At 38.3% G+C, this 144,179-nt stretch overlaps 1 protein-coding gene across 1 annotated transcript; it reads left to right on the top strand.

Moving 5' to 3' along the window:
• Positions 1–11,201: 11,201 nt before the first annotated feature.
• LOC139697505 (very long chain fatty acid elongase AAEL008004-like) lies at positions 11,202–108,093 on the top strand. Its single transcript, XM_071596236.1, has 8 exons — positions 11,202–11,523; positions 85,278–85,346; positions 96,126–96,316; positions 96,855–96,935; positions 99,277–99,333; positions 101,947–102,052; positions 103,851–103,987; positions 106,711–108,093. Exons 2-8 carry the CDS (start codon positions 85,286–85,288, stop codon positions 106,876–106,878), a joined length of 801 nt encoding a protein of 266 aa, XP_071452337.1. The 5' UTR covers positions 11,202–11,523; positions 85,278–85,285; the 3' UTR covers positions 106,879–108,093.
• Positions 108,094–144,179: the final 36,086 nt, after the last annotated feature.

A 144,179-nucleotide genomic window follows, 5' to 3' on the forward strand; every position in this document is an offset into this window, starting at 1 on the left:
TTCCAGCGCCGCTTTTTCGTTGCGCTTTTGTTTTCAAACTCAATATAGGCGGCAGCACCGGCGCCGATTTCCAAGATGGCCGCCGCGCGCAAAACGATATGGTACAGCCCTTATACACCTACTATGGGTATAAGATATTTTCACGGTTAGTTTAAATGACATTGAAATGATCTCACATTAACACATTTAGTCATTAAAATGCTCTAATGATATGTAGTAAAGGAGTGTAACTAATATTTTATTTGCATATGTCACAATCTGAATAATCTATGTCACAGCGTGCAACAGTTAAAATTGTTAGGCTCTAACTTTCCACAATTAGTGGAATATTTTCAACAGACCTTCAGCAATTACATTTACACTATTTTCTACTATGCGTCGAAAATGTAAAAATCTAAGGGGCAGGTGTGGAGGTACTCTATGTTTTGGTTTAGAAAATGAATGATCAAATATCTCTACAAGATAACATCTCTACAAGCCTCTAAATGGGCTTAATAGGCTTATTTTTGTTCTAAAATAAAATAAAAACGCTAATAATTGACCATAATGTGAAAAGAAGGTTTAAAGATACAATTAATTTTTAAGTATTTTATACTATGTGAAGAAATCACTCTACGACTACATCGCTAAGGTAATTTGGCCGAAGTAAATGCACAATGACGCACTCTGTTTTCATGTAAACTGCGCTCTAAAGTATATCATTCATTCCCCCACAGTGAAGGTACCCAATTAAGTATTTTTCCATTCTTGAAGAGAACAGTTGTCTACCCTTGATGCAACTGTTGTCGCTTTCCGGTACTTATACTTTTACATTTTCAGATCTCTCCGAGTATCAACCGTAAAAGCCAAACCGGGCCTAAAAACTTTTAAATGCATTTTAGAATGATATATTTGGTGATTGGGGTCTCTCTATGAACGATCGTCTGTCCCAATTCGGTCGGTAATGTCCACAAATGTTTCGAGCCACACACTTTTTGTTTAAAAATAAATATCCCATATCATTAGGACGAATTTCATCATTATCTATCTCTCTATCCTTGAACCATTATTTGCTATAATACGTCGAAAAATCAATTTGTCACGTTCACCGGGGAAGTAAATAACTATGCGAACGTTCGTTGTCCCCTCTGCACCGTCACTTCACCAGGGCTACTCTGGTAATTGCTATTGAAACCCACACCTTGTGTCATCATTCTAATTGAATCACCCACGCTCTTTGCGATTAAATTCCGGATTTTCCCCAGGTGTGAGAACCAGCTTGTTCCTTGACGGGCACTCGTGTGTACAATCACAATATCCACTACGCGCATGTGTTCATAATATTTATCTTACGTCAATTCCGCTTTACTTGCGCAATTAAAATGATGATGAGTCCTTATTGTTTACCTAATGACATATTCTGGGCCTTTAAAAAATAATTCCATGACTAATCATGCCCACACTATGAATAATTACGTCTTACCTATTAACTTGACTGTACGGTGTGAACAATTAGCTTATTTATTTTAATACGTCATCCTTACCTGATGATGATACATCATACTGTGAGACCTGGGCTGTATTAAATTTTTTTTCTTTGGCAAATTACATACTTACAAGTATTATTTTACCAATAACTCAGTTGTAAGCAAAGAATACTATCACTCTCATTGGTTCATTTGATTTATCATTTGATCATTCATCAGTTTAATTGATACATAATCAGCACCTTATTATTATGCATCACTGGCACCTAAATCTGATTACTCGTACATTTTTATACTTTGAAAGATACATATTACTTTTATGAAACTGCTTGTAATTTTTTTACACACTCACGTAATCTTGTATGTTACTTATTTTCTTACTTGTTCTTTAAACACTTTATTAATTTTAAATTATTATCTCTTAAATGTATTTGAAGTTTGTTTATTAGATGGTAATTATTAATAATTAATCGTTTTGAAATAAGTAGCATGGCTAATGAGTATTGGCTTTCCTTATTTATCCATCACATTAATTTATCACTTTACTATCAATGACGTGATCACTCAATTGTCATTCAGTTGATAGCTAGAGTCATGAAACTCAAACACAGTAAAATTAAAAATAAGGAAAAACTTTAATGAGAAAACGTTTGATATGATTACATTATGTAATCATTGATTTTAACAAAGAAGAAATAAATAACTAATGTGTGCACATGTATTAATTTTACGATTTCAGACATACAACACAAGTACTTTATCGTATTAAACTACTGGAAAACAAAAAAGTCTTTAAACAGTTTTTAAATTTTCATAACATTCATTAAATTTTATTTCATAAATATTTTAATTGTACAATAATCCCTCCACATTCATGGAAGTTATGGAGGTGCGTGTTAATACAGCTATGCCTGATAGAGTTTAATTTTAACCACTTGAAGAAATTATAAAAACATTTTTTTGTCTTAGTCTACGGAAAAGTATTTTTTCCCGAATGCATTTATAACTATAACCTCCTCATCTGGAATTATACATATTTCCCACATGGTACCTTCTTAGTCAAATGTATAAAAATTAAAAAGGCTCCCGCATTTCTGGAAAAGTAATACGCCAGAAAATTTTGGAAGGTACGACTAAACGAAAGTAAAAACATGATTCACGGAACTTTTCCTCGGACTCACGGATTCGCGGACCGAGTTCCATCCAAACACGCATCGAGAAAGTGCTTCCTTAATTGAAATCCCCGACTGAGACCCTTATCGTTTAAAGATTTTCGGCGTAGTGGAGAGGAGCGGGTATCCATGGCCCCATCTCGTCAAAATAGGCGAAGGTGGAAAGTCCTTGTCCTTCAGGGAGCTTTCTAACAAATATCCTGGAAATTTAAAAATAGCAAATAAATGCCATGAAATATAGCGTGTGTTTCAGGCGTAAACTTGCAAACTTATGCGACATTTATCATTTATGGACTTTTAAAATTTGAAGTAGACGGACGTTGTTGCACTTATTTCTAAACGGCATCAGTATAAGCAACGCCATCTGGAAATTTGCGCAATCTTATATACGTTTGATACTTTCTGAACGACTGAAAGAAAATTTTGCTAAGGCTCGTTAGCCGTCATGATTCCCGCTACCTCATTGGCAGACAATCTTTCAATAAGTTGAGTAACTTTGTCGATGCAAAATTAACATTTTTTCTCCAAGTTAATTTCTAATTTTTTACTACACAAAAATTCACTTCTCTCTTGTTGATTCAATCGGCACCTATTTGCCCCTATCAAGCTTTGTAAAAACTCTATTCAAGTACAATTTTATAATTTCCACAAAGCCTGTCTTAACAAAAGATTTACAACGATGAAAGGGAAACTACGAACGCTTGCAATATAAAGAAAAAATACTTTTCAAAAGAGTTGTAATTGGTCTCTTACTCCACCTTATTCTTTTTTAGAGCAATGCATTTTCAATGCACACGAGTATTATGCCCACTTTTATGCTCTCTCTCTGCATTCACTCAGATTTCAAAAGGAAATTACATCAATTGTTGAGAAAATATCAAACCAAATCGTTTCTCCTCCGGGAAAATTCTCAATTTGGGCATTCATCCGAGTAGAAGTGAAAATATATGTAGGTCTGCATCCCAATTGAAGTAATAGGTGATAAAATTAAATCACCATAAAGTACATAAAAATGGAAATATAACGAGATTAAGTTTTTGCGATATGAGAAAGTCAAAGGTTAATTCTTACGATGAATGGCAATCACACATAAGGAGAATCAGCATGCTGGAAACTAACAAGAAGATTTGGATGGAATGATGGGGCTATTTCATGTTGAAATTCCAAGAAATTGATTACCCAGCAACGGTGTCCTCTCTGTGACGCATAAAATGTAACCAAAAATCAAATAATCCAATCACATCTGCTGATGTCTTCCTTCCACTCCCACCCACCAACAGTTAACTTCGAATAACGCGTACAATCTGCGCGTTGTTTCAAAATCCAGTGAAAACAAAAGAGAGAGGACGTTTCAATCGGTGTCTCAACTCAAGCCGTGGGTGATAATTGATATTATTTTCCGCCGCTTTATGCAATAATGACTTATAATAAAGACAGTGACCTGTGCACATAGCTGCTCTCCATTTACATCATAATCATAATAATAATCACCAAGTTCACTGCTGTATTATAATGTTTGGCATCACCTAATGCTTGTCAGAGGGTATAAATGGGGCCTTCTGAAAGTTTCTTGAAAAACCAAAAAGTGTGATATCATTATTTTTACGTACCAATAAAACTTTGCTTATTTGAAATCAATTAAAATAAAGATTACTTGAAGTGCTCTGGCACAATTAGGCGCTTTTGGTATGTGATAGGAAAAACATTAAAAGAGAAAATTCAGCGAAATACGGTACCTATATCATATAAAACTTCGTATAACCTCTCGGGATTCTGTGATAAAAATTTACAATGCTGGCGCTTTGGCTGCCGTCAAAATAAGAATGGAAAATACGTCTCTGAAATCTCGAAAGTTTCATCAAAACTTTGAAAATCTATTTCTGTGGGGACGAACCATGAACGATTTGACTTTATCTGTGGTATGAAACAATAAAATGATACTAATAACATTACAATATATTACACTAATTTATTTGGGGTTATTCTTTCAATTATATTTTTACATTCACAATATTTATGTTTTATGCCGTATTCATTCAGATTATTAGAGCATTCTCAATTAAGTCAATATAATTTTAAAATTCGATCAATAAAATGATTATTCTTTCTATTTCTATATTTGAATTCAGAACAAATTTAAAGTATGAGAACCAGAGGCATAACAATTTGATATTGACTTAGAGTACGGGGGTAGTACGTATTAGGCTATTTGAAATCAAATTGGCTACTTTTAAAAATTATTATCCATATGGATTTTCTGACCATATACGTGTATGTATATTACTTTATACACTTGTATAACACTTATATACGGACATGTATATCACTTTCTTCAAGAGCCAAGGCGAAGGTATAGGCAAACCTAGATTATTCAAGATGGCCATGTGCCAATATGGATTGACATAATATTATTGGTCACGGGAGCAAGAAAACGCGTGCCCGCAAACTCAAATTTCAAATAATCAAATTTCTTACAGAGCAAATCAAGGTTCTAATGGTCCAATTTCTATTGTAATCAGGATCATTTAAATTATTATTGCAAATCATTCTAAAACGTTGGCATTAATGTGAAAACACTTTTCAACTTCTTTAATAGTTTTTTCTCTTATTGCCAGGTCACCAGCTTTTGGAGAACCGGTCTTCGTGCCACACACCCTGCTTACAATTGCGGATCTCAAAGGGTGAGTTATGGCAAATTGTTGACAAAAGTCTACTGGTATCTTTCTGAAGGGACATTAATAGTAAACCTCCTTCATCTAAAATCATACCAATTGCATTTCACAGCTAACATGCGTTTACTTATGCAGTATAATGACAAACGAAGGCATTACTTAAATTAATGCATTGGTTAAACTAATTCTGCTTCTTCCCGGTATCACGGGATTCGTGGATCAGAACGCATCCGCACATTTTCGGCTGTTTTTCTTGTGCTTGAACATGCCGTTGAAAAAAGATTAAACATTTGTTTACGTGCATATTGTGTAGGATTTCAATATGATGAGCATATCATCTCTAGGCATAGGCAAACTGCTATTATAAAGTAAAAATTCTGGTAATAAGGAGGCAAAATGAGGTGTATTGTCACGTCGTGAGTTCCTCAATGCAAAAGATTAAGAGACGGCGCGTTTAGATTTATATGTTAGGTGGCAGAGGTATTTGGGAAACGTAAGACGCATGGTATGTGTAGAAGGAGCAAATATATTGATGTCTGCATTTAACTATTTCAGTATCTGAATCGCTGAAAAAATGGAATTCAATAAATAAATGAAATATCTTCATAAACTAAACTTGATTAAAACTCCAAAAATATTCACAATAAAACACACAAACATGATAACACTTTGTTTAAAAAGCCATTCAGTCAGTAAAACGCCAATATAAAGTTTAATTATTTGTAAATATGTTGAGCATGATATTTTACACCAAAGCAATCGTTGTTAAAAATAAATTTTTATGTTACGGAGTTTTCATAACGTCCCCCATTTTGAATTATTGTCGATCATATGTCGTCTTCTACGAGGAATTTTTAAAGACTCCAGGTTGCATATGTTGAATCCCAATAAACGTTATTGATATGGATACTAACAACAATTAAAAGTGGAAAAAATGCAGCAAGAAATAATGGTACAAACATTGCAATAGATGAAACCCAGCCGGATCAATCAAAGTAAATCACTTAGAGAGAAAGTGCGGACTTATAGAGGACGGAATTAGGTTGACAAAAAAGTATGCTAGCTCACCAAGAATTACTTTTGCAAGTAGAAATAGCGGTTAACACCCAGAAACGCCAGTGTCGCGCTTTGTTAAACGGGAAATACCTTTTTAAGGAATTCATACGTGTGTCATTAACATAAGGACAAGCAATCTTTGAATATAGTATGATGTCTGGAGAAATGAGGTAAGCGTTGAGGTCTGCCTGAGGTAATGGATAACATGAGGGTGCCGGTAAAACAGAAAATAAAACAGAGAAACATGTTACAGGATAATAAAGTTGTCCAACTTATTTATGGAAAAATAAGTCAATACTCATGTTGGAGGGAGGCTAGTAGGAAGTGAAAAGGGAACAGGAATGCCAAGGACAGATTGCATTCAGCAGATTGTGAAGAATGTCCGAGGATATATTTACGAGCGAATGAACATATTTACGGCCAAAGAAAAGGGTGGTTGGGAGGAGCCAAGAAATCACAAATTGTTGTGATTTGACGGCAAAAATATTTTCCTCTGGGACAGTGTGAACGTTTTCACTCGGTTCATTCATGGCATGACGTCCCATGTGGAGGAACCCGCATTCGACCGACTGAGTTTACCTGTCACGACCTCCGTAGCTGTGCAGTCACTCGCGGGGAGAGCAGCCTGGTACGTCCGGGGTAGGCCAGTGACACCTGAGAGGATTTTTGTGGGAGGCTACCGCGATAACCCAAGCCACGCGTCGTACGCTTGGCGGTGCCGACACCCAATTATGTAACGGCGCGCGTGCGGTCGCTCGTGCGGGGTGTGCCGGCCGCGCTCGCAACTGCGCCCGCCCAATCCAGAGTCAGGGAGAGCCACAGCGACGGCGACTGGCAGTGGGTGCTATGCAAATGACGAATACTTAATTGTGTAATGTAACAAATTGGTGAATAAGTGGATAGGGTCCTTGAAGTCGCGCCGTCATCTTCTTCATCTTCTACTCCCTAAGCACACTTTAAACTTGAACGATATTCAAGAAGGAAAGAGGAGAAGTAATACAAGGCATGTTGGGGAAGGAACGAGTACTGCTGGAAAAAGTCCAAAGGAGGTAGGAAAGTTGTATGGGGAAAATTGTGATCGGCATGTTGAAGACGGGAGGACGTTATGCTGGCGAAGAAGGGGGTGGGGAAAGATATCCATGTTGGACGGATTGAAGGAAGGGAGAGAATATATGAGATATAAAAATTTGTGGAGTTTCAAGTTTTGTCTTGTTAGGCGAGGCTATCAAAAGTAGCGACGTTCAGTCTGTGTCCATTAAAACCTATCGTAAACGATTGATTACCAAATAATTCAAAAAGGGATTCTCCAATGTGATAGCGAATTAAGTTGTTCTCGTCATAATAATTAATAAGACTGATAAAGAGTTGTCAAGTTAAAAAATAGCAAAAATACATAATCAATAGGTATACACGTGAAATAATAACCAAGATGTAGATATTTTAGGTAGCGTCATCCACTCTACTGTTAGCTTTAATATTATGGGCCATATAATACATGACTTTTGAATATTGGAGAAAGGAAACAGACGTAAGCCATTCTGTTGATAAAACTTTGATGCTTAAACTATCGGCTCGAGTTTGTATCAATGGCCTAGAAATTTAACAGCAAACCGTGGTGGTGGTTATTTGTGACATTATTGTTCAACCTCTTTAAGTAAAACAATAGTATTGCACTAGGAGGTTGGCTGGATAGTTGAGGGTAGAAAGCTATAGGGTTTGTATTTTTTCAGGCCAAGAAGGAAACACGGCGGGATTGGTCTCTAGTAGGAATGCCACTTCCTTGTCGGTCACTCTACGGTTATCCAGAAAGATCTTGTACCCGAGAAGTTACACCGATAGAGCGCAGCTGAGGGTGTCTAAAGTTACTGGGGCCGTGACCCAGACTCTCTAATACTTCACATAATGCCATATCCGTTAGTCTGCTATGCTCTTAAATGTACATGAAATCTATTGGTGATGAATTTCCAAATTCATTTTCGGAGAAATGTCTGTTGATAAATTTAGACCAAAAATTTGTCAATGGCGCTCATTTTTGCCTGTTTAGATTTGTTGTCATTACTAGCTTTAATAGGCGCAAGCAATGACTGTGGGCAAATATATATTTTGTATCTTTTGGTAGTATTCTTTATTGTAATGCATGGTAAGCAGAATTCTGAAGCCTTGCCAAATTATCTTTTCCGTACATAATCTACTTCCCTTCCTCTCGTATTGAGATTCCATTTCCCTATCCCCTTTTAATCAAGACGAAAATATTTAATACATGCGTGGAAATATGCGTGCTCCTGAGTTTAGCTATTGATACTTTGATTTTAAAATGGGGAAGTACTGTTAAAAACGCATTTCGTAATTGATTTAAAGTCTACGTGCATACCTGTACGAAGAAACACGCATACCTATGAGTGTGATCGTTTTATATGTTTAAGTGAACATATTATACTTTTCTCTTCAATTTCTGCAACTTATTGTTTTGTTCAAAGTTAATTCCAATTCGATGGCTATTGCATTATACAATAATTTATATGCGTTATGAGCGTAACCATATTTTGTTCCCCTTCCGTAACAATAGTGACATACTATTAAAATGGTTATCATAGATGGTGTAAATCGATTTGAATTTTATTGATCAAAGAAAATTTATTTTGTCTCAGTTTTTTGTAGTTAACCTAACTTAATAAAAAATAATGTTTAATTATATTTTTAACTGCAAAAAACGTAGGTATTATTAAATTTTCAATACCTGCAATCGATCTGCTAATGTCGGCATGAATAAAATTTCTTCCAGATATAATAAAAGGTAACAGCATTCTTTGACCTTGATGTTCATGCAAGGAACATGAACACATGTTCAATCAATCCCACATTTCTAGCGGCACTTAATTTGCCAAGTTTGAGGATTTAAAGTGCGTATAAGAAGATAAAATAATAAATATCTGTCTGGGACAGCTAAAAAATAGTGTTGCTTTTTTTAGATATATTTATAATTTCTGTCAAAATTAGTCAGTGGACTGTTTTTACTGATTTTTGGGATAATTTCATATTCTACGTTCTATCTGCTTAGTTTTGTAAATATTTTTTAAGTTAAAAAAGATTGTATCGTGATCTTTCGCTCTTTTTCTTATGATATATTAATATCCAATTTTCACTCCAAGATCGATGCACTGATATTAATCCTGTTTGATATAATGTTTTATGTTGAAAATCAATTAAATATTCACATGAAAAGATCATTGGTGTGTAATTTTCTGCATGTATATTTAAGAAAGTCCATAATACCCTATGGAAACTGAAAAGAATTGAAACAGTTAACTAGTTTGCCTTAAATCATTGAGAGATTGATATGCCATCGTTAAAAACAGGTATTTCTTCATTTCTTATCTATTCGGAAGTAAAGGAGAGAAAAAAAAATACGACTCATTCCGATTTCCCACCACAAGTATTACAGTCCATGTCGTTAAATCCTTCATCATGTTTTTAGCTTAGTTTTTTTTACCTCATCAGCTTTTCCAAGAGAATAAGTATACTTTATTACACGGTTGATACAAATATCACTAGTCAAAGGACGACAGAGCAATGAAGAAGCTTAATAGCAATAACTCGGACATGTAATACACTCATTACTTATAGTTTATATTAACATATGTAATGAGCCATAGAACTTATTTTAGTTCATAATTAAATAAATCTAGCCTTAATTTGAATGGGTTTGGTATTCCATTGCCTTAAAGGAGACGGGGTTCCGTTATGACCAAGCATGGACAAACAATATTTACGTAAATGCTTAAGTAAGAGCACTGAAAAATGCAGCGTCGGGAAAAAGAACCCGGGCGATTGTATGAAGGAAGAGAATGCCCGAGTTGAAGGAGTCTTCACCCTCACAAAAGGAAGATAGCTGTAGATAATGTGCTCTCTGACTATTTTTGTGAGCACCATATCCCCCGAGGTTGAAAAGTTAAACACCTATGAATCCGTGTTTTGAGAGAGACCCGCTGGACCGTATGCACACAAAAGCGGGCGGAGGCGTGCAGGCTAAGTATAGTTGAAGAGAGGAAGGGAAAACAACGGGAAAGGAGGATGGTCCTCCGGAAGGGAAAGAAGTGGTCTGGAAGAAAGAGGTCAGCAAAATTGAGGAAAAAAGGAGGACACAAAATTAAGGGCGGGTGGCAGGCGAATGCTCGCGCGGAAGGGGGCCTTGGGACGGGGGAGGGCGTGAAGATATGGAGCCTGGAGTATAGGGAGGAGGGAGGTAGGGAGAGGAAAATGGGAGGAAAACAACGGACCTTTAGGTGGGAAAGTGAGGGGAGAGCGAGGCTATGAAACCCAGGAGAGGGGGTCAAACCACACCCAAAAACCCCAATTTCGAACTCCTGGGCACTCTGGACGTAACTGGAGAGCTAGACATACACGATTTTTATTTTAAAATAAAAAATAAATCACTAAAAAATCAGAGATAGTACGGTGAGGATGGGTCTAAAAATAAGTGGGAGTGGTGAGAGGAGCTTAGTTCCAGCAAGACGTAGTGGAAGGGTGCAAAGATGTGGGCAGTAATAAGGGGAATGCGGAGGAAGGACAGGCAGAGAGAGAAAGGAAGCAGTCCCCTCCACTTCCACTGCGCCGAAGGGATAAAGACGCGATGGTGGGGTCGGACAGACTGCTAGGAAATCCGCGGAGGGGTGAAAGATTAGGGAGGTTGGGCTATCGGTGGGGTGAGAGAACGAAGCGGGAGGTGGGGAGGGTAGAGTGTAGAGTGGGAAAGGGGGGGGTCTGGCGCGGAGGGAGGGCGGAATCGGTCGTCCCTGGAGGCGTACCGCGAGTGCTCAGATCATCGCCGTCGCTGAAGCAGATAGGGCGCTCTTGCGCTTCGGCTCTTCATCTATCCCTCACCACGACGTAGTCGACCCTGGTTAGCTAACTTTTATTTCTCGCGTTGAAGTCTCTCGCGTTGAAGTCTCTCGTGTTGGAGTGTCCCACGTGTACTCCTACCCAGCTCAAATTAGTATATTAAGTATCTCACCCATTCCTTCCGGAAAAGAAGAAACCCTCGGACGACTAAAAAGGAAGCAGTGCCAGGGTGCAAGAGGAGTTCCAAGGGAGAACCAAGGAATTAAGAAGGGAGTCCCGCGCCAGCGAACGTGTCGACGTGCGAGTTTTAACTAAGAGGTGAGTTCACGATATTGGCGCAACCTCCTTTGAACCCTCCCTACGACCTTAGGGTCCGTGATTTTTGTGTGGTGCGTGCAAATCTGACTCTTGAACCGGTTCGACCCGCAAAAAGAGTCGCCGTTGTCAGTGAGGAGGGGCAAATCTAAAACTAAAACCCGTCACATCCGCCTATTACTCATACACCATAGAGGAAGTAAGTTTTCGTAGAGACCCGTGATCACGGGAGAGTTTTCTTCACTAAGGATGTGTCCAGACCATGGACTTGGAGGGGAGAGGTCTAACGAGGACGAATTTTTCTGTTCGTCTAGCGTCATGCTTGGATAACCATGCAGGATAACACGAAAAAGGAGTCAGTCGTCAGACTGCTGTTACCCCGCCCAGTGGTTTTGCCGGCACAAGTCCAGTTTCTGGACCTGCTTTGTGAGTTGACCCGAAAAATATCTTGTTTCGTAAGACTCAATCGCCTGAATAAAGATACGCGCGTAAGTTATGAAACTCCAAAATCCCTTGAATCTTCTCGCAAAATTGATATCACCTGTAATGTTAAATGTACCTCTATTGGTGGCTTCATTCACAATTTTACTTCTCATCAGAAGATGAGTTAGGGGGTAAGAAAGAAATTTTTCTTTCGAATCTATTTGCCGGAGTATCCGACGTAATGGCGAACATGCGGATGTATAGAATTACCTTATATCGGTTAACCGCACTGCCGAGGAGTCGGATAATGCAAAGGAGGTATAGAGAAGTGAAAATTCATGACAGGGGCTTGTATCTGTAAGACCGAGACTTTCGATGTTGGGATGGGTTTCTTAATGTATATTTCAACCCATTTCGAAATCTCGGCGCTTGGCGCTAACAGCTATATCCCTCTGATTTCGTATGGAGAGACCTTTCTTTTTTTCCTTGCGGCAATTTTATTCCTCCTTAAAGAGCGATCTCTCCGCTCCCAAGATAGCCTTACTAGTTGAAAGCATTTGCTATCAAATACTCCAAACCATGCAGCTTGTGAGGGTGCTATTTTCCTATCTGGAACCTTGATTTACGCTTTTTCTTTCACACTAAAATATTTCAGAAGGATGTCGCTAAATAGCATTGGAGGTTCCTCCACTACGAGGTCGAAGTTTCTCTTTTCGAAATTTGGTAACTTTTAAAGTCTTGCACAGAAGTCTCCTAAGCCGAAATCAAATCAGTTTCAAAAATTTGGGGGGCATTTCTCATTTCTTTTTCGTTTAATGAACTTTATATCATTTTCATTATAGGTTGCGCCACTTCCAAACCTGGAGATTCAATAGAAGCGTCCCTAAAAAGTACTCCACAGCTTATTCCGCTCTAAGTTTCGAGTGAAGTGTTTCAGATTTTGCCCTTTTTGCTTTTTACCTACCACTCGTGGCATATCAGTTTACAGTTATTTTTATACCTGTAGAAAAACCTAATGGAGTGAAGGAATCAAAGAATTTATCGTTCAGATTTCATGGGGTTGAGTGTCTCAGGTCAGATGTAAACAAAAGCATGCTTCCTTGCCGTACTGTAGCTTTCTCCAGATTGAGTCAATACTAGGCGCTTTTTTCCTTCAGTGACCCCACCGAGATATGAATGACGTTTGAAAAAGTAATAAAATAGCTAAAACATTCGTAATCACTTATCTTTTAAGTTCAGCCAAAACTTTAACGATGAAAATGAAAAATGTTACGACTATCTTGGTATTAAAATAATGAATGATATATATCTACGTTTAAATGACTATCATTACCTTAAAAAAATAAATACATACAAACATGAATATCTTTTGTAAAGCCTTGACTCATGTGTCGGATTATAACTCACATTTAACTTGTTCCAATTTGATCATCATAGTCACTTTTCTATCAGGTTATTTATATTTATTCCTTAAAGTGTACTTAAAGTTTTAGCTCATATTTGCAAATAAATCCGTTTGATGATTCTCTAATTATTAGCAATGAGTCTTTTGGAGGATGGTTTAAGTTATGATAACCGCTAACTAATGAATGAATTCAAATTCCTAATAGTTATCCATTCTATGAAATATTACTCGCGTTCTTGGTACATTCAGTAGTTTTCGATATTGAGTTCGGTTGACGTGCCTGTCAAACGAGGTAACAATTAATTAGACATCAGTGGCGTATGGTTCTGGAAAAGAGTAAAACGTGGGCGTTGATGTATAACGGAGTAACCGTGTGGAATATAGAACTCATGTGTAGAGTCTCATAGGGTGCACTCAATTACCCCTATGTCCTCAATATACCTTACGTCGCATCTGCACTATTCCTTTGTAAACTGAATAGTCCTCGTCAGTTCTCAAATGCTACCGCGTGGAATTCACTGACCAATCATTAAGGTGCCGGTCGAAATGAAGCTTCATGATATATGTGTGTGCATGCATACGAAAAAGTAATTCGCTTTAAGGAATCTTAGAATAATATATTTTTAATTAGTCTCTAAAAGAAATCATTTCGTATTACTAACAGAAGTTGGGCATTTCTCGGGGCCAGGGCGCGATACTCTTCCATATACGGCTGAAGGCCAGAGCATTATGACCCCATGTTCCCTAAATTCCCCTACTATGGAGACACAAAAAAAGAAAAATAAATAAATCATGCAAGTCAAGAGTGAGGATATCATGCTGATTTAGTGCTCTTTTCCTTTAACCCAGAGGTCTGAATCACCTAGTTACCGTGTGCATCGGTGATCTTATAAAAGATGTATCGTCCGCGCTGATATTTTACAGGTGCCCTTTCGCGGAATGTAAAATACCTGCCATTTTGGCGTAATAAGCGCGATGTACTATATTTAGCTTTCACTTTTCGCTCTCTCTAGATTAATTTTCTCTGCAAAGTCAACGACTTGCTCTAGATTCATGAACTATCTTGGGTTACCTGCAAAGCCTTCAGATGGACGAAGCTTGGCGGGAAATTCTATTTTAAAAGCTGTCCATCAGGGAACTTTTTCATAAAGCTAAAAAAGGATATTATTGGTGAATTAGAAGATATATTTTTGTGTGCACTGATTGCCGGATGAATTAAACTGTAAACTAGAGTAAACATATTTTCACAAAAGTATCGAGAATGAGTAGAAGAAATATTTTTTTCGTGATTTTACTGATTTCTTGAATTAACATCCTTCATATAAATAACCATTAACTTAGAGCTTGCATCTTCATTTGCATTTTGCTGTCATTTAACTACAAAATATTGAAATTCCCTCGCGCTCCTGGTTTTAATCACATAAATATATTTGAATATTTTTGAATCCTCGAACGTAACGTGGTGTCGGCGGATTATAATTAATTTAAGCTATGAAAGCATCAGGCTCTTCATAACGTTCTGATGTTCATCTGAGCATGCAACTACTAGGAGCACAGCATTTATCAGGTAGTGAATAGGATCCTAATTTTGGTGCAGCATTTGGTTTACGTCACATTCCGGCGTCATGGTCTGGCGCGCAGTTTGATTGAGGTTAGATAAGGATAGGAACGGGAACTCAGATTTTGCAAAGAAGCTCCCAAATAAAATATGACGGTTCTCACACGAAAGGGCAAATCTCTTCAGCTTCAACGGTACAGTTTCACCATCATAATCCTCTCGTAAACTATTTACGTCGTGGGTACTTAAGTGTCGAGTTTGTGCTGCTTTGATTCTCCTCGTCCCTCCATCGGTACCTATTCTTCTGCCTTTTCCTGTAGTACGTTGCGTAAAGTAGGAATTCAAATGGGGACGGAGTTTGAAATTGTAAGGTTTCTCTTCATCGGGATCCCGGTATAAATGAATTTTTTCAATTTAAACTTTCCGCGCCAGTTTGGCCTCTTAAAAGTTTCGTTTTAGTGCTCACATTTCTTCGATATTAAAACAGGTTTTTAAAAACTTGCTGTTCTTTTTCCCGACCCTCGATGTCGCGAGAAATAACACGAAAATAAATGAAAAAAAACTAATGGCGACACTCTTTAATCATTCAGGTTATAAGGCAAGCGATTACTTTCGAAAAACTTGGCGCAGAAGCAGGAGGAAAGGCACCTGCCCGACTCACGAAGCCAAGTTGATTCTGGGTGACTCTTAGTATTAGTTTTTATTAATTTCCTCCGGTGGAATGACTGTTCCGAGAAAAAATTTTCAGAAAAAGGGCGATGGGATGCGAAAAAAAATCGTGGTCTTCTTCAAGGAGCAAGCACTTGGTTAGACAACGGGACATTTCGTTACGCAAACGACCGCTCGGCACATGTCGTATGAACGTCAACCTTCTCCGATTCCGAGATGGGAATGCAGGAGTTAACTCTGCGTTTCGTTGCACAACATCTGCACCCGGGACACGCATGCAGCGAGAAATGCGACGCCGAGGTTACAAACGCGTCCGGGAATCCAAACATTTGCGTTGGGATCACGACCTGCCAGGGTGTTGGGAACATTTATTTTAGCTCCTTTCCACGCTTTCAAGTGTGTAGGATAACTGAAATGAAACGGGCTACGTTAAATTCGATAATTCATCTTTACTTTGACGGTTTAACCTTGGTGTGCTTCTGTGTTTCTACAAATCATCTGCGTATTACTTTGTGGCAGATAACATGTGAGGACTAACGATTTCCTTCAAACGATCCCCGGAACGATGCGTGTGTGTACAATATGTACGGATGCTCTGAGGATGAGCGAATTTCTAAAATTCGCTCATCTCTTTCGAGATTCGCTTAAAAAGTTTTTTTAAAATATAGTAATACTCTTATAAATTTTAAAATAGCGCGGTAAAAAGCAAAGGTGTTATCTTTTCAGAATTGTGTTCAACCTATTGATTTTATACGAAAATAAATATTCTGTAATTGGGAATAGTAATTTTAGAGTATACCGAAATACGTATGCATTTGGAAAATGAGATGCTGATGCTAATTCTGAGACGTTCTTAACTAACAAAAATTATCCATGCACAGGAAAGATATTTGCCCGCCTTTAAGGTGACGGTAATACGAGTATGATCGAAAAAGATCTTTTGGGTAGATTTTCCTGTGTTAATCCTAGTTTTCTACTCATTTACATGTACTGATATTGGAGACGCAAAATACAAAAGTCATTTAGGGCACTCGAGGATAGAAAATTATGTGCATTTATACTGGAAATAAAAAGAGAAGTGGATAGTAATTCGGTTTTGACTGAAAAACTAATTCATAAGATCTCTCCAAAGTTTTGAGGCCGTCTAACGGTTATATCATTATAGTTTCTACGCCTTATACTCACAAATAAAGACATAAATTTGTTAATAAAAAATAAAAAAATGTGAATGAACATTATAGAGATGATTCGAACGACTAATAGCAATATAGATAGCATTTGCTACCGAGGTTATGCAGTTAAAGTGATTGAGTTTTGAAGGCCTTGATTTTAAATTTGACTTTACTGTAAAATAAGAACAAAACCTGATATTTCACCTCATATACGCGAAATAAAACATGAATACATGCTTTTAAGGCATGTGTGCGTGTAGTATAAGAGCAATGTGCTTCCCAACTCGTCATAACTCTTTAGTTTAGCACAGATCCTCACCGAACACTGATGGTAAGGGAAGAATGGGTGTGGGTGACTGTCAAAACGTAACTTTCATCGAAGGTTATATCACCCATCGAAATACTTAACCCCACACGCGTCCCGTGAACGAATCACCGTGCAATTTCCCTCCATGGAGTCCGCCAAAAACGTGTCGCGCAAACCTCAAGTGGATCAGAGTAAGACAGAGAGAGAGAGAGAAAGATTGCAAGAGCCCGCGAGCGGTCTGTACAAACGAGAGTCCCAGTCGGGCCCCGCTCGGCATTCACGCTGAGATTCGCCAAGTTGCGAAGCTTGGAAAGCGAAAAGGAAAAGAAAACGATCGGCGCAACAAACTCTTACGAACCATTCCATGTAGGAATGCCTCACACCCATCCTTTCCCTCTCCCCCTCTGGCAGACCAGGCGCACAACAACCGCACACATGATCCTCGAAGTGCACGCGCACACCAGCACTCATTTATTCTCCACCCCCTCCTTTTTCTCTCCCTCCACGCCCTCTGGCCGTCACATTTCCTCAATGAAGCTCACTCACGGCTACCAGTCTTTCCACCGCCGGTCCCCCAAGTGACATTGATACTTGGTGCAAAACCCGTAAGGGCAGACGTAGAACCTCTGTGGCCATGAAAACGGGAGGAAAGAAACTGGGAAATGGAAATCCGGAAGTAAGGAACTCTCGGAGCGTCGACCGGACGTACCTACCACTATGTGGGATCGGCAGCTCCGTTTCGAACTTTTTTCGAGGCCCGTTTTTTTATCTCTGCGACTCTTCTTTCAGATCGGAGAATGTCCTAATTTTGATCTACGATTATTGTATGCATCAGTGCACCTATCTGATAATACTTTTTGAAAATTTAAGCTTGACTCCGCACTCAAGTAAATTACCGTGATAATCGATTATATCTGACGTAAGAAAAATATTCAAGATCCCGCCGTTGGCCGCAGCCGTTCCAACATGGTCAAAGAGTTTCGGTTGCACCCTCCCCCGACGAGAACATGCGGAAAGAACTCTTAATCATACGTTTTAGGAAGTCCTTGCAGAGTCGTAGGCATGCGCTCGAATTCCTTTCCGTTAATAACCATGGGATGAAACTAATGCTCTTGTTGAATGGGCTGAATGCGCGGCATTAATGCCATTTTTTCACCTTGTGGCCGCTCCTGATATGATATTTTTCTGCGTGATTAACAGAATTCCGGGGTTGCGAACCGTGGTGATCGAGGAATTTCAATTAAGAAATGCTCACTCATAGCGTGCTTGTATTTCATTTGAATCGAGGCGTTCCTTTCCTGTGCGAATACAGTTCAGGAGAGTACATGCGTGTGTGTCTCCAGGTCACATGCAAGAACTTTTAGCAGGGCGTTTTTTGAGGCGATAAAATAGTCTGGTGGAATGTAAATAATAATTTTTTGGAAGGCTTTGTGAAATGTCGAGTGAATTTATATGAAATTAATGAGAAAAGAAGATGGTATTCACGGGAGAGACTTTTAGGAACCTGCTGGCGAGCGTGATCTGCCGAACGTAACCGCACAGTGCGACATATATTTCATTTTTTATTCACGTAGAATAATTTTGTATCGCTTGAGACCCCCGGCGCTGATTTAAGTCCCTGTCATTCTATCATTTTTAACTCTTTGTCTTCTCGACTTTGATAAATTCAGATTTATTACTTGAAAAGTAACTTACGGTTGGAGCTGATTTTAGGTTAGCTGCGGTGCGGAAAACACTGTCTCACGCGGCTATTCCGGGTGTTATATTTCATTGATGTAATGGATTTCGAGATTGATATAAGAAGTGCACCTATTTTAAATTTTTGTGGTGAGACAGAGAAATAAGATAAAAATATTGGAATGAAAATAAGTGACCAATTTCAACCAAGTCATTTTTTCTCAAATTCTCTTAATTAAGGTAAATTTCAGTGGGAGTAAAAATCAAGATCTCTCTGCCAATTTTTAAGGCTTTGGAGATTAAAAATTACCGAAAGTTCCACAAAGGAATATAAAAAGTTTTGTTTAGAGCGTTGACAGCTTGAGCTTTAAAAGCAAATATAAAATAATAAATACGCGGAAATGAAGTTAACGCGAAACCATGAGTAACAGTTTGCCGTAAAGTGGTCTACTTAAATATACCACGCTTTTCAATTCATCCTGTATATGGCATCCGGTATGAGGCAGAAATATAAAGACATTTTCAACATATCACAAAAATGAAAAAAAAATAATGCACAGAACCTAAACTTGACCTTTCTTTTGTTTTCTTTTTGTCTAAGTATTAAGCTAGCACAACTAAATGAAGGAAAAATGGGTGATACCACTTCAAAATTGAGCTAAAAATGGGCGGAAATCATAAAGTACAATATTGGGTCGTTTTTCTTAGCAAAAAAATCTTAAGGCTTGAAGAAAAACATTGGGGATGCCAAGAAGAAAGATAACTAAAGAAAAGATGTAGCCCAGGAAATAAGTTTACGAAAATATGGAAGAATTTGGTTCCAAAGGATAGGATGGGGGAATTAGCTCTATATTTTGTCACGAGATTCTGAAACGGATGAGAGCTTTTCGGTGGGTGGGTGTATGGGGACATTTATAAGAAATACGAGCAGTTCTTTATCGGTGCTTGGGTGTTTGCATTGTTAAAATTTCCAAGTAATCCGATTTTTCAAATTAAGAAGTTTTTTAATCAATCGTTATCACGTTTTAAAGTACTTTATGCACGGCCTGTTGTTAATAACATTCACCAGGACAGAACGTTCTCTGTCGTTATTGATTCAGGGCATTGACAAATATTTTTCCTATATTTATATTATTATTGAGTGGAGATCATAAGAATGATGATATTCAATTGCAATTAATACTAAATAGGGCATTCAAATATATTTTATGTGCTGATGGAAAGCTTAGAAAACCATCTTGAGATTCGCACATACTTGACCATTCTAAGAGTGACTTTGTTTTACAGATAATGAGTTGTCATATGATGAGAACTACGGGACGATTTGTCGCATGCCTCTCGGAAATTAATTAAAAGAGGTTATAATCCCATAGTTCTTGAAAATTGTTACCGATTAAAATAGGAATAAAAAAGTTTAGGCTTTGAAGGAGCTTTAATAAGACGCGAGAGAAAATATTATTGCTTATGGAAACTGATAATATTAGCATTTTTCTAATAATATCAATTTGGTGAAAAATAAATTCGCTTACCCTTAAAATCATAAGAAATCAACCAAAGGATAAAAGTGATTTTTCACAAGAGGGACATCATAAGGGAAAACTCGTAAACGTTAGAAAAGCTTATTTCAATTGATGCGTGCCCTATCCAAAAAAATTCCTCAAAGGTCAATGACTGAAACCATCTTTTTCATTACCCTAATTCAATGATTGCATAACAAAGGATGGAGGAGAGGTGCCTCTCTGGACTTTGCGAACTCGGAGAGGTGAAAGTGCTTGAAAACGATCCTTCCCATAGAGCCCAACGGATGAAATGTGAAGAGGAGTCCAATTTTTCTTTCTTCCAATGGCGAAAATATCAAGAAAACCAATGATCTGCCGCACGGTTAGGAGCAGAAGAGACTGGGGGTATTGTCACCCGATAGTGAATAAATACAATGAAAATTGAGAGAATGCATTTTTTCCCTCCTGGCTTCTCACTCTCCCCATCTTCTCACCTTTTCACGCTCCTCGCGACCGGAGAGCGCGCAATGTAAGGACTTTTCCCCGGGAGAGGCTTCTCCTCCCCCTCTGTGTTCCTCCTTGGCCAAGAGGGCCGGTCTGTCGGTGGAAGGGGAGTCGGGCGGGTGCCTACGCGACCCGCGACTCTCGTGAGCCTTGCCGCCGCCTCTGAGTGACCTCCTCGAAGGGCTCTCGGAAGAGCGGGGGGCTTGGTCGCGCCCGTGTGGCAAGGCGGACGAGCGAAGAAGAGTGAGTTAGGTGTTAGGGTCGGGGTGAGGGGAGTGGGAGGGAAGAGAAAGAGAGACTGGGAGAAGTGGGGAAAAGAGTTTCAGGCGTGGGCGAAGGAAATAACAAAGTCCAGTGTCTCACACACCACACTTTCCGTCCATGCGTGACGACACTAAGTCTGTGGAATATCTCCATGTTTCCGTCCCCACCATCTCCCCCGACCTAAAACGAAGACTCGAGTCACTGGGGCTGTGGAACGTTCGCATTTCAAATCGCGTGGTGCGATAAACTGAATATATCTTTTACGGCCGATTTCCAACGCGGAAAGGTGATCCAAACAGGCTAAGTCGCACTCGAAATAGATTTGACATTTGAGCCGAGAGATTTAACTCGTACATTGAATGACATGCGGATTTGAAAGCCCTCTCGGTGCGATTTCGGTGTACGTTATTGGTTACCGGCTCTTTATCACACATCGCGATGTATAAATCGCGATACCGCACAGCGCTGTGCTGTATCACTCCACTTCAATCGCACACCCTATCACCCTTTCTCCGTTAAGGCTTCCTGGCAACATTACCCTAGGTAGGTGTTAGAGGAAAGCGGGGTGTTGAAGGAAGGGAACCCAGTTTTCTCCGCGCGAAAGGGAGAGAATGATCTGCAAGAGTGCGCATGTGTGTATAGATGCCCGTTCACAGTTCACTTTTCCTTTCTTCATCTTTCCCCTATCCTCCCACTGTCGATTGTTCCCACTCTTTCCTCTAACTCTCTTGGGTGACTAAACAGCGACCGATGGGCTGGGAGTGGATGCGCGTGAAGAAGATAAATTTAGGATGTGATGGCGTTTTTTTGTAAATATCTGCATATTCATGTGCATTTACATATGTATGTGTGTATATATATACATATATATATATATATATATATATATATATATACACATATATATATATGTATATGTATATATATATATATACATATATATATGTATATATATATATATACATATATATATGTATATATATATATATATATATACATATATATATATATAATATTTGGACGGCACAATAGAACACAAAATAAAATAGATAACACGTGAAAGGACAGTCACATTGTAGATTGTGTGAGCTCTCGGCCTTCTCTGAGGCCTTCTCTGAGGCCTTCTTCAGGTCAGCCTGGCATGAAGAAGGCCTAAGAGAAGGCCAAAGGCTCTAACAATCTACAATGTGAGTGTCATTTTATGTGTTATCTATTTTATTTTGTGTTCTATTGCGCCGTCTTAATATTATATTGCTCTCGTGAGTGCTTCTACTTCATCTATATGTCTCCATCAAGGAAATATTTTTGCGCTTGTTTTGTTGCTTGATCTGCTCGATTCCGCCTTCCTCACTACTCCTGCGTTTATTTTTTATATTAATTACATTTCTTATTTTTCATACTTTTCTTATTCTATTCCTTTTTCCCTATGGAAAAGGAACTGAAGGCAAAAGGAACTTATCAGTTCCTTCTCTCCCTTAAGAAAGGCGGTATTGTCACCGAAAATTCGGAATATGTGTGAGTTTCATTTGTGTGTTTATGTGTTTTTGTTCCCTAGTGCTATCTTGGTGTATATTATATATATGTATATATGATATACGCCATGTACAAGGAATTGAATATGTATATGTGTATGTTTGTATGTGTTCTATAATCGGCATATCAACACTTTCAAACACACACACAAACGCATGCATAGCAATTACAATCCCGAGATGAGATGAATGTTATTCTTTTGAATAAGTTAAATACCCAAAAGAAAAAAATACCCCAGTTGCCCCAAAATGATGTATCAATATATATTAATATTCATTAATAAACTGCGGAATATTAAAAGAAAAATTTAATATAAAAATGTCAAGGTTCTAAAGAAACGCACCGGTATCAATTTATCTATGCCAAGTCCTTGAGGGAATTCGAATTGAGTTTGGACTTAATCCCCGGCGATAATCGATTTGACTTTATGTCCAATTTATAGATCAAGTGGAAAATTAGTTTACACGTCCTTGAAGACCACTCCTAAGAAGGAAACGTACAAGACGAGGCAAGAAGTCTATTTAGTGTTGCTTATATTGCTTTTTCTTTACCAATCCAATGGTTTCCCCCGAGCCAATTACCCATTTTAGGGGAAAAAAATATTTTCCGAAACGATAATACTTATGAATTAAGTATGCCACTTTCAGATCAAAAATATATCCCACATGAAAGTACACAACTAGAAATTAATATCGTATCTACCACGATCATTAGTATAAAGTTGGTGTATCCGTTCACGTATTCGATTCATTCTAAAGAGATGACAGCGAGTAAGTGATGATATTTTCTCTTCTTCTCTATTGTGAGAGTAAGAGTTTTTGATAACGTTTGTGAATATTTTCTGCACATCCTAACATATACTATGCTATGTAACGGGTATTCAGTTTTCACCGAAGTTGTCAAACTCTTTTGGCAGCTAGAATACTTGCAAAGATAATATTGCGAAAGCCTATAGTTTTTAGGATGAAATATGAATTTTTTTCTCCACCGTTCCCGATAATTTAGGGTGGGATTTTATTTTCGAATAAATTTTCACCATACAAGATAACATATATGGTAACCTTTTTGATCTTCTGGTGGTTATCCTTCTCTTAACACGCCTTGGTTATTCAATTCACGCTACGCTTGATATTCAAGGTAGCAGCCTTGTTCGCTAACACATCTACGACCCTTAACCTTGTCTCTTGAAATACCATCAATACTTAAATGGCAGACCCCACATCTTTGTATCTTCTCACCACCCAATTTACACCTGATGCATCCTCGACCTCACTCTGAATTACAAGGAACCTTCGCCTTTCATTCACCCTCGTCCCACCGAGGCGAGGGTTACCTTACTCTCTTCAGTAGTCCTTTGTGTCCCTTCCTGCCTTGATCTCTCTCCCTGGTGCACACCAGCGGGGTGTATTCTTCATCCTTGTATTTTCACGAATAGTTAATCCTACTTCCGCCTGCGCAAGAAACATAAAACCCCCAGATAACCGAAATTCTTGCTCTCCTTTCTTATTTCGCGAAACGAGTTCGTGTCCATAGGTGAGTGGACACCCACGATCCGTCGCAGAGGGCGGTTCCTCTTTCGAAAAGGCGCAATCTCATCTTCCAAATACAGGAGAGACAGCCACAAAATTAAGGGCAAACAAATACTATATATCCTGACCATCAGGTACATCATTTAGACCTCCATTTTAAATAAACTCATCGTATCGCCTTCATTGGCTGAGTGGGATTCTATTATATAACCTTAGTAAATCTGAGTACGTGAATTTAGAGGTGTTGCCGTGATAGTTGGGATTCGTTCTTAGGTTAATTAATTCGTTATCAGTGCTTTCAGTTTTCCCGTTTCATTGGATGGCTTGTTGCCAGAAACGCCTTCGATTTTGACCTCGCGACCACGTCAATCGATTTATCCCACGCGCCCCATCGTACCAAAGGAGCTTCCGGTAATACAGGGGTGGTGCTGACCGTAACCGGTCGCGCTGGGTGGCATGGATGGATAAATGGAAATTCAACCTTGTCTTTTTCACTGTCTCAATTTTATACCGCAGTTCGACCATCGCATACAGCATGTCAGCTGAGGGGGAATGTTACTTCTGACCAATTGACTAGCTATCTAATCCCTTGCACGTAGCCTTCTTCATGCATGCCAACTTGGCTGCAGTCCGTTTACCGTCCCCTAATGCCTCCTCACGCCGTGACTTTTTTCTCGCACTTTTTTTTCCCCTCGCACGCTCTCACCCAGTCAACAACTTCCTTCCTCTCTCGCGGCGGCGTTTGGATCTCACCGTTTATTTTCACCGTTACTTTTCGTCCGAGATTCGTCCACATGTTGTGTGTATTCGGACGTCGGTGCGTGAATGGGAAGGGGCGAGCGAATCTGGGTTGGGGAAAATGTAGGCGGGAGGATTTGAGGGGCGACCTGATTTGCGTTCTGGGAGCCAAGAGAAGCGACGGCGCTAAGGCGGCGGCGTTCACCTTTTCACCTCCCCCAGCCAAATAAATTATCCAATTTACTAAAAATATCTTACTCCATATTTTTTCCTTTTGTTTCGGCGTAAGTTTAATTTATAATGTTAGATTATATAATAAATGACAGATGTATATAATATGAGCGATTAGATGTGTAATGACGGAATTGTATAACTTGCATTCATTCCCAATCAATTCACACAATGTATGGGATAGAGGAAGACTCGTTTAGGTCAAACGAGCACAAAATAGTGGAAATATCAATTGCTTGGTAACCATCTTGTATCTCGTCTAGGGATCCACGTTCACTTCTATTTCAGCAACCCTAGATCATAAATTCATCCGATGTTCCTACTCATGACTGCATTTCCTTCTTCTAGTTAAAATGTAAGTGAAATATTCGGTTACCAAATAGGTATCATATTTTTCATTCGTAGATTCCGCCCCCTTCCATAGCGAAACCTGGGTCTGTTCATGCGTGGAGAAGGAAAAGGTCAATTTATATTGCTCGCAACTAATATCGTGGTTTCTGAGATGATTAAGAGTTATGCTGTGGAGGCATCTTCCTGTGCAAGTTCACAGTGTGTGGTATTTTTTTACGCAGAAAGGTTAAACCCCCGCGTGGTGATAACAAATTTTCAAATGATTTGCCGATTCCTGTTGGGGTAGTGTGTGGAGAGATCTTTCTTCCTCGTCAGATATTGTGAGTAGTTGGATGTCTCTCGCCAGAAGTACATTAACTCCGATCCCGAGTTTTTTACCTGCCTCACCTTTATGCAAATTTAATCCTGGCCACCGACGCCATTAAATCGCCGACGACGTAATTGACCGCACTAGCGAGTCGCCTTTCCTAATTAAACTACTGCTAAATCTCTTACGAAAGAATGCTAGGTTGGGCAGTTTGGGGAAATGATCACTTGTGTATGTGTGTGTGTGTGTATTTATGCTCGTTGGTAGGTCGACCGTGGAGATCGTCGACATCCATTGTTTTGGGAATACTTGTTTGGGGCGTAAGAGGAAGTGGGAGAGAGAAAAAGAGCGGAAACGGGCACTATCCGGCTCTTAATTGATGGTACCAAGTTAGTCCTTTGAAAATTAGTAAAAGATTCCCAAAGAATGGTTCGTCCTTTAACTCCTCACACAATTCCTAAGGACAAGGTACTGGGCTAATTTCATTAAACTTCCAGGGTCCTCGCTTTAGATTTTCTTGTTCACTTAAGGCGATCTCAGTCAGACGGCCGACCTTGGAGTTTTCTTTTACCATTGCCTATTATTACTCATCTATTTATTCAATTATTGATCAGGATAAACAAGTAGCCACCAGGTTTGCAGAAGACTTTTTTCTGGGTTTTGACGCTGTTTAAGATATTCCTCCGGTAATCCTTACCAGTGAGCCTGCGTTCAAAAGGGTGCCAATTTTAAGAGGAGAAATTTTTCGAATCAAATCCTCAAAAAACTGGAGTAGTCCAAATCATTCGTACGCATGAATTAATATTTAGCACAAAATATGGCGTTACGTTTTATAATTGAGTGTGCCTAATAATGATTGTGAGTCATTCGAATGTATTTAACAAGTACAAGTTTGTGAGCGAAAGAAAAATTCGTCATAAAAATAAACTGCGAAGATATTTGGATTCGTTATACTTATTATATGCAAGGCACCATCAACCAGCAAGGAAAGCCATAATAAAGCTATAAGTGTTTAATATCCAAATGATCTTCACTCGATTCCTGTGATTTTTCGGGTACCTCATCTTACTGGGAAAACACAGGCGGCACTGGGAATGGAACTGGCCCCACTACCCTGATGTTGTGATTTTTACTCGACGTTGGGTTTGTTACGAGGAACGTTCATCTTAACCTGTTAAAACAAACCTTCGGGTTGATTTCCGAGGTTAGTTTGTCCCTATGAACAGTTAATTTTGTTTAAAATCTAATGTTCATTTTTCTTGGTAATCTATTGTACATTACCCTCACACCACTAGTCTACGGTTCTACAGGCCAGGCGCTTTGGGAGAGTGTTTTTATCATAGGTCATAATTACGGATAATGTAATGGTGGATGGATTTATAGCATTTTATGATATTTTTTCCCAACCAAACGTAGGTATTCAAAACACCGAAACACATCAAATACTGACATACCTCGCTTAATCTTTTAGTGACATTTTTAATCGACACTAATCGCAATTTAAAATTTGCAATTTTAAACAAAACAGCATTTATTGATAGCAAATTGTTTACCTCTCTATTCATCTTTGAGCTATAGATATGGTCCCACGCGATATTTTTTTCAGCTCCACTCAATATAGTTTAATAATGATGTTTAGATTGAATCCCAAAATAAAGTATAATTACCACATATCCAACTGTGAAATTCAGATTAATCTATTTCAGTAATTGGAAATGGTTTGCCTGTATTAAGTGGGTAATTAAATAACCATGCTCTTACCGCTTTCTTTCGGCGACGGTGACGAAGAGGGCACAGGTATTCTAGTACGTCATCGAACGCCATTAATATCTATGAGAAAGTGAAGGATAGAGGAAGTATCTATTCGAGGAGTCGAACCTAGGGCTTTGATCTTTTTGAATTAGACTAATCGAAGATGCCCTCCACTATGTCTATCGACTTAAACATTGGTTACTACATTTTGCAAGCGTTCTCCAAGTCGTGCAAATGAATATTGAGCAATTCGCGTAAAATTTGTCGGTGGTATCATGCGTTGAGAAACCGCAATCCGTGGAAGATAAATAGCAGAAGAGAGCGTTTCGCAAACGGCCAGCAACAGGCAAGATTGCACTTTCGAGCGTGACTGATTTATAAGAGAATTTTTTATTGACTCAAAAATTAAGACACCGCGTAGGACCGCTTCGAAAGAAGCACTTTTCTTTGTCGTTCTTCGTTTAATTAGCACGAAAGACGGACGTGCTGCGATAAAATGTAATCGAAGGTCGAATCAGATAGATCGTCAAATAAGGAGTAACACCTGACAGACGCCGTAAGACACTACAAAAATTGACGAATTTAGTGATACAGTATTACCTCATGCAATAATTGGATTTCGGAGAATGTTTGAGTAGGTTATCATTCCATCCATGCAAGCCTCTTTGTTAACGTTCTGAAATCGGTAATAATTGATGTTTAAACCAAGTCTTGATGTGGTTTTTAAAATTGTTGACCATAACAATTAGAAAATTCAATGATAAAATCATTTAGGAATCAGAGAAATTCGCCTGGTTAAGAAATTTTTCGGTCACGTAAAAAAGTAAAATGTAATATAGGAAGGACTTTAAACTTTGCCTTAAATACGTTGTAAATTTTCGAAAGTTTTGCTATTAAAATATCAGTGACATGACCCTGGGTAATTATTTCTTTCTAGTTGGGAGATATATAATGGTTGAATCGTTAAATATATTTATTACATAAAAAAACACCTTATCTCAATAGTTTCAGCCTCAACTTTGTGGAAGTTCATTTTAATAAATGAAAAAGAAAAACTTTGTTCCAATCCACCACTTTCCCGCACCCTCTTCCCACAACTCCCCCACCCTTTCTTGAAGAGGGTATATATACAATGATTGTGACTTTAAACTTTGTACCTGAGGATGACGCCGTAGCGTCGAAACTAGTCGTACCTGAAATAAAGTGGTGGATTGGAACAAAGTTTTTCTTTTTCATTTATTAAAAAACACCTTCTTTATCAGCGCTAATAAAGTGTATACAGATGATGATAAGTTGTATCGAAAGCGGTCGAAGTAAATTTATATTTTTGGTGAATAGTGGAGTTTTTTTCTTTCCTACTTATTAAGAAACGTCATTAGAAATTAATTGAAGTTGATATGAATCAAAAGAATTATACGTGCCTAAAGGAAAGACTTTTCTGTTGTACTGTATTTTTATTTGTCGAAATAATAGAGGAAACCAGATAGGGTTGACATTTTGCGTCAGTGCGTAGCGGGAGATTAGTGCCCTTGATGATGGATACAATTACTATTTTAAATGTATGCAATCATACGAACGTGGAGTTCAGATACAATGTAACCTATGATTACTGGTTATGATTTTGTCCCTAATGTGTCTACCTGGTATTATTGCCTCCTCATTGTCTTTCTTTTGTCGGGGTCCACTTCACTACTAGCGGAAAGGTCTACCCTATTACCAAACGCCATTCCTTAGTGATAATGTGGAACGCCTGTACATTACTGATATGAGCATTGTATGTTCTCCAGCGGCTTACGTAGTATATCCATTATTTGTGGTTGAATAAAATCGAGTCCTAAGGAATCTGAAGCGTTCATGTAATAACTGAGGGAATCATGGCTGCGGGCAATATGCGGACATTTGGTACAGTATCTTTGGATTTTGTGGTTGAGTTGTCGCCTTGTAAAACCCACTCACAAAATCAACCTTGTCACTTCACCAAAACCATCTTGGAAACGTTTAAACTCTTAAGTTTCAATAAAATTATTTGACTAACAACATTGCATAGTGCCTTTCCTAGGACAACAACAATTTCGTTGCCTTACCCTATGTTCTTCGGCCAGGATTCAATCCCCAGCGCTTAGCGGCAGGCAGTGAATGGTCTGGCTTACTAGCCGTATCATGACAAGGCCAATTTAGAGTTAGCCGGTATATGGCGTGTCGTTCCAAGTGAAATACCATAATCAACAGTGGGTTTCTCTCCCCATTTATAAAATTGGTAGCAACGAGATTTCCGTTATCCTCTTTTATGTTTGATTTTTTCATGAAATACTCGTTAATTTTTTCGTCAAATTAATATTCAACGTGAATAGTGCACCATGATCATGCTATCATGATGATAGGCATTAAAAAGTGCTACATAATAATCTAATCCTTAGATATAAAAGAAAGGCTTATTATCGTCTAACTATTACTACTTAATAATGATTAAGTGTCTCTATATCCGTCCCTTGAACTTAAATAGACGCTACTGATTTTGGAAATGCATTTAAACGTTCCCAATTGTTTTAGCAGTCGTAATAGTAAAATAAGTCAATTTTCGCGCATACTTTAATATCGTAATCATATGTTTAACTCATCGTGTCCTTATCTTGATAGTGACCATTTTATTAAAATGGGAATAAAACATTTTCTCAAAGCTCCTGAGCCCTATTATATGTTTTATTTGATATGGAAGTAGTTTCCTTTTAGGGACACTTTAACAGTCCGACTTGAAACTAGTTGCAAGTAGATTCATGCAACTCCACGTTTTCTTCGCAATAATAGTGGAGTAGTTAAATAAGATCGATCCTGATGTTATAAGTTCCAGTGGTTTTTGGGTTGCGTTACGATTAAACTGAATAGCGAACTCCATCTCGTCTTAAGAACGTTGGAACTAGGACTCGTAATATTCTTCCGGACCGCATTCAGGTAATGATTGAGAGAAAATACCGAGAGCACTCGCGCATATTAGATGAAATTTCTAATTTTTTCATCGCAATGAATTTCACCCTCAATCTGTGTAATTATCTTAGAATCTGTTGAGAGCTTGTTGCATCACTTACAGAGACTCTCGCCGAGTTAACCTTACTTACCTTAGCTCACCGAAAGACGAATCCTTCGTTCATTAACAGAGTGTTTGTTTTGATTTTTCTACGATAATTATTCTTCAATAATTTTTTACTTTTCACATTTAAAAAGTCTATTTTATTTGAAATCTAACTGATTTACAAAGGATTTTTCCTTTGAAGTCAAACAAAGAGGAATAAATAATGATTTAGAAAAAGTCTAGGTAGGCTTAAAACAAAGGAATCAAATGATACCAGAAACATTTCCTGGAGACACTCTTCGCGAGAGAGAGAGAGAGGATAAAAGTTTCATTTCGCTCCCGCCCCACCCTCTCTCTGTACACTCTTCCCCCGCCCCCGCATCCTTGCCGGAATATTGCACCGGCTGCACCGACACCTCAGAGCGCTCGGCTCCGGACGTGGTTATGCAATCGTTTGATCGAGAGGGTGGGGGAGGAGGCGTGCGCTAGAGTAAATTTGCCGACCGCCCAGAGAAACTCACCTATTACATATTTTTGCAGGAAAGAGAAATTTTCGTCTTCAGGGGTCACTGTCCGCAGGATGAGAATGAAATACTGTATATATGCAAGTACCATTTATTTGTATTGTTTTCTAAAGTCTCAACGTGTGAATTGCCACCTCCTAATTCACTCGTTCCCTCCACCCCCCTCTCGCATTCGTGCCCTTCAGCGAATCTTAGTTAACCGGCGTCATTGAGTGTACCTGCCGGAAACCGATTGGAGACTTCTCGGACATTGAGTAATGCCCTACATTGCGAGTGAGCGGTGCCGTTCTAATTATTGTTCATCTCATAATTCTCTTCATGCATTACGTGAAACTCCGTAAGGCTTTGTCCGGCTCGCTTTCGACATAGGTGGATTTATGAGTCATAGAAACCAAAATGAGAGGTTTGGTGGTGGCGCGTGGGAGAATGCATTGTAGAGAATGAATTTTTTTGCAAACGGTTGCAATGAATGAGAATGAGAACGTTCGCACACTGCAGAATACTCGGTTCTTTGAGTTTGATATTGTGAGCTTGGGAACGTATTTTTTCTATGCTTTCGTTCGTCTTTGGGTCTAAATCGACGACCTCGGAGGGGAAAACTTAATTTTTTTTCGACCGTCAAGAAAAAATTAACCAGAGGGGCTTTTTCCCACTGAGGCAAAAAAACTTGCTCTCTCAAAAAAATCATCAGATTTGATTCTGTGGTTGTCCGAATTCCTTCAGATTTTCTTTCCTTGAGCGCGGCGGCGTTCATTCGGTCGGCAAACCTTTTTTATTGGACCCTCGATCCACATGCGAGATATTTATCGCGGTTAAATGCTCCTTCCCTCCCTCCCCCCGTTACGCGTTCAGTTTGAAATCCACTGTTCGGCGTGCCGTATTGGGCTATCTGTGAATATCCGCAATTGAAAATAAAAATGTGAAAGAGTACAACAACGATTAGCCTCGACTACTCTGCTCACTGCGCCCACAATATTATGCCTCCTTCAGCGCTCCATCCCTTCTCTCCCAATCACCAGCCCACAGGTGCCCTTTTGTTAATATTACAGGGAGCACTCAATAATCCCCGCTACTCAATATGCCATCGTGTTGCATGGTTCAATAGGTTAAGCGGAAACTTGAGGTAATTACATCCAATCTGGGAATTTAACTAACCGCACTCAGTGGTGGGTAAACCTCCCCGACAAATCTGGGTTCGATCCAAGAATCTTTATACTCTTCCCTTTCATCCTTTCCCACCCCTCCCCCTCCGCCAGCAGTCTTTGTTGGGAGCTTACGATCGGATTACGGAAAGCCCCGGGGGATCCCCACCCCCATTAATGCAATTAGCATCTCACGTTTCCATCGCACAAGTGCACCAATAAGACATGAGAGTTGATTCACAGCGACCACGATGTTGTGTTTTGCATGCGACGTTTCCTTTTGTCCGATGGGTTCACGACGAGGGGTTTTACCATAAGTGCACCCTTCGCAAGCGTACGATGCACTTGAAATGGTCGCTCATTTCAGGTTGGTCTTCCTCCTTCCCTGGTTCTTTGCGCCCACGATGTAAGCAAAGCGACCTCACATTCAGTTTTGACTCCGTAGAACGCGATCTAAGCATTTTACTTCCTCCTTGGAGTAATTTGGAGAACTTTACGTGGGGTCAGCTCGGTTTGAAGTGGCGGGACGATCGAGGGGGAGGGTGGGCGGCCCCGTCTTGATGCTCCAGTGTTGTGCCGAAGCGATATCCACTGATTTTGCGGTTTCATGATTTGGTTTTAATTCTTCTTTCGAAGAGGCCGTCTGCTGCCCGCGTGCCCTCACCTGAAGGGGGGATTGAGTCAGAGCGGTCGTTAGTGAACTGGCTTCCATCCCAAAGGTCAGATTACGAATCCTGGTATTGATAGGATTTTTCTGTGGTATCCCAGTCCTACTTTGGAAGTGAGCAATTCGTATGAAGCATACCATCCGTCGAATGGAATGTTAAATTTCGAACCCCTTACCACCTTTTGTTAATTATGTGCCGAAGCCTGCGCCGAGTTTCTCTCTACTCTACCCACATTCCGTGAAATAAAAGTCCTACTTATTCCGAATTAGCCACGTATCTATAATGACCTAAATGACCTCAGCTTTCTGTCGTCTCCCTTAATAAGTTCTTCTGCCGAACTGAAGGAGTTGGGAGGGAGGCTGTGTTCTTCGTACAGCTTTATGAAAAAGAGGGGTAGGGGCGTGAAAATATTTTGAGTTCCTGCCTGATCGCAGAGCGGTCAGGAGGATGATACGCCAGCGTTCCTCAGACTGCCGTTTCTCGAAATAATGTCAGTGTCAGAACGGGTAGAAAAAAATGATCAACTCGAGTCACGCGATGGTGCCCGGCACACGAATACGCTCACACGCTCTCTTACTCCCTCAAATAGGCAATAACTGCCAAGGCCGAAGGGAGAGAAACGCACTTTCTCTGACGGCGAATTGAGACTATTTTCTCAGAACTGTGAACAGGATTCTAAAAAACTAAATCATAATTATGTAAACATATTTAATAAGCGGCGCTGTAACCTTTTGAGTTGAGAGTCCTGCAGCACCCGGAGAGTGGTGCCAGGTTCTAATCTAATTCTTACGTCTAGACATCGCTATCTTATTCTACGCTCTGTGATTTCCTGAGAGCTGCAAAGGCTTGGAAAATCGTGGTTGACTGAGGAAAATAATTTTATTCAAGGTGAAAGGAGTCAGTTTGTGGAAAATTATTTATTTTGGATACAAAAATATGTTCAAATGGGCCACTGAAAATTATTAATATCCCACCTATATTTAGATACATTGTCATTGCCAAGGTGGACAGTTAAGGAATCGCGAGCCTTTGCATAAATTGACAGCAGTCGAAAAAAGGGAGGAATGTGGGGAATGGGTAATTGCTGGACTTTCGGTGGTACAAGGTACAGCAGTCCCTCCTATCTTGAATGTGTGTTGCGTTGGCCAAGTGACTAGGTGAATTTTTCCATAATCTCTCAAAATCTGGGCCGAAAAACAGAAATTCTCCTATGGTGAAGTACCGATGCCTTTCCAAATCACTGACCTTAACTCGTAATAACCACACTACGAGTGAGATGGGACGTTGGTTTCTAACTGATCGCCTCGAGAAGTGGGCGTCGACTTCTCAAAATAAACCGTCGCGAGAAATTACGATAAACGGGTACACTCTCGGCGGGATGGTTTTTGTTACGTGAGATCCGAATCGACGTGACATCCTATCGCAATAAAGCGAGGACACCCAGCGCTTTGGGGCATTTTAACCGAGGGCTGGGTGCACCGAACTGAATGCGGCCACGGCGCATAGTGTGCCGACCAGATTGACTTGTCAAGATTAATGTCTGTCCGACAGCCAAGGATGAAATTATAATCCTTGTAGAACAGCACCTTGAAACAATATGGTGTTACTGCTGCGTAAGTTCGAGTTAGTTTCCTCAGAGAGGTACCGAAGGGTAGAATGAAGCAGCTTTGAATCTCTCGGTGACATTATATTACCTTGAAGGCTTTAAAGAAACACAACTGGAAAGTTTTCGCACTTTTATTTTTGTCAACGCATGTTTTCGCTACGTAACACTGTTCCGAGATTAGCTGCGGCTATTTTAATAATATTCTACGGTCAGCTCCTCTTACTAGGAGTGTTATTATGAGAATGGAAGCACTTCCAGTCGTCCGCTCTTTTTGTATGGTCCAAGGTGAAATGACGGTTGCTGGAACCGTTGACTTATTTTCGGTCCTTTCGCAGAAGCCAGAATACTGCAAAATAAAAACAGAAAAATCGCAAAAATAAAACAATTGTGTTTTATTTTTGCGATTTTCCTTGATTAGCATATTAAAAGTGGATGAGTAATCATTCTCTAAAATGCCCTTGTTCTTTCATAAGTGTGTGCACTGGTCTTGAGATGCAATGATTGGCAACGGCTAATGACTCCCATTGCCATGTGGTAATCCATAGGGCGCTTGTACTTTATTATCCTTTGGAAGATGGCTTTTTCCGAAGTAGCTTCGCCCACTGCGCGAGGATACCTCACACACTCCATTACTTTGAAGTGTTGGCAGGCAATCCTTCTCTGCACGTAAATGAGAGAAAAAGTGCAGAAAAGTGCTTCCACAGAAAGCAAGCGATTCAATCGGCCACCCCGGAGATTTAAACAAGAGTTTTTCAAGCCCAATGGTTTTTATCTTCAAGCATTTCTCTTCATTGTTTTTGAAGTTTCTAATAGCTCCTTTGATTATATTTTCTCTGCTGACGTTCCCATTCAGGACCCAGACAAGGCGCTTTTTCTCGGATTTAAGAATTTCATTATCTCAAACAAATTTGGAACGGTGGTTGAATGTTTTCATTAGACAATACAGAGAAGTCTTTCGTAGGATGGTGGTGAGAGACCGGATTTATATATCTATGAGCGTGTATTTTCTATCTGCACAGTGATTGCTCTGACATTCCGTTTGCTCCTCTCTTTAGCGGGACAACCAGGAAGGAAATAGCTCAGCTTTCTTCGATTTCCATGGAGACATGTTATGTTTTCGTCAGCTGGCTGTCGTTCTATCAGGTGGATTTTCGCCGAAAGGGAAAGCACGTTGTTGAAAAATAATAAGTATGGCAGTGGAAACTGATGTAGTGCTCCTCCGAACTTTTCAAGAGAGTCGAATCTGAAATTCGTGAGTGGGTGGGATTGCCGCGAGGGAGAGAGAGACGTCCGGTGGGAAGGTCAGCGGGAAGGGTCACCGAGACACGACGCTTTGGTGGCGAGGACCCTCGAGTGTCAAGGGTGGCGAGCTTTGCTCTTACTTGAGGTGCAAGGGCATGCGGCGGCGGGAGAATGGGTACTCGGACGATTCCCACACAAGAGGGGCCTCGCGAGGACTGGACGATTGGTGGCGGGGCGCAAGGTAGTGGAGGTGACTGAGATATGGAGAGGTGACGGTGCAATGCTCTGTCCCTTCCTCATCGTCATTCAAATGCAAATTAGCTCCATTGTCCTCGGGCAAACCCTTTCTCCGTCCGTGAACGGTCGAGTGTCGCGGCCTTTCCCCCCGGAGGCTCGAATTTCCCTTCCCCAGAAAGTGTGAGCCTTTGCGCGCGGCAACAATCACCGGAGGCGGCTCATAAATAGTGTCCCAACCCCGGCCGAGGCAATAACGGAACACCAGCCAAGTCAGGTCGGGTGTCACGTCTTTTCGGGTCGAAGAAGATGACGTTTGTTCGTTGCCCCGCGGGAATCTCGCGTGTGTTATTTATTCCCACGGAATAATTTGCGAGTCAGTTTTAGCATCCCGATAGATCGACAATTTGACTCGATCGTTACGTATTTTTGATTTTTTTTCAACGATAGGTTTCCTTCAAGGGGACGATCTAATGCCTTGATTTCCATAATCGACTTTGGCCCAGTCTCATATCTCACGCTATCTATCCCGAGACCGTATCTCTGTCCAAAAGACGAAATCGTGCTCGGATGAGGTCATGAAACCTCCAGGTATCGCGAAATATCGTATTCGGACTTGGCGTTCCAGAATGTGAAAAAAATCTTTATACCGTTCGTACAAATTACCAGAGAATTTCTTGTGAGTGAAAGGTGAGCAATTCGAAATCCTAAGTATATCAGCCACCGATTGACCTAAATATCCCAAGGCACTTATTGGTATACGTGAATATAATTTCATGATGTAAGCAAATTGTAGTCCGTGTAAAATCCAAGTTCTGTGTCTGTTGAATATTGAAGTTTTATCTTGGTGTTGTGTAAAGTAACCTCTAGTTGTATGGTTTGCTCATATGGAAAAAAATTACAAAATGAAAAACATTGCTCAGGAACTGATGTACCAATTGAAACAACGAAAACAAATAGGAGGAAATGAAAATATATTGGCTATCAATTTCGAGAATGAGGTATTAACGATGATGAATTTCTTTTGCTTGATAATTCGTTTTGCCATTAGTATTTACATCCGTATTTTCGTTTAACAATACACGTTTCAGTAAGAACGCGACCCTGGGCTGATATAAATAATCACGTGTTTGAAATTCCATTTGTCAAAAATTAACGATCAAATTACCTGAATACTGTTAAGAATCATCCACGTTCCTCCCTTAACTTTACCGGGCGCCCCCATGGGCTCACTCGTCCATTTCCTAAGGTTTTATCCAAGGTCTTTACCCCATTAGAAATGAATAAAGTACTAATCACTGGCCTAAGTGAGAGGCCGGCATCGTGGCTAACCCGGGTGGCATCCCTGCTGTTTCACTCCCACCACCTAAAGGTCGATTTGAGCGGTGAGGGTCTAGCTAAGTTCCCGAAATATTTTCATATTGTTCCAAACTCCATTAACCGTGAACAAAGAATCAAATGATGCTGTCATGTATAGCTCATGTTCAAGAAGGTGCCACTTCCGAGAAGTCGTTACATATTTGCTGCAGTTTTTGAACACAAAAAATAATTAAAAGTCCTAAAATCTTTTTTGATACTTTATGGGAGTTGGGAGAAAGTGGAGTGATGAAAGGTCATCCCACCAGGGGATCTGGTATCCCGGCTCTATTTTTAATCAATATACTATCATATTTCAATGAACTCCGGCAATTCCGTAGAAATTGGGAATAGATGTCGGCGATCACGATTCACAGTCCTTAACTTTTCGATGTGTGTACTTAGGTTAGGAAGATCATCGCTAAACAACAACTGCATTGTATGGCTTTAAGCTGATTTATCTCAACTTATTGTCTGATTCCTTGGCTATTATCATTTTTTATCACTGGTGCACGAGTTAGTCGCTACTGACTGAGACCTTTATTTCATTCTCAATAATTCGTGGCCTTCTTAAGGAATTATTTAAAGGCATCTTCTCCCTGAGGGTATGCATTATATGTACTGTGCCAAGGGTTTCCCGGCGAAAAGGAAGATATGAAGACATTGTTCACTGAGAAGGATTAGAGACAATGATCACTTCAAGGGCAATACTTATTCGAAACATCCAAATTAGAGAGTTTTGTGTGGCTATAATTGGACAATATGCACGCAATCGTCTTTAAGATCTGTGCAAAATTTAATCCTAAAAGCAAAACATGTGAAATACGTCTAGAAGACGCTATTGACTAATATAGGTACTTACCTGACTATTAGGACTTCCTCGCCAACGGTCAATTGCTATTAATGATAACTGCTTTACCGTCAAAATATGAGGTTGAGAGTAGAAAGGGAACATGTTAGCTGGTGTAATAAAAGTTAATCTTTGCTTTCATAATCAAGCTTTGGCTAATACAGCTCACGACGTGCTCACGGCTTCAGATGGTTATTGAAGCGATTATCAAAGATGTATGCATGAACTTCCATTTTATTTACGAGATGAAGGTGTAATCATTTTAGTTTTCCCCTTTTGTTTTCAAAAACGGGGTATAAAACGCTATATTGAAAGGGCAATCACGCTTAACTGATTGCCAGGGGGGGTCATGGTAGTCCAGGGATAGAGCGTTGCACTACTGACCGGAGGGCCCGGGCTAAATTTCCGGGCAAGCCTCTCTGGACACCTGCAGCTCCACCCAAGCTATATGATTTTTCGGGTACCAGATCTTCCTGGGAAACTATAACCGGCACAGCGAAAGGAACTGGCCCCCCTACCCTGATGTGTGAATTTCATACGTCGTCGGGCTTAGTACTGGGTGAACTCTACCATCACCTACCAAACCGACCTTCGGGTTGATTACTGTGTTTATGTTTAATTGCTGGGGGAGAGCAAAGATGCCGCGAATACGAGTATGGGATTTATGTGAGTCAATCCTCAGGCGATGGATCACCGCCGGTAGCTTATAATCAAAATAGTTTTTAATGGGAATTCTAATGAGACCGCGACTTCCTTTGTTCCCAATCACTATACTTCAAGATTTTCGGGCGATCGATTACATCGTGTAGACCATGTTCTCCCACCCAATGTGGGTCAACTTACGCATGAAATGTCGTAATAGAGGCTTTTATTATGGAGGGAGGGTACATCGGTCTGAAGGCATCTAGCACATAGAGGGGGAGGTCTCAACCCGGCTGTCTTTCGGAACCCAATGAACTTGTGATTCACCTACCAATCTTCCAGCTTTCTCCTCCAGCATGCATTAGCCTTCTGAGAGCATTCTTATTTGCCCATTGAGAAAGTCACAATCCCGGAAAAGTACATCTCTTTAGGGAAGGCGCTCCCATTCCTCGAAGTCGCCGGCCGATTTGCAATTGCCTCGTAAGCTGTCCTGAGTGCGACGCGACACGTCCTAAATTGCGTCCAGATTATCAGGGGAAGGTATTGTATCAGGTCAAAGCACATACGTACAATTATTTATAAAAATGGATCGAGTCTTCCAGTGACGGGTGTCCGCTTGCTCCCTCCCACTTGCCCCACTTGATTTTGTCCCCAGATACCACCACGACTTGGCTCGTTTGGTCCCTGGATATAAAATGCTGGAGTTAAATGAGAGAGAGTGTAAAAATCTGTTTTTACCCCAAAAACAAATACCTGGAGAACCTTTCGGACGAAAGAAACCACAATTTCACCCCGGCAAGAAATAATGAAAAAGGCTGAAAGAAGAGAAAAGTGAGATTTCGCGAACGAGAGTGATGGAGATTTTTTTTAATGGAGACTTTTATTATTGTGTCACGCTGTTACTTGATTTGTCCCCTCCGGCGTGGTCCTTTGGACTGATCGCTCACACAGTCCCTTCGCACGTGGGTACATACTGGAAAGGGAGCCGATTTCCCCGATCGGTTCTAAATTTGATCACAGATGCGTTTTGAAATTTCCGTGAGCTGTCTGTCAAAACTGGCCTCTCAGGTTTAACACCATCGGGACCTCAAGCCGTTACTCGTGGGCGCCGTGCCCGTAATCCATATATCGTCGTGAAAGAGTTACTCGGTGCACTTCCAGGGAGATGTGCTCCCCGTGATAAGTACCCCAGTCCCCCATGAGAAGTGTTGGTGTGGTACCAGAGCCATGTTTTTATGTTACTATCGGCTTCAGTAATTCCGTAAGTCGGCATGTGTGACCAGACTGTCCGACTTTCATTTTCTTGTTAAAACTCAGTTATGATTCCAATGGTGGACCCAATGAATTCGGCGCAGCCACTCGATTTCCTTGACTGAAGTGATTAATTTTTTGCTCTTTCACTCGAACTTGACGCATTCTCTCTTTTTTCTGCTTTTGCAATTAATTCACATCGCAATGGCAAATGGAAACGTTTTCAGAGATGTCAGTGTAAACTCCTAGTTTGGAATTTGCTCTCATATTATTTATGGCCAAATTATCTATTTTATGGAAATGGTATATATTTTATGGATGCTTGCAATGAAATTTTTGATGAGTATGGTAGGCACGATGTAGATATTGATGCTGTTTTCTCATCAGAAAAATACTTTAACCCGAAATAATATCCGAAGCTATTGTAATACAAATACATTTTTAATAGCTATAATCACATAACAGTACCAATCCGAAGGTTGACCAGATAAGCGAGGGTAGAGCACAATTGGTGCTAATTCCATTGGCGTGTGAAACTCTCGCGTGAGGATAGGGGGGCCAGTTCCTTTCCCTGTGCCACCTATGACTCCCCAGGAACATCTGGTAAGCAAAAAATCATGTAGGTTCGGTGAAGTTGAAGGTACCCAGGGCCCTACCCGAGCATCAAACCTGAGCCCTATGCTTAGCAGACCTTCGCTCTAACTACTGGATTGCCAAGCCCCCTATAATGATACATTCTTGTAATGCTTTTTAATAAGGAAAATAAGCCCTGGATACCACTGAAATGTAATTTTATTATTTTCACCCATACCCAAGTCGTGGCAACTGAAATCATTATTTTGGTAAAGTCTCACGCGTTAGGTTTCTAATTCAATCATTTTGTAAAATTTCACCAAATCCAGAGGTACAACTAGTACGAGTAGTAAGCGATTTAGGTTAAGTAGTTGGAACGTCTGAACTAATTTCAGCTTGAAAATTCTTTTTTTTCATAAATTTTCCCCTGGGCGTGAGTTTCCACTAAAATACGGCTCAAACTTTTAACAGACAAGTGAAAATACGGCTGCTAATGTTCCTCTCTATAATTAATAATGCGGTCAATCTGTCCTCGACTGGACCGAGACCAATCCAGTCCGTATCCTTCGCGTCAAAACATCACGCGAGAAGAATGCGTATGCAGATATTCCTCGTCCCCCTCCTCTTTCCCCACGCGGGTTCAGTTGGAGCCAGGAAGGCTATGTATGGCAGTAAGGCCTCGACAAGGAGAGGAAGATTTAAGTTATGGTTCACAACTCCCAGGGCTTCTAGGCACACGCGTGCGGTATTTTTTTTCCTCACGCGTGAAATTCTGAAAGGGTCTTTGAAAAATTATTCCGCTAACTTCCCCTCTCGTCCGCTCCCTGACTTAAGCCCCCCCCTCTCCCCTATTCACGTCTGCCACCGCCGCTGTAACTGTTAGGAATTCGGTCAAACCGAACCGCTTCGTTGCACAATGTTCATTTCTTATCCCACCCCCCACCACCGTCCACCATTCCCGAAAAAGATTCTTTCTCCTTCCTTCTAAAAGTATTAATCTGTGTCTCCCTCTCTCTCTCTATCTTTCACACACAGGCTCCCTCGCTCCCTCCGCTCTCAGAAACCAGTTTAGGCAGCTATTACCCAAACTCTGTGGTGCATGACTCGCCCTTTCCCAGTCTCCCCATCCATTGGTCCACAGTTATCTTCCCTCCTTCGTCACTCGGTCTATTATTTGGGAACTCAAGGGTTCTATAGGTAACAAGCGTCAAGGATAGTTATCCTAAATCGGTTGTCTACCGTTCAAGGTGCGTAGGTATTGATTGAACGCAAACTTAATACCCTTACGTTTATTTGCCTCGCTTAACAAGATAAAACCTGAAAAACCCATACTACAACAGACCCTTCTTCAATTCCATTTACATTCTACGTCCCTTCATTCCGTCCAACATGCCAATCATTTTCCTACCGCTAGTTGGCTTATCTAATGTCCTCTCTTCTATCATATTCTTCATAATTCCATCGTCAACCAAATTTTATGCATCCTGAATCTTTCCTGCCTCGTTTGGATTCCTCGCCAACAATCTTCACTGCTCTTTCACCATGGATTTCTATATATTTCTTGGTCTCGAATAATTCCGTGAGGTTGAAAGTGGGGGGGAGGATGAGATTAGGGGATGCGTTGTGATATGGATATGAGGTCGAAAAGGAATTTAGAGTGGGAGGCAGGATTGGCGGGAACGAGGATGAGACCGAGGCATGACTGCCACACCTTGGCTCAATAATAAGGCGGTGGGAGAGAAAATACATTTTTGCCAGAATTCTGGTAAACAACTGTTCTGACCTTCGAAAACTAACAATGGAGTGTATAAATTCCTTCCAAGATTCCGGCTGCTGGAAAAACTATTTCGTTTATTTCCAATTAATTGAAGTTATATTAGTCTTTCAATTTTTGAGCAATTTCAATAGAAGAGATTAGCCACAGCAATTGATTTAATCACCCTCCTCCCTATTTCTTCTGCTATTTCTCATATCTGCCATTTATCTATTTTGCGGGAAAAAATGATTCCGATATTGATGAAATTGATGAAAGCGTTAAACAGGTTTCTTGACGAAGCGAATGCTTCTCCTTTTTCATTGGACAAACTCCGACTGTCGTCAGGTTATCTATTCTCATCAAAAATTTCAAGTCCATTTTAATTTTTCAGGTCGAACCATAGGATTAAACAGTTTTTATGAGGCTAAGGAGTGGTCATGGTATCATTTTGAAAGACATTTCATCGATAAAAGAGTCGATAAAAGAATCCTGTGAATATTTGGATGAATTTATTTATCTATACGAATCTAATAATAATGATCGGGACATGGAACAGAAAATTTGTACGTTATAATAGCTAACAGTAACACCCGAGGATGTGCTCAAAAGAATGAAATCAAATACCCTACTCATTTGTTGTACTCGAGTAACAAAGGAAGGGAAAAACCCACACAGTATTAGTTCTAACGATCTTGACCCCAATGGGTACGTGAACTTCTCTGCCTTCGCCTTTATGTTTCCTGCATCTTTCGAGGATGTTGATGGTCTCATTTGACCACCAAAAATTCTCTACGAGTTGATTTTTTACGATGGAATAAAGTTTGAACTTGGCGTTCATTTCTTCCACTTCAAAAACAGTTGGTCATCGAGCGTCCATGGTGTTTGGACGGGTGGCCCCGTGTTCGCAAACAACTGCATTTGAAAGGAGATTTTAGGCCTTGAGGATGAATGGTACTTTGGAGACAAATCTCAGGGATGCCCTTTGTTACTCAAACCTTGACACATGATTGTTAATGATAATGATGAAAGGAAAAGTCCAATCATCATTATATTCCTATGCAAATATTGTAGAGTGGACAAACCTTGGGAACATTTGTTTTTGCTGCTACATATCGGCTTTTTAGTGATTTTTTTGTTTCAGTGCGTGATGCTAATTTTTTCGTTCGTTTTTTATGAGACATTTAAGCTTAGCGTAAGCTTGGAAGGAATTAGACTGGAAGCAGGATAGTTGCCGTATTGCGCGTCCTTCTGCTATTTTATTTTGAACCACAGCGCAAATTTCTATTGTGACGCGACCGAAAAGATGCATAATTTGATTTTACGTATAATATCCCCAAGCGCTTCGGTGAGTTTATTCACGCAGAAACTGCGCATAGGAAAAGGCCGGTTCAAAAATATTACAGACATTCTGAATGATCGTTCAAGATTAATCGAATAAGAGAGACCAAATGAAAAATAATAGCGTCATTACCTCGTGTCATAACCGTCTACGCAAAATTTCGATTAGCATAAATTCAAACTGGGTGCTTCAGTAATTATAAAGTCGCTAATCTAAATGTCTTCTTTCAACGCGTGTGTTGATGTACAACTACTGTAGACATTCTCTTCTCAGTGATAAAATGGCAGCTTCCAATATGGGTAACTGTTTAGCGAATTCAGGTTAGAGTATCTGGCTTCTTTTAAATTAATCCCTTATAAACTAAAATTTCTAATTATATATTTTTACGAATAAATCAAATCAAGTTTTATCATTTCCCCTAACTATTAAACCTAAATGCATTGCGAGCAATTTCATCTTCTATTCAAATGTCTAATCGTTCCACACCTTTTGAAAATCATATTTTGGCCCCTTTTTCTCCTACAAGATAGATATACATAACAAGATTGATGGAAATTATGAATGCCAAAGTCTCCATCATAGAAGGAACCCCAGATTGATGGGGTTTATTTTCACATTTTCCATTCACTTTACCCGTGATCTTAAATATCGCTGGCTGACAGTTTCTTCTGGCAGCTAATATTTCAAATTGATTGTGCAGCACGTCAACGTCAAATGTGCGAAGATTCTCGAAATTATTCACCGTTGGGCGGGTGAATTGCGGCTACCATTTGGACCTCTAGAATACTGCCGGTTTTCGAGCTCAATATGAAGCCAAAAGCAAGATCATAATCATGAATTTGGTACGAAAGAATTTAACTCACATCACTTTGTATAAAGACGTAAAAGTTCGATCGTAGGATTCTGAATAAAACTATTTTATAATAAATCCCAACCTGGTATGCACTATCAATGAATCTAGGAAAGTAAATCTAAGGGGAGGACCTATGGCTCAAGTGAACCCACAAATAGCTCAATTGAACCTACGAATGGTCGCGGTTTATAAAATTTATATTTTAAAATACCCTCGAATACTTTCTTTCAGTTGATCTAAATTTTATGGCATTCTTCCGTAAAATTTGGCTCATATTGACCGTAACTTCTTTTTAATTTTCCACTCAAGCTAGTGACTTAGACTTAAGTGACTGTTATTTTGCTTGCTGGTGCCTTGTTGACTGAACTGTAATTAATTAACGCTGTCTGGGAGGAAATTAATTTTTGTTTTAAGCTGAACTTTTCTTAATCCCAGTAGATGAAACGATAATTCATCCTTAATAGTCCAGTCAGCAACCTCAGTCAGTAATATTGTTTCTTCATTAAAAAATATATTTTCCAAGCGCTGTAATCGTCATGGCATAGGAATGGGAACAGATTATTATTTGTCAGGAGAAGAATTTTTATTTTTCTAGGTCAATGTTTCCGGCGATCCACGTTTCCCATGTCCCAAAGGACCTTTGCCCCTGTCATATTTCCCAGAATCAATCCAACGGTGTTTTGCACGAAACGTACACCTAAGGCAGGGACTGGATTTTCAGGTCGACGCGTTAATAAACATCCCAGTTCCTATTTATAAGTTGTAGTCTCCTCATGATGGGTAGAACACACCTTTCGCTCGAAATATATTCGACTGGAACATAACTGAAGCGAAAATTGAAAGTGTCAAGGGGATGACCAAGAAAGAAATACTAAAGCCATATAAAGATGTGACACAGCAGAGCTCTGTCTCTCAGGGGATTCATTAAGAACGTGTGGGTGTCTGGAGTCGGCTTTTGCGTTGAAATGTATGAAGGTAACTGAATGAATGGTGCTGAGATAATTGCTCAAAGCTTGTTGGCTTAGGCAACGAATTAGTGACGTGATCTTCACAGCTATGTAGGAGGAAACTCATGGCGCTGGTATGTAGGATTAATATTTGGGTCTACTTTCTTAGAAGTATGGTATTTGGGGAGATTATGGCTAATGTTTACGGGGATACCACGAACTCGTGAGCTGTTACTCCCTTGTGAAATGCTTTTCTATTCTATAGCAACAACCAAGTTCACGGAGGCGAGTTGAATCGTAAAAACGCAAATATATGTTTCTTTACTTATTCTTCGGTTAAAATGATGATTATTTCTTTCGAAAATATTTATTTCCCAACTGTTGGTTGGAAGTGGCTTTTAAATGCAAGACAGCCTCCATCCCCGATATCGATACTCACGAATTGAAGGATCAACTGTGAAAGTCTGCTATTTCACTTCGGCTAATCGAATGTGCTCAAGTGTCTACTCATTAATCGATTATGTTGTTTCCTTTTTTCCAACATATTTTTAGGAATAAATAGTAGAAGGTGAGTTTACATTTATCATGAAAAACCCATTAAGTTGGCGCCGGAGTCTTAGATTTTTTCGGTAGATTACATAGTAGATGTGAAGTAGAAAATTTACAAATCCGTTAGCTGAGACGTCCTAATGATTGATATGTTTTATTGAATTAATTACCAACTAAGAATTCTCAAGTGCTACTATATCGTAACTACAAGAATATCTTTCTCTGAAGAATATGAAGGCATTTGTACTATACGACTACAGTGCAAGAAAAAATATTTTAATTTTGGCTTTTAGTTTATTATTTTGATTTACAATTGCCAATTTAAAAAAATATATCTGAATGTAAAATTATAAGTCCTCTCTTTTTTATGCTCTTAATTATTTAGTTTGTGATTATAGGTTTCAAAATTATTTTACTTTCTTTGATCAATTATTGAATCCTTTTTAATATGGGTACCTTAAGCGGGTAAGGGCTCGTAATATATCTTTCTAAAGATATTTTGGTAAACCAATATGACTTTTAAAAAGAAGAAAAATACCGCGAACCTCAGAAGTACTCGATGTGTAAAGTTGCTAGAATGAACTAAGTCCTGACATTTTTAAACTAAACTAAATAATTTCCCATAGATTTAATTCCTTTTTTTAACATACATTTAATGTATAGCTTTAATCTGCCTAGCGTGAAGTCGTTAGAAAATTTGACTAACATTGCTATTTCCCTAAACTAAATAACATGCCTAGTTTTTGTTAAATAAACTGCAAATTTGATTATCGTATTTTATTGGTGTTTGAATATTATGGAAATAAAATGAGAGTCAGGTAGTTTAAAATTCCAAAGGAAATGTCAAAAACTCTTTCAAAAGTAAACAGAAAGTGAGTTGAGTTCATAAAAATTAAAAAAAAGCTTAGGTTTTTGGAAATAAAATCAAGAAATGAATTTCAAGACAATTAAGTACATAGAGTTGTACATAATAATTCTCTTTCTGCTTCCGAATAATATAAGAGAAAGCTGTAGAAAAATCATTTTCACAATTAAAAGCAGAAAATACGCGAATTCACTATCACGGGTAAAGTTAACTCCAGCAAAATTAAAATTTTTCTTAATTGCTTTCATACGTGTAATGCCCAACCAAAATTTAAAAAAATGTATCCTCTAATAAGCTTTGCAGTTGAGTATTTTTTTATCTCGTAAAATATTAAAACGTACACGAATTGTAACTTGTGCATCACAGATGTGTCTCTCAATGTGGGTGAGCGGATGGCATATCTAAGAGCGTACGTATATTTAAAAAGAGCCTTTTCATGCTTGGCAAAGGCATCTTGAAAAAGAAAGTTGCTTACTGGAATCGCAGTATGATCAAAATATTTTTTTCAAGGACTTTTTGGAGAGTGGAAATTATACGGCATGATGACCAAAGGAAATATTGCTTGGGGCTTAAGGACTGAAGAAAATATTACTGCTGAAACCGTTAAATTTCGGCTCGAATAGAGATGGTTTGCTGTTAAGGTTTATAAGATGTTACAACACTTCCATGACTACTTTCTCGATTATGAAGTGCACGTTTATCATCCAACATCGTTTTTCTTCATTCTCGTTTCCTTCATTATTGTTTTTGATACAGAGATGATATAATATAATTATCAATTCATCGTTTTCCTTGAAACTATTGCAGCTCCTTTTTAAATGACGGAATCAATTGTCGTTGGACGTATCTGCAACAGAGATACGAAGTTTTCGTGATTTGAAATATTGAATGGGACGCATAGCATCAGATGTTACGTCATAAAATTATCTAAGTGTCTGGGAGTAAGTTATATTAATTATTCACCAATCATAATCATTCAACTATTGAAACCATGAACTAGATTACATTCTTGAGAGATTAAATCGTCCAACTTATTTTTTCTTAAAAAACGTCATTTATGGACTTAAAAAACCTTGCTCTCTAATAATACGCAAAGCATCCAACTATTAAGATAAATATCAGTAAATGAAATGTAAAGTTTTTGATTTAAAATGACACGCAATGACTGATTACAGACGATTTAATCTTGGTTTGAACTGAACGGTGTCACGCATGAAAAAGTTGATCGACTAGAAAACTCGTTAGCCTTGTTTTTAATCTACCTGGGGCAGGAGGAAAGCGACAGGTATGCTACGTCACCACAAAATTCTTTTTAAACCTTAAGGCAAATGATATTTTCGTTGCTCCCGGAATAATAATTTCCAATAATATGCTCACCTTTTAGTTAGCCAATTTTCCATTCGGTAGGAAACCGAGCCGCCTCCGCGCAGTAACCTTGTTCAATACGTACAAAAGAATCGAAATCCAATGCGTGTTCCAACGATGAATATTCCTCCCATCTATAGTTAACTATCAAAAGGGTTATCAAAAACTCGAACAACTTCAGCTGATAAAATAAAAACTGTCGGATTAGTTTGAAGAGAAGGTATTTCCACGGTATATAGTACATGCCATTGCGCACGTCGACGCACGCCTTGCCCCTTTCCTTCCACCGTCCTATCCCTCCCCCTTACACACCTCCACGCCCACAGTTTCGCCGACAGGGCCGTCCGGGCATTCAACAGGCCGCCCTCGCACGAGGAGGCCCACAGGGAGGAGGGGAAAGGAGGAGGCAGAAGGTGTGAGAGAGAGTTCGTGGCGGGGAAAGGAGGAGTGGAGGAAAGGGAGGGATCCGACGAAGGTTATTACGAGGGGGCAGCGAGATAGGGATTGCAGGGAGAGCTCGTTCAGGAGGGTGCGGGAGGGGAGGAGAAGTGGAAGGCTTTGGGATCCCGGAGAGAGGGGTCGATGGGAGACGGGGTAATGGAGGTGGGAGGGCGTGGTAGGTGTTCCCGTGAAGGTAGGAGCGGGAGAGAGAAAAGGGTGGTGTGGGCACTGCGATGTGGGCCTGAGGCACGTCAACTGTTAAAAGTCGTTATCGCCTGGGGAGGATTAAAGGTGGGAGGAGAAGGCGAGAGGGAGGATTTTGAGGTGTGTTCGGGGGAAATAAAGCGCCGCAAGTCAGCTTTTGCTGCTGAGCTGCCGGGTCACGCGGCTATGCCCTCGGTTAAACTCACGGTGTGGAATTTAAAACGGAATGACTATTGGACCGAAGTGGCACTTTTCCGTCCGGCTGGATGGGTCCCATCAAAAACAGCCGCATTTGCCACAGATGTTCATTATGGCCGTCGGAAGTCGGATCATTTTTTTCAGAGTTTATCGGATAGGGTTAATCTGGTAGACGAGCTGAAGTCGGTTCGAGAAGGGAACCAATTTAGATGAAGGGCGTCCGTGATTCCAGAGAATATAAGACTGCAGGTTTAAGATGATGTAGTAAAATTAAGTCAGAGTGTGAGAAATTAATGGCTGAAAGATTTAAAGGCATTAAAAGGCCAGCTAATTAACATGAAAATGTCCGTTTAACAAAAATGATACCAATTTAACAAAAAAAACAGAACTCAAATCGGAACGATGGGAGCGCCACACGGTGGTTATTCCGGGAACTTTTTGATCAAGGTAGTATTTTCAAACAACGTGAGCTTGGAAGCTTATCGGACTTCCTCGTGATTTTTCGACCACGAAGCTATGATTTATAACTACGAAAGAAGAGATACATCAACGGGTTTGTTGAAGAGATTCATAAATTTTTGCTGGAATTTGCGGATTGAGTATATCAACAGGCAGCTCGACCGGATCTCGGGCCTCTGATTTGATATTATTTTAATACCATCGGGAGTTCTATATTCGGAAGAATGGGAAGTCCCATGTTTTCTTCAGGAGATTGAGGTGTCTATTGGTCACAACAGCAGTGGCTTTCTAAAAGTTTCTTCGCCGTTATAGCGTAAGGATACCAGTACTCGCGTGGTGCGCGCGTAATAAAAAGAAATATGCGGTGCGGATTCATCGCTCTCTGCGGAACCGCTTCGAGCCTTTCGCGGTGTTTGCGGACGAGTGACGGTTACAAACTGCGGGATTAACACGGACGAAATAATTCACGGACGCAAGCGGCAATACGAAGGGTTTACAATGGAGCGTCGCGAAGACAATAACTCTATGGCTATGGGAAGTGGGAAGAGAGTAGAGTACATGTACACTGACAAATGACGTCTTCCCGTAGCCCTATGCGTGCACTTCATGGCTTCCAAGGTTTTCTTACGCAGACATGTTAATAAAGTTACAAGGGTCATTTTGCAACATGTGCGTGAATTTGCAATTTATCTCCGTTGTGAAGCAGAATAAACGGACTATTATTTTATTAAGAGAAAGTGACTGCAATTTATCTGTCACTCCACTAATACGTGTAATATAGCTGGTAATGAGAATGGAAAAAAATATTTGCCGGAAAATGCATCTGCCTCTTCACTATACTAAAGTATAAAGAATGAGCTAGGTTTATGAGTTGTACTTTCAATTTGTTCAATAAGGTTTAGTGAAGTGTTTTATTAATTTAGCACAAAGATCAAAAAATACACTTTAAAGTTTGACAAGGTATTAATTTATTGTTAGACATTTTGGGATTTATTATTGAATTAACTTAATTATGCATTGACATATTTTTAATGAATGAAGCATGCATCATGGCTCTATGGAAGTATACATCAAGGCTCCTCAGACGGGGACTAGCCGATACTGCCAAAATATTTCTTCCCAGATGCGTGTGTGCATCCGTTGCCGTTGCGAATGAACAGGGTGCCCACGCTGTCAAATCAATTGAGGTGACTCTATCCTAAATATGAAGAGTTAATGAGTCACGTTTCATGACCGTTTTACAGACTGGATTTGCTGCTACAATAAGGTCAAGTGGAGAACCAAACCCATGAGTGCTAGACGTACATCATTCATAATTTCGAAACCCCTGGTATTTTATGCTTTTCTCGTGAGGCTATATTCTACGTGTTTTCCCTTTTTTTTGTTATTTAACAAATGCAAGTGCAGCTGAGAAAAAGCTCCCTCGGCTGCATTCAGTTCTGTGCCACAGGGAAAGTTTCGTTAGTGCGGTACCCTTTCAATAAAAGCTCTCCGTAGGCGCTGCCTCCCCATTCTTCGGCCACAAAGCTCCGAGTGAACCATTCAAGGAATTCCGGGGCTAAATCTCAAAATTTTCTCTCTCGCAGGATCACGGTTATCCATAGATTCCTTGCCATCGGTCTAATTGCGTTATGAGGGAATTAAACTAAATGGAATATATGCGAAATCCATTTCTTTGATGGAATTTGAAGACTGTGTATTGTGAATAGAGTGATTACCTAACGCGAAATAGGTAATGATTGAAACGTGTTAGGAATGGAACTGCATAAATTCGGAATATCACGGTTACGTTGAACTCAATAAACCAAAGTTATAGTATACAAAAATGATGAAATAAAATTAAAGTGTTTTATATATATAGGATTACCGCGTCTCCATTATATATATATATATATATATATATTATTGGGCTGACGTGGTAGTCCAATGGCTAGCTGGGTTTTCGGCTCTCTCAGCTTATCTCCAAGACGTGTGATTTCTCCTAGGAAAACACAGGCGGAAAACTCTTCCATGGATGTATGAATTTCAAATGCAGTTAGGCTTAGTATTGGGTAAAGACTATTGTCACTTATGAAATAATCTACATGCTCCATTATTGTAATTACATACATGTCGTTTTATAAAACCTGTAGACGCGCCTTGTTCAGGATGGCTCGTATTGCACCGGTCTCCATTGCGCTATGTGGTTCGACCTCACGATTATTGGGAATTTCCGAAGTTCTTTATTCATCCGTACTAAAGGAGTCCATGCGTTTTCCTCTCCACGCGTGCCATCACTAGTGGGCATTCGAGGCCATAAGGTTTAATCGCCGGCATTCAATCCGGGTTCCCCGCTCTCGTCTCCTGCCGCGATTAATGCTTCCTCACGAGCATGCCATTCGGACACTTAATGGGATCCCATCAATTTTTTCACTGCTCGATCCCGTCGTCTTCGACTGCTATGCATTGTGATTCTAGTTGTGCCGAGTACGAAGGTCAGGTTGCGCCGCACAATGCTCTGTAATTAGAGACCGCTGGCGGTATTACACACCATCCATGGTGAAGGCAGAATTAGAACCGTCGGCGGAATGCCGCCCCCACCCCCGTACTCACCGAGTCGCTCCACTTGGTCCCCATGCGCAGAAACAGTCGACAAATGTAAGATCTCAGGGAAAGATAAACCGTCTCGTTCACTCAGCAAAGATTCTTTTAACAACCGTCCGTAAAATACTCGGAAAGGTTTTGAAATGAAAGAACATACATAAATGCTAATTCGGTTTGATAAAATAAATGGGGTCATGCAAAAAAAAATCACTAGAGTCTCAGTCCCGTTCGGAATGAAGTGTTATTGTCATTTTTTTATGAATGGACATTAGAAGCAGCAGAAATGAGGAATAAATAGACAAGCGTTAACTATTTATTCTTGGAAAACTGTAAATCACACCCCTTACGGTATAATTTGGAAAGCCCATGTCGTGAAGTATATCGGAAGGTGAGATTGCTGGATAAATATGTTACATTTTTGCGAGCTCTTTTCGATTTTTTTATTTTGCGTTGATGATCGAACGTATTGAAAGGAGAAACTACAAACCATATGTGTTCCAAATTTAAAATTACGGCAAGACGAGAGAAAATTGACAAAGGGAAATATTCTTTCGTCAATCGTTTGATGGAGAGTTGGAACTGATTACATGAAGAGTTCTTCAAACCTCTCCCAAAGAGCCTGAAATTATTTATGCAGTAGCTCAAAAAAAATTGCCAGGGTGAAGTGATATACGTGTATGGTTATTTCTCTTTTGTTGATGTTTACATTTGTTAATAATCACTAATTAGCAATTAGCCGGGTGACCTTATCTTCTGCCATCGGCACTAGTTGCAGCTTGGAGGCTAGGATGTAGATATATACCAAACAGAGCGGCTTAACATATTATATTTTCTCTTTTTTATATTTATTCCTGTATCTATGTCCAACGGTACATTGAAATTTTCCGTAATATAATGGGAACACCTTGGTATTATTTAAATTTAAATATTAACACGATGCTATTTGTTGAATATTTTATGAATTAACCTTGATAACCAACGGACAAGCCTTTCAATAGTTAGCAATTAAAATATTTTGTCAATAAAAGATACGGGCTCGGTTGGGTCATCGACAAATAATGGGTTCATCTTATTTGGAAACTCGCTGGAACTAACTCAACGACTTTGAAAAGCCGGTTACTTGAATAATATCTGCAACTGGTTTTCTGCCTGTTAGTGAGACGGACTGGATAGCTGAGTCAGAAACCTGTAGTAGGGAACCTTGTAAATCTGGAAAGCACCCCATGATATCGAAACACAACCTGTAGAGGAGCCCATTTTAAACTTTTTATTACATTTCCGGGAGAGCGAGATAAGGGGTGATAGATATTAATTGCTCAACGCCAATGTAGTGTGGTGGACGTGGTGGTAGGGAGAAACAAAGTGCATGGCAGCACTAAAATTTTGGGTTGCTTTTTAATGGAAAGACCTTGAGCTTGAATCCAGAATTTGATTTTCCTTGGGATCTTATAACTCCCTAGTTTTGACCTGGACTAACATTTGATTTTAGGGGGTCAGAAAAACCATTGATCTTGAGTGATCGAATTAGTAATCAACTATTATTTTATAATTCCTTTCTAACACAATCTGTAATCTTGCGCTCAGCGTTAGCACAATAACAGCTTCAACGCGTTACGGATGTGGCTCTATACAGAATACGAAGTAAGGAGGCTATGCTAAACTCAATAAAAAAATGTTTTGGCAGAAAAAAAGAAACCTGATCAAAATTCAAGGAGACTTTATGAATATTAGGAGGAAATTAAGATCGATCGGTTTCCATTGCTGATAAACGATCGCCTTCGAAACAGATCGCTGCTACGCGATTCCTGCTTGTGACCGAAAGAAATATCTACAGCCTTGGCACATCGCACGGTAAAGCCGAGCCTAGGAAATCTTCCGACTCTCCGAGCGGATGGCTTGGGCGGGGTGGATCGTAGGAAAAGTGTTCTGGCGGCATCTACTTCAGCCATCGCCATACTGTTATCAAGGTGAGCGTAGTTACCACGGAACTCGACCCGCAGCAAGTATATGCGTAAATATCTTACGTATAATGCTGCGGAACAGGTCCCTCTGGATGAACAGTCATACGCTGGATAGCGCGGCACCTTCTGAACTCCTCTTATTGAATCCATCTTCACTGTCCTTGCCTTACTTTACTTCCTAATCGCTTTCGAAACTGGGAGAACTCCTATTTACTGCTTCCTTTTGTACAACCTTAACTTCACCATCTGGAGACCTACGCGGATGCGGACGTTCGTGTTGGGTAAAATACGGATCAATACTGGAAACGGGAGCGGATCGTAATTAAACAAGTGGGCGCCTTCACAAAAATGAAATCGATCTATTTATAAAATGCTATTCGAGGAGTATTCTTCCAAACCTCCCTTGAAGGTTGTCAAGTATCTTTTCAGAGTTAATCAATGCTAAACGGTTTAATTTTTAATTATAATCGCCTGAATTTATGTCATGCTGAAGTCTATCCAGTAACCTCGACTGCGGATATCATCGAATATAATAGAATCGGAAGAGGACATTACGGGACTCACTTGCACCTTGCGGATGCGTGCGCGCAATTTCAAATACGCTTTGTGATTATCTGGATGGGGCTCCTGGTCCATTATCACACCTGTCATTTTATTCAACCCTATTTCTTTAAATGAACCTGCCTCTCAATTTAACGTACGCCAAATAAAAGTAAATGTTTGTTTTAAGTACTGCAATGGATGAAGTTGCTATTGCAAAACGAAAAGCTTACTATATCACGTACTAGCTGAATACCCGGCTTTGCACGGGTTAGGGAGAAACAATAATATAAATATACTACATAAAGAAAAACAAAAAATGATAAAGTACAATAATACACTACTTCATACAAATTTAAGAATCTTTTTTATTTAACACCTGTTTATAAACTACATTTTTTGTTTCATATCCAGGAGAAAGAATATATAAATTTTTAGGCGAACCTACTCTGGAGCAAGCAACATAAAGTTGCCCGTGGCTAAAACATGGCGATCTTAGATCAACACCACAAAACTTTAAAGACTGTCCCTGTGATTTATTAATGGTAATTGAAAAAGCTAGCCGGACTGGAAACTGTAATCTTTTAAAGTTGAAGGGAAGATCAGTTGGGATTAGAGGTAGCCGTGAAATAAAAATTATTTCACCTTTTCCAGCTAAAATGACTGCCTAGATTATATTTTTCATTAATTTTGTCACACACAATCGTGTCCCATTGCAGAGTTTTGGTGGATCTAAATTTCGCAATAAAATGATTGGAGATACTACTTTAAGTATAAGGCGATGTTGTGGCAATCCAGCTGGATCAAGTGAATTTAGGAATTCCGTTGGATAATTGACGGCTTCGTCAGCATCCACTACGGTATCCACCGATTTATATTCAATCACGTCTCCTGGAAGCATGGCTAGTATCTCCTTGTTAATTTCATTAACATCATCGTTCTTAGGAGCAAGAATGGCTCTTTCTCGCAACCATTCTAAATTTTTATAATTTTGATTAACGTTAGGATAGACTGCTCGTATCATATCGCGGACAGTTTTCACCGATACACATAAATCTGATGACAATTTTATCATACCAGATGCTTCAATAACTAATCTATCTTCTCCAATCTCCAAAAGTTTATTTGCAAAATTTTGAGCATTCCCATCTCTTAAGAGGATTCGCATGTTTTGTTTAAGGCTAATTTATTTGGACATGATTCCATAGAACAGAATGTTTTAAACAGGCATAAATTTCATCGGCTAGAGTCGATTTTGGAATGACAGGCAGAGTTTGACGGAAGTCTCCACATAGGAGTACCAGAGCTCCTCCCATTCAACTGCAGTATCCTCTAAGATCTAGAAGTGTTGCGTTGAGGGCCTCAAGATATTTTTTATGAGCCATCGTACACTCATCCCATACTATCAATTTACATTCTATAAGGACTTGTGCCTGGCCGCTTGTTTTATTTATGTGACATGTGGGATTTTCTTGTCGGGAAATATTAAGGGGCAACTTAAGGGCAGAGTGGGCTGTTCTTCCTCCTTCCATTAATGTCGCTGCAATACCTGAAGATGCAACGGCTAGAGCAATTTCTCCATGAACCCTGATTTCAGCGAGAACTAAATTAATTAAAAATGTTTTTCCCGTGCCACCAGCAGCATCAAGACAAATGATACCTCCTTCTTGTTTATCTACTTGATCCATTATTGTTTCGTACGCGAATTTCTGATCTTCATTAAGAAGTGGCTTTTTATCCGCGATGTATGCTTCTAAGTCTAAGACATTGTAGCTAGTTTCACGGATATAATCTGGATAAAATACACCCTGTTGATCTTGTACAGGTGCAAAAAGACCGAGTTCCACTAAAGTCTTGTTAACCATGGTGATACACTTTTCCTCCAAAATAATCAAAGTTTTATTAAAAATGTCGGAGTTAAACGTAATATCCAATGTAGGATTTTCACTTCGAACTTTAGCCAGTATATCCTCACTCATTGATTCTTTATATTTTTCCCATATTGTTGTTGGGTTATATGGATTTCAGGAGGTTATTATGATGGCAAACAAAATTCGGATTTGTCCTGGAAGAGAAATCAAACTGGCCTTTCGCAATGAGTCATCCCAGTGTTGATCTCCTTCTAGCAACCCTAAATTCTGGCAAGCTTCTCTGAATGTCTCACATATTTCTCCGTTTACCGTTCTTAATTCTGCAAATGAGCGAGGTCCTCTAATGGTATGTAGAAGCATTCTTAAAAAATAACATTCGGCGTTGTTAGGATGGACTGTGTAGACTCGGCCCAATGCGTCACATGAATAAATATTATTCTCAGGATCAAAGTTGCCCATTTTTCTTCTACAAAAGACTTTCCTTGATGTATTCCACGTATAATATCTCGGCAATTCTGAATACAATAGTGTTCTTGCAAAAGTATCCTGCTGGCATAGTTAGAAAAATGCTGTTTCTATGACAGCAAAAAAGTAAACAAATTACATACATACAAACAAACACTCTCCTTTATATATATAGATAAGGCATTCAAGCCCAAAGCAAGATTTGAACTCGCGACCTTGAATAGACATGGACCGAGGGTGTACCATTCTTCAGTCTTCATCATTTCCTGAAAAAGATAACGATTCATCCCTTTCCATTCATCCCTTTATATGCTTCCTGCGCAAATACGTTGCACCGGCACGTGCTTCGAAAAGTAATGTGACTTACGCAACTAAAAAATTATATATGCATGTGCATACACGGTAGGTAGGTAATACGAGGTAGGTATTAATATATATGAAATGGGATCGGGATGGTGAGATGGCTAACATACTGTCTTCCCACCGAAAGAGCCCGGGTTCGAATCATGGAGACATTTTTCAGTGGTATCCCGACCCCTAGTTGAGGTGATTTGTGGAGAGAACTGTGAGTTCGTATACCGTCCATCAGATAGGGCGTTAACCTACTGACCCCTTGGCGCTTTTCGTTAAGAAAGAGCTAATGCCGACGCCGGGTTTCTCTACACACCTTCTACTTTCCCATCCATCCCAAATGACGCAAATGACTTTAGCTGATGGTCGTTCCCTTAAAAACTACTATTACTATGTGTGAGTTGCGTGTATATATGAAGGACGGGTGTGCGTATGTAATGTTTGGAACGTTAAACTCCCTTTTTGTATCCGTTTTACTTGCTTTATTTGTTTTAATAGTTATACCTTGATGTTATATTTATACATTTGTATAGTATTAAGATGTAACTATTGAAAGAAAGAAAACACGTCAAGTAGGGATATTAGCGTCTCGGCACTGTGTAAGCCTTTTTCAGTGGGAATTGAAAAATGTCCACCGATTATTGTGTGTGTATGTTTTTATGTGAGCGTGTAGAAAGTTCTCCAATCTGTAATGCTTAAAGTGCAGTGAAAAGAGAGAAAAAACAGATGTAATACCGGTTCACCTTCACCCAAGTTAATGATTGAAAGTAGGGTATTGTACCCAACAATTTCCAATTTCGAGGATGAGAAAGTATGCCTTCAGGTGATCGTATTACTGTGTGTGTGTGTGTGTGCGAGGGGAAAGTGTGAGACTACCGCGCTTGCGACAGGATTCATGTTTATTTTGTGCTTGAATATGTGTTATTGTGTTCGTGTTTGTGACTGAAAATGAAAGAAAAACATTAACGTACCCTGATCAGTTGTCTGGGACTTGCTGGTATCCACCTTCCTCGAAAATTGGGTTAAGCGAGAGAGCTATGGGTGTTCTTTGAAAAATCTGTAGGTCGAGAGGATGAATGCAGCTTTGTCACGGAGGTGGAAGAAGTATGCAGAAAAAGAGAAGCGATTAATGGTTACGGGTGAAATGAACGATGAAAACAAGCATTAACTAGGTTAATACTTTTTTTCGCTTCCTTTCTTTATATACATGCATATAATATACACTGTTCGCCATGTGGCGGGTTTTCGTATATATATTTGGGTCGCGGTGGTCCAGGGAGGAGAGCGTTGGACTGCTGACCGGAGGGGCCCGGTTTCGATTCCCGGACAAAGCACTCTGGGCACCTGCAGCTTCACAGCTCCATGCGATTTTTCGGGTACCAGATCTTCCTGGGAAAGGAAGTGGCCCTCGTACCCTGTGTGAATTTCAAACGCCGTCGGGCTTAGTACTGGGTGAACTCTACCATCACATACCAAACCGACCTTCGGGTTGATTACTGTGTTTATGGATTATGTATATATATATATATATATATATATATATATATATATATATATATATATATATATATATATATATATATATATATATATATATATATATATTTACATATGTAATTAAACTTAATTATTAAAAATTAAAATTTAGATGTAAACTGAGAAGCGAGATGGCGCTAGCGACCAAAAACACATACAAATGAAACGTATTCCGAATTTCCGGTGGACAAACCATCTTCCTTTGGAAAGAGAAGGAATTAAGGGGATGTTTTAAAAGGAGAGGGAGAGAACGCTGGAAGGAAAGGGATCGCGGGGAAAGATTTGGGAGGGGAAGAGTTGGAAGAGGAAGGTTTGGAAGGGTGTGATTGGTATGGAAGTTATTGGGAGCGGAGGGGAGATGAAAATATCTGGTTATAGGGGTATTTAGTGTCTGATATTGATTCCTGGCTCGTTGCAGGTATCAAGGAGCCAGATATATGCCTGTTCTATTGTTTTGAGTTTCGTGTGATGGTGGAAGGGATGTTAGAATAGATACACTATAGCCATTATCAAAGATATTTATGTTCGGAGTATTTCATGGGTTTTTGTTTGCTGGCGCAACCTTACTTCTCCGTAAAACTATTATTCACATCTGTGAGACTTTACGTCAAGACATACCATAAACCATAGACGGTAATCGACTTATCAACAAATTAGATTTATATATATATATATATATATATATATATATATATATATATATATGTATATATATATTGAGGATTCATTGATGTATTCTCTTCCAAACAGTTTGTGAGACTGTTAAACGGCCAGAAATTTTAACTTGCAAGTCGGTTAGCCTTTGCTGTTATCTCACCAGGGCATCAAGATTATCAAGAAAAGTTGAGTATATACATGCGCGCGCATAATTTCTTTCAAATTAATTCCAGTGTGGTGGCACGAAATAGGGCGCGCAGTCAATGGTCGTCTTTCAGCATCCACGAGTTTTTGGTGAAAGGAGCGAACACGCGGGGGAAGGGGAGGGGGCGGAGCGAGCCATTCCTTCGACCGGTCCCCCCTGAGGGAAAGAGTCGAAATTTTTCACGGAATAAGCCGTTTTCTCTGTCCGTCATCGACCTTTCATATTATTCTCTGCCCGCACCGAAGCAAGTGACCCAAGTCCGGCGCGCAGCTAAGGTCGTCGGTCCTGTCGATCGACGTTTTCTTTTCCGCCTTGAAACTAGGTGTTCAAAACCGCCGTCAGCGCGTGGAGATGAGAGGTAGGCGTTGCGGTATCCTTGCTCGGATCGCGTAATCGATTCCGCTTGTCCACCCTAGGGAGCAGGAGGAGCCCACGACCCGTCGTCGCACGTTTGAGGGAAACGAGGGAGGCGAAGAGGGGGGCAGGCAGCGGATCGGGTTCGAAAGCGCGCCACAGTGAATGTCGGTTCAGGACCGCGAGATATTTCGGCGAAACTCGCTACCTGAGCACCTTGACACTTGGGAGAGGTTTTTTCGTCGGTGGGAGGGGGTAAACTGGGAGGAGGGTGAAGGAAGTGGGCGGGGGAAGGGTGCGGTGGGAAAAGTGGGGGTGTGCGTCGTCCTGTCTGGTGGGAGGGGGGCCGAAAAGGCCGAGAGGGAGTAGGGCGACCGCGACGTCCTTCCACAGGGCCTAGTGTGGTCATCGAGCGAAAGTGGGTCTCGTTGGCTATTACGTTGGAAATCTCGCGACTGGGGAGTAAAAGGGGAGGGGAGGACGTTGAGGGTGGAGGAGGGGTTAAGGCAAAATGTGTAGATGATCGGGGAGGGAAAACCAAGGGGGCGGGTGTGCGACGGTATTGGGAGTATGAAACGACGACAGTCCTCTCTCGTTCATTTCTCCCCGCCCCTGAAGGCTCCGTGTGGTTCCTTGGATTACCAGGAAAAGGGAAAAGCTTTGGCAATCAGCGGAGGAGCAAGACCGGTCGTTGAAATCAAACAGTACGGCACGGCGATTAATTGAACTGACTATTGTCGATTGTCCCGTTGCTAGAATACTTTTTGATCTCTGACGCCATTTAATATTTTGGGGTCGTGAAAAATGTGATTAAATAGATTTTATTTTATTAGGTATAGTAAGTTAATGATCTTGGGAAAAGCTAAAAAACGTATCTATTGTGTAATTTATTCGATATCTGTTGGCCGTGAAATTATAGGGAACAAATTTTCAAGAAGAAAACCTATCCGTAATTGTATATTTGTCGACTTCCCTTTAGAGCTAGATCACAAAACATATATTGATTCCGATATATATGTATATATATATGTATATATATGTATATATATATATTTAGTACATTTCACAGTAACAAACAATGTAGAAACAAAAAAAGGAGATCACTCACACGTTATTTCTTGATAATTTCGACGGAATTCTGCTCCGTCTTCATCGGAAGATCGGTCTATCTTCCCTATCCTGTCCCTTCCCCTTCCTTGTTTGCCTAACATTCTCCCCTTAATTACAGTCTTCAACATCCCACTGCGGGTCAATACCCCCTTCATCCACTTTTCCTGCCTCCATAGGATTGCTCCCAACAAACCCATCTCTTCGCCCACCATAAAAGTACTTCCTCATTTGTTTTCTTCTCGATCCATTTCACCTTATCCATTCTTCTCCAAACCCACATTTCAAAAGCTTCCAGTCTACATCTATCCTCCTGTTTCAATGACCACGTCATTGACCATTTCATCTTCTCCATCTTTTTCCACATTCACATCGTAAGGCTCTAGGTCTATTTTCCTGCTTCAGTGAACACGTTTCCACGCCGTACATAACTACGCTCCTTATCAAAGTTTTTACGAGTCTTTTGTTAATATCCTTACTCAACGTCCCTCTCATCAACTCCCTCCTTGAGAAAGCCTCTTTGCCTAGCGCAATTCTTCTCCTTACGTCCCTACCACTTTGACCGAGTTGGTCCAAAACACTTCCGAGATACGTAAACTGTTCTACCTGCTCTAGTTTTTGCCCTCCTATTTTAATGTTTAGCTTAGCCTTTTTCTTTCTAGGAAATCTCATAACATTTGTTTTATTAATATTGATTCTCATCCCATACCTTATATCCCATTATACATTAACTACCCTGATCTTCACATATTTTCATCCCCCTCCGATCTCAACACCTTCCATATTATTCCCACACTTCTAAAAATCTCCCTCCCAACTCTTCCCCTTGCAAACCTTTCCCCATCTTCCACTTGCAAACCTTTCCCCACTTTCCTCTTCTATCCAGCATTTCCAGCCCCTTCTGTTATAACCTTTTCCTCAGTTCCTTCCTTCTCTTCCTTGGGAAACGTTGCTTTTACCACCGAAAATTTGTAAACGAGTGAGTTTCTTTTCTCTTTTGTGTATTTCTGTGTTTTTGTTATATATGTACTCGTATTTACACCCGCACATTGGGACACAAAACCCACCATATGGCGAACAAATATTCATTCACATTGATGGAGAAATGAGGAAAAGGGATAGGAACAAATATAAATGACAAACTCAGGAGAGGTGGGGAAGGCGGAATGGAGCAGATCACAAGTGCAAAAATATTTCCTTGACCGGGACTTAAACCTCGGATCTTTCGACTTATTTGATTACGCTTAGTTGTGCAGTAGCCATATTCTAATCAAAACCTTTTGAAACGGCATTTCACTGGTCGCACGTCATTTCTTCCTGTTTTATCTCATTTCTCGTCCTTTTAAAAGTTTATGAAAAGGTTATTTATCATTTGATTATCATTATAAATGTTGTTGTTGATATTCTATCAGTCAATGTAGGCTTTGGGTGGACACAGACTGGACAACGATACATTCTTTGACTCTCTTAGTAAAACAACCTGAAATTTGATTTGAGAATAAACTCATCATCAATTCCGCATACTTCTTCTCCTCTTTATTCGATTCAATATGCCTACAATTTTCCTACCCCTTCCTTGTTTGGTCAACGTTCTCCCCTCTATCAAGTTATTCAATTTCCAGCTTTAATCAAAATTCTATGAATCCCCACCTATTCTGCCTTCTTTGAAATTCTGCAAAAAATTCTCTTTCCCACTGTTTTTCCACGTCTATCATTTTATCGTTTGCTTTCCTTTTTGTCCATTTCACTTTTTCCATCCTTCCCCACGCCTCAGGAGCCACCAATCTACAACTATCATCTTACTTGATGGCCACATTTCCACTCCATTCAAAACCACTCTCCACTCTCAAAGTTGTCCCTAATCGTTTCATAACATCCCTACAAAGCGTCCCGGACATCAACTCCCTCCTCCCTGTGAAAGATGCAATGCCTAACGTAACGTTTCCGCCATTTTCCACATACTGTGACCATCTTGGCCCAAAAATCTACCAAGATGAGTAAACAGGTAGTCTTACTCTATTTGCCCCCCTTGTTGAATAATTTCAATACAATTGGAAAATAAAACACTTTATTCGAATTGAACACATTATTGCTAATTTTTTTCACTAGAGAAAATTGAAATTTTCTCGTCATGATTTCCTCCAGTCGAAAGAATCTCTCTGATTGTTAAAATAAGGGTGTGCTCGCATCTACAAGGATTTCATTACAAAATAACAAGACTTTGAAACCTTGAGGTTCATGCCACTTAAATTTCGGTGTGAGCAAGTTAGTTTTATTCTACATCGGCAAATATATTGCAAAATCTAAGTGACTTATATAAGTACGTAGCCAAATCTAAGTTTGTTAATTCAGTTAGTACTGTCTTTATTTCATTTTTTAAAATTTAATCAAAGGATTTTTCGTGAAGCTCGACCCCACGTCTGGTATCACACTCAACACGACACGAACATTTTTTAAAGTTACAGCGTAAATACGATCAAAAATTTTGAATATTCAAAATGGAGACCATTCTAAGCATCGCTTCATGAGAAATAATAGAATGTTGGTTGCAATCAAAAGAAAAATCTTCAATAATTGATGTTTTTGCCTGGTTTGGCATGAAATGCAACTCACTAATTTTTTTAACACTACCATTCGTTTTGCACTTTTCAAAGGACGGAGATCACTTTCACATCTGATTACTAGAAAACACTAATTTTACTACCAAGTCAGGACTCTAGACGACGATCCATCTAAACTACATTACCTCTCTTTGTTTTGAACTAGGTATCCATGGAAGTTGTTCATGGATGCCTAAAATTTCAAATTGGATTTATGATTGTATAATCATATTTTTTGCACAATAAATCGTTGCATCATTGTGAATCTATATTAAAAGAAAATAGAATGAGTTCTTCCATATCACTCAATATTTTTTTTAAATGTTAAAATTAATAACAAAGGATAAAATTCCCTTTAACTTGGAGTGAAATGTCTTATTTCAAGAATATTTGCGCAGAATTCCTCGAGGACAAATAATTGGTATCTCGAATAGTAATCACATTTATTGGTGATTCAAAATTTTAAACTTGAATTTCACTCTTTATCCATGTATTCCGAAGTTACCCAGCTGATGAACCTCCGCGATATTAATGCAGAGGTGTAATTATTTCACGCAACAAATAACTAAGAGGTGTGTCGTGGAAACGATGGAGGAAATCGCACGTACGCCCGAAACACACCTGTATTCAGTAGTTACACCCCGATTGAGTATTTTATGCACCCCACCCGGACGAATGGGCTGATTTCTACGTTCGCCTTCCTTGAAAGAAGGTTATATCACTGAAATACTTTAAGGACTTGAGAGTGTTTATAGATATGGGAGGTATAAAACACGCAACATAAAGCATTTTACTTGTTAATTCAATAATAAATTACATTCTCATCTCGCAGACATTGCAAACGGCTCCCTGGGACGGGAGACGCCGACATAAATCAGCGATTGGCTTTAATTGCCATTTAATTCAATGCCGTAAAAGACCGAGCCCTTCATAAGAGCGCGTGGTAACACGGTGATGACGCACCTACTCGCGGCAACTGTAGATTGCCGTCGCCTTATGTGTGCGATAGCAAATACTGGTCGATAACGCTAAGTATGTTGTCCCGCGAATCGAACGTTTGGAAGCACAAGGTTGCGGGATAGGTGGGCTGGAGCCACCCTACATTTGAAATTGCGTAGAGGGGTGAGTTCGAACTCGGGGAGGGATGGACACGAGGCGGGATTGTAAGAAAGAATGACGGGAATTCGACGGGTTGAGTGTTTGCTCCCCACCCCAAACGATAAAATTCAACTTTACTAATGATTCGGAGCAAATTTAAAAAAATAGTCAAAGGTGGTAATAATTATACACTCCTTTAACCTCTTACGGCCACTAGAAATTGATATTGTGTAGTACTCTGAAATTTACTTTGTAGATAACTAAAAGTCGATATATAAAATTAGCGTTTTTTGTGCTAAACAAACACGAAGAAGAGGGATGAGATTAAAACGTGATGGAGAGCAAGATAAAGATGCTCCATTTTAAATACATGATATGAATAAGAAAAATATATCACCACGTTTTATATACTTTGGTATTTGGATAAGATCGCTTGTATTTATCTAGCCTTTTCCCCTTGCCAACTCAATTTTATTATCGAATTATGGATTCATGTCTCGGGAGATAAAAGCCTTTGCATGTTACAAAAAAAGTTGCCCAGATTATTTCAAATTCCCGATCTAGGTAGCGCCGTGAAGCAATTTTTAACCAACTTGGCACCATGTCTTTGCATTTATAAATATCTTTTTAACGTCTAAGGAAACTTTCACTCCTTTTAAACTGGAGTCAGCGTATGAGTGCCAGCACACCACAGCGCAGCACACCAGGAAAAAATGATCGCCCAGTGGTTCTACAGATCAGGTTGTAAAAAAAGAATTCATGTGGCACATTAAATTGAAAATGTTTTCAACCTTTGACCATTAGAGGCAAGAAAATCATCTTGTCAAGGTTAAAACATGTATTTACTCTTGATTTGTAGTTAAACCAATCCATTTATACCGTGGATTTATCGATTGTAAAATTCTTGGAACTTGATTTTAGATTATTTCATTGCCCATCCTCGAAGACCATTGGATTGTATGTATGCCCAACGTATAATTAATTATATGATTATTACTTAACGGTATTTCCGCCGAGAGGGTGATTCTATACAAGTGAGAGGACGGAGGAATATGAAGGGTTTGGTTTTACGATGGAAGAATATCGGGAGAGGGAGAATATGGGAGAAGGGACGGGAGAAAGAACGGCTCATCTCCCCGTCCCTTTTGATGTTAGGAACGGGGGGGGGAGAGGAGAGGCGCGGCGTTGAACCTAGTTGGGCGGGTGGGGGCCTGAGAGATGTAGGAGCGCGGGCGGTTTGAGGGCGTCGGGAGAAGGGCAGATTTGGCAAAGGGCGAAGGGAGCGCGGAGGTGGGAAGGGAGTAATGCTCTCTCGCGGAGCCTGGCTTGCCTTACGGACCTCGGTTGCACAACCCTTCGGGAGGGGGAGGACGCTCTCGCCCGGCAGGTCATGTTTCCCTCGCGTCCCATCGGGATCCTTTCTCTCTTCCCTCCTCTCTCTGTTCCATTATTCTTTTGTTCTTTCTGTCCGATTTCGGGTGGATTCTCTCTCTTTCTCCTCCCTCCTCCATCCCTCCTCCCCCACTTAGCACATCCGATTCCCAGAGAGCACCCTCCGAGCTGACTCTCCTGTTCAATTTCCTTCACGCGCGCGCGCGCTCCCGTAATCATGTCCCACCGCTTACGTTATTTCCCAAAATCATTTTTTTTCTCTCTCTCTCTCTCAATCCTAGAGTGAGGGAAACTGTCTCGTTTAGCAAGATTAACTCCCTCCGAAAATCCGGAGGCCTCAAATTAGGCGATTTCACGTTTGCAGATTATTGCTGAGGACCTTTCTGAATCGTGTGAATCAGAGGCGATGTGAGGGTCCCTCGAGACAGGCTCCTGGATTGCACCTGATTCCGATTTGGCGCAATCAATGTGATTTAATTCAATTTCTCAATACTTATGAAACTGTTGCAAAATTAGTGTCTGACTGAAATGGAAGCTTGGGAAAGGATAGACTATTCTTTATACAAAAGGAAGGACCTCCACGGAAAGGAGCTTATAGATATAATCCATCCAGGGCGTACCAAACGTTTTGCAGTATACATCTTGATCAATCAGTAATGTTAGTTTTATAGAATTTTTTAAATGTAAACTTGTATCGAGTAACTTTCGAAACTCCAAGTTTCAACTGGCTTTTAATGAGCGACGATGCGTTTTATCTGGTCATCCAAATAAAACTTTGCAAAAGGATAATTGAGATAGGTATTACCAAAATTTTCAAATTCCGAAAGCGGTATCTACGATTTCAGATTGCATGATTTAAAAAAAAATAAATTAGTGATACATTTTTTTGAGCTGAATAATCACTTGCATTAATCGCGGAAATGAGACTAGTCTCTTCAACCGCTAAAAAGCTTGCCTTATTATCTGCTGTGTGAGTTTCATATAGAAATTTTATATAGTATTCATATAGAAACGTATGAAACAAAATGAATTTTTTAATTAAGCCCAAATATTGCACATCTATCATTCTCTTTTGTAATGTTTGCTGTTACCACACCTATGATTCAGTGCTTAGATTAAAGGCCTATATTTAAATAAACACTCAGTAAAATATAGAAAAGAAAGTTGATGGAAAATGTTAATTGATATAATTTATGATAAAGATTTATGGATCGTTAATGCTATAGTTCATAAAAATGTTAACAAAAAACCTAGAGCGAGTCAAGGAAAATGTAAATTGAGTAAATTGACAGTGTACTTATTTTAAAATCGAAAGGTTTGTTGCTTCTATGTCTTATACTCACTAATAGGAATCAACTTACGCAAGAAAGAGAAAGACGACTCTCAGGCATATACTGATATTTTGGCCTTCCACGGATATATTCCGTCACCTTCGAAATTAGGAGTCATGACTGCCCAAGCGTGATTCAAGTCTCTGCAAACATTCTACATTTGTTGGGTAAATAATATCACTCGAGTATCCCATATTGGAACCTGAAAGTCGGCAGGCAACTCTTTGGAGTGTCCTTGATATGAAATGAATACTACAAGTTTTATTCGAAAATGGCCTCAGGCCTGAATGCCGTGTCTTCATTACGCTCGTTTATGACCCTTCTTTTTTTATTCACTTTTTAATCAATCTTGAGAGACGGAAGCGGCGTACCATCGGAATCCTTCCTCACGAAGCAAATGATTGAAAAAAACTTTCTCGTGTGGTGAATAATAATCCAGAACAGTGACCCAACCATTGGGATACCATTTTTTGCATTCCGATAAATCTGGGAATATAGTTTTCCTGATATAAAAATTATCAGAACCAGAAGTTGAGGATTGGTATCTATTCATTATGGAATAAAGAAAACATCCTACTATATCAACGGTTGAGGGATAAAGAAGGTGTTCAAATTAGCATGACGCCCAACGTAACGTAATAGTATTTCTTTAATGGCTCTAATAGTCTTTCTTTCTCTCTCTCTCATGATATTCTTCCAGAAGCATTCGATCTTTCTCGAGAGGAATTTCCCTATTTCGAATATTGCCGGATACGTGGTGAGAGTATTCAAAAACCAATCGAGAAATTTAGCAATCCGAGTTGACTATGGCTAGGAACCGTGGTGCGGTGGCGTAAGAAAAATCAATCATTATCAAGGGAACAGGCTATTATACCTGCCAAATGTTGAGGTTGGTTGTTAGTCATGGATCGCAAATGATGCCGACTTGTAAGCATCGCCCAAAGCGCTTTGGCCCCCAAACGCGCAAGATAAACATCGCTCCATTTTCTGTTCCAGTCTGTGACCACAGCGGTCTCTCACCGAAAATAAAGAAAATGCGCCGAGGATCTTCCCCCTTCCATGCCCCACGCACATGGTACAGGCTTCTCCAACTCCCTCTCTCTTCCGTCACGATGGTCAAACAGACAATGGTCGAGGTAAAACATTTCCCCTTCTCCAAGTCCATCTCCATCCCTCTAAACGAACTGCGGTTTCGTCCGCTCGTGAGGCAGTGACTACTTTGGCGGGGGGGAAGCGAAGGAAAGATCTCTTGGATTTCGGGTTCATCGGAGCGGCAAGGACGAAGGCGAAGCGGGAGAAATCCCGATAATTAAGGAAGGCCTGGGCAGGCCCCACCTTCCCTCCTCGCCCCTCGTAATACGGCAGTGAAGGCGTGCGTCGCGGGGAAAAGCGGCATGATGTGGTATTTCGCACATATTTTGCAACCACATATCTCTTTTTAAAGACAAAAAAGGCGGGGCATTTTCGGAACAAGCGTTCCATCATATGCGGGTTGCGTTTCATTCATGCTTGTCCTTGGTAATATTCTCTTTTACCAAGCCACCAGTATCTACCGGGATTTACGGTGGCGCATTTGCACGGCGTCGGAAGTCATCGATTAATTGTAGTTGGCGAAGTTTGTTCGCACGCTTCGGTAATATGGCGTGATGAATATTCCACCCCCCCCCCCCCCCCGAAGAAATTTGAGAACCGAAAACCTTAGTTGGTCCTTGGAGTAGCTTTGAAAAAATGAACGTACGCAATAACGACATGATAAAGAGTACATTAGGCCAAATGTCACACGTGTTCTATGTACGATATACACAAAATTCTGTGTTTAAACGAAATCCGCGCCACCACTCGGTACTCGGTTGCGTTTACTTAGGGCTAAATTGAGAACTCGATGAGAGCAGGGGTCGTCCATCCGTGTATCCTTCCCCCTCCTCACCCTCTTCGATAAGAATCCTGTGCTTTTGCACATATACTTTCTCCGGAGAACCCCAAGGTCACTATCAAGAGACACTTTCCAAAATTATGTGCCAAGTCCATGGCGGTGAGCGGTTTCCAACATGGGCAGGATCTCTACGCAGACGGAAATTTAAAGAAGTGGGCGTAGTGGGTATTGTTGCGTCCGACCTGCGAGCGCACCTCATCAAACGAACAATGGCACAGGCTGTGGATGACATTTCTCAGCGATTCCAGTCTGGTTGCTCATTCCACGTAGTCAATCTCATCCTCGAAGTAAAAGTTTTTGAATTTCTTTTGTCTAGGCACAGAGCGTTACGCTATGCTGCGAATTCGGTGCGGGAGTGTTACTTCGCTTCATGATGCTACCCTACTGACCCATCCAACTTATTTAGCCGAGTAAGATGGAAATAACGACGCCACCCTTAAAGGAGAAATGGAGAATAATTCTTGATCAGAAGTTCATGAGGTAACCTTCGGCTGGGTGTTAGCACCTAAGAGTGCCAATTTGATAGTCAACAAAACGCTCATTAAACAAAGAAAATATGAGAAAGGATAGCTGTAATGGCATTATTCATAACAATTAATGATCATTATAGTAATAATGAAAGAAGTATTTTGGACCATGGGGAAAATTTTAGTTCAGGAATTCAAAAAGATTCAGAGACAATCCGCAAGATTTATTAAAACTTATTACGAGAAGAAAGTGGGCGTGACGGGAATGTTGGTGAAATCAGGTTGGGAGACCCCTGATTACTGAAAATAGCCGGAAAGATAAGATACTTTTGAGAAGGTACAGAGACACCGTCACCGGCAGATTCAAATATTCATTCTTCCCTCGCAAGATACGTAAACGTAACAAAATCGAACCCATTCACCCGGATATATTTTATTAAAGGCAATCAATGAACGATTTGGTCAACTAATGCATTATGTATGTAGGTATGAATATATTTGTAAGAACTTTTTTGTATATGCGCTAGTATATATTCAAATGCATATATAAACTAATAGTAGTATAAACTAATAGCTGGTGCCTTACGATACCACCGGCACACACCTTTACGCCGACTTGTAGGCTATTTTGTAGACGTAACTTAAGCATCTGCAATAGTTTTATGGAGAGTATGCATTACATGTTTTTTTCTCTATCCCAAGACAAACTTTGGACGTCCTCACTGAGTAGATGATTGGAATGATTAAAGTACAAGTTATATACGTACGTCAGAACAGCACGTTTTATAAATAGATAAAATAAATTCAAAACGCGAAACATCGGTAGTTGGAATAAAGTACTGAAAATCGGTAGCTCCGATGAGTGAATAGCTAAAGTGTTACGATTAGTTTAATTTTTATTTTGTACCGTAATTCAGAAAAATTATAAAAGAAAAAACAAAAGATGAAGGTTCCTGAATATCCGGTCATGTGGAAAGAGTAAGAGGATCTCCGTGCCCTGATTTTCATCTCCCTTGGGAGCCGAATACGAACGGAATCCCTCCCCAGTCTACTGCAATAAATGAAATTTGAAAGATGCATGCACATGGAAATAATGAGATGGAACGCACGATTAAATATGCGTATTTTTTTAATTATTCGTCGAATTTGACCTAGAAAACCATCTCTTCTCTCGCAACGAATGGTTCGAAAAGTTGAGGAATCAAGGCTCTGGGCTGAATTTCATAGGTCCAGGATCGTTTGTTCCCTCGCCATCGTTTAACCGTCTTAGTTCCTCCCACGGTCGAAATGACGAGGAAATGGGGCGCGACGGTATGGCGCGGGCTCCAATCCTACCGCCTCCGCCTACTGGAACGATGGGACTTGTGGAACCGTACGAATTCCGAAATCCACATATTAGATCAAACGCATGAAGGGAAAACCGGACCAATAACAAAAGAGTTATTTTTCTTAACGATCGCCTGCGATTACATTAAGTTAGACATCTGATGCCAAAAACCCTTTCCTTCAATTTATCCTTCCGTAACATTATCTATTGCATATTTTTTCGTCATTGACTCATTCTCGTCACCAACACACCTCTTACAATCAAATCTCCGGGTCTTGCATTCTTAGATCGAAAACTCCTACCAATTTCCTTTCAATAAGTAATCAAAGATTAAGGGATGGTAACCATTTCAGCACTTGTTGATGGGATAAGTAATTATTATATTTATAACTCATTTTGAATTAAACAGTTTATCCATCACCCTCAAAATATTCTTGATACAACCCTCTCCCTAACATATACATATTACTCTCCACTCAAAAAGAATCTTTAGCCCGTTCCTAAATATTAAAAGTATATGACGATTGAAAAAGACCTGGTCAAGGCGAATGACTTTTGCATTTTGAAATACACATTAGCCGAATACTCCGTTAAAAGTTACTGTTGCAGCATCTCCCGCAGTTTCTTTGGAATCTTCCAGGAATACAACATTTTCATTTATGGCCGCATTTAGGTACTTAAGGACCTGGGAAAAGGAAACTTTTTCTATTATTGAAGCACACGAAAGAATTAAAGCTTTGCAACGTATCTTAGTATCGTTTATTCATGATTATTTCTGTTAGATTTTTGCATTTGAAGAGATTTGATGAAAAGCCTCTCGACAAGACTTATTAAAAATCCAAATGAATAAAATTATTTTTCAAATAGGAGCCCGTTCGCTCAGTTTCTTGTCTTACTGAGTTAATTTACATAATGATCGTATACTCGTAGTCAAATTGGCTTCGAGTACTATTCTTAGACTCATTTGGACCCATTCCGCACTATTCTATTATTGCTTTTTTTTCATTTTTAAATTTTCATATCAATTATGGAAGTACATAGTATTAAATATATATGTATTCATTCTTCCGCTGGAATTTTTGAGACCTGTGTCAACATTCAAGTGAATGAGTCACAATGACAAAGATGCGTGGTGTCAGCGTTTTGTAAACACATATCTCATGGCATGATGAATGAACAACTGATTTCATTAGGAAAAATTTACAGGTTTCGTAATCGGTGGTCACTTTCATTTCTTGGCGTGGCATTCGAGATGGTGAGGCATCGACATATTTCTCTTCGTGTAAAGCATCTGTTAGTATTTTCAAAGGTCTACCTATTATAATTTTCAAATACATTTCCAGTAAAATGTTTAAAATTTTGCTCTAGCATATATTGAAGGAAATGATTCTCGATAATCATGATTTATCACGATAAAAAAAAATCATTGATGATTTAAATGAATCTGAAAATGTTCTGTTCGCAAGTAGCAGTCATCCAGTGTGGTGCCAGCAACTGTATTTTCTTAATATTTCACAGACGGCTGACACGTTAATTAAAAAATCCAAGAATAAAAAAATTATTTATTTCTAAATAATAAAATGGCACATGTCAGTCATTAGTCAATACTAATGACGTTATGCAATAGTTTCCATGGTTGAAGTTCATCTCCTTGGCCTATCTCGAGTACTACATCGGTAAGTATAAATTACGATGACACTAACGCTACCTGCTGCTTTTCCTTCGTCCATCTGGTTTGTAAGGAGCGGAGGTGGAGTTGACGGCGCACCTTTAGCCTAAATATTAAAACCTGATTTTTGGACCAGATTCTAGGCATGGAAAGTTGTTCCCTTCTCTTCACCTTCAGTTTTACTTCACGTCTTGATATGATCTGCAATGTTCCCCTAGTAACATTTTCAACTTTTTTATGCATTCTACTTCTGCTACACTGAACGCGTCGTGAGAATAGCCCTAAAGAAAATGGCAGGCTACGTGTGCAGAGATATGTTAAGCATTTTTTATTCTTTGAAAAGGATCTGCTTGTTCTGAAACTTCGGAGCTCGATTTTGAAAGTTGTGTTTCTGGTAATTACTCGATTTGAATTGTGTTCGTGTTACATCTGAAATTTTTTTATCCGTTAGCTGCTAGTAGAAATATGAAAGCCGTTAAACGATAAACGTCTGTTTTTTCACGAAGAAATCAGCAATCCATGCGGTTTTAACACCAGGCTAGTATCCACTTCAGTTGAGCGTACTTTGTAGTACACAAGATAACTTTCATAACGCACATGATATAATTAAAGTAAATGGTAAAAAAATAATGCACCATTTATGAAAATACCGTTCAGTGGAAAATCAAAATTCTTTCTCGGTGAGGAGCCTGACTTTTCTGATTTTCCCTTGTTTTAACATTACATAAAGAGGCTTGTTGCTGAAGATGAGCGTTAACTTCTTTATGCTAATTCATCTTAGTATTCTGAATAAAACATCATGAAAGAGTGGTTAAGGCTTTTCATCCCCGAAATTTCATTAAATTATGAGTAAATTGAAACTGTATATCTCTGGGATCGTAAATAGAGGGAGAAATTTGATTTTAGTTTACCAGACGAGATCGTTTGCATGAAAGCAAGAGTGGACAAACGTGATGTTAGGCAATTTGAAACTCTTTCCTTTCATTTCAGTAGCGGAGATTTTTAATCGGAAACCAATTAAATATAATCGATTTTCAAACCGGGTATGAGTTTCCAGACGACGCATAATTTAGCTGTAAGCAAATGTAAAAACAGAGGTAGGAAATATTTGTAAAAGGCAGGTATTCGAGGAGCAAATAAAACTCATTCCGACATGGCTTGATTAAACAACAAGCTTATGCGGACCTTTGGCTAGCGTAATGATAGCTGAACGGAAAGTAAAGTGCCCATGGCATAAATATGGTCCGAAAAAATAGTGAAGTCCCGATTCTTTATCACAGAGGTTATATTCTTCCTTTGTTTGAAATCGCAGACAAACAAAGGGTTTATAGGTAACAGGTAATGAAAAATAATAATGTCATATTATAACTATAATTGGCCATCAATGAAATTTGTCTATTTATACGCTGACTTTCCTGAAGTCAAAATACTTCCGACTGCTACTTAAAAACTGATTTATTTTCTGTTATTTCCTCCTAAACTCACTCCTAGGAAGATAATTTTGTAATAAAGAGCGAGACATGAGGTTCGAGCATGGTGGGTTTTAGCTATTGCTTCCAGTTGTCTGTCGGTCATCTTCCACATGTCACTCAACTTCAATTCTGTTAGAAAAATGTCGATGAAATTTGTCTTGAACAACATTTTAGGCTCAGTCTTATATGGGATAAAGTCACGTAAAACAACTGTTTCATTAATGGCAGCAAATTTAAAGTCACTTCAAAGAGTTTATTAAAACTCTACGGATACGCAAAGAGGTATGGTGTTTATCTTTTGAACTATCATATTCAGAATAGAAGGTCATTATTTTACTGTGACAGCGGGTGATGATTTCATCTATTGCATATATAAAACAATATTGTCGAATAAATATCGATGATTGGGTCATATTTGGGATGGACGTGGGTTAAAAAGCACAGTCAGTCTTTTAATTTGCTATTTAAATGTATTTTCAACGTTAGTGAAAAAGACGGTCTTGCCTAAATCGATTTCTGCTCTTACGTATCAGGGATCTTATCCCGCGCAGTTCTAGATGTGTTTTTGGAGATGGAGTGGCGCGGGATTAGAGGGGGAGAAACTCGATTCGGAGAACGAGCATGAAATGAGTTTTACTTTTGGAGAAGGGCGAATGCCACGAAAAGTTGAAAGTAGAACTCTTTTTTTGGAAGTCGCCAGGCTGCACTTCGACGACTGAGCATTCAGTTTCTTTGAACCTCGACTTACTCCTTTGGCCGAAAGCGAAGTGTATAATCGGGAGGGAGACAATTGTAAAAAATATATGTGAAAACAGAGACGGAGCTCTCGAGTGCGCTCGCCGGTAAGGGAGTGCATCCGAAATGGCGGATGAGCGGAAAAAAACCCGCGAAACATGGCAAATACGTACGCACGACTGGAGAGAAGGGCAACAGATCTGGTATGGGGTGGAAGGTGAGGGTTTGGATGGGGAGAAAGAAGAAAACGGAACCCGAAATACAATTGTATCTCGGAGGTTGGGGCGGGGGTCCGGATGGGAGCTGCTCGGTGTGGAGAGGGGTGGGGGAGAAGGAGAAGAAGGAGGAGAGGGAATCCCACGGTGGTTTGAGTGGGTGGGAAAGGATTGGATGCGGAGACGGGGCGTGCAGTGATGGAAGAACTGATTCGAGGGATTTGGATGGTGGGTTGTTTTGGGGGCGAGGTAGGGGGGGATTCGGCAGGTTGAGGAGGTCACTGGGACAGAGGGGCACGTGTTGAGGGGAAGGACGGCGGCGGAGCGTTGCTCGCTCGCTCGCCCGGGTTAACGCATTTTTCTTATTTCTGATCACTCAATTTTTCGCATTTTCTTTTTTCGACTCCGTACGGATCTTCTCGCCCTCCTCCGAGAGACAGAAAAAAAACGCAACGGAATGACCGGGTTCTACGTCGAGGCACTCTCTTTACGAATTTTCTTCCATCCATAGCATTGGCATGATTGACTGGCTACTGGTCACTAATGACACATACATTGAGATCAAAGTATAATTATCATTTTGGGAAAAGGCTGTCGAAAAGAGTATTAAGTCATCTACAGCTTAGATCTCAGGATACGTTGGCGCGAAGAAATTCCCGGAAGTAATCTATTGAAAACGAATGGAATAGAGACACGATGAATTTTATTAGATGATGGCTTAAAACATTCAGATGGCTCTCAAATACTTTTAAAAAATTAAGAAGATAGAATAAAGAAGTATATTAAAATATATCTTACCCGTATTACTCCCTCAGAGTTGTAAATACTTACTGATATCTATATATCAGTTTCAGATACAGCCAGTAAAAGAATGGACAGCTAAATGATACCTGCAATCATTTTGAAACTTGACTTATTCAACTTAAGGTATGTGATTAATTTTTAGGCTCGAGGAAAAGAGCTGCAGGCAAAGAAAGAATGAGGGAAACCGTTCTTCGTCCGTGACATGGCCCCGTTTGGCTTAGGAAGCTATTTAGGATAGTTTTCACAAATAGCTCCGATAATTGATTCATAACGGCAGGAAGGAACTATTTAGAAGAGAAAGAAAACTCTGAAATTAACTTAATTTAACCCACTCTGCGTGAGAAGGGAATCTTGTGGCTCTATTAATTAACTGAAATAACGTAGCGTTTCTCAGTGCTGGGGTTTTCCTACGCCTAATTGTGTCCGAATTACAAATTGGAAGGTAAGAGATACCTTCCTTGTGATAAATACGGGAGCTACGGCCTCGGAGTTAAGAGATCATGACAAATTCGTAAATTAATATCTCCGTCGACCTATTACAGTAGTAAACAATAGAGAAATCTTCAGATAAATGTGTCATTCTCAATCCAAAATAATTTTATTTTCAGAATAGACAATCTGGTTGGTGATAATCTATTTTTAAGAAATGGTAATAAAGGTTAAATAGATGCGGTAACCATTGAGGGAAAGTTCCGAACTTTACTACAATTTACGAGATAAACTCATTCCATTTTTGAACGCATCGTGCCGGCGAAACTATTTCATTGGGGAACCCGGCGCGTGAAATAAATTTCACTATTATCGTTTATTTGCAAGGAGCACAATTGGAAAAGAGTGAAAAAACTATAATGAAAGAAAGAAAAAAATGATGTTAGAGAAGGAAAACTGATAAGAGTTCGTTAATAATTAACGGAGTGAAGGTGCTAAATGAGCTTCTGTATGCGTATTAAACTTCAAATAAAAAATGCTAAACTTCAAATTGAATACATCCAACGAGAGGTTCAATGGTTTGAAATGTGGACTAAGAAAATAATGCTAGAAATAAGCTGCACCGAAAAAATTAAGAATGAGGAAGTTTGAATTAGTAAAAATTTTCAGAACTTATTAAGAACAATTTTATATAAATACACAGTTCTCATCACTATATCCATTATGCTACCGACCAAAAAAAATATTTTTCAAGCACTTTAAACGGGTGATTTTAAGTATGTGACAACCATTGTCCTCTGCATCAAGGTTTCTAGGAAACAAAAAGAGCCATTGTTGTGAATTTGAACTTTTACCTCTTTTAACCCCTTAAGTCTCCATTTTTTTCCTGCCCATTGACTTGAGAAGCAGCCACTCCATAGATGATGCTGCCTCGGCGTTCGCCCCATGCTTTCATTCGGGTCGGTCCATACGGCGTGGTAAGACGTGTGCCAGGTGGCCGAGTAGCACAGTGACACACAACCTCGAAGCTACAAGTACCCTTCAAAACCTCAGGAATTTGCTTACTTAAGCGACGTCCGGAGCCGTTGGCATGAAAAAACTCCGGTCCGGTCAAGAGCCGATGAAAACCTTCATAAAAAAATCAGTGACCGCACTTCTCTCTAAATCCGGACGTGGTGGTCGTCCGAAGAGGAGATGGTGGGACTGGAGAAGGGTTCACCGAAATCCAACTAAACAGTTGTTTGAGTGAAGAATGGGAGGAGAATTTTTGACAAAACTGGGATGGTTTTAGCATTGGTTTCCGTTTCCGCGATAATGTCGACACATGAGGACATGTTATGCGACGCCATAAGGTTTATGGCTCATGAATATTTTTTAATGGCCAACTTCAATTTTAAAAGGGTTGGATGTAATTTAATTTTAATCAGTCATCATAACGCCCTCCTTCCCTCAGGGATATTTCTTCCATTCATAACGCGTTTCCCAGTAGCTCGCCAGAGTAGATAAGCTTGTACCAAAAGGCTAAGGGTTGCACCTCGGCAATTTTTTAAGATATCATTGTAGAATTTCGGCATCGATATTTGTATATTTTGTAACTTTTTTCAGTTATTTCCGAATAGCAAATACGTAAATTGCCCTATTCAATGCTTAAAATGTACCGGAGTCGTAAATTTCCTGGTAATAATTTCCAGTTCCAAAAAAAATTCCCATTTCTTTTTTATTTCTGGTATTGCTTTAGTAGAATCGTAAAAGTTAGGAAGTAATAAATACTCAAATTTACTGGCTTAACCCGTTAATGACACGTTTTTCACGCATATTTCGGCTATGTATTCAACTGAGTATTTATTATGCGATGCTGGCACTACATTGAAATTTACTTGTTTGTGAGTAGACACCTTCATTTTTTGAAGCCTGTTGAAAGCCATATTAAAATGAAATACATGAAAATGAAGAACTAAATTACGCTCTATTAGATTTATCTACAGGTTAACAATATTTTGGTTTCCACAATTGTTATTGATGAAAAATAATATCCTACCTTAATGGCAAACGTATGACCTCAATATTCTAACGATACCACGTTTCATATTTCGCAAGCATATTGTATCATCGTTTGTCAAAGACCTCTGTTTGCGAATTCACCCTACGTTTGCAGTTTATTTGGCATTGAAGACTGGAAAATTGATTGGCACACGATAGAAACCATATGTGACATTTAGAAATCGATCTTTGAATTATTTTATCTAAATAGGCAAGTGGCAATATGTAGAAATACCGCGTTAGTTATCCGTTCATGAGTTCGTATCTGTATTTCTATGATTTACCCTAATGCAAGTGCATCTACTAATATTTAGTTATCTTCACTGATTTTTTTAGTTTAAATAGGTCTTGAAATTGCAATCGAATTCGTATTTAATGGACTTTATTTTCGTCGAATTCTCGCCATTTACCACCATCACTTTCTTCATTGCGTATTTTCACACCAACCAATATTACCCAAAAAACATTAAAATTAACAACTTAAGGAAAAGAATGTACTTGAATTGAAAGTAAGATAAGGTAGCTAAATAAATTCAGAATTATTTTTTACTCGATAAAGAACCTTTTTATGTCATCTAAATGCGGCCTCTTTTTGTAAAATTTACATTTCCGTTCACACTATTATAATCGGTCTGAGAATACCACCTTGCCTCACCACGTCTAGCTGTGATTTTTCCAAATTAATTCAATCATATGGAAACCTGAAAATCAGGTGACCATTCTACTCCACATCTCACAATATCTTCTTGCCAGCCGCGCCCAGCGACCTTTTCGTCCACTGTATTACGGTTCCACTTCCATTCGATTCAAGTCATACTCACCTCTAGGACGATCCCACCTCGGCTCAGGAGTATTAATACAATAGCAGCTTAAACTAGCTCGCCTCGACACATCAATAGAATATATACCTAGCTCTCCACGGGGCCGGATGAAACAATGTACGGCAGTGCATTAAAACGTTATGAGCTAAATATAAATTCACGCATCGACGGTAAGATCACGAGGAAGTGGGTCGGGATCAATGAAAGGAACGCAGAGGAATCTCCTTCCTTCCCTACTCCTCTTCCTCGCTAACGACGAGGGGAACAAAGTTCTCTTCACCCATCACGAAATTGTTCTGTGCGTGAAGGTGGGCGAAGATTATTATCGATCGTGGGCGGCTATCCTGCTCGCCGGCAGATTAACGTATGGGACCCGACGCCCTCTGGGATCGCCCGCCTGACCCATGGTATTGTGGGGTTGTGGAAAGGAGGGCACTAAGGCGACCCCAAAGGGAGGAGGATTGGCGAGGGAACGTAGAGCGCGTGGTCGTCTGATCCACCGCGGAAATGAAGACGGCCGACTTCGGACGCGCGTGGGCCGAGAGCGGTGCCCGCCCCCTCCGAGCGCGGCTTGCAGCCTATTATTCATCGGTGTGGGAAGATGCGGAGATAGGGGAGGGAGGCCTGGGATGGACCTACTTAGCGGGAGGGTGGGATAGCGGAGGAGGAAGCAGGTGGAGAAATGTATTCGACTTTTGTTTTCGATATCGCTCCTGCTTGCGGGCAAGCGGGAGCGGGGGGGAGAGTAACATTTTGACAAAGGCCTCGCGCGAAAAATCCTCCACACACACACATGGTGGGTCCTGTTGCACCTTCCGTGGCGAGTCACGCACGCTGTTAAAATTATGATGAAACGCCTGAGTACGGTAGGTAATAGCGAAAGAGACGGACCCAGAGCTCCTTTGTGATGCGTTCCTCCACATCTTGCTTTTTTGCCTCTGGTCGAGTCGTACGTTTTAGGTCATTTCTGGGTTGGAATTATGAAACATTGATGGTCCGCCTCGAAGACGCCAAATTGGACGAGAGTTTTTCGCAAGGAAAACGAAATCGTTGCCAAATCACCCGTTTCTTCTCTGAGCCGTGACAGATAAAAGGTTCAACGGAAGACTTGACAAATTTTATGATGATGTATGCTCGTTTTCGTAAATACTCATTTTCGTAAAGGGTTAAAATAGTGAGGACATGATGATGATCATCACAAAATGGAAAATTCATCACTTTGATTGTAGAAATTAGTAATAAATCATTAAGTTACAGAAGATATTCCGATGGATTGAAAATTATGAAATATTTGTGTAGGTTGGTTCATTTCTGGAGTTCATTTAAATTTTCGAAGTCTGAGAATCTCTATTTCCCAAGCGCAAGCAAATTTTAAATGCACGAAACTTTTCACGGTATAAAATACTTTCACGGTGAAACTGAGGGTAATATTTGAAAATTGAAGTAAGTTGTTGAAAATTCCCTTGATTAGATTTTTATGCTATTATTTTATTTGTAAATCTATTACTTTTTCATTTCATCTTTCAATAAAAATCGGGGTCAGCGGTTTTTTCTACCTGTGCGAAGAGAACTAAATGATTTTTATGCTAAAATCCAAAACATATTTGATATTTGATAGTGATCTCTCCATATTCCTAATAGGCCTAACTCACTTGGTGAGACTTGGTTAAGGGAAATGCCAACGATGAATTTTCATAGATTTGTTATGAATTGGCAATTCCTTCTGTTGAAATTCTTCAAAAAGTGTAACATAATTTGTTGGCTCAAATAAGTAACTCATGAGCATAAAAGTGTAATCCATACTGTTTATGTTCCTAGTTCACATTTAGTTTTATATTTTAACAACCCAAAGCTAGCTTATGCCTATAGTTTTTTTGTGCTAAGTAGCCTAGGGTGAAGCCATTATTTTATCAAACTCTTAGTTTATTGTATCTAACACAAACTAGCATATTGTCTCGCATGCGCAGAGAATTATTATAAACATTGCCATTTTACATTTAAGCTGTTGTCAAAATTAATTATATATTTGAGTTATTTTAATTTCTCCAGTAGTTACCAACATTTATGTCAAGACTTATATTTGCTACACGACTGTTGTATAATCACCCCTTTGCCACGCACCCAAGTAACTTCCAGGTTATCGTATGCGTAAATGTAGTTTGAAATAGTTTTTCTTAAGCGATGACCAAATAATTTCAGCAGTTTCTTTATGTGGAAAAGCTGAATCCTCGGGAAAAATTTGCTTCGCATGCAGCTCCACTACTTTACGATGATGCTATACTTTCAATGAATTTCATTTTAACACACGTGGACGGAAATGATTGTTAGATGTTCGTCGGATGGTTCGAATTAGAGAGTCATTGTGACGAGAACCTTAGTACTAATTTACTTCCCCGGAGAAGTCACGTATTCCTTTTCCGTTGTCACGGCCAAAAGCTGCATCCGTTGCAAAATAGGTCAAGGCTTCATAACACCTGACAATCAAAACAAATTTCTGCCCCGTAATTTTCCGGAAATGCCACCTACTCTCGCCGCCTGCACTCTATCTCATTCTAAAAAAAATTCTTCCGTGATCGGATACAGACCACATCACCATTCCCAGAGAAAGTGCTGCGTAGCCGTTGGGAGTCTGCCGTCATCTTACCTCCGTCATTCATTAATTTCAATAGGGCTTCATGTCAGGATCTTAGGCGTTCATAATGGAGCAAAGCGCACCGTAATCGCTGGTTTTATTCCGCCTACGTAATAGCCAAGGACGTACTTCCCCGTTCCGCGCACATCTTTTTGAATTGGAGGATTTTCCGGGCCCTCGAGCCTTACCTTTCATGGCCATGACTGGAGATTTTCATGAATCGATCTACTGTTAGCCCACTACGATACGAGTCCTTGTTTTTTCAATAGAATGTCAGCGCTGTCGTAGCCACGCCATGAGGCGAGAACAATTATGTATGTGTTCAGAATCATTTCCATGAAGGCCATTTCCCTTCACTTAGGTACGTCACTGTTCGTTTTACCAAGGATATTAAAGTGAAGTTCTTTCCCATTTTGTAAATCAACAGCATACATTAGTGAACTTAAATGTGAGTCCGATACTATTCGGGTATCGCAAAATGTATAGGATTTGCTTTAACCATTTCCGCAATGCTTCTGCAACGCAAAGAATCATGTCCATTCAGAAAAAAATCATTAAAATCGAAGGAACCACTTATTATTCATTGCTCACACAGATGTAATTATTAAAGTCGTTGTAACGCGGATTGAGAAGATGGGATGAGTAAGCATACCGCACATTAGTTGCATGGAAGGATACTAAGGAATTGTATTTTGTCTTCGGCTAGGAGTAGACACAATGTGAATTTTTTGATAATGAAATTGAGGAGAAAAGCAAGAGAAAATATATTTAGAAAAGGCCAAATATATATTAATTTCCTTCTCAAATCTAGAAGAAAATAAAGGTTTACATATTCAAATGTGTATAAACCTATTCACCGCTGACAGAATCCACTTGTCTCATATTTCGTATTTTCTCATGTGTTCCACTTCCGGAAATTTTGAAATGTTAGATGAAATCTTCAAAACGTCAGGACTTTTCCTCTCGTTTCATTGCATTATGATATCTCAGACGTCAAAATATTTCGTGGAGAGTTGCAATTGAGAGGCATATACATCAGTGCATCTTAGTTATGGGCAGTTAATTCCCATTGAATCGTACTCTATTACGCGTCCCCTGGTTCATAATATACCATTGCTAATACAGTGTTTACCTTGCAGTCTTTTTCGCTCACATACATTCGCGTGGGAATGATGAAGTCAGGTCTGGACGTTTGGACATCAATTCTATTTTTCAGTTATGCTTACTTATGGTTAATTTAGTTTCGCTCCGTTCAAAATCAAATGCCAATAAAAAATTGATTGCAGCAGCCGTGATCTTTATCTTGTCACATTGTCGTCTGCATATTCCACGCTCAAATGAAAGTGCATTTGCGAATATGTCCTCGGGAATTAACTTCATGTTTCCTGTTTACGTGCGCGCATAAATTTGAAATTTTCCATCGTCATTTGTTTTCCTTTCATCCCCTAATGGCTATACTCACGCCGTTTGTGTGATTCAATGCTTGCGTGTGGGAGTTATTTCCTTTTAGAGATCTTCTCTCCAATTGAACATTTGCGCAAGGTCAATAATTGACGTGAATGCGTTGGAACTTAAATCGATTATGTATTGTTTATCTTGAATGCGATGTACAAGTAACGATTTCACAAGGTCGAACCTGATCATTTGAAGATTTTCGTGTGTCACCCTGTTGTGAAAAGGAAGACCGTGGCGTAGATTTTACAGATGATTTGTGGCTCCATCATCTCATTTGCTGAAAAAGGTGGGGATCATATAAGGAAATCAATTTTTTTTGGAATCATGAAGCTTCCATGGGGATCATACAAGGAAATCAAATTATGCCATCGCACCCTCAAGTGATTAAAATGGATATTAACTAAAGATTGCTGGAAATTAGTCATGTTCTCAAAACAGATGGATTGTCTAATTATGCTCGTATTTTGTCCGGATCGCTTTATGCAATCTCATTTTTTTTTCTCCCGAGCAATTTTTTTTGGGATTTTAACGTGGCAACACAGCTAATTTCCTTGATTGTTGGTCACTTAAAAGCATCGAGGTGAATGTACATGATTAAAAAATTGCGCTAAGTAAACTTTGATTTGAAGGTAGCAAAAGAACTTTGAAGCGAATTGTAACGCTATTACTATATATCATGGTAGCATAGTCTTTTTCATCCTAAACATGAAAGAAATGAAATGCTGTGATATTCACTATTCTTATGCGCATTGTCATGGAAGACAATGCATTACAAATGATGCATCTCATCAACATATATTTGGTTAGTAATTGTAATACCTCATTTGCTTTATCAGTGCACTGGTTATTTCCAATAAAAGCATTCAAGAGCACACTTTGCTGGAAACTTGGAAAAATAATGCACTCGTCTCAAAAAACAATCGTTAGTGATTTGAATGTTTGGATATTTATTCAGATTCATCTCAAGTATCACTTATTTTGATTTCAAACCTATCACACGCAGGCTAAAAAGGACAAAATCAACTTTTCTTAAATTAATTTTTTTCGTATTTTTTATGATAATCCAAACTTTCCGTTTACGTGCAACGTGCACTTGGGTATCTGTGGTGCTGAAATTCTTGAATATCTAAAAGTGAATGAAATAAATGAATGTATTGTCATCATATTTTGAAATAACTGATAAAAATCAACAATCGCGAACCTTTTATTGTTTTTATCGACATACCTCCGTATCAGAGAGGCCTCCAAGCTACGCCAACATGAAGAGATTACCGTGGCAATCATTAAATGAACACGATGTTTTATAGCTCTGAGAACTGTGTCATGCAATCCAAATTCATGAAGTGTATAGGTGTGAATTTACTTCATTTTGGCTAATTACACAGATTTTTGAAAGAAGAGCGATAATCCAAACTGTTCGAGGAGCTTGATACCAAAATGTAATTGTGACTCTAGTCCTGTTGAAGATCAGATAAAGTCAGGAGGGATCTAAGGAATCTCTATCAATCGTTGCTTATTTTACGCTAGTTAAATCCATTTATTAAGATATAAGTTGGAGATAAAAATATAAGTTGGATGATTATTGTTGTGATAATGCCATCTATGTGACTTTGTGAAATGATGGTAATTTAATGAAGCAATTTTTTTCTTCCTTCAGGTTCAACCATGGCGGCGATTGCTGGACAAGTGGTGGATCAGTACATAGAGTTCATGGAGTCGAAAAGCGGTAAATATCTATTATACTACTCGTTAAATTGATATTTTTTAAAGAATAAATCTAGTCAGAGATATGCTTGATTCTTGGCACGCTCGCCTGCATAGTAGCAGTGTAAAGTTTGATGGCACTACATGTTCAAAGTCACCTGATTACCTGAGTATGGATGGCCCATAGCTTAGACCAAGCAGTTATTAACAAAGAACTTAGCTCAGTAAATATCAAAGATCACACAACAGCAACGCCTTGGTGTTAGATGCTTGGTGTTAGATTTCGGCAACTTATGGCGCTAATTTCTCAGAGGAGGCGTAGGACTGCAAACGAGGACCTAAAAAATTAAATACACATGTGTGTATTTATATTAAATGAGGATAATCGATAGAGATAGATGTGGGTTGATCACAGGATATTTCAACGTGAAATATTCACTCAGATCAACGTTAAGCATTATTTAGCGAAGTGGACAATAAATAAATCAATGTTTACTAAACTCTTCAAAAATATGCTGAAAGGTGAATTAATATTTAATTAAGTGGTACTGAACATCTTAGAAGCAATGATAAAGAAAGGATAGTAACAATTTTCCTATAGATAAGTTTACTGCTGCGACCACGTTTCGATGTATTACATCACCTTTCGGTAATGTGATACATCGACACGCGGTCGTACTATTAAACTTAAAAAGTGCAAAATTGTTATTATCTTTTCTTTGTTAAGTTAAAATTCCACCACATCACGCCTGGAACTACTCAATTTGATCTTAGAAGTAATCAATTATTTTGGTTTTCTCCGACCTTTCTTTTCCAGTCACAAGTATCATTTTCGCAGATAGTTCTTGAAGTTAATTTTCTGTTCCCTTTACATAAACATCAACAGAAAAAATGATGAAGGATATTTCATCAATTAGTTTCAGCATTTTCATCATTTCATTTTCAGAATTTCAATTTAATCAGTAGAATGAAGAATCTCTTCAATGCGTTGAAAATTACTGATTTACTAATAATGAATGCTCTGTAGTTTAGTGACGATTCATCCGTTATGAACGGGTACTGATCATATACGTGTAATTTTCAATTCAACCTCCGAAACAATAGCGTATCAAATGATACGGTCAGATAGAAAATGTCTTGCTTACTCATTGCTATTTTCTAGACAATAACTAATTAATGTAATAGTATTAAATACAAAATCTAATACTCATAATCATCTGTTTTGCCCCACTATTAGAGAAGAAAGAGTTATTGAAAAGTTTGGATGAAAGGGAATGAATATGATACCTGGAAATGAAGATTTAATGTTGAAAAGGTATGTTAGGAGGGTTATATCTACTTTTAAAAACAATAACAATGAAAAAAGGAAAAAAATCAAGACAGATGGTAAACAACTTCTATTCGGCAAAGGGGATCGTTGAATGAAATAGTAAAAAGGGTTCAACTAAGAGGACAAACTTATGATAATTGTAACACGGTCATATGTAAATATTCGCATAGCGCATGCGCAGCGCATAGCTCCATGCATGGAGACTTTGATTCCCAGGCTATGAAACACAGAAAATAGAAATACTGCGGCTCAGATTCAATTTATGTGCTCAAACTTATGAATCATTATTACGATGGTAGAGTTCAAATTCATCTCTTCGCAAATATTGGTCCAATATGGCAGTTAGAAATTCAGCTAACACTGTCGAGGTAAAAATAACCTTTCGTAATAAAATACACGAAAAAAATAAATTTCGTGACAAAAAATTCCTGGCCATGGAATGATTTTTACATTGTGAAATTTATCCATTAAAATATAAGGAAATATTATGAGCACAAATTTCTGTAAACTTGATCTTCCTCATATTGACGTATAAAACTAAGTAATTTTCACAATTTTCAGATTTTGTTCAATAATTGTAGAAGGTAATTTGATTTACACGCGACGTCAGCAAACTTCGGCGATTTCATTCGAATTGCTCATTCAAGAGACTTTTAATTTAGTGAAAATATTGTTTAGTTTGAAATTTCATTCTTATAAATGGTAAAGTAGCTAATTGCCTCATTGAGATTGGGAAGCTTACGGGATAGCGGAAGAGGGTGAAAATGGAAGATAAATGACATTAAACCAACGCAGGTTACAGTGTTAAAGCGCTTTGAATTTATATTTGCATTTTATTTATTTCACCGCGAAAACATAGTTGAGTAATTGATCCAATAAAAAACACTAATGACAATGATTACAAAATTGCGTCCCTACCGGACGCCTTCAGCAGTTGTTGCGTAAGATGTTCTCTGCCAGTAACACTTCTTTATTTATATATATTCAGTTTTTGCTCTCTTCCGCATTCAAATTGAGACTACTTTGTAAAATATTTTAGTAAGGCGGGTAATTACCCCAAAAAGGGGTAATATTATTTTTTTGCTCTTGATTTAGGGGTTATTTTAATTCAAATGAACACTAAATGGCTACTTTTATTTCTTCACTCCTGATTTAGAGATCATTTGTCGTTAATGGAGACTAAATGGACCTTTCAGTAGTTGTTATTGAAAAATATAAGTGGGTTCAGAAAAGAGGAGCAGATCCATCAATCCTCATACCCGCAGACAGCCGCAGGATACGTCAGTCTGTAATCTTTTATTAGCTCCGATCTGAAAGTTATGTTCTTGATTGAGCACCGACGGAATTCTTAACTTAAATACATATATTGTTAAAGATCTGAAGTCTTTTCGGGTTTCCCACCAGGTTAATAATTTCGATGTCACAGTTTCGAAGATTAACTCTTCTATTGTCAGATGAACGTCGACAATAATAACAGGTAAAATCTTATAAACGCAAAACAAAATAATAGATCTGGTGGAAATATCGAGTAGACTACATACACATCATACCCTGCGGAAATACTAAACCTTTCATGTGTAAAGATTCGAACACGCCCACTCCTCAAATTTCATACGAGAATCTGCTCCACTTCCGTGAAACAAACGATCTTTAGTCAATGCCAACCGTTTTACTCAGACTTAAGTTGCCTGTATTTAAATGTTGGTGTTGTTGGGTAGTAAGTGGTGTTGAGGGGTAATTTAGTGATGTCTATGCATCCACATACCGATTCTATGAGACTGAAGCGCACGACATTTCGCTGCGCAGAAATGATAACTGTAAGGTGAAAATTCCCCAACAGCTTGAAACCGATGATTACCAGGTTTGATTACGCCTTTTATGATATAATCGTTTATTTGCAAATGTGGACTTTTTCCATCTTGTCTTTCGTCCAAATGCGTAGGAAATAATTCAAGGGAATTATTACTTTGGGGAGGAGTGCCAGCTCTTAGAGTAGGGAATTGTGCGACGTAAAATGAAACTTGTACCTTTCCTTCACCTTCCTTTTCTTGCTTCCACGCCCATAAATATTCTTGCCTTCCATCTCCATCCTTGCATTTAATCAAAACATCGGCGACATTATTATCCAAGAGCAAGGGGTAATTCCTCCTGAGCGTAGAAATAAATGCCAAGGACAACTTCTTTTCATTTTTCCTTCCATTCTGTGCGTAGTTATAAACATTTTTCTTTGCGCTAAATGTAGGGAAGGCCCTCCTAAGCCCTTCCCCACTCAAAATTCCTCAGATACACTAAGGTAGCAATCAAACATCATCAATTGGTTGCGAAAATCCAAAACCAATTGAAATTGCGAACAATAAATTGAATAAAGGATCAAATGGTCGCAAAATATGCAGACAAGCGGGCAAAACCTCATAATATAAAAAAATCATTAAATTATGCATGCTTTAATTCAACCAATGTTATGAATTAGCCCTTCAGCTATTGAATGTTATTGTAGGATAATTATCACAAAGCAGAGCAAAACTTTTTGAACACTTTAGCGGCTGACGGTTGAAGTCCGTGGAATTTGCGAGAAGTCGTGGAGATTGCGACATTGAATTTGACCAGGATGCTGTTTTCGCCATTTGCTCAGAGTTCCAGATTTAATAATTTGTATTGTGCATAGATTACACGGAAGAATTTTTGGTTATGGGAATGGCAGACTTCTCCAAATGCCAAGGAATATCCCAGGAACGTTAAAACGGCAACGGTTCCCTCCCAACGATTCGAACTCCCTCTTCGTCGTGGTACAACGACTTCGAGTGCTGCAAGTCCATTCACGTTTCTTAGCAGCAGCAACAGTAGGAATAAACCTTCTTCAGCCTCTAAGTAGTAGAGGCAAATCCTCGTTCGCCAATGACGTTGGAGTATAATTCAAGGTGAATATGTGCACCGTTGGAAATTTTATTTACTTTTTTGCGAACAAACCTACATGCAATTAATCTAAATGAAACAGAGACGTTCATATGAAACGTATGGAGTCTTAATTGACGAGTCAAAATTTCCTTTTTCTCCTCCTCGATATCTGAATTGGAATAGGACGTATTCTTCTGGAAGATGCCGATGAAGAAAAACATACTATTTCATTTTAGTGGAGAGGCTTTTTTCTAATTATTAATCTCATATGAAGAGAGGTTCACAGTTTGCAAGATTGCCCTGTTATTAACACGTGTTTTTTCATTCATTTAAATATAATCATTCTTTCACATGCTCTTAATGGTGCGTGAACTGTACCTATTTTCTGACCTAAATTTAAATTTTCTATAGGTTACAAAAACATAGCATGCATGAGATTTTTTCCTTTCTTTCCTGCATACAGGCAGCTCTATCATATTCATATACATGTTTGGCAATCCCACATTTGATTACCTTTGGTGCTGGGAAACCGCAAAAGAAAAGCAATATTCTAATATGCCTATTATAATAAAACAATTTTCGGGATTACATTCTGTACATGCGTTTGATATCTGCTATACAATATTTGTGATACTCGTATATGTAAGCGAGAATCGTGCTCCCGGTTATCGCATCCAGGAAGGAATAAGTGACTGGTTCGTTCTTTACTAGACATCATTGTCCGGGGAATTCCAGGGAAAATATCAATGGGAATCGTGAAATTCAATATAGCAAGGAGGATGAAGCAAAGAGGGAATGGCAAGTAAAACTTTTTATTTTTCCTATGATGAAATATTCTATACTTGGTCATAAGACTATACCCAACAATACTGATTAGGAATCAGTCCTTTAGATAGAAACCGAAATAATGGTAACACACAGTGGAAGACCGTGTGGATTATATTTAATATTAGTTCGTAATTAACATATTAATATTTTTGGTCTCCCGTGATTAATTCGGATAAGGTATTCCAAGATAAAATTTGACTTGTAATATGTTCTCATTAAAAAATATACATAGTCATTAAGATCGAATTTTAGTAGGCATTTTAACTGCAAGTATGAAGCCTAAAAATTACGCATTTATAGGCGCACTTCCACTGCTACAGCCCCAACCCGATCCTCCAAAAATGTTTCGAGGGCATACAATTGACATACGTAAGTGAGGCGTGCGAGTCACCTAGGCAAGCATCGACTGGAAAAAATAAGTTAAATGGGCTAGGTAAAAACAATGAAGAAATAAACAAAGGACTACAAACAAAAGATACATTGCGTAGCATAATTAAAGGCAGATAACATAGAATAATATTTCCCGTAGGTATAAATAGAAATATCATGATATGCATTACATGATACGTAAATCATTAAATACATTGAAATGGCATTTGAGTAGAAATGGAAAAAATATAAATTAGAGCTAACAAATGGGATGAATAGTTTGACTCAAAAACTCTTTCTAATTTCCCTGTAATAGATTCGAGTTTATCAAACTGGCACTTCTCGTCGCACTGAAGGAATCAAGCGTTGAAGTTTCCAGAGAAGTAGGACGGTAGGAGACCTGAACGCCCTAAAATATATTTAGAAATTTGTATAGATGGTATCACATTTCAGGGATTATAATTTTCTCATGAGGCCATATTTCAATAAACTAATATTTTTAGTTAATTCAGGGGTGCCAATTACTTTCCTGTAGAGGTGAATATAAAAATAAACTCGTATATGATCATCGGGAAATAAATGAAAGAGAAAGGAATATATGCCTAGATGCGTAGAGGAAAATGAATGGAAAAAACAAGGGTATCCTTTTGTAGCCACTGGATAGTGACTCTTACCAGAGAACATTTAAAAAATATTTTTCTGTGTTCAGATTCCTCCTAAATATTATGGTTATCAGGATATAATTTCATTTCCAGTTCAAATATAACTTTTAAGACAAGTATTGGGTGCAAGTGTGTAGTGGTCTTGATAGAAACATTCAAATTGGATCTATTTAACCTATTTGAGGTAGAAATAACGTAACGTATGCCTCAGTCGTGAAGGGTTGTTTCATACTTAGCGACTCAAGTGATTCTTAGAATGATTCTTGAATTTAGAAGATATTTATTTGTATGTACGAAGTCACTATTTTCGCGACCTCGATTCATTTTTGCAGACCCAATCTCTATAGTCGTTTGAAAAGGTCAAAGGGAAAGCAAAAACTTAATGATGAGTCCCTACAAAGCTGGTGGAAGGTGGAGGGCGCTTGGTACCAAGCCTTTCAGATACGACAGCGAAATGATTTGCTTTAGAGCATCATGCATCTTTTCAGTGTTCCTTTGTTTACTTCTTAGTTAAGATCTGATAACACTGGTACGAGAACGTTACCATAAATTGACTTTAATAAATAAACAAATCATAGCTATTGTAGAACGCTGTAGTAAAACCTTTCCTTCTGCTCTGTGTTAGATATCGACCCGTTTTTTCGGTCACGTACTCGCAGGGTATAAATACTCCCTATCTAAACGCGCGAAACATGTTATAAAAAACTTATTTTAGTTGACATGGGTACTAATTACATGTAAAAATTCCGAAATAACACCGAACCGCTTATTTACCCATATATGTGACATATAATAAAATTGCCGTCAAAAAAACAAAAAAGAAAGATATCTTCAAGAATTTATGCATAAAAACAGAAGAGGAAATAAGTTTTAGGTAAATTGTACACTGAGAATATAATTGACGTATCCTATGCCGCCAGAAATATCAAACCCCTTGTGCTTATTACCTGGATTTAGCATGATAGATATTTAACTGAGAAGAAAAGAGTAGTAACTTGAGATAATTTGCTGTTTTATTTACCACCTGGATACCCTGAATCAAAAGTGTACCAAGTACTTTTTCTGTATCTCGCCCGAATAGATCCAAGCCAACGGTCGGTGATTTTTTTTATACATGTATGTATATTTTCCTAGCTAACTGGTCATGCTACTTATCAAATCTCAAAATATTGCCATGACGCGTTTCAATTTCACTGAATAAAATGTGTTAGCATTATGAGGCTTTATTGTAAAATGGAGTAAAGAGAATCTTAAAAAAATCAGTGGCCAGGCGGAAAATACTTATAAATTAAATATGACTGATCCATAAATTACTTTTGCCTCCATAGTTGCATAATAATAATGCACATTTCCCGAGTATTAAGGGCAGATGAGAGGACAATCACATGCCTAATACATCGGTTTTCAAATAACCTTCTGTCTGTACAAGTTCAGAATGGAAAAAATATACTTTTGTTTTTCAGGAATTTAGTTTTTATTACTTTTTCAAATTATATTAGAACATATTAGAGGATAAATAATAATTATATATTTATGTGTGTGGATATCATTAGAATAGCAGAAACTCCGCTTGGTAGTTACCACAGATTACACGTACTTTTTGTGCTGTCATTAGCCTTGTTTAGCTTTTTTCAGCCTTTAAATTCCGTCGCAGAGATTTTGTTTTTCACAGTTCCAAAATTATAAAAGTTATTACTTTAGCGAGTTGTATTTTTTAAATTAGATTTTTTTAATTTATTTCATTAGAGCCTTTTCGGAGGCATAGCCTTTTTGTTTATCAGATTGATACTAGGATGCATAAATTAGTTTTCTGCTGCATCGTGACAATTAGGACTCTTTCCTATTTGGTTTCCTATTTTCATTCTGTTTAACGTGGTTTTCAAAAAATGCGATAGGAATTTAGCGTGGAAGGTGGAACACTATTATGGCTTTGGCTAAGATTTAATTTTGCCGGCCGTCGTTCATGGGTGAACTCAACGATAGGGTATCAAGTCTCGATACTTCAATGGTTGAAATTTTCTTCTATTCGAGTCGCATAGTATCGTGGTGCGCGTGTTACCTGCTACCGATTTGTTGCGAGAAATACATTTCCATGTTCATCTTTCAAAATCCATGGGTAGGGTGGTAAATATAGATCACGATAATTTAGCACATTTCTTTATTTCCATTTACTTCCATTCGATTACGAAAGCAGCCCACGAGGTGGTGGGGAATATCAAAGAATTACCATGAAAAACGAATTATTTTTTCTGCACTTCGATATTTACGGAGTTGCTACTTCATAATACCTGTGTTATGTTGTTTTTTTCACATAATCTTGTGCCAAGAGTCCTGGAATGCGTAATTAAACCCTCGTTTGTAATTAAATACCTACCGATTGCCACCATCCTTCCTCGATGGCTTCTGGGCGGATGGTAATCTAATGGGTTCGTAATTTGTGGCTGTTAAATAAGTTATTTACATGCCGGTGAGCATTTTCCTTACGTCATATACGTTGTGGAATATAAAACTGTGAAAAAATTTCTACTTTTTACCTATCATTTCTTCTCCAGCAATCATTTTAAACACCTGTATATGCAAAGGTTAAAATGCTACTTCGCTGCCAATTTTATAAAGGAATCAATTGCAAAAGAACACTTCGACCCGTTGGTTGATTTGCAACACACATACTCTGTTAGTCAAAAGTTTTAAAGCGATCTCGTATACTAATTGTATAGAGGGAAAGGTATTTGAATTTCCGCACTGTGAACTAAGTGCAAATGGGCTTGGAACTGGTCGTTTAAGGCAGGTTAGCCTTGAGACCGGTGTAATTAGAATTACACATAAAGTGGTTTTAGGGGCCAGCATAAGAATATGCGTATAAATCCCGAAGAAATGAACAAACAATATTTTTCTCTTCATCTAAACTATAAGTATGTTTATTTTTTATATCGGCTCTACCGTTTGGCTAACATATTTCTTTAACGAAAAAGCTTCATTATCCGGCGGCTATCATTGCCTTAACTCTGAATTGGTGGATAGTTATTTTAAAACTTAATAATACTTATTCATATTCAGATTATTAATTTAAAAAATATCATTAATAGTTTTGAAAATATCTTCAATTAGTATAAAGTTCTGCGTATAGTCTACCAATGACATTTCTCTCAAACGTAAAAACGATAAGAGTAATCATGGTTCGAACACGAGTCCTTATTTACGTATTTCTGGGGAATTTTTTCGGAAATGAAGTTAATTAGCGCCAGGATTGCAACACAATATGATTCCAGCGGTCGTGAGTGGTCAATATTCTGAGATTTAGAAATTCATTCATAGCTCACGTTCAGTACGCCGGGTAAGAATCAGTTGAGTTTCAAAATTGAAAGAGATTTCTCCACTTCCACAGATCCAGACGAAAATAAAATTATTAAGTGATTTAGTTATCTTTCCGATTTTCATTGCGCTCTAAATTCAATTTTTACTATCTTTTTTTTGGACACGAGCTTTCTGCTATATTTCCTATCCGACGGCTCAAGATCGCTGCATGCAGAGGTTATTGAGCAAGCCAGGAGATATTTGCGTTAATATAAGAGAAAAATAATATGGGCCTACTTCCGTGTTCCGGGTTCGAAACCACCCTTTTGTGAAAAGGTGTATTTCACGACCAATCGTGAGTGTAGGAAACGGAGAGGCTTAATCAGAGAAAACATGGAGCAGTGAGCGTTGCCCGGCGAATCAAATGGTTAGAGCCACAGTAACTGGAGTGTGTGAGGAATGGAGAAGGTTTGGGTCGGGCGTCTCAGATTGAATGCTGACATATTAGAGTCTTAAGTATCAATGCGGTTCAAACGTAGACTAATCCTTCGATTCTGGCTTATCCTTATAGGACAACTTCTGCTTATTGATATCAGTGGATCCGGAGAACCCTTGGCCTCTCCCTTCATGCCCCAAAAGAAAAATATTATTCAGTCAATCAAAAGGGAGAAAAGCGTAGTCGATAATTTTATGCTATACTGCAATCACGCCACTGAAATCACTTCTTAATATTTCGATCCCCCAACTCGATTGAAACCGTCGTTTGGAAGCCAATCGGCTGCTGTCTTCGATCCGAAGAGCAATTTTAAGAGGTAGTTGGACCATACCTGTTGTTAAGTCCTACAGCGTGCGAAATTTACGCAGTCAATACACGTGGACCAATTAATTTCAGTGTACCACCTGCGGTTACCCAGAAAAATTTAGCAGCTCCCTATGAAAAAATACAGTACTTGAGTTTAGTTGGGGATACGTAAAAAGTTTGGGTCATGTGAAGGCATTTAAATTCTTCTAATACAAAACTCCATGCAACCGTTATTCAGAGAGTTGACATTTCAGTTGTAATGCGAAGGCAATTTCAAGGTCATATGTTAGAGGTAATAAATATTTTTGGCCTGAATTTTCAATTTTCTTTGGCATTGCTTAAAGTTTTTTAAGCAAGTTTTTTGTACTTTTGGAGGTACCTACAACTAATTAAGCAAGTGCATAGCCATAATAGATAGAATTATTAATTCATTAATTACTTATTCATCACCTTTAAATACAACTTCAAGTAATTTTTTGAATTTCTTTTGATGTTAGATGTATTTATTAATCTAGATACCACTAATTCAATTCAATTCAATTTATTCATTCACCATAAGCATAGAATTATGAACATGAATCCACTGATTTTTACATAGATGTTATCTATTTCTCTTTATAGATCCACGGACCAGTGAATGGTTACTTATGGGTGGCCCTGGACCCCTATTCTTTATCTTGGCTTTTTATATATATTTTTGCAACAAAATTGGACCAAAGATGATGGAAAACAGAAAGCCATTTGACCTAAAACCTCTGCTAATAATATACAACCTTGCACAAGTCTTATTTAGCGTGTGGTTGGTGTGGGAGGTAAGAAAACAATTACCTTACCTTAAATTCTATATGATATATCTGTTATTTGTGTAAGTACGTGAAAAGTACAAGGGATGAAATAAAAAAAATAAAGTGAAAATTAAGAATTTATAACTACTTGCAGTTCACTGATACAACTATTCTATTTCTTACTCAAAGAATTACTGATACGATTAGCAGAAAACCAAATATCTATTTCTCAGTATCCATAATTAGCAGAAAACAGTATCCATAACTAAAGATGTAACTGGACCTGAAGAATTCATGTTTAGAGGCAACTAACTGCACATGAAAATCTGATGAGCTAGTGATAGCATTTGAAAAAATACTGATATTCATTTATTTCATTTTAATTTATAAATACCTCTTTGATCATTTGTAATTTTTTCAATTTTGAAGAAGGATATCTTTAAAATTTGATTTATTCAAAAATTTTCAACTTGTACTTGAAACTTTAAATGACAATATTTTGGTGTTAAATAACATTATATGCAGCCAACTTTATCTCAAAAGTGATTTCTATCACATTATTTAGGGTCTGCAAGGAGGATGGCTGCACCACTACAACCTCAAGTGCCAACCAGTTGATTACTCAAATAACCCTGTGGCAATGAGGGTAAGGTCTTCTACCTGGTTACCAAATTTCTGTGAGAAGAAGCAATTTTTTGATACTTTTCAATTCCTTTTGACCAGTATTTAATAAATGTACACAATGAACAATATCATATGAATGGGAGTTACATGAATAGCAGGAAGTAAGTTAAGTTAAAATGCCAGGAGCCTTAATTTTAGCCTAGTGATAATATTTTTCTATGTTGATTGTATGCAATGTTTGACATTACAATATTTTCTGCACCTCATCAAAGGAATTAAATTTATTTTTGCTCTAAGTTCATTAAACAATAAACGCTAAAAGATTTTGTTAATTGAAATATTGTTAACTTTTTCTTAGGAGAGCAATAATTAAAGAATTCGAGAGTAATGGGAGTTCAAACAAGTGTGGCAAATATCAACTGAACAGTATATCATGAACTTATTTTTATATGTACATGTTTGTATTGTGTTAGCTATTTGAAACTATATCTATTAAATCTGAATTAGGAGGAAATTTTAAAGATTTCTCATTGCGAATGTGAAAAGTTACTGGGTATGGAATCAAAATAGTCAATTCAAGATCAGACTCCTTTCTTGGTATCATATCAGTGCACCAACTATAAAATGGTTATAAAGAAGAGGTTCTTGAAAATTCAAATGGGGTTGAATGAGAGAGAGATAGGTAGAGGGGTTGATGCAAATTAGGGTTGATAATCACGGGAGAATATAGCCACCTCTGCACTCTAGAATCCTATTGTTCTTCCACAACTCATTAGTATACATTCTTAACTACTTGTGAAATGTTATTCAACTGTGGGCTCATAGTTATCCTCATTGAGTGTAACCATTCTGCAATTTAACTTACTGAATGTATCTTAAAGCTATTGCTGTATACTCGATAGATTTCAAAAAGGTCATCAGCTTCTTTGAATTTCACACAAAGGAGCCCAGCGTAACTGATTCATAGTTCTAACTTGAGTCATCTAAGCTGACTCTCTGGAATCAGTAATTACAAACAATGCTAAGAAGGAAATTCTTTTCGTGGTTAACAATATCATAAACTCGCAAGAAAAGGATTCATGATCTCTCTTAAGCATCCACCTCTTTCCCTTCAGACCAAGGCAACTTGACAAAAAGACTGAATCTACTATTCTTGGCTATAAGTAGTGAAATGAATTGTCTTCAGAGAAAATTCCCATTAAATGTGTAGTTCCATTTTATTGCTTCTGTAACCTCGAAAATTAAGGATGGCATGATTAAATTGCAAATGGTTATTAACCTAGAATTTGAATATAAAATATGTTGATATATTTTGAGAAGCACTTCATTGTCATCAAATGTTGCTTCATATGGTCTTTGTTTTCTATCAAACTTCATGCAAACACTTTCATCACAAGCACTTCTGTTCATAGAGCTGAAGGGTCTTTGTGTTGGAGTGAAACATTAGCAGATAACATTTTACTTTAGAGTACATGCCTAATTATCATATGCAAAATTTTATAAAAGATGGTTAGATTTAATATTGTTTGGAGGTTTTTGAAAGGAAAGAGCAATTCAGAATATGCATTCCTAACTGACTGGTGCAGGATTCATGTCATAGAAGTTTAAAATGGCAATTTTCCTAACCATAATGAAATGGGTATTGATTATTTTCTTATTCAATGAATGGTAGTACTTATTACAATAGATGAAACAACCGTTACATAATTTTTTTGGAAGCTTCAACTGATTGAGATATGCTAGAATAGATATTAACTCATATCTAAAACATGTAGGTAGGTTTTGATCATATAAATAGAATTGATTAACTAATTGAATTTGAACTTTTATCAAAGTAGATGAATAATAACTAAGTATATGTTTTATTCAATTATGATCACAAAAATTGAAATGTATTTCTATTCTTTTGGAAAGAAAACTCTTTATTTCATGTTCATTCACTCATAAACAACTGTCAAATATAAAGGAATGAGAAAATAAACAGACTGAGAGGAATTAAATAGGGTGAATGAAGAAAGAAAGTTACTGGGATAAATTCTAAAAGGCAGAGAAAGTGGGCAGAGGAACTATGAACAAGTAGTGATATGTGAAAAGCCATGATAGAAGGGAGAATGTAGGTAAAGTGGGGTAGAAGAGAGTGGGCAGCATGAAAGCAGGCACAGTTTGCAAAGAATTGACAATAGAAATAATATAGATAGAAAAGATCAAGTTCACACAGCTCCTAAAAATAAATAGTTATTAGGGAATGTCCAAAATCTGTCTTTGAAATAGGTGGAATACAATACACAAATACATATATTACATTTTTTACACTATTTACTTAGGTCACTAATATTATATTGATATCTCTGTCTCCTTTACAGATGGCAAATGCATGCTGGTGGTACTTCTTCTGCAAACTTGTTGAGTTGTTGGATACTGTAAGTTCTGAGAAAAACTATTCCTTTACTTTTTATGTGCTTGCATGGCTATTAATCAAATTATGCATATAATTTAAAACGTTTTGTTTCCTGTTTTAAATTAATTTGCCTTATAGATAAGTGAAATATTTGAGGACTTCAAATTGCTGCTTTCTCAGGAATTTGGAAAATTTTATTTACCATACCATACCATAACTGCGTGAGAAAAAATTTTAGTTAATTTATTGAAACAAATGATATTATTTTATTGTAAATAGTAGCATTTTAAATTATGGTGAATTCAGAATTATCATCTATTTATTTTTTGTTGATTAATGGTCAAGGTAGGTTTGGATATATCTGGGGACGGTTGCTAAGCTTCTCAACTCTCCAAACACTAAATACTAAAATATGCTGTATTAAAATAAACTATTTTTCAACCCCAAATAGCTCCTACTTCTCTTAATTCTGTTCATGATGCCTATTTTTATCTAGCCCCTACTTCACTTACCCAAAATTCTCTGATATATCACCGTCTTCTTTTTCCCCTCATTATGCCCTGCATCCATTTTTCTTGTCTTTTTTTAATTTCTCCCAGCAATTTTCTGCTGCCTTTTCCTGCAATGCCTAGAACTTCTTTGCTTTTATCTGTTTATTTCACTCTTTCCACCCTCCTCCACTGGAACTGCCTACAATGGAAATGCCTTCTATATCAAAGCCTGTGTTTATCCTCCCCTCAGAAAACAAGTTTTTGAACCAATACTACTCACTATGTTAGTTTTCATTATCGTTTCCTTTATATTGTTACTTTAGGGCCCTGACATCAACTTCCTCCTTTGTTGCAATTCTTATTTTCATGCTTTTACCATATTGGCCAATTTTGTCTAAAACACTTGATAAAGTTTTGTAAATCCTTCCTGAATTTTGATTATACTTCTGGTTGTTATTTAGGCTCTCAAAGTCAAATTTTATATCATAACTCACTTTTCTAGAGTAGGCAACTGTAATAATTACTAACATTGGGTACAGTTTGTACTATCAATAATTTTCTCATGTAATTCAAAATCAGAAATGCCTTCATTATCTATTGAATATTTATCATTCAAAGTTTCATTATCTTCTTGTTGAGCTACAAAATTAATATTGTCTTCTACCTTATAAGAACAGCTAATTAACTAAATTTTTCTCTGGAATTTGCCTATTTCCTTAAGGCAATAGGTACCTATGTAACATCGTAATCATTTAAAATATAGTTGTCCTTTAGAACTATTCTTCTGTAATAATTATTATGCTGAATAGTGGGAAATATTTCAATATAAATTAGTAATTTCAATAGAGTGCTAATGGCAAATGATATATGTATGTTGAACATATTTGGTTTTCACACTATCACATAGATAACTCTCATTTAAGAATCAAGGGATGCATTATCTATGGCAGAATTTTGTTTATATTTTTTTGTAATGTTAATGGAGTAATTTGCCCCTTTTTTTTAAAGAATTACATTTTAAACTTGTTAGAAAATGAAAATTAAAATCTTTGAGAACCAACGTTGAGGGAATAAAGGTTAAATGGTAGTGTGGCCGAGCGGTCTAAGGTTATAGTTTAAGCCGCCAGTCTTTGCAGAGGCATGGGTTCGAATATCACTGCTGCCAATTATTTTGCTGTCCTTGGTGGTGGTAGGGTAACATCCACGTTTGTCAATCTAAGAGTTCAATTCCTACTTGGGTGGGTTTTCTTCTGCCTAGGGCTTGGTTGTTTGTAATTATCTCCATTGTTTTCACTATTACTAGTCTGATGTAAAGACCAAAAATTGCTGTTTTTGGACTAAGGCTAAATAAATAAATTTATATGATGAAAAATATGAAATTTAAAACATCAATCGATCAAACATAAAATATCATTTCAAAGGAATTTTCGTTTCAGATCATATAAATGAATAGGATATAAATCAATTTTGGACAAAATTGTTTATACTTTGCTCAATATGGCTAATAGAATTTAAAAGACATGATGAATTCTGAGGTATGAAATAGAGAAAATTTACCTAATCTGTTGGAATGATTAGCCATGTAAATTATTCACTTTGCTTAAGCTCTCACAACATTCGACTATGTTGTCAGTAATGAAACAAAAAAGATTCATTAAATATTCTTCTATTTCCACAATTTCAACGTTAAACAAAAACATAATGATATCATAATTTAAGTCATCTAGAGTAATTCCTATATTTTAAACTAACCAAGCATAAGAACTTAAGCTGAATACATTCAAGTTCATAAATATGAACAGCATGGCGTGGATTCCATTTAGGAGTAATATATTCTAGAGAATATATTCTAGCTGACTTCATTTTAAAAAAATGAGTACAAAATTTTGACTGTGTTAATGTTTTTGATAGATCTCCCTGTATTGCATGAAATTAATCCTAAGGCACATCTTGATTTTGCAAACTATAGCATTAATTTGGGGAACAAAAGTCAATTTGCAATAAAAAACAATACCTAGATCTTAAACAACTGCATCATTTTGTGCAGGGTCATTATTATTAATGATATATAGTGATTATGATATCCATTATGTTACTTACTATTTTTCTGAAATCATCAAATTGAAAAAATGATTTTGTTCCAGGTTTTCTTTGTTCTGAGAAAGAAAAATAACCAGATAACTTTCCTACATTTGTATCACCACTCACTTATGCCTTTTTGTGCATGGGTTGGGACCAAGTTCCTTCCAGGTTAGTATTCTATATTTAAATATTTAATATCGCCATTATGGAGATAATAGTAAATTATATTTGTATATTTTTATAAAACATAAATTTCAATACCTTTCGGCCTTGTTCAGTTTTTAATGCCAGTCAATCAAAGGAAATATCCTTCATGGAATCTCCAAAATGACTATCATTTTATATAATATAACTAAAATTACTGTTTATCCATATGCAGCAGTCATATATCTGAGAGGTATTTCAAGAGAAGTATCTGATGCCTGACAACACCAGTCAGAAATGTATTGCAGGAACTCTGATACTGGTCTGAGATGAAGTTAAGATGGTCATAGACTTAATAGTATTGCTTTAGATATCACTGAGATATCTGAAAATGTCTAAGACAAAGTTCTGAGGTGATTCACCATGTCAGAATTGAATGAGAGGCCTTACGTTAGAGGGATAATTGCACTGAGAGGATGAGTTAAAATTGATTTCAATGCTTCATGTGAGCAAGACATTGGTCATATAATGAGGGAATAACTAATTCGGGGCATCCATTCAATCTTATGTAACTATTCTGACCTTGAGATGTTACTAAAAATATCTTGGAATCAGTCACTTGTGCATATTTGAGCCCTCCATGTCTCAGGCAGAATGTTATTTGTCTGTTTTATAGTACTATGTGAGTAGTTTTGCTCGAACATGTGGTACTTAAAATACTCATTTAAAGGTTTTGTTCTCAGCCCTTAAATGAGTATTTTCACATAGTTAACTAGGTATTCACAGAGAAACACAATAAAGGGGGAAAAGAGTGTTACGGTAGCACACTTCACAGGTATTGAGTATAACTGCATACCTATATGTGTGTATGTGGTATTACCCTTGTTTTATTACTCAATCCAATAGTGCTCATGTATTGTTGTTCCCAGAATAATAACCATTCATCAAGACTCATTGACATACACATGAATGAAAGGTGGGAGCATATTTTTAGCTCCTATGACCCACTCTTTACTCCATGAAAAAAATTCACTATGATGGGCATGATGAATAATAGTAAAAACCACTGAGAGATCATAAACTGTTGAAATATTTATGAAATCAATCATTTGTGTGCTTCACATGGATTGGTCCAGTCACAAATTACAATACTTTAGGCCAAGACAAACCCATCATTCACAATTCAGTGTTTAGGCCCAATCAGCTGCAAATATGTGTAAAGGTACAAAGTTAGCACTTATAATCTCAGAATTTGCAATAATGTAAAAATAATACATTGTACGCTTCATATCATTGTAGCACTCGATAAAGCCATATATTTTCTGCCCTCAAGATTGTAGATATATTCATAATCCAGTATGATTGATACATATTGTGTTACAGAAGTATGTAGGTAGGGATATAGTCATACATTGGACTATTATTTCTGGATTGAACTTTCGTATCTAAATTCCATTGAACAAGCAACAATGGAATTCCACCTTCCATAATGTAAGTAGTTAATTTTTTGCACCATAATTTTTCTACATTGAGAATTTTTTGTCCTCATTTATGGTTTGTGGTCCTCAAGGCATGAGTATTCAAAGTAACTGTAAAGTTTTTGAAATTTCTTAGGTCAGAACATGTCAGAATAATCAATTTAATCCAAATAAGTCATCGCACCATATTTCAGTTGAAAAATATATTTATTTCTTTTCCATAGAACTTGTGCAAATTTTAATATATTTGCTTACCTATTATGGGTTTTGTCTTTGAATGTGTTGGGATAAAGTGGAATACCTTTCATGTTAATACTAATATATTTTTTATATATCTCCCACAGGTGGCCATGGAACCTTCCTAGGTGTTATTAACTCATTTGTTCACATAATCATGTATTTTTACTACATGGTATCAGCAATGGGCCCTCAATATCAGAAATACCTGTGGTGGAAAAAATATCTGACCACACTTCAGATGGTAAGAGGAACAACTTATAAACCTGAGTATATGTATAATTCTATGCAATACAGATCTAGATTTTTTGAAAAAAATAAATCAGAAAATATTTTTATCTAACTGCTAAAATTGCTATTAATAATATATTTTATTTAATATTTAGATGTTTTAGAACTACCACATGTACATTTAAAAACTAAACATTTTGATGACTATGAATGAAATAATAAAATGGCAGATGAAGTGAAATACTGATGTTCACTAATGATGAACCACACGTGCCATCTATAGTGTTTATGAATTGTAGTAATTGCTATCCATAGACTACTAAGATAAAACTCATGCACACCAAAAATGTATTTTTGTGCTTTATCATCAGTAGTGGAAATTAAAATTTGAAATCAGGAATCACTTAGAAGCTCCAACCCATGACACTTGGAAATAGGGCATAAAATCCGTCAAATGCGATAGTGCAAACGTATTTTCAATTAATTTTGGAAATAATCTACATTAACAGGTTTCCCTACCTGCTTTGTTGGAATTGAAGGCAGAGCAATTCTGCAAATGGGTCATGCTTTGTGGTCAGCACATTTTCTTCTTGAGAGAGATCTTGAGACATTTCATAGAAAAGATATCTTTCTCCACATTCTACATAACACATAGTTTCAAAGCGTCAGGCAAAAAAATATTACAAATATAAAATGGAGTAGGTTTCAGGCCCCATCAGTCAAATCCCCAGACAGTCATAGCAGGACCAAGTCTTACTTTCAGCTCTAGAGAAAAATAATCAAGAAGCTAGCCTTTTACCTGCGGGTCGTGGTAGTCCAGTGGGTAGACCGTTGGACTGCTGACCGGAGGGTCCCGGGTTCGATTCCCGGGCAAGGCACTCTGGGCACCTGCAGCTCCACCCAAGCTACGTGAATTTTCGGGTACCAGGTCTTCCTGGGAAACCATAACCGGCACAGGGAAAGGAACTGGCCCCCCTACCCTGATGTGTGAATTTTCACATGCCGTATAGGGCTTAGTACTGGGTGATCTCTACCATCACCTACCAAACCGACCTTCGGGTTGATTACTGTTTAGCCTTTTACCTATGAGTCTGTTCATTTTATTTCATTCATCTGAAGGAAAACCAAATGGTAAATATGGAATAGGAGAACAATACAAAAGACGTGGAGGATTAATAGAACTTGTCATCACAATATGATTAGTATGGCACTAGCAGTATAAAAATACTACTCAAGGTATAAACATTTGAAATTCCACCACAGTAGCAAGTATTATCTATCAGGTACCAAAAAAGGTTTTCCAAAATCCAAAAACCATCAAATCATACTTAAATACCAAAAGGATATTTCATGGTTGTTAACCTGTAATGTAATATCATACAATAAAATTTATAAGTCATAATTATTTCTATTGTCAATGCTCATAAGCTGGTGACTTTGACGAAAACTGGTTGAAAGCACCTTAAGGTATTAAAAATGAGATATGTATTGTTTTAATGGTTCCTATGATCAAAATTTTTTCAATTATGTTTCACTTAAGAAATGTGATCCCAGGGTTAGCTGGTGCTTCTTGAAACCTCGATTCTTCATTTTCCAAAATTCTGACTGCCTAGGGTGCCATTAGCAGTTTTTTCACAAAAAATATGTAGTTTGAAATTTTTTCACTTTTCTCAAGGAAAACTTATGGTCATGCATGTTTATTAAAATAAATGATGATCCTAAACAATAGCATTGAGCTGGAGCTGATAATCAGTCAAATCCAATCCTTTTTGAATGTGCATTATCAATTGCAACTGTGGATGTTGTACAGATATATACATATAAGGGAATAGAATAATGTGTGGACATTTTATGAAAGATGCATAGATATCACTTGATCTTGGGAAGGAGAGAGAAGATTATGCCAACTTAATTACATTCATTTAAAACACAAATTCAACCAGTGAAAAAGAAATTGAAAGAACAAGCTAATTACTGTTGTTTCCTGGGTGGAGATAATGATTGTGACTTTGACAGTGAATAGTTGTAAACTAATGTTTGATGTATAGTTACTGAACAAAACACAGGTTGAATTTAATGAGAATGTAACTGCCTATTACCAACAGAAAAGAATAGGTAAATATGAGCATCTTAATAGTAATTGACCCACAAGACAAATTATTAATCATGAAAAAATTGATTTAAAAAAGTCATACAGAGAGGTGAGTGAATTCTCCAGAGAAGACCAATTTGAATTTGAGAAAAAAATGAGTACATATATTTGAAGCTATTTAGACTAAAACCATGGGGAGCCCTCTGTGAATGGTAGCCAGTGGAAGCAATATCCTCCAGATTTTCAGTTCTTAGGACGGTTAATTTCAGACATACATAGTATAATTTTATTTGTTTCAATATAGATCCACACCATGACATTTCTGACCCACAACCACTGATTGTATTAATGCAACATGATATTTCAAAATTATTAGGCCATGTTCACTACATTAACCTAATGTTAGTAGGGTGATCTAGCAGTTGGGATAAGCAGTGCAGTATGCTCTCATTATGTACAAAGAATGATAGGGAATAACCTTCTCTTATGATTACATTACTTATTCACAATAACCTTGTTTATGCAAAGCCATTATTTCAGTTTTTGTATGTCTAAAAAAGAGAATCTCTAATGCTTGTAATAGTATTCTTTTACCACTTAAAAAGAGTATTGGCTAATGAAATATTATCTCTTTTGTTTTCCAGGTACAGTTCTGCATGATCTTCATTCATTCCTCTCAACTTCTTATTTATGAGTGCAACTATCCTAAAACTATCGTTGTCCTCCTGCTTATCAATGCCTTGTTTTTCTTCGGACTCTTTGGTAACTTCTACAGGAAGTCTTACAAGAAAGGAACCTTTAAACTTCAGTGATGAACTAAATGTATTATTGCATTTTTATTGGAAATATGAACTGTGGAAGTACAAGAAGACCCCAACTCCTATTAAAAATATATCACAGTCTTAATAGGAAAGAGGATGATTATGACTATTAGTACCTTCCTAAATCTGTAAGGTGGGTAAGAGGGGAATGTTTTAAAAATATAATTCTGATACTGAGTGGTTAAAGTATACTGAGTGGAACAGGCCATTAACCCCACAGTATGGGCCTAGCTAATATCTATCTTATCATTCTTTCTACCACTCACTATCATGGAATTCATGAAGAACAAAATGCAAATCCAACAAGTGTCATTGGATAGATAGTCACATCACTGTTTTACAAATGCCTAAATGTTGTCAATAATCATGATTCAATAGAGAAGCATGATTTTACAAATTATGCACCTGATCTAATATTTTTTCAACTTTCGTTTAGTAATTACAACCATGTTGTAAAATTGTTTTCACTCCCTTGCACACCTAGGCATGCATACATATGATCTGCTCCTGAGGCTTTTGTGCTATTTGAGAGTACGAGAAAAAACATACTGGCTTGATCTCTTTGGGTGTCACACATGTCTTAAAAACCTTTCATATAGGTACAGTCAAACCAATTTTATTTCACTGTAACTTTATTTGTACCTGTATAGCCATTACCACGGTGGGCCATTGATATTGAGTTTATTTTTAAGGAAAGTGCCAAGGGAAGGAAAAAGTCAAAAATCCACTAATTCAAGTGGTATTACATTATGAATTTGTGAAAGAGTGTGTATTTACTTATGCAAAACCAAACATTAGAAATGAAATATATTGTAGCACATAGGTTGTTTTTTGAATGTTTTACTTAAGATGCAGGTGTTATACATTAATTTATGGAGTGGGTTTCTTGTGTTGGAGATTTTTGTTGTGATATTTTAAGGTGTATATAAAAATTTATGGTTGAAATGAATCTATGAATTTGTCCTATAATTTTTCACATACATCATATGCATACCAATATGATAAAATGTGACCAAAATTATGAAATAATTCTTCAATTTTAACTCATCTTTAAATACTGTACAATATGATGTCAAATTTCAATTCAAATGTCATTTTGAAGTATTGATTTTGGACTCATGTCATTTACCAATGTATTTATTATTTGTTCTATTGTATGTACATAATTTCTCTTTATATGTAATTGCACTGTATAAATAACATTAATCTAAAGAAGTGTTTTTTTATGAATATGTTTCTATCCCCTTTCATGAAGCTTTGTGCCTCATACATATTGAAAAAGTAACTTCTATGTTGTTCTATTCATGCAATGAATATAAAGCAGTCATTAAAGCATGCATAGTGAATAATCAATCTATAAAAGAACCATACCATCATTCTGCACAAAAGGTTCACATGCACATAGAACTTGTGGTTACATTATTAAGATTGGCCAATGCACTATAATTATGGTACCATTATACTCCCCCAATAAGGATTGTAAATTTATAAAGTAGCTATTGACTGATGAAGTCTATACAGGTAGGAGGTTGGCATTTTTATTGAATTTGGAGGTGCCTATTGAAAGGATGTATTTCAGTGGTTGAATTATCACTAGTTTCCAGGATTCAATCACTTAAATACATTACTGCCATATTATCTCAATGATGCCAGTAGAGGCTAGACTGCTAGTTTGATCTTTTACTCCTTATTCCCTGAAATATTTCCTGATTTAACGAGACGCATACAACAAATCATCCACCGTGAGATTCTCAGAAAGAAAAAAGTGGCAATATCCTGTGGTTTGTCTTAATATTGATTATAGGTCACACTCTGTCAATTGGAAACTGTAAGAAGTCTATGTTAGTAGATTAGAGCTTGCAACACGCCCTTTACTCATCAGGGATGGTGTATGAAGCCTAAAATATCTTCAGTAATTTTACTTCTTGAATCAAGTTTCTATTTACACCAACCATGCTTGTATTTTTTCATCAATTAGTCACATATTAATTACTCTATTTTGAATTGAAAAAATATTACTTAAGCTAATACTGAAGTACCATGCCTTCCCGGGAAACCCGAGGTAGCACAAAGAAAGGGGCTGACCCCTTTACTCTGATGCATGAATTTCATTTGCCATATAGAGCATAGTATTAAATTAGCTCTATCCTCACCTATTAAACCAATCTTAGGATTCATTACTGTGGTTTCATAGCACATGCTTTGATTATACTTCATCCTGTACCAAAAGAATATGAAACTGAAATTTTGTTTCCAAATTTTGTTTATTTATTACATTTTTGTTTCTTTATTTATTTTTTATTTTTTAGGAATGACACTCAATTCCATCTTACATGCAGGTTTTATTTAGGCTGAATAATAATTTTCTCTTATTAACAGATTATTCTTAAATATATGAAACATTTTAGTATAACATACTGATTGACTCTTTTGTACACAAATGAGATGGATGCCTTTAGGTATTCTCTTCAATTAGCTGCTATGTATACACCTTAGCCCATTTCAATCAGGTAAATAAAAATCGTATTTAAAAAATTATCAGAATAACTTAAAAATCATCTTCTCTTGAATAAATTTTAGTTTAGTTATGTAAGATTTTGCTGCTTAATGTGTGACTGGAATACCTCAACCGAGCGTTCACTAAAAAAAGGGTGAAATACACGACAGATTCATTTGTAATAACCTCGTTTTTATATCTCACTTAAAAAAATAACATAACTTTTATACTAAAATCATTTTGATGGTTTTAAGAGATTATTTTGCAAAGATAGCTGTTGAATATTGGAGTAAACATTAGCAATAACAGTGTATAATTCTGAGATAATTACACAAATCATATTTCATATGCTACATAATTGAAATAGATAATGTATACTAACAAAAAAATACTAACATTTTTCAAATCTTGACTCTCCCATTCCCACAACACCTTGCCACAAAAATTAAATTGAAGACATACAGGGTCCGTACAATAAGTATCGGTTCGCTGTAGCTTCAACGGAGCGGTGGACGGGGGTCCGACCGGTCGGCTCGGTAGAATGGTCCGCCACCACTCAAGCGCAATTTAGTTCAGCCGCCTCCGGGCATGCGTTGAGACAGGATATGGATTTTTGTGACGTGTGATTGTTTGTGGTGTCGTCGCGCCAGCATGGAGCGCATCGTCGATCAACGCTACGCTGTGAAGTTTTGCGTTAAACTCGGGAAATCCGCGTCGAAAACCCTTGAACTCATTAAACAGGCTTATGGGGATGATGCATTAAGCCGCACAAGAGTTTTTGAGTGGCACACAATGTTTAAGGAAGACCGGGAGCTCGTCGAAGACGAGCACCGTGTCGGACACCCGACGACCGCTCGAACCGATGCTCAGGTGGCCAAAGTGAAAAACGTTTTGGACTCTGACAGGCGTTTAATCATCGCCCTTATCAGTCAAGAGACCGACCTTTCAGTCGGAACCGTCCACACCATTGTAACAGAGGATCTTGCGATGAGGAAAGTGTGCGTGAAGCTGATGCCGAAAGTTTTGAGCGAGGAACAAAAACTGTCACGATTGTTCTACGGCAGCTGCCGACGAAATTCGGCGTGCCAATGTTGCCTACCCCCCCCCCCCCTACAGCCCCGACCTGGCTCCACCTTGTTTCCACGAATAAAAAGGGAGCTCAAAGGATATCGGTTCGACTCCATCGAGGCGGTTCAAGCGGCGACGACAAAGGCTCTAACCAGTATTCCGGAAACCGACTTCCAGGGGGCTTTTGACGAGTGGCAGACGCACCGAACTGAGTGTATCGATGCAGGAGGAATGTATTTTGAAGGTTATTAAGTAATTGTAATGGTAACTGCAATAAATTTTGATTTTTGGAACCAGTCCCGATACTTGTTTTGTTAACTGTACGGCTACTGTATGACTTTAAAATTACACGGTTCAAATATTCACTCTCATTTCAATAAGTCGGAACATGTATTAGATGTATATTTTTAACCTTGAGTAGTAACTCTATAGTCTATGGTCCATGGAAACAACTCAGACCAATATTGTGGTTGTATATCTTAAAAACCTAATGAAGCAGATCTATTACTGTCTCTCTTCTTGCTTCAAGAGTATCAAGAGATATGTAACATTGCATTCCAAGCTGATCGAACATTACGCTGATCATGCTGCTGTCTTTGTTGCTGAGAATAATGATGTTTGATGCTTTATCCACAACTGCCTCATGGAAATCTTTCACTCTCTTCTCCATCATTTGCACGGAGGAATGAGACCACAACCAACCCCATTTAAACTGACTGTGCCAGTGCCATGCATGCCCTTTGGTCCTATTTAGTACAAAGGTTTATGCCATACGAACAAATATTTAAAAAATTCAACTCTACAATGGGGAATACATTTTTAAGTGTTTCTAAAAATTTCAAATTGGGCTGCGAATTGAGGGAAAAATGAACAATTACTGACCCTTCTTAGCTATACGCATACTGTGCTCTCTCTTCTTGGGTCTTATACAACTAGTAGATATCAGTCTGTAAGCAGTAGGCATCCTTTTCACTGAGCAATACATCCTTTGATACTGAATGGTCTCGTCAAAGATGAACCCCTTGCATCCAAGGGAGCAGTGGTATAGCATAGCCAGGGTGACAGGTTTGAGGAGAAGAAAAATCAACCTGATGCTGCTCAAGCCCCAAAACACATGAATCTATTAACTCCACCAACAAAATCAAATCTCTGCTATATAAAATGATTCCTTACTGACACTCGCATTCACTTATTAAACAAATGAAACTTTTCTTAAGAAATCCCTATAGAATTTCAATAGCTTAACAAAGGTAACCAGTTTAAATGAAAAACAAGAAAATACTTGAAGAGTATACTATATAGTCAATTACTCAACAGTATGAATTGGCCAAGACACTCATCCCTCCAAAATCAACTTCGATATTCAACGGTTCTCAGTGATATACTTATATATATATGATAAGCTCCCAGGTCCTCTTCCTGCTTGACTCAGGGATTCCCCGCTTAGGAATTTCAGATGGTTCAAGCTCAAAGTCATAGGAAGAGCATGCTCAAGTCGCCCAAAATGGCATATATATACTCTTCATTCTCTTTTTCCTACCTGTTACCTCGGGTCACTCGCAACCCAGTTTGAAGCCTTAAAAAAGAAATTGCATTGAAAATCCAGGAAAAAAATAATGATTACTCGTTGTTGAAATAATGAAAGTATTAATTTACCATTAAGTAAATTTAGAATCATGTCAGCTGTTATAACTACAGAAAAATAAAAAATGCCAGTAAATTAAAATTTAGTACCTATCATATCATTAAACAGACCAAAATAAAATGTAATCAACTTCCATTGCTTCTTATCTGACAATAAACAAATCAACTGACAAAATGTTATCACAAAAATATAAACATTAAAATAATTTTAATAAGATGGATCCGTTGGTGAAGACTACATTTTTCAAAAGGGTCAGAAGTGTTCATGGTACAAGAATAAGCAGACTATTCCCACTCATATGCTATTTTCCATGGTGAAAATATTCACGATTTCCCTGTGACCATCTTCATTGTTTTTGCTTGGCATTATTTGATTAGCTGGATTCATTCACCCCAGTGGTATAATACTGTGCCATGAATCATTGTGCTATTTTTTTTCAGAATGTCAAGTAGAATATTATTTATCCGAAATGGTTGTGACTTGATCGAGATCCGGTTCTATCTCAATTTTTTTAATGCTGCTAAAATATAGGAGTAAGTAGTTAATGTTAAAGTCTTTCAGGTTAGTCATTCTATATACACATTATGTATATTTTGGTTCAAACATGCAAATTATACTCGTACTATTCAGTGACCAGAGTGAAAAACGCTTTCGGAAAGCCTAAATACCCTTTTCGTTCTTCCTGTGGAGAAAGGAACCTGTCTGATATTGATTATAGTACCGATTATTACATAAGAAGCGGATTCATATGCAATGTATCCTTGCAGGGCCTCAAGGTCAAAATGACCTAGAGTAATTAAAGAACGATTTCTCAAATCGAATGAATTCCCTTTAATTTGAAAACTAAAATTTAGACATTCAAATTGCCCGGGAAACCATATTGGTTAAAGGAAAGGGTCACAAAAGAATTATTTGAGGGAAAATGGATTCACACCGGCAGATTTACGTTCAGAAAATTGGTATAAAAACTAAATGAAGCTTCCTCATTAATCATTGTCTTCTCTTTCCTCCCTTACACCTTTGAGTGGAATGTCAATACGTTACAGTCCGTACGTTACTTCTGGATATATATTCGGCAGATAGGAATGACTGAGCCAATGAAGTAAATTATAGAGAATCTGAGATTCATAATAGGATCAAATATATAGAGGTGGGCACTGCACCCTCCTCTCACCCCATCTCTCCACCTGCTGGCACTCCAATGTTTCAGCGTGCATAGATAAGTATTAACTCTCGGTAAATTAGGCTAGTTAATTCCGTAGTTTAAAGGGTTCCGGCTAGATAGTGGAAATGGGCCTGTCCATATATAAGGAACGCGGAAGGCTGGCCGGACTCTTTCTTATTCGTAGCCTTCTCGGATATGTTAGCCATGGATTTCCGCTTGCAGAAAACCGCGCACCCAGCGTCCTGTGCTTCATCGCTCCCACATCCCATCACAGTGCTCTCGGTAAGCCGTTATGTCATCTCCTCCTTCCTGAAGGGTCGAATCTTTTTTCATGTATCTCCCAGGGGTATTTAGTAATTTGGTGGATTTGATTTTCATATGCTCTTGGTTATAATGATTAGCTTAGAATCGAGAGAGGTCCTCGTATCATTTAGTCCCTTAACGCCTGCATAACTGAATTCTATGCCCTGAACCTTTTCAAGGTTTTTGAGTATTAGATGGCTATGGTGGATGGAAGTAGAAATCTTCCGGTCGCATGAAGGCAGTATAATGGTTGCTGGGCGTTCATTTGTAAACGCGGCATAACCGAAAGTGAGATAAAGCAGTCATCCTCTTTCTCTTTCTTCGCGATGTCATTAAGGGCATCATATTTTAGTCTACAAAGAGGGAACCCTAGAATAATTTCGACGTTTTTAAGAGCAGGATTGGGGGACAAGCGTTTTCAAGGAGAAATTAAAGGGGAGAGATTTTCATGCATGGGAATTTTGGGACGGGAGGAGGGGTAGGGAAAATTCAGAGAGGGAGGTGTGGGTAACCGAAATAAGGAATACCGCATACATAGAACCTCTGTCACCGAAATCCCCTCTTGTGCATACAATGGAAAGTATTCTGCAACATGTTACCAAATTATGTCTTATTAAGTTGAAACCGGTCCAAGTGTGTGCGTGTTGATATAAAACTGTGTCAAATCTGAAGGTGAAGATTTGGATGATGTCATACAGGTGCGGACTACTTGGTTACTCCGCTTTAAATTGCCATCCCGCTGAAATCCTTTGGGTGGGTCATCTTGCCAAATCCATTAAGGCGGCACAATGCAACAAATGCATTTTTCGTGTTGGCTCTTGTGGGTTGGGATGGGGTCAATGCGTATGAACACTTTTTGCCAGAATTTGCCAAAATGATGTCTCATTCCAGGCTCGGGATATTGTTTTCTCTACTTCCGAGGCAAGCAACTTGAATATATTTTCTTTTAATTTTTCCAATTGTTATATAAACATAATACCCTGCAAGACACGGGCATGGTGTGTATGTTAGGTCAGGTGTGAATAGTACGCCAAGTTTTGCGCTCCCTTTCAGTAAATTAAAGACAAAAAGGAAAACCTTCTGTCATGTTACGCAATGAAAAAAATATCTCAAATTCGTGGAGAAAGGACCAGAGAGATTATTTAAACGAAGATAAAATAAACTTGCTGTCTGTAAGGAAGTATTACTAGGATATAATCAATGTTAAAAGAAATATCAACTACGTAAGGAAAGAAAAGGAAAAAGATATATACCACCTTCCAAAAAAGGTAATAGAGTATAGAAATTTCCGGAGTTACGCAAAAACGAAACCTGTTAAGTATTTGCCCTCTAATGATACAACTAATTCTCTTATTGGTGTGGCCAGGAGCTGTTTCTTCCTCTTATTATTTTGGTAAAATCTACACCTGAAACCCATATTTCGTTATATATCACATCTGCATGATAGTTGAGTATGGTATCCTGAAAAAATAGGACTTAGAACATAATCCATACACATGACTATGCACTATTCCTTCTCGTTGTTTCCAGAAATCAGGGGCTTCTTCTCCAACTCGATGCAGTACCTTTGTCCAGTTTATAAACAGCAAACGTTATTTTGGTAAGGAATAAATCATCAGTCGGTAGAAATCTTTTTTTGTGTGCAAGTTCAGAGGGGATATAGCAGTTTTTGATTTTATCAAAATACCATTTAATGAATCCCCTCGCCGACTGATTGTAAACTCGAATGCATTTCTGATGTAATACACATAGGGTAAGAAAAACGCTTTACAAATTAAACTAAAAAATATCAGCCCACTTGCCACACAAGTGGGGAACTATCCTGAGTTCTACAACTCTTTCACCGGGGCTCAAGAGATCTTTTGGCTCTGAAGTCACAGGTTAAACACAATCATATTTTCTTATGTTTATATGTATTTTGGGGTCTTTTTCCTTGTTTTTTAAAATAAATAATGAAAATAAAAACATGGTTAAACGAATAAACTAAGCATGGAGCACGTGCAAAAATCGCTTCGAGATACGCAGAGGTGCCACTTAAATTTGGTACAATCATGTAATTAATAATGTTGCACTAATGCCGCTGATAATTTTTTCTCACTTCATTAGTAGCATGGCATTGCTGATAATTCCCCCATGATATTTTACGGGCAATTTAAGTCCGTAACAGGAGCTATTATCGAGGCCCATTCATCAAAAGTCTACAATGGCACTAAAAAAAATCCGGATACACCTAAAGATAATTTTTAATTTGAGCAATATTTTTTCTTTGGAATGGTAGTGACATTTCGGAATTTCTCAAAGAGCAATATTTTTTTCAAGTTCACTGCCAACCCTAAAGCACCAAGGGATGTATTAGCCTAGGATTACATGCATGAAATAATGTACTCCAATTATTGGGATATTTCCTATTAAATTTCGAGTAGCGGTGATTCGTTTGAAAAATCAGCCAATATAGTTCACTTTGACGGCACCAGAGCGTTTATTCGTAGCAGGTGAATTCCAGCAATAAAACATGACCCCTCTCAGTCTCACGCATTCCAATCCCCAGCCTCACCTATCCGCTGAATTCGTATTCCAATCATTCCCTTCCCATATCCTCCTCTGCAGTTTTATTATTCGCAACCGCCGCCTCATTAATGGGCACACATATCTAAGTCAAACTCTCCTTTCCAACCCTCACTAGTTTGGTTTTCCCCAATACCCGCGTTCGCTTAAAACCGCCACTCCCCTCAACCGATGAAAGGGAAAGTCACTGACTGATTGTATTCCGAATTTTCGTGCCTGCAAATGGGGGTGGGGGAAAATGTTATATTTTTCTTTTTGCAGAGATCCACAAGGCCTCTCCTCATGCATTTCGCTTCAACCAGTCAAGCTTCACCGTTGCGCACTTTCATTTTACTGCACCGATAACTTATCACGGTGAATTATCAGTTTTTTTATATTTTTCCGCATGCACAGGTTAAACTTCGACGTTATAGTACACTATTGCTTTGTGAGTCGGCTTCACCTTGCTTGAACAATAAGGTGTATATTAAAGGAAATTTCATTCTATGGATTGGTGGGGAAATTAATCTCATTGTACTCATAATTTTCATTTCTCGGTAAACACTGATAAACCACTTTTATATAAATGGCATCAGGCGTTGAACAAAAAAAGAAACGGTGTCTCAATCGAAATATATAGATTGAAAATTCTTGTAATATACATCCTGAATAACTACACTTGCTGGCGGCACGACTTACAGGTGTAACATTTCCCACATCCCTGCGCTGCATTTGTCTCCTTTCGCCCTTAGGTTACCCTGAAAATTCCTTCCACGCGTCAATCCGATTTCTGGACAATTGTAACTCCAGATTATTTTTCCGGGTTGAATGAAATCGCGTCCTATTTGCGAATGAAAAGGTGAACATTCGAGGATGACGAAAGTGGTCGTTTACAGCGGGAGCAGTCGATACATTTACCATGATCATGACCTGCTTGGTCGCTGCCATTTAAAAAACTGCTGTCTCTAATCAGTGTTATAAGATTTTTTTGGTTGAAAGAGGCATTATTCTTGTTTTCTCGTCAAAATAAAAAAATTATGATGACTTTTTCCAAAGCTAAAAGAATCTTGGATTCACAGATTTTAAAACTGTGGGGCCTCTATCAATCAGAATCGCTATCTCTCTACGATATTTCTGCACCCGGGCGTACGATAAGATGGTTGGTTGAAGGGCTTTAAAAAAGAAGAGGATTGATCGACATATCTTACCGTGTTGGCAGTTTAATAGCTAAAATATTCCATCGTATTTTCTGCTTCCTACGTTCCACCAAAACATCGCCTTATACAGGGTTCTCGATATCTCTTTATTTCACCTTCCCAGGCCCCTCTACACCAGGATTTTATTTTGCTGGGCAAACCGGAATCTACTTACCGACACACGCTACTTAAGACGGCGCAATACGTCCAAATTTGGAAAAGTTTGGATTGGTGGCGAATTCAATGCGTTTGGGACTGTCCATATCCTGGCAAACCTGCGGTCGTTTGATCGACCTCCTTTCCCGGAATATACACTTATTTTCCCGCCCTTTGTTGCCTGCAGCCATTTTTTCGTAAATTACCGTTAAATTTCGAGTTTTTAAACTGGCTTATCCATTAAATTCTGGGAAAATTTCTTGGTACTGAATTGAATTCCTTATTTAGTGTCGTAAGAAAAGCTGAATGTTGGTCTTTTGAATTAAAATACAGGAAAGAGGTGGCTGGATAATTTCATGATGATGAGAAAAATAGCTTAGAGCTTGAGATGACATGATAAAGCTTTAGTTCAGCCAAAGGGTTGCAAAATCTGCTGAGTACAATAAATAGCCAGTAGGATAGGTATGGAATGAGAATAAATGTAAATAAAACAAAGTTAATGCGGTTTTAGAGGAATGCGAAAGCTAAGCTAAACGTTAAAATAAGGGCGAAAAACCGGAGCAGGTGGAACAGTTTAAGTATCTCAGAAGTGTTTTGGATCAAAATAGTCAAAGCATTAGGAACATACGAGGAGAATTGCGTGAGGTAAAGAAGATGAATTGCATAAGGTGAAGAATCTTTCACAAGGAAGAGAGAATTGATGACAGGGAAGTTGAGTAAGGATGTTAAGAAAAAGCTCTTTAAAACTTTGATATGGGGCGTAGTTATGCATAGCGTGGAAACATTGTCATTGATGGAGGATGATAGGCGTTGATTGGAGGCTTTTGAAATGTGGATGTGTAGAGGGATTGAGAAGGCGAGGTGGATAGAAAGGAAAACAAATGGGAAGGTGCTGGGTATGGTGAGAGAGGAGAAGGGATTGCTGGAGGAAATCCTAAGGAGACAGAAAAAATGGATGTAAAGCATATGGAGTGGCAATGGGATATAGAAGACTGTGATAAGTGAGAATGTTAGGAAAACGAGAAGGAAGCATACGGAATTGAAGAGGGGCATTATGTGTAGGATCTTGGGTTGTGTTTTGCTAGGAGAGACAAGGGAATAGTTGTACCCTTTGGTAGCTTGTGTCCATTCAAAACCTATCTTAACTAGTAAATTACCGATTATATATGTATATATATATGTATATATAATTATATAATGGGGCATTTTTGGTAAGTTTGCATACACACACATTATGTTTGTATATATGTATGCGTGTGTGTGTGCACAATATTGTTTTCCCATACAGCGAAAAAAATTTCATTAGGAGGATAAGAAATGGATATAGTTAGTTATAGATTTTATAATGGGAAGACTCAACCCCAGCCGTACTCTTATAAATGGGCAAAGGATGGGTGAGGGAAATTAGAGAAGATATATGGAGTAAATCAGTAAAAATTATAAAAATAACTAAAAATATAAATAAAATGAATATAATAAAAATGCTAAAAATAATTAAAATAAATAGATAACGCAAACGGTTAGAACAATGAAATGGAAAAAATGCAATTTAATCACATTCTCTCTACCTTGGATATACTATACAGCATTGATCCTTGCTAGTCTCAAGCACTCAAACTCTATCAGGGCTTTCGAGAGGTTTCCCTCTGCGCCAGGGGCCCACCAATCGCACGTATTAAAATAAAATTAAAAATTATAATAATAATAAATGAAAATTAATCACGCAATCACTAGCTTGGATGTGCTATACAGCATTGATCCTTGCTAATCTCAAGCACTCAAAATCAATCAGGGCTTAGGAGAGGTTTCCCTCTGCGCCAGTGGCCCGTCAGTCACACGAAATATAATAATAATAAAAGCAAATTAATCACACACTCTCCAGCTTGGATTTACTAAGGAGCATTGATCCTTGCTAGTCGCATGCACTCACACAACCAGGGCTTTCGAGAGGTTTCCATCCTTTGCCCATTTATAAGAGTACGACTGGGGTTGACTCTACCCATTATATTCATACAGCCGTAGTTACCGTTCGCTTTATACACAGCTATAGATTGTTAAATTGTAGTTATAAAAATGCAACTGAACGCTAAGATATTGCAATGAGAAATGGACTTTTCAGTCATCTCTCTTTTGCTCTGTATTTTAGTGGTGATAAAAGGAAGCAATCAAAAGCTTCGAGCCAAAAGAGATTTGGGGTGAGGAATATGATGACAATGGACGCTTTAATTTTAAACACAGGTGTCGAAAATGTCCGGAATTGAGGTTCACCCAGGATTCAAACTTCGAGTGGTGAGGATTTCAAGCGAGGGAGCCAACGGCCAAGATAACCCCCATTGCCTAAGGAGAGAGAAAGAGTGTGCTGATTTGAAAATCGAATTTGTAAGTACCTAAAGATGTATTATTAATGGAATGATATCACGGGATTCACGGTCCTGCTAATACGTATTTTACTACACGTGTTAGTAGAACTATGATAAAATGTTTACTCATGCTTCGGAAATCGCGTATTTAAGGTTAATTTATCAGATTTTTTAAATTAATAAATGAAGGTTTTTTTTCTAATTTTTTAATGTAATTCGGTCTTCTCGGCCATCGGTGGGCCGTGCAGACTTTTTTGAATCCTAGATAGAGGCCGTCATGCTAATTCTCAACGAGGAGAATCGTTACAACGGGAACTGCCAAATTCAGGACACCCTGAAATTTTTACGATTTCTTTTAAAAAGTACATTCAGTTCAATATTGTAGTCAGAACTTGAATTGACTTGCAGAAGCAAAGACACTTTGAGTAACTCGAGTGTTGGTGGAATACAGCCCTACATCCTCACCCTTCTGAAGTTAGTTCTCTAACGCTTTGTGAGCACTTCTTTCTCCAAATCATTTGGCCAATGTAATGTTTCTTTGTTTTCCCTTCTCTTACGCTTCTTTCAAATCCGTTGCCTTACGATGGATTTGTTATTTGCCGTGCAAATGTGCATTTATTAAACCAAAAAATATAGGTAGATACATACTACTGTGTGGCAGAGATACTTTAGGAGGAATGAAATTAGTGATTGATAGAAAGTCGTCATTTAAAAAATTCTTGATTTCATTACAATTCTCTCGTTACGTAAACAAAGAGATCAGGGAGCCGCCATCGGCCCTTCATTTGTTTGATTACTGTTCTAAAGTTCTAAATGGTGTATAAAATACGCCATTATTTCCCATTACTCTTCGTCCATATTTTATGGAAAAAGAATGAAAACAAAACGTATTTTTCGCTCGTATAGCTGTGCCAGAGAGCCGAAGCGCTTTGGTACCAGCAGAAACGAAATCGATGATGACAGAGTCGGGGTTCTGCCGTGTCATTCGGTGATTGGGTGTCTTTGCCTTGACCTTGTTCGGCCGTTGAGGCAGCCGAGAAGGGGGCCATAGTTTTATTTGGCATGACATATTCTTTTTCCGGAAACACATTCGCAGAGTGGATGCTAAGTCTTAAAGAATATGCTAGTAATACCACACACATATATATATATATATATATATATATATATATATATATATATATAAACCATAAACACGGTAATCAACCCGAAGGTCGGTTTAGTAGGTGATGGTAGAGATCACCCAGTACTAAGCCCTATACGGCGTGTGAAAATTCACACATCAGGGTAGGGGGGCCAGTTCCTTTCCCTGTGCCGGTTATGGTTCCCCAGGAAGACCTGGTACCCGAAAAAATCACTTCAGCTTGGGTGGAGCTGTAGGTGCCCAGAGTGCCTTGCCCGGGAATCGAACCCGGGACCCTCCGGTCAGCAGTCCAACGCTCTACCCACTGGGCTACCGCGACCTATATATATATATATATATATATATATATATATATATATATATATATATATATATATATATATATATATATATATATATATATATATATATATATATATATATATATATAAGCGCAGTTTGATTAAAAATATCTGCACTTTTCATTTTGGCATCGCGTAACCTCCTCGAAAGTTTCCTATCGATAAAAATATCTTTAAATTTCTGGCTGTATGTAAAAGCTTTTATGCATCACAAGGTCGGGGCTCTGAAGTGGTCCCTCTATACTGTCTGATATCTTAATTTTGTTGCTTCCATGGAAAAAACTTTTCTTTCCCCGTCGCATCGGTTCAACTGAAGGCTGCTCACGTCTTCGGCAATAGTAGGAAGCATCATTAAAATGTAGTAATTATCACAACCAACTAAAATTGTTTGAGCAAAAATGAGGTGAAAAGAGTTATTGCTGACATTTTTTCTCATTTAAGATAATTTTAGTTCCTATTGTTCGTAATTTTTAAAATATTTAATTTAGAAAAATTCAACGAGTAGTTTTCCTTGCAAGAGGGCAGAAAAAATTATTAATCAATTGTGTGCATTCTTCTCCACTTTCTATAAAACACTATGTGTATTATCAACTAGTACTCACGCTCGGCCGAATATTTCCCATGCATCAACACATAATAGGAGATTAATAGGAGAGTGTGCCTGACATGTTGAAAACGCTGGGCTGGGAACCTGTACAAACTAGAAGAAAAATAAGCAGACTTTATGGAATGTTCCGCATTCTAAAGGGGAAGAAAGCTTGGGCAGATCTTAGGAAAGAGGCGGGGAACCCAAATTTTATAGGGAGAAATTACCACAAATTCAAAGTAAAATGCCGAGCACAAAGAACGAATAAAAACATTTTCTTTTCTAAATAAAACAATTGTTGATTGGAATACCTTACCTGGAAAACTAATCGAGCCCTTTCCTAACAGAGTGCATACTTTTAAGAAAAGATGTAAAGAATATATGTAATAATTTGATTGATGTGTGGTGTAAAATTATATGTAACAGCTTAATTTTTTTATTTATCTTTTTTTTTTTCTTGCTGATTGATTCCTGCTTAGTGGAAGAGATTTGTGTTTTGACATATATATATATATATATACACATATATGCACATTATACCCCGCAAGCCGCCACAAGGGCATGTGGCGTGGGCCATTAGGTCACCTGCAGTGCATGCACAATCATTACTCCTCAGCAAAAACCATAGAAGGATTATTCAAAAAAAGGATATGTTCAAATAATGCGGGAACAATTTTATCAAAATGGGTCTATTTCAATTACATGCAGGATATAGAAAAATATACACACTACCAATAATAATTATCCCCTTCGCGCCTTCGATCATGCCTATTTTGATCTCTGATCTTATGAGGAAAAAATGACATTTTTAATCTGTCCGTTCCACTACCTATCTCTTTGATTTTACCTTCATGATCTACAGTAGTAGGTCGGGGCTTATAATGTGTCTTTAATATTCTCGGATAAGTGACCCACCTCAAATTTATGCAGTAACTTTAACCTATATTTCAATCTATAGTCAACTATGGGCTCCCATCCTAATACTTTCAAAATTGTCATGGCGCTACTATCTCGATCATAACAGATTTTCACAAACCTAGCTGCTCTATGTTGCACTCGATCTAGTTCCAAAGTTAGTCCTACCTCGTGAGGATCCGATGCACTCTTGGTATATTAAAGGCGGGCCTAACTAGCGTGAAATAAGAAAGGTCCTTGACCCTCTTCTTACAACTCCAAAACATCCTCTTCACTAATCCTAGCGTTTTATTTATTATACAAATTTCAGGAATGTGTTCTCCCCAGGACATATCTTTAGTTATCGTTACATCCAAGTATTTTACCGATTCTAAGTTTATTATGCTGATTCCCTGTATGGTGTGATTTTAGTGGAAGTACTCCACCTACAAAATTTCACCGAAACTCATCTCTTCAAGTTTAATTCTTACTCTCTTGTCTCGCATTAATTTTGGATTACATTTAGTTCAATAGATAATGATACCGTCTCTTCCTGACCGGTTATATCTCTGTAGATCACTGCATTATCAGCAAATAGGCGATGTTTACTAGAAACCTGAGAATTGATGTCATTAATGGGTAAAAGAAACAATAACGGACCGATGATATGATAGGTCATCTGTTGGGACCTTTTGCTCGCGGCCTGTTAAACATTGATGAATTCAGTCTATTATACACTTATTCATCCCATAGCTTCCCAACTTTTTGAGTATGTTTCTATGAGGCACTTTGTCGAATGCTTTTTTAAAATCTAGAAATGTAGCATCGGTAAGAAAATTATTTTCACCCGAGACCAAAATATCTTGAACAAAAAGTTCCATTTGGGTCTCGTAAGATATACCCTTCTGGAAATCGTGTGGCTTTTTTACTAGTAAACCGTGGAAATCGAGATAATTTAAGATTGAAATTACAATTACGTTTTATTTACGTGTGCATTCTAATATTTTTCGTGTGATGGATGTGAGGGAGATGGGTCGGTAATTACTTGGATCCTCTCTATTGTCTTATACATATATGAGCGTGCGACTGGCTACTTTCCAGTGCTTGAGATCATAGCAAATAATATTTTACTCTTTATTAAACATCCCCTGCAGTAGTAGAGGTATGATATTCCTTTTATTAATCCATTGGTTACCAAATTGACATTACTTTTTGCGTAGGCTACTTTGGGTGACTTTTTCTGAAATTTTAGGTAAATCTAATCGCTTGATATTTTTACGAATAGGAGATTCTCAAAGATTCTACTCGATCACTATCATACAGATTTCTTCTAATGGTGTGATCCTTATGCAAAGACCGATTTTCAGTACAAAGTATTCATTTAGAAACATTTTATTTCCTAGTTTTCAAATTTGTTTATTCTAATAGTATTTAGTTTAACTCAAAACTCCACGTATACTATTGTATTTATAATACCATGTTAATACATGACAGATAACAGTGATTTAACTATAATATAATGATGCCTTTCATAATCCAGTGAAGTATTATTACCCATTACCCAAAGTTTAAACATTGGTTAATGAGTAATTATTTATGAGTATATGGGCCTCATTATTTATTTCCTTAAATTTTTATAATGAATTGATAAGTCTCTAAGGACTGACCATAATACTTATTGCGGAATCAATGAAAATAAACCGCAATATCTTTCTCGTTAAATACGACAAAGCTATTAATCTTCGTTTTTTAAATGTATTATATAGGGCCTATTCCAAAATTAATAGGAATTTGTGGCGCGAAAAGTGGTGGGAGTTCTTTGGAAAGTAACTCAACCCACCTAAGTTGTCTGCGGGTCGTTAAATTATACGGATCGCTACTAGACTGGACCCCTGTCCGAGGGCCACAAATTCATGATGCCACGTTCCACGGAGCAGCGATACGCGATAAAAATGTATGTTATGCTCAAAATAATTGGGTTCGGAGGCCATGACTATGGCCACTACTGCATGTATCTCTAGGAGTGTTTTTTTACTGGCACAAGATGTTCCGGGAGGATAGAGAGAAGGTTGACGACGAGGAACCCTTGACGTCACCCTAGTCGCTAGGACCAAAATGTGCAAAAACTGGGAGACATTCCCAATTTAGATCGACGCCTGAGTCTTGGAACGTAAGCAGAAGAGTGCAATATTCTGAAAACCGCAGTGGATCGCATTCTTACAGAAAATTTAGCCATGAGAAATGTGTGTGCCGAGATGGTCCCCAAGGTGCTGTCGGAAGATTAGAAGGCTGCTCGCATGACAATCTCGCGTAATCTCTGGGACGCTTCCCCAGCTGCCGACTCAACTGCAATTAGTTGCAACCTACTAGCGATTCCTATTGTTCTGGCCTTTGTCAAAGTTGAGGTCTCTGCAAGAGGTTTGAGTGAAAATCATTTCAGCGATATTACGATAATACGTCCATTAATGGCTTCAATCTCTTGTCTTTCCCTCCAGCCTGTGCTTAACATCTTTGGTCGGTCTTGTATTCATAACTTGTTTCTGGTTTTATAAAAATTGTTCTTCAGTTCAATAGGTGTGTTCACTTCTACGGAATTGTGAGGTTATATTTTCTCCTTAATCGTGCACTCATTCTTTGTTCCTTTGGGTTGATGCCTATCGAGTTTCTTCAATATCGAATTTTTATACCTCGAGGTAAGACTTAGGCTTCTAGAAGGGTGCAGACTATTGAGTTAACCCATTATGCTGAGGAATTATTGAAGCTACATACTATATGACCACAAAAAAATAGATATTTACTCCTCCACGGACGGAAGATACAAGTTGATTTGTTTTGGAATATTGATATTTTTGAAGAAATATTTGCAAAATAAAGCACCATCAATGAAGTTTTTATTGATGAAAAGCATCTAACTACGATTTGTGACGAACATTCGTACAAATCCGAATAAAAATGCAGTCCGCGATACGACACATTTAAATGCGGATAAGTCATTACGTTTAAGGTATACTGAAGGAATGGGAAATTATGTGTTTACCATTACATCATCTCATTAGTAACTTTCTGGAAAGCTTTCATTTGCAATGCATTAAGTTTTTTCAAAAATTATGACCGCCCTCTCGAAAGGTTGAGAAAGGCATACCATGTTGAAACAGGCAGTTATTGAAGAGCGTCCTTCGTCCGGTATGAGGAAATAAAATATTCAAAATAAAATAAAAAGTCATTCGCCTTGACCGGGAGAGTAGGAGATATAAGAAATTCAGAGAGTAAGAGGACGTCTCGATAGCTTAAATGCCTAAGAACTTTGTTGGAATTTGAGAGAATCAGATTTATATTAGCAACAGAAAATGTTTTAATAGCAGCCATCCGTTCCTTTCATGACTGAAGTTAGTGATACTATCGCTCCTTTTTACTCCTTTCTTTCATTTAGCGTAATTTCTACATATTTTACTAGCCGTACATAAATATGCGTGAAACTGCGTACCTTAAAAGCCTGAAAAGCCTATATGTATTTGATAAAAATATCATTGAAAGTTCTTCTAAGCAGATATTATCAAGTTTTAGCACAATCAAAATATTTATACTTTTAGTCCAAAATGCTTCTTTGGACTAAAAGTATAAATATTTTGGTTGATCTAAAACTTGATGATATCTGCTACGTAATTCTTTCGCTGATATTGTGTGTGTATGTGTGTATTATAAGTGTATGTGATTTTGTAGCTAACTGTTATAGTTCCTCAATTCTTTTCGGGTATCCCCATCAATTGAATTGATTCAACCCGTTAATTATTCCAACAAATGTTATTTTTATTATAAAACTATTTAAAATTCATTATCACTGGAGAAAAAATATTTTTAATATTCCGATAACCATGGAATTTAGAGGCAACTATATGCCGACGATCAATTCGAAAGATAACCGGAGGTGAAAATATTGAGACAAATTTACTCCATACTGTCCTCAAATCCTAAGACTAATAAGAGCTAGTGTTTTTGTTTTTTCCCATTAATTGTTTACGCATATCACTGAATATAACTCAAATCCCACGTACTTCCTGCTGGATAATCCCAATTTCCTCCATGCTTCTAGGTGCATACAACTCAAAATTAGTATGTAGGAGTGAGTTGTATGGCTTACTGTTCTCTGTGGTCGCGGCATACCCGGAGCTTTTCGTAAACGCCTCCGCCGTACCCTCACCATCGGTATCACATGCCAAATTTGGCCCTGGGCAGATTTACCTTAGGTTTACTTGGGATACATGTTAATGTTCATCAGGTATGAGAAAGAATATTTATTGGATAGCATCAAATCGGAAACTTACATAAAAGTAGTGTAAACTTTAACGACAAAGGCAATGCCAAATGTCACTATAGAAGCATGATGATCGCAAATACTTCCCCAAAACGTCGGTCATCAACCTAAAAGTTAGTTTGATAGGGAAGGGTAGAACTCACCTAATACTAAGCCCTAAACAGCATCTAAAATTCACAAATTAGATGGCTAGGGGGACAAGTTCCTTGCCCTGTGCCTCCTATGGTTTCCCAGGAAGACCTAGGACCCGAAAAACTACTTAGATTGTTGGAAGCTGAGAGTGGCCTGAGGAATCACCCGGAATCGAAACATTACTTTCAGACCAGTAGCCCTAAGCTCTACCCATAAAGGGGATCGAGATGGTGCGGGGGCTAACGTACTGGCTTCCCACCCTGAGGGCACGGGTTCAAATCCCGGCGGTGTTGAATATTTTTCAGAGGTATCTCGATCCCTACTTGAGGTGCTTTGTGGAGGGCACTTTGAGTGAGTACGCCGTCCGTCGGATGGGACGTTAAGCCGCGGACCCCTTGGCGCCTTTCGTAAAGAGTAGGCTAATGCCGACGCCGGGTTTCTCTCCACCCTTCATCCTTTCCTGTCCTTCCCCTATGGCGCAAATGACCTTAGCTGTCGGTCGCCTCCCCTCAAAACTACTACTACTACTCTACCCATAAACTAACGCCCCTTTCTTGATGATCAAAGTAGTATGTCTCAGGGGTAGTTGAGAATTTGATATCTCTGTCGTAGAAATTTTGGCACCAGCAAGCAACCGTTAAGACACGCTATTTTCTTATACTCTCGCATTTCAGAAATGTCTGGTTGGCTATAAAAATAGTGGAATACGCGTGTTACTAGAAGCACGCGCGATCTACGTGAGAGCAAACCCGGAATATTTTACAAGCAAGCGAATCGATTTGCATCCGAGATCATTGTTCGTGGCCCGCCCACCTCCCACCCGACCCACATCCCATGGGTTCATTCCCCGCCGCGGAGTCTTCCTACTGGCCCTCGAAGGAACCTCCCGGCCTAGTCCATTACCGCGACCTACATCTGCGACCATACAAATTAGAAGAGGCTTCAAGAGTGACCCTCATGACTCCCCATTCCCATGAATCCTCCCTTCTCTTCATAATGAACATTGTCGTGCCCACGCCCACCGTCCTTAGTAACCTTCCTCATTCTTGGCCTCTCTCACCCTCTCTCTTCATCCCCGACTACCCTTCCTAAGCCCAGGGCATAAGTGCCCCTACTGAAACCCGGGCAGGAGTACTTTGCCATGGGCAGCCTACAAGTGATTCTCTTCGCGTTTTGCGTACTGCTTTAGCAGTGTTGGAACTTCACAAACGATCAACTATAATGTAGTACATGATTTTTTAAAGATGGTAGTGACTCCTAGTAACGCCGGTCTATCCAAAGCATATAGAACTGTAGCTAAGATAAGGAATGAAAAAGGGTATTAATTTCCCGGAATTTCCCGGATTCTTATTACGGAATAATATTTTTGAATGCCATAGGGATGCAATAAAATTACGAAATTCATCATGCCATTCGGAAGATACTTTCCAATGGCCCTCTAATGATGCTGAATTCGTAGGCGAACCAATTTTTCAAAGTAGCTGACAGAAAATTGTCCCGAATTACAGCGTATTACAATGTTTCGTGTTACACACATATATAATATCGTATCAATTTTCTGTGAAACTCAGTGGGAACACGATGAGCCTCTTTCTACTGCCAATTCGTCTGAGAACTCTTGCCAATAAAGAAAGATCTTCAACTTTAAGAGTGAAATTTGAAAAAATGTTCGTGGAAAACTATCGCCTATGCATCCCGATCCATACTTTGAACCTGCGAAAAACCGCAAGCGAATCAACGAAACGTTGCTATTAAGGAGATTGGAAAGAGGACGCCCGGACCCAGGCGCCATTTCAAAAAGTACATTAAGACATGATGCGGAATGTTGATCGAATCAAAATCTTTTACTTTTACATAAGAGAGGAAGAAGTATTTTCCCTCATTTCCAGAGAACAAATATATTTTGGTACAGGGTAAGGTCAAAAACGTCACCGCCGAAGTTAGTGAACAGTTGAGGGAAAGACATACGAGAAGTTCTCCGATGTCATAATAAGATTCTGTAATACTGTGTGTCCCCCATGCAGATGTACATTTATATAGAAAACTAAAATGTTGATTATGGATATGTTTTAAATTTTCTTCGCGGATAACATTTCCAAAAGGAGATATCAACGGACTTGGAAAGTAACCCGTGGAGCGTTAATGCGCTAAGAGAAAAAGTTAATTTTTCGAGCAACAACTCCAAAATTCAGTCGTGTATCTGATTGTAATGATTATAATTAATTTCGCTCATTAATTTTTGAAAAAAAACGTAAAAATTTTCACGATTAAAATAATCGTGAGCCAAAGCGGCATTCTCATTAGAATACTTTTACAAGGTTCGTCCGGAAAATAAGTGTACTGAGCTCAGGAAAAAAAATTTATTACACTTTTACATATCTTAAGCTAATATTCCTCAAAATAGGACCCTTGTGAGTCGATACACTTGTTCCAGCGGCGTTCCCATTCCTGGAACGCTCCCGCGAAGGCATCGTCGGGAACCTCTCGAAGACACGTCGTCACGGCCTCTTTGACGGCGTCCGGGCTGTAGGGCGGGTGCGGCCGCGTTGCCACGCCGTGCTTGGCCAAGAAGTCCGACACGACAAGCGCGGTGTGAGACGGCGCATTGTCGTGATGCAGCCGCCAGATGTTTTTGATCGCTAATAATCTCGTGCACTATTGTTTTTGGCACATTACACTGCTCTGCTATCATCCGAACACTAAGACGACGATCAGAGTTCAGTACATCGCGAACTTTTCGCACATTTTCGTCGGTGAGTGTCGTTGATGGGCGTCCAGGCCGTGGTTCGTCGTCGACCTCTTCTCTGCCCTCCACGAACATCTTGTGCCACCGAAATATCATGTTTCTGGACATGGCTGACTCCCCGTAAGCCTGGTTAATCATACCGACAGTTTCGGTAGACGATTTCCCAAGCTTTACCGCAAATTTGATGGAATAACGCTGCTCCAAAAACGTCGGCATCGCGTTCCGTGACGTGGGTCGAGCGTGGAGGTTCGCGTTAACAGAGCTCCTCACTACACCACAGCTCAGAGCCGACTGCCTTTTTCAGCGTCGCTTGCCAACATACCCCCCTCCAATCGCAGCCCGTCAGAGCGGTGCTGGAGCTGCGGGAAAAAATCAGTACACTTATTTTCCGGACGAACCCTGTAGCTTGCTAACAGTGCGAGGCAAAAGTAGAAAGAAAGAGAAAACTCCAACTTCAAAAAAGCACACTTGCCTACCTTATTTATATAAACTATATATTTATTGAAGAGCTATTATATAAAGTCAGCTGATGAATAAAATTATTAATTTTTCCCGGAGAACTTCCAAAACGAAAAAATAAGCTCTTTTTCCACAGGTGCAACTTTCAACATCTCAAAGAAAATGAGAGGCAAAAAGGTTCTCGATGTGCGTAAAAATTAAAAATAATATCTTACAGTGCTCGTAGCTGTTCCTCTTTATGACGCACCGGACATTAACCGAAGCGAGGTTTGTGTTTACTTAAGAGTTCCCCGGAGCGTAGCGAGGCTAATTTCCGGAGCCCCTTTGGACGGAGAGAGAAAACACGAATGAGCGAGCTTCGGGGTCTAACCTTACTCGATGGCCGGTTTTCCTCATTCCTTTCCCCACTGACGCACTCCAGACGTAGGACATCAATCGCCGCCGGATGAGGAACCAGGCTAGCAAATTTAAACGTACCGCTCTCTTTAGCTTACGAGTCCTCTTAGATAACTGGCGTTTTTCCCCACCGCTGTCCCTGCGTGGTATGGTCCGGTAAACATGTGGTAAAACTAACGGAAGGGCGAATTGTCCGTGCGGAAAACTCGAGGTGTGTGCCAGAGGGAGCGTCAACGAAGTGGAGTGAATGGGCAAAGCCGAAGTGACATTTCTTTACCTTTCTCCTTGTTGTCATAGTGCCCTACGGGCTAGGCAGCCGACGCAATTTAATTGAGGAAACCAGAGAACTTCGTTCAATGGTGTTAGGTTGTCGATAGACGTGGAAATCAATGGGATTCACATCAATAGCCAATCGAATTCACTCATTTATTTATAAATGGTGCCTCAAATTATTGTTACAGTGAGGTTACCATCCGTCATCTCTTCCTCGTCACTCCTTCTACTTAACTCCTCATTGAGGTTGACGAATGCACCATACTCACGTCTTATTCTTATACCTCAAGTCTGCTATGGTACACTTATTACACGGATATAATGCATGCATTAATTCTTAAACAATCCTTTCAACGCTCACCTCACGAAATAAAATATTTGGCATAGCCAAATATCCTCTCCCAGTTGGAGAGACTGAAAAAAAAATTTCTGCGTCGGGGGTCCGGGTTCGAAACCCGGCGGTTTCAGTGGCTTACCGATGCCCCCCTGAGGTGCCATATGGAGAGCGCTTTAAGTGAAGTACACCACCAGTTGGACGGGATGTTAAAATGTGAACCCCTTGGCGATTCCGACGCAGGTTTACTTCCCCCTTTCTACCTTTCTTCCCCCATTTTCTCCCTCATATACCAAATTACCCACCTATCCCTAGCGGCGAAATTGATCTCAGCTGTCGTTTGCTTCTCATCATACTACTGCTGGAATAAATCGTGAAAGAAATTTCCCAAAACACATCATTACTTTAAATTGTGGATGGTGGCAATGACCCACAATTGTCCAGGACATATGCGCGTAAATATTTACCCTAAGAAATGCAATTTGTAGACGTTGCAAGCCGCGCATGTTATGCATATCAAACAAAATATTGTAGATATAATTGACATTTTTACACACAATTATGAAGGTTTTTTCTAAATCAAATTCTTCACGATTTCTTACTATGGATTTTGGGAATCTCAGTTAATTGGAGATGGTGTATGCGTGTCAGCAATGACAAGAATTATGACTTAAATTATTCGTAAAGATTACTAATGTTCTCATGCTCTTGGCTAAGTTTATGGGATTTAAATTAGTCGTGGGGCTCATTTAAGAAAATTAATATAAAAAAGATTAATTAAGAGAACTTAACAATATTTACGATAACAATAACAATATTTACAAATTTAAAAAAATAAGATCTCTCAGCTTCTCTAATACTAATAATAAAAGAGTGATACTTATATCCTGCGTTTATTTGGTTCCTTAAAAAAGAGCTTTTCTGTGTCATGCATCATATGCTGTTAAATGAGTTCTATATCAGAAATGGAAGAAGGGACCATTTGGTCTCAATTTCGCCCAAATAAAGACCACTATCTATCTATCTATATCGAGATCGTTACTAGGAGCTACTCTTTGTACGTTACCAAGAACATTAGAGACCATACTATAAATACACCGGGTCCACTAGGCAAACCTCGTCGTAGTAGCAGGTTAAAGTGCTCAGTCATGCATGAATGTGCATCGGATGCATTGCACATGCCAGAGGATTACTTTCGGTACGGCATCGAGGCGGAGAGAACTCACGATCGCTATTTTTGCACGCTAGCCGTCCCCATGGGTAGAATTTATGCCAAGTACTTTGCTCCCAAATGTGATGACGAGAGCGGGCGTGGGTGGCATTGGCATGCAACGGTTACCATCATAATTGCTGACGTCATCGCGCCTGTCACGACGGGAGTCGGTCATTTCTGCGTTCAGAGACAATGGTGAAAAGAGTGACGGGAGTCTTTATTGACTGACCGACTCGGAGTTGGCAAAAGTCGCCGAAAGCAAACACACGTGATCATTCTCTGAATACCCGCGAGACGCTGAGAGAGATAGCCGGGGGGGGGGGGTGGATTCGATGATGGATGGGAGCGGGAAGGGACGGCACTCAAACTCGATAGCTCAACACAGTTGGTCTCCCCTCAGGAGATGCTTTGGAATATATATCGTAGGGGAACGAAACGGACACCTATGATGAATGCAGAGGCGAGCAGATTGGAGGATGTTGGATGGATTCGGCGTTGGACAGTGCTGGATGATGCTCATTTAATACTTAATCATCTGTGTCTTGAGGACGACCGAGGTGAAACTATAATACGAGGAGAAATTTTGGTAGAATAGGATGCGTGAATCCATTATTTTGGCTACATTTTTATTCATCGACGTCAGTTTTTCAATCCAAAGTTTCCCTTTTTGAACTCCCTCACGCCTTGTTGGCTCTTTCGTCCAAACTTCCCGCTTAATTTGGCTTGCCTATGCAGGTACTTGTCTCTTGGGTTACCTTGCAGCGTCCTCTTTTTGGTTTTCTCCTCTTTTCCCTTCTTTATGCTCCAAAAAATCATCATGTCCCTTGGATTGCCTAATAAACCTGTTTCCTCTTTACCTTGCCGTATGCTATGTATCATCTTTATCTACCTCTGCTCTTCTTCGTCTGTATACTCTTCCGTTTCACGCTTCCTCCATGTCTTTGATCTCCAGCAGTCGCCTTCAGCAAGAGGTTTCGAAAGCCTCGATTCATCTCAGGTCAGTTTTTTTAAATTAACGTGTAATGCATTTGTATAACATTTTCTTTCAATTCTTAAAATTTCCATAGTGTCAATGTGACACCGTAGCCGAGTGAGTAGGAAGTCCGGCTGGGGTCAAAATCCTGTAGATAAGTATTCATGTTTTTGTTTTTCGTTAATTATCTCTTCATGGGGATTCAAAGGTTGAAAGGTGAAACGAACTGCCTTCCCTCCTCTTCTAACCTGAGTGTTCTAAACCCAGTCACCTTAGATTTTCCAACCAAGTTTCTAGTTGAATTTTGCGGTTGGATTTGTATTTCTAAAATTATCGGGTCGAGCATCGTGAAGCATTCTATGGAAGAGAAAGCTGCAATAAATTCGGCAAGGAGTGTAGTGAGAAATTATAGTCATAGCGAGATGATACGAGCGAGAGAGGCTCCAAACTCTCCTCGTTCCCTCGACCGAATTTTCTTTTAGATGCCGCCAACAAAGCCTTGTCTACATTCCCAATTCACGGTGTTTGCAATGAACTTATCGTCAGCCGCCACTCAGAGGTGCGTGGGTGTCGTTATAGTGTGTGGATAAAAAGAGCGGAGAAGGTGAAACATAACGGTGGAAAGAGGAGGGTGTTCTTTTCGTTGGTTTCATTTGTTTTTGCGCTCAGATGGCTGGGTTTTTCTAGTTTTAGGGCCGATGTAACGATCGAGTTAAGAGACCGGAAAAAAGTAGCATATTCTTTTTCCGTGCCTTTGTTGGAAAGTTGCGCATAATGGTAGCGAACTAGAGTTTCTTGGTAACGGTAACTGTAGCGCACTCCATTTGATTACTACTAGCTATCGCAAACGCAACGCATTAAAATCGGCAGTTATTTTAAGATGAGATATTAAAAAAATATGCATTTTACTATGTTGGACTTGTGTGCTTTCGGTAAGAGCTCAACGACTTTTAAAATGATTTTTTGTAGACTCTATGCACCTAGAATAAATTATTGAACTCAGTTTTCTACTGAATTTGTGATTTAATCGTTGTGTATTTATTAGTCCAATTCTTCCACTGCTTGCTCAGTTGTACAGACATCCCACTCCCCGTCATCATCTTCATCATGGGTTTTGCTGCCGCATGGCTGGTTGATTGATCTTCAACTATTCTATCAACTAACTTCTATTCTGAGCCACTCTCTTCGTTTATTCACTTTTTCTTTCAATATTAACTATGCACAACACCATATAGCTCTTTCTACCTCGTCCTCTCTTTTCTCCTCTCATTCCCTTTGACACTGTCTTAAACAAATGGCAATTAAATTGGGGCGTCGGTGGCCCAATTCAAACCGAACAAATTTATGCGAGACTGTGTACCAAGAGCCCCTATAGATAATTAGGCCTAACATTAGGGGAATTCTTTTGTTTCGGCAATCATCTGTTTTCTTAGACCTGATATGCGTAGTTTACAAAGGTTTTTTCTCCTGACTTTAAACTTCCTCCTAATTTTCCGGGAACTCACATTGTTCAACTCGTCACATATCAACAAATCTTCACCCATTCTTCCATTTCATCTATTAAGCAGATATAATTTTCCCTTAATTCCTTCTTTTCCTTCGGTTTCAAAATCACCCCAAGAGGAGAATAGTAGAAACGTAAAATGAAAGGTCACCTACAGACGGCGATGAATGTAGGGACAGTTTTTCAAAAATGTTGTTCGTTTTACCATTCTTCACACTTTGCATTCCATTTCCGCTGCCTCAGAATATTTTCACTGCTTTAATCACGTTTATAATATAAAGAAATGGTGAGAAGTTCCCCGAAATGCTTTTCATTGGACTGAGGTAAATCGGTAAAGATTTTGTCCGGCTAGCCGAAGTGTATGATCGATTCAAAGCAAGAGGAAAAGAAACTAAATTCACTCCAATATAAAAATGATGTCCAAAATTGTCGTAAGCAATAGGCTACTCACAAATATTATCCTCGTTTTTGTTACAGTAATTAAGAATCTAATCTATGGTGGGACTTTCAAATGATTAAAATTATTCTAGTTGCCAAAGTCTCAGATGCAGATGGATACTTAAAATGTGACGCTGAATACATGCAACTCACGAACAAAAGAGTCAAATAAAAAATAATGTTCAAGTTCTTCATAGCAGTGGAAACTTTACTTTAATAGCGATTAAACGAATGTCTAGTGAACGAGTAAGTAGTGCCTTGTTGTTTGCATTAAGATGTTGTTATGAAATGCAATTACTGCACCCAATACAAAGATATCATAGGGTTGCCTACTCTACATTCATGCAGAGGTAAGTTAAATATGCGTAATTTTTCTCAAGATTTGTCTGTCTCCACTGATGGAACAAACATTATAGATTATCTCCGTGTTTGGCAAACCATTTTTCCGTTCTTTACTGCTGCTCTCCTTTTCTCTATTTTACGTATTTTCCTTATCAGGCAATTTATATATTGTTTCCTACTGTCAATTGCTCCCAGCTGCCTCGTAGCCGTCAATTCCTCCAGTTCCTCGTACCTATATCCTCAGCCCCCGCTATTCCCTTAAGGTCCCTCTTTCATGCCCGTAAATTCTTGAACGAAAAAAATCCATTGAATTTTCACCCACGATCGATTCCAATAAAGCTCATAGGAAAGTGAAATAAGTACACCGTGCAAAATAATAAATCCTTCCATGACGTAAAGAGAAAAACTTTTGAATAATAGTTAGACTTTAAATGTATAGTATAAGCCGTTTTATCAATAAAATAAGTATGAAATAAGGATCCATCAGGCCATAAAAGCTTTAAATCATTTTATATAAAACGAAAACCGTTCTTAAAGCTGTTATTTTGATTTGTTTCCTTAGGCATTGATCAGAAATGCATCCTTTAATTGCATGGTAAACCTTTTGGAACCCACCGAGGTGAAAATGGAACAACTCGAAGTTATCCATAATAGTAGCTTTCTGGAAGTTGACTTAGACAATGTGCACTAAAATCTGATGGTCGCTTTCATCCGTTTGAACCAGTTCATGGCAGCACGCACAGAAAGCTTAGCGTACTAGTTCTTTTCCCTTGCTGTCTAGATTTTCTCCTTGGCGATATAAGCCAACTTTCGTCGATTTACAACATACCGATATCTAAGGGATCTGTAGAAATATGAGAGGCACAGCAAATTCATTGTATTTTTTGTAGAAGTTCTTTCCACAGAATCATATAAATTCTTTTCACCGAATACCATTAATTATTTTCATTGAGTTCTATTTATATCAACAAGTGTTATCTCGAAGTGAGGGGGTGGCGGGCTTGGACTAATTGGAAATGAAAAATGACAGAAGAAACGTTTTGGTGACAGCCAACGGGTCTCTAGATGTCGGTTCAATCGCCAGCTGTAGTTGGCAATTCCTTTTTTGTGGCTACCCAAGCATACAGTTTTCAAACTGGAACCCACCACTCGAGAGACCATCCTTTTCTTTTTAGCGTCGCAGTGACTGCATCATTGCTCTTAACTGGAAATTTGGTAACTAGATAATTTCATTTGAGCTTTAAGTGAAGTCTATTTAGTTTTTCCGGCCATTGCAATGTTAAGGATATTATTTCTTAAGAAATAGGGGTGGTGCTCCTATGGCAGTAATTATAAGGCGTTGAAAAGGGGATGTTAATGATTACGGTCATAGTATTCCTCCCCTCATTATTTCATTATAATCATTTTACCATTTAAAAATTTCTCCCGTCAAGGCCAAGTTTCACCGTGTCAAATTCCAAACCATTTTAATATTTCAAATTTATCTGAAGTGTCATACTATATTATCGTAATCTTTATTGACAATTTGGGACACAATTTTCCAATTTCAGTAAAGTATATATATCAGATTCCTCATCGTTCAAAACCCCAACTTATCTGTTGGCCACGTTTGAATTTAGGGTGGAGATTATAATTAACTCCAATTAATTCATGATTACTTAGGTAATGAGGCGGTAACTCTAAGAAAATTGATAGGTAACGAACAATGGGCGAAAAAGTAATCGTATTGTAACGTAGAAAGTATCGTGAATGTATTTAAACAGTACGATTGTTTTTATGTGAACGTAAGAAGAAATAGAAAGTAATTTAAAATCAGATGATAAAAAATGGAGGATACCGGAGAATGGTATAACTTGTACTCATGTATTGATAAACATGAGGTAGAAACTTACCATTCAGTACTCATTATAAAACTACTTGTCAGGGTCTGATAAATTCTATTGCTATGATACCACGTTATTAGAAGTTCCTCTTTTAATCGAGCCTTCTACGTGAAATAAAATGTTTTTACCGGTGGCAATGTTTTAAATAAATTGAAGTAACCATTAAATAGAACGACACTTATCATATAAATTTCTGGTAAAATCCTATAAATTTAAGAAACACGGTCACTTGATGTTCCCATACTTCATTTTTTAATATGGTTCCTTTGATGGTCCACGTTTCACTAATGAGTACGAAATTGGATGCAAAAATAAAGGTATTTGGTGTATTTTTTTGCAATTCCAACCAATACTTGTGTCATTTGGATTTCCCTCTCTATCTATCTTTCTCCTCTCGTGTGAACGCAGAGATTTGCTATATGATTCCAAAAATTGGGTCGTGCCTATTGTGGGGTGTTATAGGTGGTCGTTAAAATCACCGCTTAAGCCATGGTTGTGTTACGTTATAATGGGAATTTACGAAACATTCAAAGTGGAGCACCTGCAAAAAAATTTAAGGGTGGATCCTGCCACGTCTAAATGAGCACGATCATAAACAGCTGTGACCGTCACTCTTTGCAACTCATTGACCCACTTTTGCTGCCCGACTTTGATAGGTCACAGGCGTTATGCCACAGACGGCCATCGTTAGGCTAGATTTATTGTTATAATTAGTGCAATTCAGTGCTATTTTGATCGTTTAAGGTAGGCATTCATTTCCGCCCAGAGGCTAGAGCTATAGCATTCTTGGATTCAAACCCTCAAATGTCGCTCCTCACTCTCTTTTCTTGGGCAACAAGATTCTTTTTCCAGTTCGAGCAGTTACGTCACCATGACGTCACTTCGATCGTTTTCGGGGGGCAAGGTAGGGTGCCAACTTCATCCATTAACTCGTTATAATAAATTCGTGGACTGGTAAGATGGAAGGGAACTTTCCAATATCCGTGTGAGTAGACTGCGACTCACCAAAAGTTTTGACTGTGCTTGGGTTTAATTTTGCAATCCGTTACAAAATATTCAGTGCCAATCATTATATTCCATTAGCGGTTCCGTCTTGAAAATAAAAGTGCACGCTAAGCGTTTAGTTTGCCTTATGTAATGGAAAGTCAGTAGAATTGAATACGTTTCAAATGATAACACTTTTCATTTGGTAAAAACCAAGCCATTGGCGTCCAAATGATATTTACTCACATTTAGAGTTTGTTGGAAACAATAAAATGGCAGCGGAACAAGATAAGAAAATATTTATTTTATTTATTGACAAAAAAAGTACCACCAATGGTTACTGCCTGCCGATAGTGATTCCAATGGTAATTTCTGAAATAAAAACATTCATAGCTCTGGGAACAAATCTTAAACTATCTTATTTATTTACTAAACTTCAACGAATATTGTCGAAGTCTCTTGTAAAATTGCTCATTACTTTTTGGTCAAGAATTCAAAAGTTCTTAAGGTAGAGTGCTCCAATTCTCTTTAGTCCTCTTGAAAGAGGAAAAATTAGTCTTATTAATAATCTGCATACATGCTTTTTATTTTAAATTTCTGGTTATTTATGCTGATTAGATTTGTTTTTTGTACATTGCTCTAGACTTCCCCCGACCAAACACATTTACACTATCACATCTCTAATTTCTACCTCAAAAAAACCGAATTGCCACCCTTTGAATTATTCAAACTTCCTAAATAATCCTTTCTCATGTAAGCCTCAAGCACCATGCGGCGAATTTTAGCATGGGACGAACCCTTTTTACGTTTTTAGACACTTTCCTTAAGTTCCTCGTATCACAATGAAGAATTTTGAACAATATAGCATCACATTTTTCAATATGCTGTCCTCAGTCTTTGACAGGTACAATGCCAAAATATTCATATTATCAATTTTGCTGCTTAAAGATCCATTGAAATTAAAATATATATGAGGGCGTAGTTAAGTTAGTGTATCAATGGGTCAGTTAATTTCTGCATCCCAAGCTAAAGGAAGGAGGGGAATTTTCCTGCAGTACTCTCCTTTCGATAAATTCCAACGATGAGATGAGAAAAAACCCAAGATCATGATGATGGATGATCATGAACCCAAAAAAGCAACCCGTCCCAGCTCAGTCACGTTTAACGCTCTCTACCGTGCACTACGGTAATTAACGCCAATATTCGTTTTGAGCGGTTCAGGGTGTAGCTCACCTCGGATTTCGAGCTACGTCGCGTGAAATTCACATATTCAGAACAGGGGAACAGTTTCATAACCATACGTCTGCGGTTTTCTTATTAAGTTCAGGCATCCAGAATATTGCACACCTTGCATTAAACAGGTATGTTCAAAGGAATTGCGGTGGTTTTAAATTCGAGATTCTGTGGTCGACAACTCACTGCCACCCCACCCACTAGACTATCACTCCTACCAAGCCAAACCCAAGCTTTGATTATCGCAACCTAATTCTATAAAACCTTTTCCAGTCGCCACTCTACTTTCTCTTACCCCTGCGACCATGAAATTGAAGGACGTTAACACCATTTGAGGAAGTAGACATTAATCGGTTCAACGAACTCTTCCTCTGGCGGGAGCACTTCCTCCTTCGTCTCAATCCATGTGCTGCTCTCCCACCCTCACTCTCCACGAACCTTTTCACCCACCTCTTCGTTGAATCTACGAAATTAATGTAATAATTTGGTAAATTCAGCTTCATTTTGAAGTTGAACCTGCGCGTGAAAACGGGTCCGTTTGTAATGAACCTTGAGAATTCAAAGAAAAGGGAAAGATGGCCAATGTGCATCCTTTAAGGTAGCATATTCTAGACTAAAGAATCATTTAAATGCGAACCAGATAAATAAAAATTATACCTGTCTTTAAAACATCGATTCGATAATAATAACTCAACGAAGATTAGGACAAGCTTGCAACTTTTATTTTTAGCAAATTTGTAGCGTATATTGTTGGGAAATCAAATGAACCATTATATTAAAATTAGCTCTATTCCTAGTTAATAACCATAAATGTCAAAATTGACAAAACGGAACGTTCTCGGTAGGGGTTAAATCCAATTCAAACTTTTATTATGCTATGCATGCATTAGTGATTAGTGTAAAGAGAAAGATAGTGGTATATATATATATATATATATATATATATATATATATATATATATATATATATATATATATATATATATATATATATAGAGAGAGAGAGAGAGAGAGAGAGAGAGAGAGAGAGAGAGAAAGAGAGAGAAAGCAGCTGATCTACCGGTTAAGGTAGGTTTTGGATGGATACAAGCTACCAAATGCCTCAGCAATAATTTCCTTGCCTCTCCCAAAAAAGCACAACCCAGCTTTCTATACTACGATGAGCCCCTCTTCAATTCTGTGTACTTCCTTCCTCCTTTTATTTGGTCCAACATCCCTATCCTAAAATTTGCTGTATTAGGCGCAACTTTATGGAATTTGCATGACATATTGAAATGAAATGAAATAATTGATTTTGTAATTCCACACACTTTATTTTAAAAACACGACACAGGTTTCGACGTTGAACGTCATCATCATCAGAACGTCGTCATTACCTGATGATGACGTTTGACGTCGGAACCTGGGTCGTGTTTTTAAAATAAAATGTGTGGAATTACAAAGTCAATTATTTCATTTCATTTCAATATCCCTATCCTATTCCTACCCCTTCCTCGCTTGCCTAGCTTTCTCTATTACATTCCTTAACATCGCGTTACCAAACAAAATGCTCTGTATCCATCTTTAATGCCTATTTATGATTACTCCAAACTATCCTCTCTCGTTCCCCCCCATGTCTTGCACCTCCTCATTTTTTATCTGCCCACTTCCCTTTCTCCAACATTCTCCACATTCACATTTCAAAAGCCTCAAATCTACGCCATTATCCTGCTTCAACGTTTATCTTTCCGAGCCGTACAAAACTGCACTCAATATCAAGGTTTTGACCAGTCTTGTCCAAAATAATTCCAAGATACTTAAAATCTTCCACCAGCTCCAGGTTTTCCTCTTATTTCAATGTTTAACTTAGTCTTTCTCCTGCAAGAAAACCTACATTTGGTTTATTTACATTTATTTTCATCCCACACCTATTGCAATGACTTCCACACTGGAATATTATTTTCCCTCACACTGTTCGAGACTATAATATTGAGAAACACAATTTACAGAAACTGATACTTCTCGAATACTGTAAATTACATACCAACAATTACTGTAACGGCTGGTGACCTAACACTTTCTGCCACACGTCCTCGTGGCGACTTTTAGGGTAAGATGTCGATGAGTACCAAGATTGTAACACTATTCTACAGTTGAAAAGTAGAAATAATACAAAAAATCAAACAATGGACGGATTTTTACTCTCGTTCCATGCAAGAAGTGGTTTATGGATATGATTAGTTAAAGAAATTTATGGATATAAGTTATTGTAAATGATGAGTAACTTTGATCTTACGTTATGTCTAAGTTAGTCTAAGCTAAAACTACAGCTATGTTCAGTGTAGATCGGCCTTTACTGTTTCCTCTGACCTCCGGATTGAGAGCCTATTCTTCCTCTCTTCCCCACGTTTGCGTTCTCCCCCTCCCTACATTCCCACTCCTCTTTACCCTACGCAAAGGAGGCCCCCTGCGAATAGACTCCCCGTGCCCCTCCCCGACAGGTAGCCTCCTAACTGGTAAGGGTTGGACGGAACGCGTTCACCTCGGTCGCCGCTTTTGGGACCAGTACGACTCATTAGCATTAGTGCTTTGGTGCATATGAGCAGGGTCATTATCACTATGAACTGGCTTTTGTATTTGCCCCGATGGTTTATTAATGAGATTAAGTCTTTTTATTAAGCCGAAGAAGGGACAGTTTCCAGTCGTCTTTGAGCCTCGAAGGTGATAGTATAGGGATCGCTCTAGGTTGACATACGAACAAAAATTAGGAGTACCTTCTTGGGGACACTCCTTGACCATTTGCTGGGTGTGAATTATTTTTCTGTTGGATATATTTCCCTCGACTTCCATCGCTGAATCTTAAGGTTCGTGTCGTAATTATTTATTCTGGTTGGTTCAATTGTCTAAATATACCCTACCTATGCTAGTTTTAACTGTATTCGGTTCGATGCATGAATTTTCAATTTCTTGACATTAATTCGAGAGAGGGTAAAAACATTTTCTTGTTTTAAGGGTCCCAAATATTCTTTATTGTTCTAGATATTAAATTCTGGTGAGAGAGTAGATTTCGATTCTTTTACAAATTTGAACCACTTTGAATCGGAATCTGTTATTACAAATGGATTTAATTTTCTTATATTATGATAATATTAATTTTGCTTTTATATCCTTATAATATATTTTGATTAAACTTAAATTTGTTAAGATCAAAGGAGGTATATCAAAAAGAAATATTTTTACTGATCAGGATGCGAGATAAAAACGAACTTCACACTCTCATTGTGGTGAAATATATGTAAAAATCTAAAAACCAGTGATATCTAAAATTTCATATTTCATTGCAAGTGATTAAAGAGGAGTTGAACCATACAAAATCATTAAATTACAACTAGAAGAGACACTGGAAACGTTTGCATACGCAATGTCTATCATATCTTGCGGCTATATATTTATATAAATACATTGTTTAAATTTTAAGAAAAACATTCGTTAGCTTTGGCTCTAAAGATATTAAATATTCTTTTCTAGTAAAACTCAAAATGGCGAATTTAACCAGAGCTATGATCAATGGATATAAATACCTAATCGAGGACCTGAGTGGTAAGATCTAAATAATTTTTCGCAAAATACTTTATTCAATGTGGATGATGTAATCATTCAAACTTCCTAATAACATGTTTATCATTTAAATATATAATTTACCATTATTTTTAGTATATTAAACGAATAGTATATATATTATGCTAATAGTAAATGGTATTTTCATATCAAAAAGGTAAAACATTCACAGCCTCGTTCTTTTTTGCTAAATTCTGAGATGAGAATTATTTACATTTTTTTATATTACCTGGAATTTATTGAGAAGTATTATAGGGCTAAACGGTATGAAGGATATTAATTTCTGGCTGTGTGTTTTATATTAGATGAAGATGATTTTTTTACGCCTCCGAAACACTCTGTTCCTCCGCATAAATAGGAATGGGAAACTTTGAAAATTATCTAAAGTTTCTGAAGATCCAATCCCTCAATTGTATAATACCCAGCCATAAAACTTCCTATATGCAATCTCAAACACTCGCTATCTTTCTTCACTTGAGTTTTTTGCTTAATATTCTCAATTTAATCCATTCTGACATGAAATAAGATTTCTTATGCCATTATTCCTGAAATGCTACTCCCTATATTTAATGCA

The sequence above is a fragment of the Hetaerina americana genome, unplaced genomic scaffold (genome assembly GCF_022747635.1).
Source record: "Hetaerina americana unplaced genomic scaffold, ioHetAmer1.1.p SCAF_79, whole genome shotgun sequence".
NCBI classification, from domain to species: domain Eukaryota; kingdom Metazoa; phylum Arthropoda; class Insecta; order Odonata; family Calopterygidae; genus Hetaerina; species Hetaerina americana.

Bases quoted from the DNA above. Each gene is read 5' to 3' on its own strand.
- LOC139697505 (XM_071596236.1), top strand. From the start codon at position 85,286: ATGGCGGCGATTGCTGGACAAGTGGTGGATCAGTACATAGAGTTCATG. The intron at 85,347-96,125 runs GTAAATATCTAT...TTCTCTTTATAG, and splicing joins GTTCATGGAGTCGAAAAGCG to ATCCACGGACCAGTGAATGG. The intron at 99,334-101,946 runs GTAAGTTCTGAG...ATTTTGTTCCAG, and splicing joins TTGTTGAGTTGTTGGATACT to GTTTTCTTTGTTCTGAGAAA.